General features: G+C 41.0%; 7 protein-coding genes across 9 annotated transcripts; 2 read left to right on the top strand and 5 right to left on the bottom strand.

The window, feature by feature from the left end:
* The first annotated feature begins 9,683 nt into the window (after positions 1-9,683).
* slc8a4a (solute carrier family 8 member 4a) lies at positions 9,684-30,654 on the top strand. Of its 2 annotated transcripts, none has more exons than XM_070982697.1 (9): positions 9,684-9,976; positions 11,008-11,081; positions 13,440-14,858; positions 15,015-15,532; positions 23,301-23,407; positions 24,035-24,153; positions 25,402-25,501; positions 26,478-26,750; positions 28,852-30,654. In XM_070982697.1, exons 3-9 carry the CDS (start codon positions 13,515-13,517, stop codon positions 29,229-29,231), a joined length of 2,841 nt encoding a protein of 946 aa, XP_070838798.1. In that variant the 5' UTR covers positions 9,684-9,976; positions 11,008-11,081; positions 13,440-13,514; the 3' UTR covers positions 29,232-30,654. The 2 variants fall into 2 exon arrangements, with proteins under 2 accessions (XP_070838798.1, XP_070838797.1); XM_070982696.1 differs by having other exon boundaries at positions 9,684-10,668.
* A 5,162-nt stretch (positions 30,655-35,816) lies between these two features.
* Positions 35,817-68,107, top strand: LOC139345040 (uncharacterized). Its single transcript, XM_070983491.1, has 6 exons — positions 35,817-35,949; positions 48,121-50,234; positions 50,860-51,162; positions 52,499-52,763; positions 65,860-65,959; positions 67,772-68,107. The coding sequence occupies exons 2-6, from the start codon at positions 48,137-48,139 to the stop codon at positions 67,898-67,900; spliced, it is 2,895 nt and encodes a 964-aa protein (XP_070839592.1). The 5' UTR covers positions 35,817-35,949; positions 48,121-48,136; the 3' UTR covers positions 67,901-68,107.
* A 1,354-nt stretch (positions 68,108-69,461) lies between these two features.
* On the bottom strand, positions 69,462-74,774 carry banf1 (barrier to autointegration nuclear assembly factor 1). The gene is made up of 3 exons (XM_070982364.1): positions 74,684-74,774; positions 73,670-73,834; positions 69,462-72,203 (listed from the first exon to the last, which is right to left on the bottom strand). Exons 2-3 carry the CDS (start codon positions 73,793-73,795, stop codon positions 72,057-72,059), a joined length of 273 nt encoding a protein of 90 aa, XP_070838465.1. The 5' UTR covers positions 73,796-73,834; positions 74,684-74,774; the 3' UTR covers positions 69,462-72,056.
* A 447-nt stretch (positions 74,775-75,221) lies between these two features.
* prdx5 (peroxiredoxin 5) lies at positions 75,222-79,737 on the bottom strand. The gene is made up of 6 exons (XM_070982502.1): positions 78,917-79,737; positions 77,548-77,682; positions 77,326-77,457; positions 77,049-77,087; positions 76,900-76,964; positions 75,222-76,279 (listed from the first exon to the last, which is right to left on the bottom strand). The coding sequence occupies exons 1-6, from the start codon at positions 79,010-79,012 to the stop codon at positions 76,174-76,176; spliced, it is 573 nt and encodes a 190-aa protein (XP_070838603.1). The 5' UTR covers positions 79,013-79,737; the 3' UTR covers positions 75,222-76,173.
* Positions 79,729-95,048, bottom strand: esrra (estrogen-related receptor alpha). 2 transcript variants are annotated; one of them, XM_070982499.1, is made up of 8 exons: positions 94,760-95,048; positions 92,894-92,990; positions 87,517-87,900; positions 87,256-87,372; positions 87,011-87,124; positions 86,144-86,311; positions 85,387-85,656; positions 79,729-83,066 (listed from the first exon to the last, which is right to left on the bottom strand). In XM_070982499.1, the coding sequence occupies exons 3-8, from the start codon at positions 87,893-87,895 to the stop codon at positions 82,813-82,815; spliced, it is 1,302 nt and encodes a 433-aa protein (XP_070838600.1). In that variant the 5' UTR covers positions 87,896-87,900; positions 92,894-92,990; positions 94,760-95,048; the 3' UTR covers positions 79,729-82,812. The 2 variants fall into 2 exon arrangements, with proteins under 2 accessions (XP_070838600.1, XP_070838602.1); XM_070982501.1 differs by lacking the exons at positions 92,894-92,990; positions 94,760-95,048 and adding an exon at positions 91,862-92,010.
* Positions 95,049-99,465: 4,417 nt separating this feature from the next.
* On the bottom strand, positions 99,466-109,798 carry LOC139344759 (potassium channel subfamily K member 4). Its single transcript, XM_070983132.1, has 8 exons — positions 109,671-109,798; positions 108,294-108,423; positions 107,725-108,001; positions 103,178-103,292; positions 102,901-103,061; positions 102,612-102,798; positions 100,858-101,000; positions 99,466-100,771 (listed from the first exon to the last, which is right to left on the bottom strand). The coding sequence occupies exons 3-8, from the start codon at positions 107,911-107,913 to the stop codon at positions 100,172-100,174; spliced, it is 1,395 nt and encodes a 464-aa protein (XP_070839233.1). The 5' UTR covers positions 107,914-108,001; positions 108,294-108,423; positions 109,671-109,798; the 3' UTR covers positions 99,466-100,171.
* Positions 109,799-116,384: 6,586 nt separating this feature from the next.
* On the bottom strand, positions 116,385-123,838 carry adssl (adenylosuccinate synthase, like). Its single transcript, XM_070983253.1, has 13 exons — positions 123,548-123,838; positions 122,839-122,941; positions 121,864-121,932; positions 121,640-121,690; positions 121,497-121,563; positions 121,244-121,351; positions 120,920-121,001; positions 120,707-120,833; positions 120,466-120,620; positions 118,732-118,856; positions 118,534-118,631; positions 117,428-117,577; positions 116,385-117,321 (listed from the first exon to the last, which is right to left on the bottom strand). The coding sequence occupies exons 1-13, from the start codon at positions 123,779-123,781 to the stop codon at positions 117,269-117,271; spliced, it is 1,422 nt and encodes a 473-aa protein (XP_070839354.1). The 5' UTR covers positions 123,782-123,838; the 3' UTR covers positions 116,385-117,268.
* Positions 123,839-130,137: the final 6,299 nt, after the last annotated feature.

The raw sequence follows: 130,137 nt of genomic DNA, 5'->3' as shown, positions 1-130,137 counted from the left end.
CTTCTGTTAAGTGTATGATATTATCTTGGCCATTCTCCGGACAAACTCTGTGAGGGTTGACGGCATCACAAAAGCACCAATACTTCACCGATAAGTCCTTCACCTCCGTCTCAGTACTGTCATACTTCTCTGCTGTTTAACTGAAATGTCAGGACATGTTTGATTCGGTGACGTAATGCAGTGGTTCTCATCCTTTTTGTCTGACGTAGCCACATCTGATCAGATGAGCTCCTTCATCAACACCACCTGTTAAGTAGCAACTATGTTCTTTAGTGGTTATTTAACACTATCAGGTCTATAAAAATGGATCTTGTCACATTATTTTTTTCAAAGTTTGGTCAAGCTTGCCCTCGTACTGATAGACCTACCAGAAGCTGCACATTCCAACTCTTTGTCAATCACTTTCAGCTATTTCACCTGCTTTTACTAGTTTTATCTAGTTGTTACAACTGGTAATCCATTACTTTTCACTATCTCAGTTATCCTATACTTTAAGTTAACTATGTCACCTGTTTATCTGTTATCATTCATTAACCTACAAGTGTTTACCAATAGGACTACTTTAACTATTTCACCTACTTATCCATTGTTTTCAGCTAACTAGGCCTATTTCAACTGTGTATCCATTAACTATTTCATCTTTTCTGCTCGTTTGCTAACTCCCTGAACACACACTCAACATCACCTGCTCTTTACAGTGACTCAGGCTAGCTACTGTAAGCATCACTTCAGCATCACCCCAATTTGCAGGCTCATCCTATTTGGCTGTTTATTTTCCTCCTCCACACAAATATGTGGATATCTTCAATCAAATGACCATTTCTATTTTCTTTAGTCATGTTAATTCATTTTCCTCATACCTCCCAGCGACTGCAGGAGAACCCCCTGAGGTAAAAGTACAACGATTGGGAATCACTTATGTAATTGATCCAGATGGGGAGTATCAGTGGGAGACAGGAAACAGGCCATCTCTAAATCCTGCCAGCTCCTGAATACTTTCTCTGGTACAATATAACAGCTTGTTAGCCAACCAGCTGCAGACTCTTGGAGAGCCCTTTTCAGTGATGAATTGGTAAATTCATTCTCACTGTCATAACCCAGACTGGCCAGATCATAACAAATCTTCAAAAACTGATCAGCATTATGACCCTGCAGAGCAACAGCCTCATGTTTAAATCTGCAATAACTGACACTTTGGCCACTTTGAGGGAGTGGAAACAAAATGTAAACACAGTACTATCACCTTATGTCTCTGTCCACCCAATGAATGTAGAGCTTTTAGCTCTATTTTGCTCTCCACCAACTTCTGAGGAAAAACATGCTGATAATATGCTTCACTATGTTAACCAGCTAGGAATCAACTTTTTCTGTGCTGGGCATGTCGTGCACGGTGGGTCTAACATAGCTTTTGTTGTTGTCTTCTGCAGCTAGTAAAACAGTAAATCTGTGGGCTGAAAAAAGCAAAATAATAAGCTCAAAGATGCTTTAAAGCTCCTGAGAGCGGCGGTGAACTACAGTCAGGTGATAACTCTCTGTGGGTTAACCACTGCAAGAGACACCTTTTACGTACATGTGATCCATAGTTCATATGAAACTGCCGATTAAAGCTGCTTTAAAAAGAATCAGAGCAGATTTTGGTGTTATCCTTCTGTTTCAAACTTTTTTTTTTTTCGTTTTGTCTTTTGGGGATTGTGGCAGCAGAGCCCTCAGAGTTGGGAAATAGATCCTTTCATGTTTATTCATCTGGGCTTTATTTGACTTAGAGCATAAAAATGAGCTTACGTGAACCTCCTCAGGCTTTTGTCAGTCTCTCATTATGTCAGATTTTAAACTGTCAGGTTTGTTGGATAGCTCCTATCAGAGAAATACTTGTACATTATATATCAGTAATAATTTTCAGGACTTTTAGACACTGACCAACAGAAATCAATTATTGTAGGACAACAAAATCTCTAAAAACTGAGAGAAATGAATGAAAGAAAGGATGGTATGCTGCACGTGTCCTACAGGGAACATTGCTGATCCACACAGTTACATGACTGTATATACATAGCCTGGTTCCAGATCTCTGATTCACCGCCCACATCTTAAAGAAATGGCAGCTCAGTGTGATTATCAGGACAGTATATGGACAGCACATAGCAGTAAATATGGCTGATGGCTTATCATGAAGATGGGATGTGAAGAATGTAATCTGGGTTACTGCACAGAGCAGTGATGGATGGTTTTCAGCAATCTGGGTTAGTGTGTTAGTCATTTTAATGGTTAAGCAGAGGTTGCGGGTCTATTCTGGTTTACCATGTTGTTGATGGTTGGGGATTCCCTGCAGTGTGGTCAAACTGTGTCGAGGTGTCATTTATGATGTAAATTACTTTCTCACTTGTTTTATTCCTAAAGCAATTTAGCTTGACAAAGACAGAAACAACAGTGAGTGATAAACGCACAGATTGTTTGGACACCTGATGTAGTTTCCATCAGGTTCTCACTTTACTAATATAATTATATGAGCTACAGCTGCCAGGCAGCCCTGGGCTCAGAGACTTTGGCTCCGTCATGAGCCAGTAGCTCAGATATCATAAACACCACATGAGTGGTCTGGACCAAATCCACCAGAAGAAGTCCAAGAAGGTTAGTCCTCTCTCCCTCAGAGTGGACACTTTCAATTTCTGAGTTTGCTCTCATTTTTCTCGTACTCAATGTTCAGCCATGTCAGACTTTTGATTACATGATGTTACTATGTACAACACTGTAAATGAGTTCTGCAAGTGTTTGCTTATTTCTTTGCAGCTCCAGTCTCCACCTTTTTCAGACTGCAGAAAGGTTTTGCATATGTACATTTCTACATATAAAAAGCTTCTGTTTATTCACTTATTCATTTTGATTACAGGCTAAATTAAATTAAATTAAATTAAATTAAATTAAATTAAATTAAATTAAATTAAATTAAATTAAATTAAATTAAATTAAATTAAATTAAATTGTCAGTGGCCTGAGGCACCTGTTAGAGGAGGAACAAAGGACCATCCACCATTGCTGGTCTCATGGTGGCCGCTATGATCAAACACACTTTGGTGTGTACAAAGACGGACAATTAACATTCCATTTACATTCAATTCAGTATTCCCACGTTTTCATGTTTCATTGTTGGAAACTCAATGAAAGGATTGATGTGTTGAGGTCAAACGCAGACTGATGGACGGAAAAAGGTTTATGCATAAATATTTAGAGCTAAAATAAATTAGAAAATATCATGTTTGAAAATTAAGATTCAACCTTTTTACCAAATGAGGATGAAAAAATTGAAGAGTCGGTTGTACTGTTGTATATTTTGTGTTTTTAGTCATTTATAGTTCTCTTGTTTATGCATGAATGTGGTATGTTGCGAATAAAAAGTTTGAAGATGGCTGTAATGTTGTTTCATATACTGTGGTGATCTATTTGCCACATGATTGATCAGTGGATTGTGTATAAGGAAGTGGAAAGAACCTCAGACACCCCCAGATAAAGGCAAGAGAGCTGAAAATGCACATTGATGATGAAGAATATTATTTGTTGATATGGATGAAAGACCCTCAGTGTAGAGCATTGTTTACTGGGTGCACTAACTGCTCTGCGTGTTATTTCCAAATGAACGTATTCAAACCTGTTGCTGAAACCTAGGAAGATGTTTTATTACTGGTAACCCACGGAGTCTGCAGACCTGCTGGTGTCTCATTGCTGGCTTTAGGCTTCCCACTAGTGGTGATAACAAGTGATTGCAGCTGCTGATATACTTCATTCCTGTGTGTCGCCACACCCGGCATGAAACTCCAACATACTGAAGCCAGATGGCAGCTGAACACACATGTTGCAATGTGGGATGCTGTTAGAGTATTTCTAGCATATTTATTGATAATTCAGTCAAAAAAGCTAAAGTGTAAGTACACATTCTTAATGATGATTTCATTTTTTAGATTTCAGTGACAGGAGACACTCTCAAAATGATTGGAAAATGTTTCAATTCAGTCGAAGCAGCTGGTAATGGTAGATGACAGATAGATGGAGAGGAAGGGAAATGTTTTGAAATATATATATGAGTAAAAGCATTAACTAAAATGTTACTGTCCCGCTTTATGATAATGCACGAATGCAATGACCACCATTAATCACACATTTTAAGCCTTTACGGCAATTGTGCAGATGTCAAAAATCCCGATAATGGTCATGACAAAGTCAGTCATGTATCATGAGTCTCATATTAGTCTGCTGTGTTCACTGCTGCGTTGCTGAAAAACTGCTGCTTCAACACACACTAACATAAAAAAGCTCAACAATCAAACACATTACTGCAAAATGAAATCATTGTCATTTTTTAAATCGGTTTATTTGGACTTTTGCTGTGTCCTCAAAGACAACACTTACCTCAGCTGTGTTGACTGTTGCGGCTGCTGCAGCGATGAAGACTGACACCATAATTCACTCGTCTGGTTCAAATCTAGATGTGGGATTCCAAGAACATTTTAATTGGTGTATTAGTGGAAATGAAGACTGACAGGTTTTAAATTGTCCACAAGATGGCAACATATGAAAGGCAGAGACAGCAACAGATGGTCGCATTAGGTGTGTAACAGCAGTATTGATTTACAAATGAGTCACTCTCACAGCAGAATTCTTAATTCCTCCAAAGGTTTTTGCTGTATTTGGCGTACATTTAAGCTTTAAAGCATTCGCTGTAACTCATCTGATGGAGAGAAAGCATCTGCTCTGATAACTGAGGCGAGGAACTGATATGTGTGAAATAAAAAAAGGAGGGAGGAAAAGAGGGGTCAAGTCAAGCAGTCTGCACCTGGATTTAAAGATCCACAGCCGTTATGATTGTAAGCTGGACTGATGACTCATTAAGCCCGGTCACAGTAGCTCAGTGGGAATTAAGGCATGACACAGCTCAGTTCACTGAACAGTTAAGGGCAATATTTAGTGGGATATTGCATCAATTACTACATATCAGGACCATCCCAAGGGTACAGAGGCGTGTAGAAGTCATCAGAGACACTACTAATACACTAAGGAACAAGATGGGCTGGATTTAATGTCTCCTGACATGCTGCACTCTGGACCTTAATAAAATGTTTTTTTCTAACAGTTGTATTGATCACCCTAACAATGACCAACACAAAGTAAACTAACAAAGCACCCAAAGGACACAGTGTGACACGGAGGTATTAAAACCTAATGCATAAATTTCATCTTACAGCACCCCACTGACAAGTTTACAATACCGAACAGCTTTATGTTGTGCTTAAGTAGCCACTGGATACTGAGGTTAATTGTGCACAGTTACTGCCAGTCGACAATCTCCTGGATTTTCTTGTCTAACAGGATGCAGCGCGTCCCTTTTATCAGTGTGATACAGCAGGATTATGATGCTTTTCCTAACTGCCCTTCATGCTGAACAAACATCTGTAGAGGCAATAAAGTAAACAGCTTACTTACAGGTATGCAGATGATACGTTTTGGTTTCTTGTGGCAAAGAAAACAGATAAGAGCCAAACAAGTGTCAGCGTGCTTATCGTGGCCTCATGGCGACGAAGAGACTGATGCTTTCTGTTGACCTTGATGCTTGTAGGTAACGAGGAGACAAGGCAGACCTCACCACTGACTGCCATACATGAATGTAATAAGAGGTTCCTTGAACAGTCTTGCATTTTTAATTCATTTATAACACCCTACAAATAAATATACAAGCGTCTGCCAAAACAAAGCTCAGCAGGACTGACCATAAAGACATCCTCAACATCCACGAATACACAGTACACACAGTTACCTTAGCAACCAAAACAAATCCATGACAATTGCTTTTCAGCCTCTAAGCAGAAATCCAATGTTTCATACCCTTTAAATACAGGTCAAATAATCCTGGAAACTATCTCCATGCTTTCATTCAGGTTAACCTCTCTTTGGCACAGGGTAACACTAGATATTGATTTGAAATGAACTTAGCAAAGATGACTCGAGGATTGGTACTGTTTTGATGTGAAGCAAGGGTCTCCTATTTCAGAGTACATTCATTTGCCAGCTTTAATAGAAGCTGTGTTACAATAAGAACAAAACTGACAATTAGGAAAAAAGCATGACATGTGAGCGCACAGCAAATTGTACTGAGGAGCTGAGACGCCCTGTATATTACAGCTAAGTGTCTGTTTTAATAAGTACATTCCAGTGATGTCTCTTTCTAAAAAAAATAATAATAACAATACACGTCTGTGCTCGAGAACCATTTGTTAAAAAAAGGCCGTGCAGTCTTGCTGCCACCTGTTGCCATCTTCACATGTAGAGTTTTGTTTATGGCTCCTCATAAATCCTCATTTCGATGTCTGCTTCCACAGACATCAAATCATGTGCCTGAAAATACACATTCACACAAATTCTGGCCTTTGGATTGTTACAAATGTGTGGTTGGTTACTCATCAAATAGGATTTCAGAGGAGATATCCATTAAAATTAGTAACTTGAGCAAATGATAAATACATAAAGTTGTGGGTACATGCTTTTTTTTGGGGGGGGGGGGGGGTCTTTTGTTTGTTTTTGCAAAAGACCAAATTGTCTGTCTCAGTGAGAGGCAATAAGCTCATTATTTTTACAGTTGTTTTTTTTTTTTTTAACATCTTTTCATATATTTTGATGCAATGGCAACTGAACAAAATGCATGAGAGTGCTGCATGTGGTCCATGGTCAGACTCAGTTTTCACACAGGTCTGGGCTTCACACCAGTGACCTCCAACTATTTGTTTCAGTCACAGAAACACACAGAACTAAATCTATGCTCAGTGGCCGCTGTGTTAGGTACACCTGTACAATCTAATGCAATCCAATATAACAGCCCTGCCATAAAGTCTTTACTACTATTACCACTTTTATGTAGTTTATGGAGACCGTCACAGAAGTGTTGATTAAATTGCAGGTTTTAGCATTGAGGTGTTGTACTGGACTGCATTATATTCCAATTTGTTTCTAATATTCTGCCCTCATCGTATAGGCAAATGGGTAGGACAAAAAATTAGACACACCATGTTGTCCAGTGTAACACCACCGCTAACCTCAATAATAACATATGACTGAATGTTTAGATGTTCCATCATGGTCACCAAAAACTGAATGTTGTGAGTCAAATGAAGATAGATGTTATGGCTGGGCTGCTGTATTGGATCGTGTAAGACTTTTTTCATTTCCTGCCAGTGTTCTAATTTTGTCTGCTATTATCCAGTGTCAGAGAGGGTCTGAGGTGCTGTCCATGGTGCTGACTGACAGTGACTGAAATATGATAGATGGCAAGTGACATCATTCGAGCTGACTGGCCGGTGACAGACATATTTGCTAATCTGAACATATTGGAGACTGAGATAGTGTCTCTGGGAAAGGACCCATCAGTATCATGGTTACACAGAGTAGCGCCTCCTCTCTTAACCTATAGGATCACCTTCTGCTCCTATTTACAATGAATGATAACCAGTGACAACGGTTCTCTTTAGTATTACACAAGACACATTCTGCTAAGATGAAGCAGTCCTAATAGCAGTCAATGTTAGTTTTGTCGGGCTCGGGTGGGCCCGGGTGCGGGTGCCCCCTGTGCTCACAGTCCCTGATGTCCCTCGGTGTGGACGACCCGAAAGGTGGCCTTTTCCTCAGTCATTAGTGCCGTGCCATGTCTCGTTACCCCTGCCATCGTCTGCAGTAAGAGTGTGTGTGTGTGTGTGTGTGTGTGTGTGTGTGTGTGTGTGTGTGTGTGTGTGTGTGTGTGTGTGTGTGTGTGTGTGTGTATGTGCGCATGTGTGGGTGCTTGTACATACGGAGGGTGGGAGGGATGGGTTTTTATTGTTGCTTTATTTTGATTTATATTGTTTTTAAATCCTGTGAAGCACTTTGTGTTACATTTTATTATGTATGAAAAGTGCTATATAAATAAAGTTTGATTTGATTTGATTTGATTTGATTTTGAAACAAAGGATCACATTTCTGTATCCATATTCATACACATATTTGGCCTAATTAACTGTGTTTGAGTGTGTCTCTCCATGTTTACTCAAATGTGAAGAAAGTCTGCAGTTATTTAACCTTTTGGCTGCAACCCACACATTTACAATGCAAACAGAAGGGTCACCGCTTCACATTAATGAGGGTGAGTTATGTTCAGAGGTCCTCTCTTCCTTTAATAGAACAATGTGTGCCAGTGTCGCAGAAAATATGAGCATGAAGTCAAGAGGCAAAGGTGCTTATGAGTGAGTTATCTGTTTGGTTATGCGGTATCTGTGATGTGCAGTGCAATAAGTGATTTGCTCAAGTGAAGCATCTCCACAGATACCAGTGCCCACTCTTCTTCTCATTAAACTGAGTTTCCAATGTGCTGCTCCCTCTCATGATGTTTGGGGTGTGTCCCCTCCCCCCAGTGCTTTCTGTCCTCCAAATCTCAGTCTAATCTCTTTTATTTTTCCCCAAGGTTTACCATAATCATCCCTTCAGGTGGATAATCTACAGCTTCCATTCCTTATTACAGGCAATCATCCTCCAATAAAAACTGAATGAATTTTATCCAAATGGAAGCTATATTTTTAGCTTTGCTAGCAGTGTGGCTGTGGGCAAGGTGTTGCAGCTTGTCTGTCAGTGCTTCAACACTTAACAATTAGTGGATGCTGAAAGACTGATTTCTCGTCACCCTCGTGTACACTGAAGTGACTGTAAACACAGAATGAGAGCACGGCGTTAATTCTAACATGCTAAATGTCAGCATCTTTACATGCAACAATTGTGAATTTGCATGTTGACATACTACCTGCATGATAGCATTCTAACACTGGGAACCAGCTAAAAGCATAGCTAAGAATAAACAGCCTAAAACAGCAGACTGATGAAGGTTACGCCAAGCCTGACAATATGAATAGATACTTTTTAATCCAGCGATTTGGTATTGCACTTCCATAGAGTAGGGGGACTCACAAGAGGCAGATTTTCTGTTCAGCAGAGGCTGGGAAATCCTGACCTTTAGCTCCTGGTATGGCCAAAATCACTAGATCCTACAATTCCCATAATGCAACTCAGTCATTTTCATTAGACCTTGTCTGCCTGTGAGACTGATTGTTTTTTTTGTTTGTTTTTTTTTCAAATTTCCATGCCTCCGGATTATAACGTTGATTTTCCGTCAAATATTTTAACTGTCTAGATAACCCTAATGACATCACTATGACATCATCAGGGTTATTCTCCCAGACTTCAGAAAACCCATCCATAGCTACACAAGATATTACTGGCTTACAGCTGTTTTCACGGGCTGAGTAGCACTCATGAGAGGCAGACTGACCTTAATCTTTAAAATTGGTGTCTTTTACTCCGACTCCATCTTAAGGCCAAACTTCATATCTTGTTTTATCCCACTAATGGGAAGGATCAGAATGGCAAAGTTGTCCCTCCATTTTTCACCTGTCTAGGAATCTTGTTTGCTGGTGAATAATGAGAATTATGGATGGGGTTACTACAGCCAATACACTTGTAGTCTAGTTAAGTTTAGGTTTTTCTTGTTTTTATTCCCAATGTGTTCCAGACTTCTCCCAGTTTTATACATTAGTGATGAGAAACATGAATTCACATTGCAAAAATTCTTTCAGTATATGTTTTTTCTCTGCTACATCTGTCTAACACCATCCAGAAAAATCAAACCACCAACGCACAACAGACCTACATGCAACAGCATTTGGGATGTCTGAGTCTTTTAACGGATGTCAGATCTTTAAGCAGGTTATCTGCGCTGGTGGCTGAAAATGATGATGAGCAAATTAGGAGGATTTCGGAGTCAAATGGTCATTCATCCCGGACTCCTGATGCGCAGTCAGGAGGACCAGCCGTGCGTGTAGCGCTGTTTCTGAACGTCTCCTCCCCTGTTTCTGCAGTGTTACTGTTTTTCCTTCTCGCTCATCGTTTCTTGTGCCAATGCTGCCCACCGCCAAGAGTAAGACAAGACTTCCATTTGCATAACACCACACTCCTCTTTCTTGTTTGCCACCATCCCTCTGCTTGATATCCATCTTGTCCTGATCCGTGTACTGTGTGGTTTGCGTCCTCTCAATCCTTCACCATTCATTCACGCCTACTCTCATGTGCAGTCCTGTTTGGTTCTTTGCGTTATCCAGCTCAGACAGACAAGCAAAGGAATTTTTTCACTCAGTTATTTTTCGGGTAAAAGAAACACTCCTAGAGCCTCTTAGAAATTGACAGTTTTGAAGAATTTCTGACAGATACAAGCGGGACGGATGAGAACAGAGTCAGTAATTTAATTTATTATTTTACGCATCAACAATCGCACGTAGCATGAAGAGGATAAAGCTGGAAACGCATTGTGGTTTTTGAAAAATCACTTAGCCTTGCGGAAGGTGTCGCCGCGGAGGAACAAGGGGGATTTAACAAGAGCAACTAATCCCACAGTGTTAAGTTTGCTGAGATAGGGTACCTGTCAGGGGAGAAAAAAATAATAGCGAAGAAGCACCGTGGAAAGCTACGCGTCATTTCCAAGACACCAGCGCAACAAGGCAACACCATTACACCAGCCCGCTGTGTGAATGGCACACGGGGTGTCTTCTTCTGTTGAACTGCTGCAGGGTAGCCACGCTGTGACCAGGGTCCAGTTGAGATTCAGGGCTTTCTGTGAGTATCTGTGGGACTGCTGTGCGCACCAAATGGACCAGTCTATTTGTCCCTCATGCACAAACTACTGACGGGATAATCGTCTTTTTCCTGCATCTGTAATGTCCAATAATCTATCTGCCTCAGGACCCCTTTGTAACTTAACATTTTGAATGGTCTCTAGACTGCTACAGTAATGTTTTATTTGTATTTTTACTCCACTTGCCACCGGCCCAAACATCTGGCTGTTAATAAGATCCGTGAAACTCTGTAATGTGGAATCCTTTCCGGCCAGTTTTCATGGTGATTAGAAAACTCTTTTTGCAATTTGTTAATTTAAGATAACCTGTCTTTCTCCAGAGCCGTATGAAAGATAAGTTCATCTCCTGAGGCCACAACTTCCACACTGAGCTGACTCTGACAACTGTACCCAGGTGAGTAATGCACGTTGTTATAATGTTAAAAATAGGAAACATAGACAAAAAAAATAAAGCACATTACTGCATCTTGGTTTTTCTCCTTTGTGCTGCGCTCTGAAGCTCATGGCTGCATGCAAGCTAGCAGTACATGTCTTATCATTATTTTATTATTTTTGCTTATTTTTTGTGTTGTTTGATTGTGTTTATTGTACAGCAGGGTCTCAGCAAAGTCATGTTTCCCGCAGAACAGTCAGTTTTTGTTTGCACATTGTTTCTGCTTCATTTTCCTTCTGTTTGTTATTTTTATGACTTTTCATTCCCAAGATAGGAGAAATGACATTTATGAGGCGTCTCATTACAAATTGAGACTGCCACCATTTGGGTGAAAAAAGCACCTTCTCTCACAAAAGAGTGCTGGCATCAAAGTGTGACTCATTATGTACAAGTGTTTACTTGCCAACCTGAGACCTCTGCCTACCAAACAGGATTAAATCATCATAATGCCATTTGGGTCAGAGGTCTTTTTTTAGATGTGGATAATTTTGGAATTTCTAAAGGTCAAATGAGAAACTGCATGAAATGGAAGAGTGGCATCTTGTTGGGCTTGTTATTAGCTGATAAATGATAAATATGAACTGAGATTGTTAAGTAGTATTGGTAGTGGAGAGAATCCTTGAACTTTGTCTTTCGTAAGACTCAAATGATGAAAGTGAATTGAAGTGAAATTTTCAGTCTTGTTTGTTGTGTTGACTGAAAAATGTTGTATTCCTTGGGGAGTACCTTGAAGTTTCTGTACCTGGCTATCTTGTTGCTACCTGCTGATTTCAGTGGGGAATGGACGTATGCAACAGTGTATGGCACCACCAGAACAGATGAGAATATGTAGACATCTCTTGTCTCTATAGTATTGTCAGAAAACATGTTTTATTCCTGTATTCCCACCAGTTTGAGAGCTTGCTTTTACCATAGAAACGTCACCCACTCAAAATTTGTGCAGGGTTGTGTGCCAGATGAAAGCAATATTGTATTGTATTGTTACTGTATTAGATTAGATTAGACTAGAATGTTACAGTGTTGAGGAATATGTAATTCTCTAAGTACACAATCTTTTACTCTAATGTTATGGATACCTGATTCATCTCAAGGCTTTTAAAGCTTCAAACTCTCTGTATCAGGACTTGAATATGGGTGAAATGTTCCTTGAAAACCAGGCTGAGGGTAACATGGTTGCTGTATCACTGCGTTCCCCTGCCTGTGACAGGAGCCGCTGTCCATGGTGCTGATGCTGATGTTTCGTTCAATCCAATCAGCAGGCACGTGTTGAGATGTTGCATAAAGCTTTCCTTGCTGCACAAATACATTCTGTTTGTCATTTATTTGTAAGATAACTAAGAAATGGCAACTTAATTTTTATATCTGTGCTGCACTTCTTCACCCTGAAATGTAGCCTTGATGGAAACCGTGTTCTCCTGTTATGCAGGTCAGAGTGAAGATTGCAGCTTTTCTCTGCTGCATGTCAATGAGAGCATGCACTGTACATAACACATTGTCAAATCTCCTCTGCTGCAGGTAGGCAACCTATTTTTTTAGATGGAGATGGTCTTAAAATTTTAATTAGGGAGCACCAGATTACATTCCTTGGCATTTTCCCTCCCTTTCTCTCTGTTCACATCAATGCAGATGTTAATCCCCTGGACAGCATTGATGCTGTACACTCTGAATTGTTCACTCAAGCTGTTGATAGCCATGCTGCTGCCAAGTCTCCTGACATAATGTAGATGGTTTACGGAAAAAGGAAAAAGTGTTTGCTACATTTTTTAGTACTGAACAATATATTACAGACCAGAGTCGAGAGCATGCTGCACTTCCGCAAAAAAGCAGGATTGTTTTTCCTTTGAATAATGTTGTAGTCTCTTTATCAGTAGGTCTGAGCTGCTGAAGAACAACTGCTCTGCTCTTGTTGCACTCATTGTTCAGTGAAGATTATTTTTGGAATCCCATCTAATCTGACAGTGTATGGTGGACTGAGTCAGTTTTTCCCTCAATACTACAGGTGCAGAGGGTAACATTTCTACCTCTGCTTCACACAAAGTGACCACATTACATACATGTGTGGGAGTTTGACAGGGTCGTTCAATACCAATGACTCAACGATTAGTAGGTGCCAAAATTTCTGGCTTTCCAAACTTGGACCAACCAAACAGTTGGATCCCACATCATTTGCATACAAAAGAGTATGACTGAGAGTACTTTTGTGACAACCTTTGCTTGTCGAGGTTATTTCAAGAATAGAACTCTGAATGATCAACATCTGACGTAGTGAATGTGACGATCTCATCCTCCACACAAAGTCATTTTCCTTCTGTCTTTCAGAGGTTTGCATAGACCTCCACATGTGACGTGGATTGAAGTCCAGCATCAGAAGACTCCAAGCATCATCACGCTGCCATGTTGCTGCACAAGCGTATCCTGAATTTCACTCCATCTTTCACACCATGTATGTTCATCTCCGTTCTGCTGGTTCTGCTCCCAGGAGTCACTCACTTCTCCCAGGGCAGCATCAGCCATGAAGATATTGATGATACACCAGGCAATTGCTCCAGTGAAGATAACTGCTCTGATGGCGTGGTGCTGCCAATGTGGAACCCCCAAAACCCTGCGGTGGGTGACAAGGTGGCACGTGCCATTGTTTACTTTGCAGCCCTCATATACATGTTCCTGGGCATGTCCATCGTTGCAGACCGCTTCATGTCTTCTATCGAGGTCATCACCTCTCAGGAAAAGGAGATCACCATCAAGAAGCCCAATGGTGAGACAACAACAACTACTGTGCGCATCTGGAATGAGACGGTATCCAACCTGACCCTGATGGCGCTGGGCTCATCTGCACCAGAGATCCTGCTGTCTGTCATTGAGGTGGTCGGGCATAATTTTGAGGCTGGAGCTTTGGGTCCCAGTACCATTGTGGGCAGTGCTGCGTTCAACATGTTCATCATCATCGCTATCTGCGTCTACGTGGTGCCAGAAAATGAAACCCGCAAGATAAAGCACCTGCGGGTGTTTTTTGTCACTGCTGCCTGGAGCATGTTCGCTTACGTGTGGCTATATCTCATCCTGTCTGTGTTCTCTCCCGGAGAGGTGGAAGTTTGGGAGGCCGTCCTCACCTTCCTCTTCTTCCCCCTCTGTGTGCTTCAAGCTTGGATTGCAGACCGGCGCCTGCTCTTCTACAAGTATGTCCATAAGCGTTATCGTGCTGACAAGACCCGTGGCATTATCATCGAGTCAGAAGGTGATGCCATGTTCACGAAAATGGACTTGGAGATGGACGGCCCAGGTGTGAACTCCCACACTCATCCCAAAGAGGCTCTGGATGGGATGCTGGAGGGGGTAGAAGAAGGTGGAGGGATGAGTGTGGAGCAAGATCAAGAGGAAGAGGCCCGGCGGGAGATGGCTCGCACTCTAAAAGACTTAAAACAGAGGCACCCAGAGAAGGACATGGAGCAGCTGATTGAGATGGCCAATTACCAAGTGCTGGTCCAACAACAGAAGAGCCGGGCCTTCTACCGCATACAAGCCACACGCATGATGATCGGAGCGGGGAACATCTTGAAGAAGCATGCTGCTGACCAGGCCAGGAAGGTGGTGAGCTGTCATGAGGCCAGTGGGCAAGAGGAGGATCCGAACACCATCTACCTGCAGTTTGACCCCTCTCACTACCAGTGCTTTGAGAACTGTGGCTCACTAAAGCTGTCTGTGAGCCGGCATGGAGGAGAAAGTGGCTGCACTGTGAAGGTAAGAAGAACAACAGAAATACTGCGAATGTTCAAGGTCAGCTAACAATCAGCCTTAACAGCTTGAGGTGCTGAAAATATAAATAATTCAGAATTTTATTTGCACTCCAAACACTAAATATTTAATAAAGTTTCTTTCTTTGCTTGTGGCACACAGGTGGATTACCGCACAGAAGATGCGACTGCCAATGCCGGCTCTGACTATGAGTTTGCTGAAGGCACATTGGTCTTCAAGCCTGGTGAGACGACAAAAGAGTTCACTGTCGGCGTTATTGATGATGATATTTTTGAAGAGGATGAGCACTTCTATGTGCGCTTAAGCAATCCACGCATCGTGCACCGAGCTGAGGTCTCCGTCCTGGAGCCGAGCTCTATCACCTCCAGCAACAGCACGGTGGGCATCTCCTCTCACGTTCCTCCAAAGGCAGCCCTGGGCAACGCTCACACTGCCACAGTTACCATCTATGATGACGACCACGCTGGCATTTTTACGTTTGAGAGTAAGTCTACGAGGGTCAGTGAGAGCATCGGCAACATGCAGGTGAAGGTTCACCGGACGTCTGGGGCGAGGGGGAAGGTGGCGGTACCCTACCACACCGTCGAGGGCACCGCCAAAGCAGGAGAGGACTATGAGGAAGTGTCCGGCAAGCTGGAGTTTCAGAACGATGAGACCATGTGAGTGACAATTCATCTTCTGTGATGTGATGCTCTGTTGTTGCTTCTCATCACTTGATCAAACATCACAGCCCACACGTTGGTATGTTAAACGGTCATGCTAGATTACTGTAAATTATCAATTCTGGTAGAAGATAAAAGGACTGTTTTCATGAGTCATAGATACGTTCGCTCTGAGAAGTTTAGGTCTTTCAGAGGGATGACGTGGGAGGAAAAGAGGATATAATTGTGAGGCAGATAATGAAACGTTGTGGCTGATGCAGAAGAAGAAGTAGGAGAAGAGGCATGGAAGTAGCTTTCTGTGAATGAATTAACATGCAGCCCTTTTGGGATTTCTGTGGAGGTTATATGGGAGTTCATTGCAATGCAGAACAATGAAAACTCCACTGCAGAAAACAAAGGAAGTAACAGAGAATCAGACAGGTAACTTGGAGGAGAGGATGATGGCTGAGCTGCTACTGAAACAGGTGCATGTGATAACTTCAACTAAAGGACTGATGGATGCCTGAGCACGGAGGCAGATAAAAAGAGCAGAGAGGAAGCATAGAGAGAGAGCGGGGAAAGTGTGATGTTTTTCCAGCTTTCCTCTTGAACATGATGTGGAAGGTTTGGAATGATGAGCACACTTGTGGTGTTTTATGATGTGATGAGAAAAAGACCTGGCAATTATCCACAGCAGTGTTTTTTTTTCTTTAGCTTATAAAAGAAAATACCCTTAACCGCATGAAGCTCATCACAAAATGATATACAGCGCACCAAATGACAAAACAAAGGAATAAAATGTGTCAGATGAATCCGTCTGAGCGAGGAGGATTTCAGGGCTCGTGTGTAGGTGTACTGTGTGGGTCGGCTGAGTGGGAGGAAAGGCAGGTGAATACATGGTGTCAAAGAGAATGCAGATCTCCCTGTTTGTCTTTTTTTGCCTCGCACTGCAGGTGAGCTTGAATATATTTGTCTGTGTTTTTGTCAGTTTGCTTGTGCACATTTATCACTGTGTTTGATTGCTTTTTTGCGCGTTTGTGTGTATTTTTAAGGGCGTTCGAGTTTACGTCCTTGCACTGAACCCACTTTAAACCCACATCAAGCAAAATGTTCCTCCAAAGGGGAACTAAAATGAGCATCTTGTGCATCCAAAGCAATTAAAGTGAGTGAGGAGGGGTTAAAGCAGTCCCAAAAGTTTTCAACATTGTGCCGACAGCTACAGAAGCTGCAGTTAATGAGACAGCAGTGTACAACAATGTGAAATGAGAGGGTGGCAGCTTGTATCTACATTCAAAAGGAGACTGAGTATTAGATAAAATCCTCACCTACTGAGCCAAGACTCTGTTCATCTGACTGTAGCAAGCTGACAGTGACACAAGCATCCGCAGAATTCATATTATCTAGAGCCATGCTTCCCTTGACAGTCGCCGTGCAGCAGGAGAGGAAGGACTGTGGAGAGCAGGACAGTTTGCTACCAGAAAGCCGATGAAAAGAAAACCCAAACGCAACAGGAAATGCCAAAGCTGTGCTCAGCTGCTCCTGTCCTCCTTTGAATAACAAACAAGGACTTAAAGGATTGCAGGAGCTCTCTGATCATAGGTAAAAAGGTTTGACTCAGATCTTGAGTCGGAACAGTTGGGTCAAGTCACAGCAGCTTATTTATCTCTTCAGCCAGCTGAATTTTCAATCTAAGATACTTGTTGTCAGAAGGTCACAGGCATTTCATCATTGGGAAAGAATGTATCTCTATCTGTCACATAAAGCTGTTTATCAAAGGTTGTGTTGAGCCATCCAGCCAAAGTTCCCCAACGGAACAGATTTCTAAGTGTTGAAGTCTTTCTAAAAGATGACATTTTGTTCGTGCTTTATGCTACTCAGACGCTCCAGTCAGACTGAATTTTTTATGAGGTTGTTTAATTTGGAGCGTCAGTCTCGTTAAAAGATGCAGGTGAAACTCCATCTCATCTTAACGCATTTGGGCTTTTGTAGGTACGCACCTCTGTGTACGCTCGTGTTTCTGGACGAGTTTACACATGCTCTGTGTTAAATGTGTGTCTGAGCTCCTTACTGCTCAGCAGGCTGCCAAAGTTCATCCTTCAAACAGAGCTGGCTTTTCTTACCCGAGTGTTTCCCTGGGCGTTCGGGACAAAGAGCTGACACTCAGCAGCAGGCCTCCAGGCAGCTCTGTGTGTGTGCGTTTGTTACAGTGTCTCTTGCTTTGTGTGTCTTTGTGTCTGTGTACATCTGCCTGTCCCAGTCGATGTTTGAGAATGCAGAAGAGCAAAAGAGGAGGAAGGCAAGTTTGTAAGCTTTTGACATGGAGACAGGAGGAATGGTTCAAAATCCAGGCATGCGGCTAACTAATAATTTACCATCTCAATTCTGCACTGCAGTAAATAGATTAGGATGTACAGACACAAACCTCTGAGCCAAAATACACAGTCTATTTCACATTTCTGTGTTTATGGATTAGAGGGAGATCTGCGCCGACCCTTTGATGCTTGTATCTGTTCTTCTTTAGCGCCTCAAAATGTGTGGCACTCTTCACTAGTTGAGGTTGAGGTGGATAACAGGGGCAGTTACATAAGCCCAGATGAAAGAGATGTGAGGAGATCACTTCTGAAAAGGGAAATCAATACCCTGATATTCTTTATTTCTCAAGCTTAATCTGGTCAGGATCAATAACATCCTGAACTTCCCGACAAGCCTGGATGAAAGCGGAGCAGCAGAGTCAGGGTTGGATAACATTTACACATTTGAGAGAGTTGAAACCTATCAAGGTAGAAGAAAAGGTTTGATTGTTTTACGTCTGTTAAACATACATTCTCATATTTAATGCTCACAGTAATTCATTATATGTCATTACGATTCTTGATATTAATAATCTCCACTAAGAGAGCAGTATGGCTCCAGAGATGGCAAGATTTGTCCATGTTGCTATTTTATACAGATGAGGATGAATGAGGCTGAATCATAATGACTTTAGGGATCCATTGAATTTTCCTATAGCGCCACCAACTGGTCAAAGCATCTTAACATCTGCTAGATTGCATTAGGATTTCCAAATGATGTATCTTAATGACTTCTGATGATCCCCTGAGTTTTCCTCTAGCGCCGCCATGAGGTTGAAGTGCACGGTTTTGAGTGAAATATCTTGACAACCATTTGACAAATTGGCATTAAATTTGGTACACACACACATTCATGCCCCCCTGAAGATGAATTGTGAGTGACTGACTTGTCATCTAGCACCATCATCAATACAAAAATCAATTCATCCAATACATTGCTTTATGATCAAATACTTGAAAAACTAACAACATTGCCATTTGCCCCAGCTGTGCATGTGTTTTACTAATGAGCACATGTTAGCAAATATTCAACAGAAATAGCATGCACCCCATATACTACAGTATTTAGTTCATACTATGGTTTCGGACATACGAAAAATCTTGTAATGTTTTAGCATGTTAGCATTTAGTTCAAAGTGCGTCACAGAGTCGTTAGCATGGTTGCAGACAATGTGAGAGCTTTAGATTGAAGTTCAGTAGCTGGCAGCTTGCCATGTCATATATTGAATTTCTCCTCATCTCGCTCGTCTCCCCCAGTGCCCATTAGTTCAGATATCATTAAGCAGCCCTCCTCTGTTATGTTGTCACACAATATTTGCAAGTACAAGTTCTCAAAGATAGGGTCATTTATCATTATCAGTGTCAAAAACTTTTTGTTTCCATATAAATGTCATGTACATAATTACCCAAGAACCCACTACAGTGGAGACAATATAATGTTCATGTTTTATCTGCTGTGGTTATGAGAAAGATATTTCTTGGTGGCATGGTGCTGACATTTGTGTTCATATTCAGATACGATGCAGTCTGTCTGGTAGACATTCAGTATCTTGTTCAAGAACACTTCAGCAAAGCGAACACATGCTGACACACAAGTTTGATCCATAGTTATTTATCTGAATGGCAGTGCCCCGTTCAGTCGAGGGCGTTTGACATACTGTCATGCACCTATGTGTGCGTTCACTCATTCTCCCCACTTGTTTCATTTTTGTCAGGCTCTCAGGAGAGCTGGAGCCTATCCCAGCATACAGGGTCTAAGAAAGCAGAGATACTCTTCCAGGGTGAGCACAGAGGCATTAAATCAGTCACACTCATACCTGTAGGCAGTCTGGAGTCTCCAGTCCTCATGACTTACTGTACTGTCTTTTGACTGTGGGAGGAAACTGTAGCATCCTTATCAAACCAACGCAGAATGTGGAGGAGAGGGAAACTCCAAATAAAGCAGGTCACGCAGCTGACTGGACCTTTTTTCTACAGGTGACAGTCTCACCACCACACTAGAATCCCATTTAATCTTCCCTTTAATTTAGCAGGTTAATCCAAATTAATCCAGCTAATTCATTTAGAGAGGAAACACACTTTTTGCAGTCAATGGGCCGTCAGAAACTGTGAGGAAGAGAGCAAAATTCAAAGATAAAAAGTGCACTTTCTGCATTTTTACTGGAACTTATAGATAAAGCGGGCCAGATTATCTACAGTCTGCAGTATATTCCACATATGCAGCAGAGATTATGGTTCTTTCAGATGGAACAGGGATCAATCTTCAGTGCTCAGACAGCACAGTCCAGGCCTTCCCATTACTGTGTGACAGATACAATAGTAGAGTGTGTTACCCACTATGGCTTCTCAGAGACTATCCCAGGGATGGAGCCGCCGGGCAGACAGAGATGGCCCATACGCAGTGAAATGTGATATCCAGTATGTGAGGGCTTTACTGCCTTGATAGAATCTAACTGTGTCTGTTGTAATGAGAGTTTACATCGACCTGCAGAGATATAGGGCTTCGGAGGCAGGACTGGGTGGTGCGACTCCACCTCTACCTCTTTCAATGACCGTTTGGAACTGCAATGCAGGAAGACACTTGGCAAAAAAGTACAAGCACCCCATCAATTTATCACCAGTTTTAAACAATACACATCTTTACAAATACGATAATTTTCTGCAATATCAAGTAGTGGTTTTGCAGGCAGTTTAAAACAATAGTTTGAACATGAACCACAAATTGTTCATACATTCCTGTTTTTTGTGATGAAACAAATCAAATGTCACATCTTAATTAGTGAGTTGTAGATGTGCTGGAAGTAGTTTTGTTTGTTTGTTTGTTTGTTTGTTTTACCTTTGGACAGGACCAGGCTAGCTGTGTCTCTCTGTTAAGGTAAGTTAACTAACTGGTTGCTCTACCTTTATGTTTAGCATACAGACATTGATATCATACAGCTATCGGTATCTTAGCTAACTCTCAGCAAGAAAGTAAATTTCTTAAAATGCTGAACTATGTCTGAACAGCTTTAGTAGCCCATTTGCTTCTAGGTGGCTACGGTAGTTTAGCTCAGTTAGTTTCTGGTAATGAATTTGGAGAAGCCAAATGGAAGTATTTGTTCCACACTGTGAACGCATATTTATTTTTAATTTGAACCTACTTCAGAAATCTGGGAGCCACATTAATTAACAATTGCTCTTCTGGGTTGTTTTACAACCATTGGTTATGAATACTTGAACGCTGAACGTCAGTTGACCACTAGCCTCACTGAGCTTCACTGATGTCATTGCAAGTTAAGAGTCCTACGGTCCTGCCATATTCAGAAGTTATTCCTAACTTTCCAAAAATCCAAACTGAATTGATTAATGAACCTACAATGTTCAACTTCTACTTTCACTCTAATAGCAGTATGTGTTAAAGTTCCTCTCCTGTCATTAAACCCATCTCTGTTCATCAATATAACATTTTTAGAAGTTTTTCCATGAAAACCATCCCCTCATGCCTTAAAATGGCTTCGATGTAACTCTACACTTTGCCTTCATTTAGTAAGTACGAATAGTTCCCACCTCTCTCTGCACCCACGTCTCTGCTGCTCACCTGCAGCTCGAGCGTACCTGCTCATCTTCGCCTCTGCTCATCAGACACACAAATTGCGCTTTCTGGCAGTAAGCCCTGAGGGAAAACTTCCCCTATGTGCCATATGCACTTGAATTACCTAATTTGCAAAGTACCTATAAGTAGCTACACCTGGCCTCTCCCCCAATACCCCTTGTTTCACTGTCACATTACACTACTGATATGGAAAGCTCCACCTTGCAAGTGGACGTCATTGGTTTATTTGGTATGTGACCGATGAAACCCTGGCTGTCTGAACCTCTGTGAGACTGTCATTAGTTCACTGCAGTTCCAAGGTGGAAATGCTCAGCCATGGCGTTGACCGCTTATATATTATATATCTATTTTTGTACTAATGATTAATTCTTTGAACCTGAATTTTTCAATTTTCACTTGGTTGGCAGTTGCTCATTAGTTGCACTTACTTGAAAAAAAGAACTGTGTTACCTTTAAGAACAATTCATAAAACTAATCACCTCAGTCTTTTCTCACCAGTCTACTTAGGAATCTGTAGTCAGTTTTGATTTGTTCACCTTTTGTGGAATTATCACCCACCTTTTGTCTGAAATGAGCACAAAAGAGCATTCGACTCTGGCAGAGATGTAAAATGCCACCTGATCAGCCTGACGCAGTATGCGAATCTGGTCCCTGCTGCTTTTTCACAGCCTTCCATTTCTCGCTTGTATTTTAGTGTGAGGTCTGAAATGTAAATGTTTGTTTGATCCCTGGCAGTTATATCCTGCTCATCCTGATGCACTAAAGCAGACCAGACAGTATCTGCCCAAAGTGTGATGTTATATCAAAATGGCTGCTGCGTGAATACGGTCCATAGCAAGTAAAGCATCACATTTTATTTTAAGGCCTTAGGTGTGTTCGTGTGCATATCACACTTGAAATAGCATCTTGTGCAAAAGATAAATGGCTCTGTTTCCACTGTAAGGACTCTCAGTCTATACAGCCATTCTCTTTGCTCCCACTGCCATGACTTTCCCTGACGTACAGCCGATGACATATCATATCGTGTTTAAAATAAACTTCTTCTCTTCTGCAAGCAAAAGCTCTTCCTGCGTGTTGTCGAATCCTGAGTGTATAAGTGTAGACAGAAATAGACAGCCACCCACATATCATTAGGGAGATGGAGAGAGAGGGAGAGAAAGACTCACTGTGACAGTGTAGGAGAATGAAGCGGGCTGAGGCAAATATGTCGGTCACAGTTTGACACCACATCCTCACGTGTTTCTGTAGCGCTCAGCTTTAACAGAGCAGGCTGTATTTTGAAATAAGTCTCACGAGTTGGTTTTAACATGCAAGGATTTGTGAATAGGCGGCGCTTTATTTCCACTGAGAACAAGATAATAATTCAATTTCCCATGACTTATAACTTCAAGTGTGTAGGAGGGCTGTGGGCTATTATACTATGTTTTCTTGTGCTGTAATGGAATTAACGGCGTAGAAGGAGTCCGCCCTCTTGTGGGGTACTGGGAAATATATATATGATATATAATTTTGTACACAGTGTTCTGTACCACAGGATATTTGTTAATTTGTTAAAAAATCCCAAGCTTCCATCTTCTTATCTAACATCTCTGTTTCATGATTCACTGTGTAGGCAGTCTACCTCTTGGCTATGTTGTTTTTATTTGAATGTGTAGCAGAGCACAGAAACTGCTCTCACTGGCTGCCTGGGATCTATTTTTGATTTCATTTAGGTAACAAATGCATGCTGAAGGGGAACTCGTATTTACAGCTGCTGTTATATCCTAAATAATGCTAATGAACTGATTTATCCACCTCTGTTTGGCTCCATCCTCTCCTTGTTCCTTGACCCTTCTGTTTTCAGGAAGCTGCTGAATGTGAAGATCATCGATGACGAGGAGTACGAGAAGAACAAGACTTTCACCATTGTGCTTGAGGAGCCCATCCTGCTGGAGGTGGGACAGAGACATGGTGAGCTGGGGACAGAGCTGCACGCCACAGCAGCAGAGGGATTCTTCTCATTATTTTAGGCCTTAAAATACATTTTACGTTGCATCCACTCTCCTTCATATTTTATTTAAATTTTTCAGCCGGAACAGTTTACATCCATGGATACAAACTCGCCTCAACTCTGGTGCAGCTCTGAAGATTAAGATGTGATGTCACTTGTGTTTCATGGGCTTTATGCTGCCCTTTGAAAAAGATTGGCTTAAAGTGGTTAGATCAAGGTCAGAGCTAAACTGACAGTGTCACAGTGACTCTTTCAGGTCATACAGAACTTTTAGGATGCAAATGATCAAAAACTAAAATAGAATGTATGAGGATGGTTTGCCAATTTTGTAAAACCACCAGAAATTCATCAGGCAGTACTTCGACATACGGGAAATCTCATGGGCTTTGTTCTCAGCAGTGTTTTAACATGAATCCTAATGTCACTTGTGGCCTTAAATATACTTCTTTTCATGCAAACAGTACACACGACCAACTGGTTTCACCGTCAATAGATATCTTATTTTGCAACAGATCTCTTGTTACAAAGGCCCATACTGTATGAGAAAGGCTGGTTGACACTTTTCACACCTGTCCCTGTTGCTGCAGGAGACACCAATGATAACAAGACGGCAGTGGGACCGGAAGACGTGTCAAAGATGGGCTGCCCCTGTCTGGGAGAGCACACTAAGCTGGAGGTGGTTATTGAGGAGTCCTATGAATTCAAGGTAACTCAAAACACACAGATTTTTACCTCAGAGCTACATCCACCTATCACACTGATGTTTGCATGTTTTGGAACAATGAACAATGATGATGAATGCAGCTATTTTGTTTGTTCTGTCTTCCTGCTGAATACATAAAAGCAGTTCTTTGAACTTCACAGAGGATGTCACAACCTTCAAATGCATAAACTGTATTATACACAGTGCGAGAGCAAACAACATGACATTTAACAGTTATTCTCTATTAATTATCCCCAGTGTTGACTTTTGTTTCATTCCATGACTCAGTTAGAGGAGAAGGCAGAGGCAGACTCAGGCTGTCTGTGGGGCAGGAGCAAAAAAAATGATAAGGACACCAGCTGCCAACAGCCTAGAGGGCACTTTATCATGTTCTTCTACCATAGGGGCATCAAAGAGGGCACTTTTAATGAACATGGCTGGGGGAGAGTAACAAAATTGCTTGAAACATTGCTATTTTAGACCAGTATCAGCTATATCACAATATTTTGGGTATGACTGTTGGAGATTAATATTTAATCTAACTAGAAATGGGTGATAAATTATTAGTGATGTGCATGTAGCTAATGGCTCTGCCTGTAGAGCCATTCATTCATTTCTTCCAGCTTGTATATTCAAATAAGTTGAGAAAATTGGAGAATTTAACCATAATGCTCCAACTCAAGAGCTGCATTACACTTCTGTCTGAAAAGGTTAAAATGTGTGGTCTCCAAACACAAGCTGCGATAGCCCTGATGACATCAATGTGACATCATCAGGGGTATTTTGTCAGACTTTAGAAAGCTCCTGTTAGAGGCACAAATTACATTTTCCAACAGTTTTTCTGTATTGATTTTCTTGAAAAGTAAACTGATCTTATGTGTAAATTTGTCAGCGTGTCCCTTTAAGACCAATTTTAGGCTGTAATGTGATATTGCACTGATACTCAGGGCTCCCGAGTATGTGCTGATACTTGCAGCTCTACTTTCTGCGCTGGTGTAAAGCAGCTTTATGCTGGCGTCGTGCCTTTTTTCCTGAGGGATAGTGGGGTTCTGTGCTCCCCTGCATCTGTTTCAGTGACTCACTGTGCACCACAGCGAGAGGAGTGAGAGTTAATTGCACCTTAATGGACCACATCAGTGTCCCTGGTGTCACATGACAGTGTTAAGATATGATGCTGTCATACCTGCCGAGATGCCTCCCACCAATTTGTCCCTTTTCCTTTGCTTTCTTTGACTTTGTGTCTGTCTGCAGAGCACTGTGGACAAGCTGATCAAGAAGACGAACCTGGCTCTGGTGGTGGGGAGCAGCAGCTGGAGAGAGCAGTTTGTTAGCGCTGTCACTGTCAGTGCAGGTGAGTCGCGGCGTCCTGAAATGTCTCATCAGTTCATCCCCCTGTGACCAGACCTGTGGAAGATTGAGCCTGCAGCCAGATCTGGTCCACCAGATGTTCCTCACCAGCCTCACTGAGCTGTTTTTATTTCAGATTCTACTTTAATAAAATCCCAAACGCTCCTGTTTGACATTGGCTGAATTTTTAAAAAGCATAATTAAACACATAATTAATGAAACAGCTTATATAAACAGACTTTCTGTTTTAATATATTTTGCCAATTCTGTCCTTATTTGTAGCTTCCTTTGAATCCAGACATTTTATTAAAAATGCATGATGTGGTGGACTCCTCATGTGGCTCACCATAAAAACTAAACTGGCTGGCTCTGCCTGGACAATTAACGGCTCTAAAGAATTATGCAGCTATACATGGTATGATGAACCCTTTTTATTTTGCCCTTTCAAAAGCCATTCACTTGGCTTTGTGAACCTTTTACATATGCACAAGTGCACCATGCATTTGGGCTAAAAGCTGACTGAGACACCAGAGATGTGTCATTTTGCTAATACGCTCTTTTCCGTCATTTTCTCTCTGGCTGAGTTCACTCGGATATTCATGCAGAGAGCGTTTATAAATAGAAAGAATGCTTCTTGTCTGTATGTATGTCTCAATGACTGAGTCATAGCTATATTTGCAGATTTAATGTAATGACCTCCTACACATTCAGTGGCTTAAATGTGGTGGGGATCAGAACGGTCGGAGCTGGATTCTGCTGTCTGCTGACAGATGTTATCTAAGTTTGATTAAAAAATGAAGTGGGAACTGTGCTCTGCTTCACCAACTTTTTCACGATTCAGCATCATTCAAACAGGCTTTTCTGAACTCAGAACTTCAGGTTTCCATACTGTAGGTCTTCAGATTATCAAGAGCAGCAAGTCCTTGTATGTACAGTGCAGTATACTGCAGGCCTTCATGCATCTATTCTGTCTCTGCTAGGTGACGATGATGAGGAAGAGAGCGGGGAGGAACGCTTGCCATCCTGCTTTGATTACATTATGCACTTCCTGACAGTTTTCTGGAAAGTCCTCTTTGCTTTTGTCCCACCCACTGAGTACTGGAACGGCTGGGCCTGCTTCTTCGTGTCCATTTCCCTCATTGGCGTTCTGACAGCTGTGACCGGGGACTTGGCCTCCCACTTTGGCTGCACCATCGGCCTCAAAGACTCGGTCACCGCTGTGGTGTTCGTGGCCCTTGGCACCTCTGTTCCAGGTGGGAGTCTCAGCTCTGTCCTGGGTTTCCTCTGGGGTTTGCCTGTGCAGCAGAAGCAGCTGTCTGGGGAGACTTGTAAATGAGAGGCTTGTGTAACCTCTTCCTCCACCTTCGCTGTCAGAGCAATTCTCTGCAGAGCTCTTACCTTGAACATCAATAAGCTGTGAACTAAGAAAAGCACGGTTTCACTTGTTTGTCTGGGCTGCCTAATTGTTTTGCCATTTCACTATGTCCAAAACACTGCCACAGAGAGGCACAAATGAGAAGAGGAACATTAGATTTTGACAGGTTTTTGCTCAGTAAACCTCACACTTTCTCCTTCAAGCTGGCAGACGAGTTGTGCTGAAAGTCGCCCTCCAAGACTTAGAGGGCAACCATCAGGAGGTTGCAGTATCCACAGGTAGTGATCGTATTAGCCTCGGTTAAGTTCATTTTGGTGGGCGGAGAGTTCCAGAGATATTATCTTCTTTCTACATTTGTCGTGATTTACTTTAATCTGCTTATGCACATCTGTGCTTTAGAAGTGTCTGTGTGTGCCACCACTGGCTTTGAAGAACACGTTTATGGAACATTTTGTTACAGTTTAATGTGTAACGGTTGCTCAAAGATAAATGTTGTACATGGTGAGGTCTATGGGAGGAACATATATGCCACTTTTTAATAAGGCACCATGTTTTTAAAAAAAATTCCCTTAGTAATTAATGGCCTCATTAATGGGTAATAAAACATTTATTAATGCTTTATAGATCAGTCAGAAGCCAAGTGTGAGTCCAAGCTTCAATTGATCATGCCTCAAAAAATGTTTTAGGCTGGTGTTTATCCTCTACCATATTAACTTTCTCTTTTTTTGAGCAAAGGTTTGCAGAGAATCAGACCAAACTCAGTTTATTAACAACTTAAAAGGATAATTTAAGTCGATTTGCTTTGTGGCAGAGAGTTAAATGAGAAGCTCGATACCACTCTTGTGTCTGTGCAGTGAATATGATGCTACAACCAGAACTTAGTATATAAAGTATAGAAACCTCTAAAGCTCACTAATTAACATCTTAAATATTTAATGTGTGCAAAGACCCAAGTCTGAAAATTACAGTTTGCCATTCCTTGGATGTTTACATGTCTGACTACTTCCTGATTGGACAGCAACTTACTGGAGTCTCCTCTACTCGCCTGGCACTGTTCAGAGTCAAGCTCCATCAGCTAACAACACACTAGCTAACAGCAGCCAGACGACATGTTGCCATCACACATTTCATGCTTCTTGACCCAACAGCCCATTCTCACTCCCACAGCATCAAATACCGTCGCTTTGTCACGCCCCACCACCGTCTCATGTATGAGATGCACCAAGTCTTCAACTAACTCCAATGTAAATCCATCTGCAGCAATATTAGACGCCCAGAGCAACTGCTTTGGCCATCCAAGCCGCTGTCAGCCCAGCTTTCCTATCACAAAGAGCATTAATTTATGACATTTAAGTGCATTGTTATCAAATAGAAAAGACATCAGTCAAAGATATTTTTCATAACTTAAAACATGTTCTCCAGCTGCTCTATAGAGCATTGATAAATTATTTATTGACTATTAATAAAGCCATCGTAGGGCCTTTGAGGGAAAGACACTGACCACGAACCTCAGTGTCCCCGCTTTGGATCAGGCTGGGGACCTTTGTTGTCCCTTTCTCTCTACTATAGTATTGCTAACTAATAGAGGCATAAAATAAGAATAATAAAACTAAATACCACATCTATGATAAAGTCTTTTTTACTACTTATAAACCTTTATCTAAACGGTCCCTTATTATAAAGTTTTATTTTATTTTTTTACAACCTCAAACTTTTAGTCTCCACATCCCTTGGCTCCCTGTAAATTGTCTGACAGCCTTTGTACCCCAGAGCGACATTTCAAAGTTGTTTTTATATTGCATGCAGTTAAGGACATGTCATTTTTGCTCTAAAGTCCCTGGTAGTTGTTGGATTTAAGGGATGGTCTTATGAGGATTCTGCCCCCCCCATGCTGATCTCCATCAGTAGCTGATTTGCACAAATTCACCCGTTTCCTATTTCTTATCTGTATGCTTGATTCATGTCTCATCCTTTTACAGATACATTTGCGAGTAAAGTCGCTGCCATCCAGGACCAATACGCTGACGCCTCCATCGGCAATGTGACAGGCAGCAACGCAGTGAATGTGTTCCTGGGCATCGGGGTGGCGTGGACCATCGCGTCTGTTTACTGGCATACTAAAGGCAAGGTGTTCAAGGTGAACCCGGGCTCCCTGGCCTTTTCCGTCACCCTCTTCACCATCATGGCGCTGGTGTGTGTACTGGTGCTGCTCTACCGCCGGCGTCCCAGCGTGTCCGGCGGAGAGCTCGGGGGCCCACGGACACCCAAGCTCCTCACCTTCCTCATGTTCCTCTCCCTCTGGTTCATCTACATCCTGTTGTCCTCCCTGGAGGCGTACTGCCACGTGCCTGGCTTCTGAGACTGAGGGAAACACACAGACACGACACCTCTCCTTGTTTTTACAGTCTTCTGAAAGTGTTTTTTCTCTGTTTTTGTCTATTTTCACAAAAGTTTATAACTATTTGTATCATTAGTTATTATTAATACCGCACAGTATCTGATTGACTTTGAATCTTTGGACTTTGGACCTTTGCTACCACCCACTATGCTGTGAAGTATAGCTTTAGCCACTTAAATTGAACTTTTCTTCCTGTTTTGAAATGTTATGTTCCTCTAGACATTTATCTAATCATTGCTATCAGCATAAATCGCGTTCAACCTTATGTCATTTGATATGTAAAATTTTTGGCATCAAGTCCTCTCTCTGTATGGACACGATTTTAGTTATTCAGTGTTAAGAAAGCACAAGATTAAAGCAAGCAAATGGAAACTTAAAGGCGGTGCATGGGATGACATTATACTTGACATTCGCATAAAGGGAAAGGCATCACTGAGGCTGAAGCGCCCTGTAAAACATATTTGTGTGTTGATATTTATTACTCAATCTATACATTAATTATTCATTGTATATCATGTAAAAGATGACACTTGTGAGTGGGAGTTTTGTGAAAGAGTAGGTGTGTTTATTTTTGCACGTGATCAGATTAAGAGTTTCTTGGTCATCTATTTTATAGTACTGTATGTAATATTTTGACAAGGCTGTTGACGTGCTGATGTGTTCCTGTACATGTGAATCACAGCTGTATCATAATCTCTTCACTGCCTGGTCCCCTTTCCCACGACGCTTCCTCAATCAGTGTCATGTTCGACATAGGCAGGGTTAAAAATGCCTTTTTTTACAACGTAAGTCAACCCGGAGCAGAGTATCTGCTTTAAATAGTACTATGAAGTATAAATTCTTTGAGCATATTTATGATTTGTGTGTGTGTGTGTGCGTGTGTGATACTCTGCTCTTCAGCACAAACTGGCGAACAGCTTGGCACTATCTTGTCACTGACTCCACAAATGTTACAGGTGTTCATGACAAAGAAATAGTGCAGACACGAGAAGGACACCAGTTTTCTTATCTGTCATGCTGACACTGTGAACATTTTTTCACCAACATCACTTTTAGAAAAAGCACAGCAGAGAGCAAAGGGCCACTTTTCAGATGACTGCAGGAAGAGTTATTCGATCCTAATCATAGCACAATCACCGAACAGGTCTATCATTTAGGATGGGAAGTGTGCTAGAAGACACGTACAGAAATCTGAGAGCGTCTCCTTGTGTCGCACAGCAGTTGATATTGAAGTTTGGTTTTCATTTAACCTAGAATCTGTAGAGCCATATTTATTGTAACAGTATTACAGTAGAGGTATTTATATGATCAATTTTCATTTTATTGATATGCACGTTTAATGTATAAAAAGTGGAAATAAATGTTGCTGATTTATGATGCTGGACGATGCCTTGTTGTCTTAATTCCACATTCCCAAAAGAAAGAAATGTACACCTACACAAGTACCAAAGTGCAGTACATGGTTAAAATAACTCATGAATGCCACTTTATTAAGAATTAGAATATATCAGAATATAAACTCTCTTATTAAAATGAAATGTTACCAAACCAGCTGGAAGGTTGTCTGGAAAAACTAACACCTTAACCTACATAAAAATACTACATTACAAGTTAAGATGCATCTATAATCATACATTTACAAGTACAATCAGCTAAAAGTACTGAAAGTCTCAAAAGTACCAATGCAGTGTTGGAAAGGTGTGCGCTGATGGTGTTTCTGAAGCTATTTGATCATCTGACAAGCACCTCTGACTGAGTATAAAGTCAGTCATACAGTATTAAATATCAGTTTAGTCCAGTGGTTCTCGTCCTCAGGGTTTGGTCCTCTCCAAAGGGTCACAAGATAAGTCTGGGGGTTGTACGTTCTACTAGACAAATGTTTATTCTTTTTTTGGATGTTCCTCTTTTTTTCTCATTACATGAAATCATGAGATCACTATCATTTAAGACCACAGTTAGAGGAAACTGGTGCTCCACTGATGAGGTGTATTTAGTTTGGTGATTTTGGCTTCAGCTTTCATCAGGCTGATGATTGTAAAAAATAATTTGAAAGAGAGGGGAAAAAAAGAGCTTTGATATATGAAAATAATTTCATCACTCTTCCTGCTGTAGCTTAAACAGTGTCTTGATAATTACTCCTATGAAAGTTTTGTAATTCCAAACACATTATCGAGGAAATGAACCCCCACCGTGGCAGAATTATTATTATTTCTTGTAGCTACACTGTCACACTGTCAACAGCAGAAAAGGAGTGATTTTTCATTTTGTGGATTGGAGGTCCAGACGCTCTCTGGCAGGGACAGTCCTGCTGTATATGATGAAGGTCTGACAACTGAACACTGTTATCTTGTTATCTTATGCGTCAGTCTTAAGATGCTACTACAGTGCAAGTTTGACAAAACCACTAACAAGACAACAGGGAAAGTTAAGTTCATAACAGTACATTTCATTGCTGCACAGATTTTTAATATAATTTTCATTTTAATAAAATTTTTTCTGGCCTGTTCAGATTTAAAAGAATGTAATAACGGCTAGCCTAAATCGTTGTTCTGTTTACAGAAAGCTATTTGTAAAATCATTCATTTCATTAAGGCTTACAAATATTGGATGATTGCTTGTCATCCATATTTCCAGGCTCTACCATTTTGCTGTATTGAGCGAGAAATGAGCCATGGACTTAATATGCACACACATGCTGAGGCTGGATGGGGTTTGTACTTGGTGCTATGAGCATGCTGGGATATGCTCCAGGCCCCTCAAAAGGAATATGCAGCTAAAGAAAGTGTTTGATAAGGAACTGGTAAAGGAAAATACTTTAATCCCGAAATCCTAAATCCCTGTTTTTTTGTTTTGTTTTGTTTTGTTTTTTTACCTTTTCAGGGTGAGCTATAGTGCAGCAGTGGTGGATTTTTTTGTTGATTTTTCATTTTTCCTTTAATGAACTAAACAAACAAGAAATATTGTGTTTCAGATTTATTTACCTTTGGAAAGAGATGGCTGCGTCCAGTGTTTCACTGAGCCAGTGGTTGTCAGACAGGGGAGCATTCAGCCACTGCAGGCGGTGTTTGCTGCTGCTACCGTGCTGACCTTTATTCCACTAAAATTCAACTCGCATCATTGTTAATGTTTGATAAAAACTTTGGGGTGGGAGGTGTGACCTTTTTTCGGCTTCTGGAGGTGGGTGTGACAGAAAAAGTTTAGAGCCACTGCACTAAGCTGAGCTAACCCACTGCTAGCTGTAGCTTATGTACTATCAAGACTGAAAGACACAAGAGGTGGGTGGTGAAGGAAAGATAAGTCATTTTTCTGCTGAGGATACTGTTCCTCACTGACTGACTCCGCAGCACAAATGGCATGTTGTCCACTAATGAACACATATCACATCTATCCAATAAACATTCAGCACAGATCATGCTTAAAAGTCCTCTGCAGTTTTGCTCCTTCCACAGGCTTAGAGGAGGTGTCACTTACACCTCCTGGGACTGGATGAATCAACAGACCTTTGACCTCAGATCATGAGGTAACCTCCACCCTGGAAAAATACAGAAAACTCCACCACAACCTCCTAATCAGCTATAGAGAGGCTATAGAAGCACATTGAAATTCAGCGCTGTCCCTCCATGCCTGCTGCTCTGAAATGAAGAAGATGTATGCTGGTGTGAACCACTGGTGTGAGAGACACGTCAGGATGAGATCAAACTCTCAGAGCGATGTTTTATCATTTCAGCAATAGAGAAAGAGTCATGAAGACAGATTATATGTATATGGATACAAGATCTTTGTGCAATCACAGGTAATTTCTCCTGGATTACAGTCATTATTGCAGTAATTGTGACACATTAAGAGGTTTACAGGTGTTTTCACTGGAGAGATTAAAAAAAAACACACCCACACTATCAAATTTACTGTGCAGGTATCAAATGTGATCACTCACATTATCAGATTTGCACATCACTACATCACCATATGTAGCAGGTGCTAGCATATCTTTAATTTATCTGCCGGGATGTGAAGTGGCCCGTGGTGTTAATCTGGGAATCTGAGAGACTGCACATTACAGTCACAGCTGTGAATAGGACTGAAATGAGGGTGGTGGGTGAAGTGTCTCCAGTGTTGGCAGGGGGAGACAAGTGTCAAGAAGTAGTAGCGGCAATACAAAAACGACAAGCTGTCGCTGTCCTCTCTGTGTGGAGGCTGTGAGACACACATTTCAGAGGTTACAGTGGAAAGGCACAACTCAAACGTAGCTATGAAAGAGGAGACCAGGTGATATTTAACCACTGCTCATCTGTAAGTCCTCTAATCATGAGCAAGCTTGCATGATCAGAGGCGTCGATGCAGAGGTTTGCAAGGGGTGGGCCAGTTTGAGAGACCCTCAGCCAGGGCTTTTTTCCAAGGCTGCAAGTGGGCACAGGGCATCAAAGGGCCGGCTGGTTAGCATACGGTTTGTGCCAAGTTGCTGTTTGGCAACGGTTGGTGATGTCTTTGTCAAACTAAAGCAGCATCTATGGGAGTCTTTTATAGGGCTTCTAAATAGGGGCTCAAAAGTACTTTTTAAAATGTGATGGCACTGGCAAAGAGCACAGGCCAACAGGCTTTAGTTGCAGCTGTGACTCAAAAAGCAGCAGGAAAAAAAGCAGCAAAATGTCTTTGTGGAGGCCATAAGAGATAAATGCACAGTGAAATATGTGGGAAAACAAACCCTGGCTGGATGTCTCTGCTCGCCGCCTTCCACAGCAGCCATGACAACTCAAATTTCTTTAACTGCTAAAATTAGTCCAGAACTGGTGGCTCCAGTCGACTTCATGATTTCACACAGTGAGAGGATCATTTCTGGTCAGCATAACATCGGTGTCAATCATCTCCTCTGCTTGTGAAGAGAGAAAAGTGGACTTTTTTAAAGCTAAGACAGCTTTGCCAGAAATAACATACTGATGCAGATTATAGTGTCAGGGTCTCCGTATGTGTGCACATTTTAGAATACTTTTAATGGAAATCACATTAAAGACGTGTGTAACATAAACTGATCAACATGTTTAGAATAATAATGCGGGCATTACATTTTTATCATATTGTAGGTATATCATCTTTATCATGTGGAACAAAAGTGCATCAGTTGAAGAGAACACAGCAAACCTACAAATAAAAACAAAATATATTGTAGGATTTGTGCTGATGTAATTAGTTTGTTCATGGATTAGCTGATAGAAGATTCAATATGCCAGCTGTTGTAATGGATTCATGTATGTATTATTCATTGATTTAACCTGACATTATTTTGATCTTGATTTTGATTATTTTGATATTTTGATTATTTTGATTAAAATACTCTTTACATTATAATGCAGTAATAATATTGCAATGATATACAATGATGTCATTCTTAAAGGGGCCACTCAGGTGCATAATAAGTACTTTTACTTTTGTTACTTGAGGTAAATTTTGGTGATAGAATTTCTGAACCCTTACTTCAGTCATTTTTTTGAAAGAGGAACTTTAATTAGAATTAATTCTGATAGTTAATTGCAGCCATACAGTACTCATAACGAAGACTGTTCAAGTGCATTTTGCATTTTGTCAGACATTAACTCACATCTCATAAATTTACACAAGAGCCAGTACAGTTTCAGATTCAACATAATGAACTACACTGTCAAATCTTTATGACAAGCACATAATTAATTTATGGTTCTGCAGTGTATTTTAGATAGATAGATAGATAGATAGATAGATAGATAGATAGATAGATAGATAGATAGATAGATAGATAGATAGATAGATAGATAGATAGATAGATAGATAGATAGATAGATAGATAGATAGATAGTGCTTAGGAGTGATGGAGGGAGGACTGAGATCCTTTAACTGAGTAATAGTAGCACAGTAACACAGAATAAAAATAATCCATTACAAATTAAAGTACTGCAATGTCACCTCACAAAAAAGAATATTTGAAAAGTATCAATAGTTAAAGTACTAATAATGCCAAAAATGTTGCTGTTAAATAGATAAATGTCAAATAAAAGTAGTGAAGTACTACTCAAGTAAAGTACAAATGTCTCCGATTTGCACGTGAGTAAATGCACTCAGCTCCTCTCCACCACTGGTTACTAATATGAGCTGATCTGATCTGTTTTTATTAATGACGTCTGAAGCAAAGTGGGATTTAAAGTGCTTCCTTTTTCTTTCCTTTGCAGTGTTGTTAGTTCAACATCAGCCCTCCTCCTCTTCCTCCTCCACCATCCCGCACGTGCTGCGTGCTCGCCCCTGAGCCCTTCATCTCGTGTGTTTCGCCATTGGTCTGGGATGATGTCATCCACAGTGAAGACAATAGAGCCCACCTCCCCGTCAGTGTCTCCTCACACACGCATCGCAGCTCAGAGTGACACACGCTCAGACGTGACGCCAGCTGAGTTCGCCAAGCACTCCTGATGACATTTCTTTATTCATCCGCTCATCTCAAAGTCCCGCAGAGCTGTGCAGCTTCAGGTCACACCACATCTCTCTTTTGTCATCTTTTTGTTTTTTGAAAGACACGAGCAGGCAGGGAAGGGAAGGTGTTCCACATCTGGATCATACCAGCGCATCGGGTCGTGCTGCTCGGGCCACTCCAGACATGAGGATTTCTCACTCCGCTACGCATCAATGATGAATACACCACAGGACTGCCACTGCTGATGTAAGTGATGTGTCTTTTTAATACCGTTACTTCTTGTTGTGCTCGGTCCGCTCGGCCTGTGAGCCCAGCATCAGCAGGCGGTGTTTAATGCAGCGGCTGTCACAGCACTACGTGTTGGTCAGGTTCAGCTTCCAGCACAGTTAAAAAAAAAAAATGCATGTCTTCCTGTGAATTTGAATTTTTGACGCCAGGCATTAAAAGCATGCAGTGCACCCTCTGTTATTCGCCGCTGCACGGAGCAGGTCGGCGTTTCTGATTGTTGCCATAATAAGCGGCGGCGTGTATTATTTATGGAGACAAATAACTGCAGCCATGTGAAAGAGCCAAGTGTAGAATAACAAATGAACCCTAATTACACATTTGCACGCCTGGTCAGAGTGAGTAGGTGAGGGTACAGGCCTGCTGGCTCGGGCCCTGTCGCACACATCAGCCTCACTTCTCATCATGGTAAAGGTTCAAAGAATGTGCAGCGAAGATGCGATTAAAAATACTGAGAAATTAGGCGGTGCGCCATCTAGCGACCGTGCAAACAGGAACTGAGATTTTCCATGACTGGCCTGCAGAAACAGCCCTGTAAACAACAATGCAGGGGAAGAATGTAAATATTAATATCTGATTTATTTCTGCTGAGGAGACGCAACAAAGAGCTGATGCAGGAGAGATGTGCAGCATGTGAGCAACTCTGTCTGTTAGTGACATACATTTCATAGTCAAGCCTCTAGTCTCTGTCAACAGGGTCAGTTGTGGTTAAATCCAGCAGGAACAAAAGGTAGGAGAGTAAAAGGATTACGCAGCACTGCCGTGGGTGCAGAGATAAAGGAGCAGACACATGTGTGCTGGCTGACCTGAAGGCGATTGCTAATTTAGTTTATGAAGAAATGCACAGAAGAATCACTGCAGTACATTTACAGGAAGACTTCAAATGACTCGTAGTGACCGCCCATCTGTGACTAATCATCCAACTCTACAGCTTTCAGTTCAGATGTTGGTTTCCTGGACTGAGCTATAAAGACCGTAAAGTTGACTCAACGCTTTCATCTAAACCCCATATACAATCATGGGCAACCATTACCGATAACGGTGTAATGTTGCAATGGAACAATGATTAAATTGGCTTTGAATATCTCAGGAAAGATGGAGTATATTATCTGATCTCACATTCTGCATGATTGCAGTGATACGATTTAAAAACCCACTAAACAGATTTACTCTGCAACAAAGAGAGATGTGACCATGTTTGTTTTGGTGTAAGCCAGACGATGACCTATCCTGTTTCCCTGCCTGTTGCCAAGTGCATGCTGGGATAGTCTCTGATGACTCCAAGTAGGAAGGAGCAGGTAGACAAAGGATGTTATTTCTGTGGTGCTTAGGAGCTCAAATCAGAATGATTTGTCTCACATTATTTGGGGATAGGAAGCTTTGTGTCCATCACTTTACATTCAAACCCACTGTTTCGCCGTGATCTACAGCAGTGTAAATGTGTGTGTCATCTCTGAGTGAATTCATGCAAATTCAACTAATTAATGGCACATTGTCACAGACTTTTAGTTAGAAGAATATAAATGGAACGTCTCTTGGCAAATCAGATTTTTTTTAAAGTTAGCAATTTGTACACTGGAATAAGACAATTGTTGATCAACTTGTAAAAAATCAATTAAACTGATAACACATTAAGAAGTGAATTAAGATTCTCATTCATCCAAGTCAAGGTAGCTCTAAGTGCTTTACTAAGGCTTGCTTAGAACCTCAAGCATGTCCAGTTGCCTTAGTAAAGCACTTAGAAAGACTAAGAAATTAAGTTTTTTCCAAATCTTGTTAACATTTTTTTGCTTTGAAAACCTTCATTTCATTTGTGTGTGACCAGCTGAAGTCATGTTTTGGCCCAACAATTCTTTTTTTTTCTAAGTGCACACGTGCACTACATGTTAAAGAACAAACAGGCTTAATGTGGACCAAATGCTGCTTTAAGTGAGTATTATGTGCAGACCTGCCACTGTAAAAAATATGAACTTAGGTGAAATGTGTAGCAGAGCTTTGTTTTTTGGTGGCTCCAGGCAAGAGAGAAAACTCCTCAATAACCTCATTAACTCCCACCATTAATAATGATAATTTCATGATTTCTGATTGTTGATGCTGCAGGCCGGCTGAGACGCTGAGGGAGATGCTGCGACAGCCTCAGGGTGTCTTGTGTTGTTGTTTTCATGCCCACTCATTCTTTCTTAGAGGTTTTCTTCAAGGATATGAAGCTGGTCTGGCATAAAATCCAGAGGGGTAATAGAAACAGACGGTTGTTACCAGGCTGCAACTAACAGATGCTTCTGTTGGTTTTGTTTTTGTTGTTCAAGCTGAGCAACCCCTTGTTGAAAAGGATGGTGTCAGATTTTGGGGGGTGTTGTTTTTCTGAGAGGAAATGCCTGCAGGAGACTAAATGTTTTGGGGACTGAATACCCATCAGGAAAGCCTGGACCGGTGCTTGCTTGCTGTCCTTGCCTGAGTTGACGTGTATCTGAGCTCTTACCAAGCAGTAACATCCATCACACATACTGCTACAGAACACATTGACTCAGTGGCTTTCGGTGCAGTGTTAGACCACCTTGGTTCAGTTGCTGCCTCCAATTAATCTGACTGATTATGTTTCTCACACCACGTCTGTGTTTTTCACTGTTTGTGCGAATGATCCCGTGTGTCAGAGAGTTACAGCTGGGATGGCACTCGATGCTCAGAAATGCTTTGGCACAAGCATGAGACTTCTTTCTGATAACAGTTTCAAAGCAATCACTAACCATGACAGTGTGCTTTTTAGAGAGACATTTCTTCAAAGAGTTTAAAATATATTCAAAGCACATTACTGTTCTTCTTATCTTTATGTGGCAGAGGGCTCAAATCCCAGCCACAAAACCTTTCTCCAAGCTGCTTTTGTCAGTTTCTATTCTTAGTGTTCTATTTCAGGGTAGTCGTTTTTTGGATTTCTTATTAAAGTGGAGGTCAAACTCCTGCCTTAGTTTTTAACCTTACAATGTGCCATTGCCTTGTGCTGACTCTTTATGAGCATTAATAGCAATCACTGTGCTGATAGAGGTGCTGTCTGTAACTGACTAGCATTGTTTTGCTAATCTTCACTAATGATATTTGATTTTTCAATGACTAAAGAAGGTATAACCACGAATTCTGAGCCACTCAGAAAAGATAGTCATGCAGCCAAAGTGCCACCAATCCCATGTTTTCTTCCATAAAATAAAAGAATAACAATGGCTTGATCTGGAATGTGTGGGGATTATGATACTGGATGTCCTGAAATCAAGTATTTGTCTTCAGTTTGACTGAATAGTGGAAGGAAAGAAGAGATGGCTGAATGTTCCCTATCACGCTGCCCTCTGATTGGCCAGTTTGCGCAGTTGCTTCCATCACTTTCTGTCCGCTGACTGTGGAGATTAGGTGATGTAATTATTTTGACTTCTCCCTAGTAGCCTGTAGTGGTGGTGTGAGCTCTGATGAGACAGTGAAACAAAGCAGATTACAGCGAAAAGCAAATGTAGCAATACAATAACATAAAATAGCAGTAAACGTAAAGATGTCTTTGTCTTTACTTAAGTTAAAGTAGCATTAGAAGCATGTAAAAAATACTCTGTTACAAGTAAAAGTCCTACATTCAAAATCTTACTTAAGTAAAAGTACAAAAGTATTAGCATCAAAATATGTTTAAAGTACCAAAAGTAAAACTGCATACTGGCCCATTTCAGAATAATGTTTATTACCAGATTTTATGATGATGCATTCATGTGTTCATCACTTTGATGTTGCAGCTGGTAAAGATGGAGCTCATTGTAATTACTTTATATACTGTTGAGTAGTTTAATCTATGATACTACATCAAGAAATTAGTTAAGTTTTGTTTTATGTCATTCTGAATCAGCAAAGTCAGCCCTAATTAGTAGAAATCAACATTATCAAATAAATGTAGTGGAGTGAAAAGTACAAATATTTGCCTCCAAAATGTAGTGGGGTGGAAGTAAAAAGTCCCTCAAAATTGTACTTAAGTGCAGTACTTGCGTAAATGTACATAGTTACCTTCTGAATCAGTCAAACAATAGGACCAGTATTAGAGACAATTTAATGACACAAATCAACAGCAGGCTCATCCTTATGTGTCATTATTGTACCATTATCATGGCATTGTTGACAAAACACTCTGAGTCACCACCAAGTCATCACATACAGCAGGGTTTCAAGTTGCAAGTTGTTTTCCTTTGTCCCGAGTTAATCTTACATCACTAGATGTGTAACGTAAGCCTGATTAGAGTGCATGAGTCACAATGGCTTAAATCCACATTCTCTGTTACAAGTCAGATTTATCCTTTTCCCCCCTTGAACTTCATTAGGTCCTTACATTGTGCTGTCTCACTCCACTCGGTGGGCAATTTAACATTATTTTCACTTTATTTGTAAGTGACAACATCTACAAATCATTTCAAATGTGTTGAGATTTAAGATTTAATAGAAACAGCTGACATATAAATCTAAAACACATGCTTCAGATGTTAATAATACAGCATTGTTAGTGTTACTGTGAAGAACCTGAAGGTTTAATGGGTTTCCACACCTTTGTGACCACATTCATTTGAGAGCTGCAGTGTGAATATAACTGATTATTTACACTGCATGTAGATTAAGCTGATCACACAATGACTCACGTTAACATGTGCATGTTGCTCACTGCCGGTAACTGAATGACTCATGTTTTATAGAAGTTTTGGGTTAAATATCTAATTAAAAAGTGATTTTTGCCCAGTTTGGCAAACAGCCATCTATACAGGGTGCTTTAGCAGTCATTATCATTCATATCATATTTGTGATAGACAGGAGGTGCTTCACTCTGCTGCTTCTCCCCATCTCCAACCCATTGTGCTGCAGTTACAATTAACATTTCCACCCTGGTGGATGTTAAAGGAGACACTCTACATGCTGCTGTGACACCAGCGTCAAGGCACACTGCAATGATGTGCAGAGCGTTTGTGTGTCTCAGAAGAAGACTTTAACATCAGTTTGGCACTAAAGTAAAGCAAATGTATTATCAGTTTTGAGCAATATCTCAGAGAGTCTATTTTCTCATGTTTGGCATTTTAACACTGGAAGTCAAATTGTACTTGAGTGCTTAGACTGGGACAAGCTTGATCATTTTCTGCTTCTCTGCTGATTTGAATTAACTTGTTCTCTGGTATGAACATCCGCACGGGCCAAGGAAAGTCTTCCTTTTCATTCACGAGAACAACATTTGCTTATAGCTGAAGGCTCTTAAACTTATTTTGTTTTCAGTTCCTCGTCTTCAATCAAGTGGTCAGCTTTAACTGTTTCCAGACTGGAAGCAGGGCAACGGCTAGCCTGGCTCTGTCACTATTTATTGTCCAGTAGGAGTGATGTTCTGAAGTTCTGTCATCAGCATGAGGTCACCAGCCAACCAGCGGAGACCTCACACAGTCACTGCTCCCAGCTCAGAAACAGTCCGACTCATAAATGGAATCAATTTTCTCATGAAAGCAAATAAGCTTATTTCCCACATAGTCAAACTATTCCTTCAATGTCACCACTAGTCCTGTTCTTGTGTAGCTCGTGTTAACATTGAAAGACCTGCATCGTTCTGACATTGTGTAATTGCATTATTAGCCCCTCCTGTAATGTGAACACCTGTTCATTGATTTTCAGTCACATCAGCACCTCCTCGGTCTGTGTGTGGATGCAGAAGCTCCTGTCGGATCTGTGACACCAACTGTTTGACCCTCAGTGCTGTTAGATATATTATTATGAACATTCTCGTGCCTTTCGCCTTTCTGCCCATAGCTCTTGCTGTCCATCTGTCAGTTTGGTTATGTGTGAGGATGACCATATAAAGAGAGAAGTGGACCGCCTCCTGTCACTTTGTGCCAACTCAGAGCTAAACACTAGCAAAAATGTGGAGATGTGGATTGTCCTCTGACGGAGGCTCATCAGCCTCTGGAAACAAATGACTCAGATGACTAATTTTCCTCCCATCCTCTAGCTTGAAAAACCTTTTTTACTGTGATGGAAAACATCTTTTTCATGCAGCAGAGGAAGAGATTCTAAAGCAATCTTATGAGGCAGTAATTGGCTGGTTTTTGCTCTGGTGTTGTCCACTCTGCTGCGTGGGTGTTTGGCTGTCAGGTGCCTTTTGATGAAGGAGCTGCATAAAGCCGGGGCGGAGAGAGGGAACGGAAAGATCGCCATCAATCTTCAACAGCTAGACAGCCATCTGCTCCCGAAAACACCAGCCCCCTCAACAGCTTGTCCCCAAAAAACACTCGCTGCATCAACTCTGCAGCTGGAGACACACTGTACACCATGCTGCCTAAACCTACATCATGGTGTTGTGTATAGTGTACTCTCTGCTGTAAGCCATACACCGTCCTCCTTGTTCTGTTCCTGCGTTCTTTTCAAGACCAAGTAATGAGTTTTCATTGGGCTCACAACGTAAAATGATTCCAGCTCTGATTGAATTCATGATATTCATTCATGTAATATCACACAGTTCAGAGGTGCTAAGCACACCGTTTATTATACTGCAGCTTTTGCTCAGGTGTTTGGGAAAAGAGTTAAATCGTGTGGAAAAACATTAGTATGTGTGCGGCTCCCCTCTCTGCGGCTCATGCCTGTGTCTGTAAAGCTGTTATCTTCATTCTGCTGGTGGGGTAGCAGTGAGCCAAGGGAGGGCTTCATGATCTCCCCCGTAGGCTCATGCAGCTCTCACTAACAGGAGCTGCGTGGCACTCTTCTCCTTTTCTAATATTTCTTTTTATCTGTGCGAGTTCTTATTTTAACAGGCTCCACTTTCATGTGCTTGAATTGTGAGGCGGCTAACAGCAAAGCTGAGCATACTTTCCTTAAATGTTAATACATAGCCAATCATGCGCATACATTTGCATTTGCCTCTCCGCTCCTTGATCCATCCTGCGACATTTGTTTACTCAGCCTAATGTAAGTAGCTAACGCTGTCAAAAATTTCTTATAGGATCCTCAGTGGCTGCGCTCCCTCAGTTCTTCTGAAAAGGACTCATAACTTATTCACACTTTACTGTCAACCTCTGAAGTCATATATGCCGAGTAGATATATTATGCAATCTCACATACTGATATGAGTTGTGCAATTGGACCTGAGCTGTGATTTTAACAAAAGGATGAGCTACCCCATAAGTATCAACACACAGAGGTGTGGGAGTTTATGATTGTGCCAATGCAGCCTGGCCATAGTCTATAATACTGCACATACATATTTATACATTAGCTTATCTGATGGCCCTGCATCCATAAGATACCAGTTTTTGCCATCAAATTGAGCAGAGTGTCTTTTTCCACTATTTCTTAGTCAGCAGTGAGCTAATTCAATTTCTCTGCACTGCTGTCTGTTGTGTTTTTTCATCAGAGCTGTCAGATTGGCTGCCACCTCCGATCTGGGATCTGGCAACTGAAGCTATTAACAAGGGGGCAATAATGAAAAACTGTCACATCACAAAAAAAGAACAAGTCTGTTTCTGTGATCATGCAAGCAACAGTTTTCTCATTTGTCAAGCGTCAAACAAATCTATACACTTTGTACATTTTGTGCTGTCTGGCTGTTCCAAGCAAAGCAGATTGAGGCGACTCATTTTTGAAAGACAGTCGCTGCAAACACACACAGCAGCAGTCAGCACGGTCTGTATGCTGGCAGGCATGTGGCTTACAGCCTTTCATCAGACTCCACCAGCGTGTTAGAAAGACAGATTAATTATGACCAACCGAGTGGAGCCATTTCACATAAACACAGTTAATTAAATACAGTTTCAATTAACCTCCTAATCATCAGTGCTCACGCAGTTTAACAGGTTTTTAGGTGAATCATGTTGCTAACTGCAATTTGGCAGCAGTTTGCCTTCAGGTCTGAGAGCAAATGTCCACAGCAGATATTTCAATTCTCAACGGTATTTGCCTTAATCTGCCATAGGGTTAATAGTCTTAAACCAAAACTCCACAACTGGCATGCTCAGTGGTGGAAGAAGTAGCCGAAGCCTTTACTTAAGCAAAGGTCTCCCTCCAAAGGCTCACAAAATAAATCAGGGATGAGGAGATGGAAATAATGTGACAGGAAAGAAGGAAAACCAAAGCTCTGCAACACAAATCTGCCTTTGGTGGAACTGCTCACAACTCAAAGACATCTGAAACAAGATGAGGGGCCCCAGCTAAATGTTTTTGTGAGGGGCCACAAGCCAAAAAACGCTTATTTAATCTTAACATTGCAAGGTGTTTTGTGAGTGTATCATAAAGATTTTTAGGCAAAAGCTTAATCTGAAAAGTAACTACAGCTGCTGTAGCAGAGTAAAAAGTGCAATGGTTTCTTCTGAAAGGAATTGGAGTAGAAATATAAAGGAGCAAAAACTAGAAATGCTTAAGGAAAGAAGAAATACCTACAAGTTTGACTCAAGCACTGTAACCGAGTAAATGTACTTGGTAAGATTCCTGGACATGAAGGCAACGTGTCAGCAGTCAAACCCCATTTAAATCCTGCTGCAGATTGTAGATTGTAGATTGAATGTGAGGATTTGATAAGTGTCCAGCACAAATATTTGTATTGTCACTGTAATGGATCAGACGGTGTAATGTTTCCAGAGTAGTGCTTCACTAAAGTACACAGAGTATTGTACTTTATTCTTGCTGTGAAGTATCATGTCAGCGAAATGTGAGGAGGCATCGCTGCTGTACTTTGCTTTAGTATTTTTCATCTCTCTCTGTGGCCCTTTCTGTCTGCTGGAGCTGTGAGTGTGAGTGAGTGAAAAGGCCACTAGCCAGCCTGCAGTTTACAGTGTGTGAGAGAAAAGTGATCAGAGTGATAGTGACTTCCAACATGATAAAACTGGGTCAATGTAACCCCCACCCCCCTCCACCACAGGCAAGGCTGAAAAAGGAAAAAAAAAAAAAAAAAGATGAGGATACCATCACCAGACTCAGTGCGTGGATTTAAGCATGGGGACGCTGGAGCGTGGGTTCCTTTCTCTATGGGTCGGTATCTGTGTTGTGTTGGTACTGAAGGCGTCCCCACATTGTTTTGATATGTTCCGTCCACCCCTGCAGTCTGTGCTTTTCAGTGCCACATTATAATCTGTCCCCCTGTATTTCCTTTCCACCCCCCTTGTTTCTGTCAGCCAGTGTGGTCGTCAGTATCTTTTCCTCCCCTCGCCCTTTATGGTCCTCCACACCCTGAGAGATTCCTGATGAATATGGCTCGAAGGGTTTAAGGTTAAAATACAAATCCATCTTAACAAACAGTGTGTAAAAGCAGCTATATGTCATATACGTTGCAGTTATAGGCTAGTTTGTTGTTTGGTGGATCTAAGATGAGGCTGGTGCATCTCCACCTTCACCTATGGAGTTTTAAGGGTTGCTTTATCTAAATTTATCTAAAACATATTTTTCTTGCGTACCTTAATGGTATTTGGCCATGCAGATAGATTGTGATTGTTACATGTATAGGTTTTGAGATATCTATCTCTTAAATGTAGGCCTCCATACCTATGCAATGGAGGTGGACACTATGGATATATGATGTCAGCTCTTTTCATTGGGACTATTTCTTTGGTAGAAAACAGTTCCAGTAAAAATTATTCACTCTGAGGTCTTTGAACAGACCACCACAAACAAAATTCCATTCACCTCGATTTTGCATGAAGGCAGAACTGACAGATCTCTCAAATCCTGGACAAGTAAATTATCTACATGGCTAGATATCACCAGGAGTGCATGAAAAAAATATGTTATTTAGTAATATGAACTGATGGTTTAACATTAATTAAGACAAAGAATCTATGGCTTATATTTGCCATCTTAGTTTCCTGTGTTAGCATGCTAATATTTGCAGCAAACAAAAAAAGTGCAGCTGAGTTTGATGGGACTGTCAGTGTTGCACATATTTGTTCATAAACCAAAGAATCCATCCGGTCACTGTCAAGACTTTTCACAAATAAATAAATAAATGAATAAATAAATATCATGTTGGCACAAGTGGAAAGCTCATGCGATCATTAGAGTTATTAGGATTCCTCCTGAGGGGGTCATGAATGTCTGCACAAATTCTCATGGCAATCTGTAAAATAATTACTGAAATACTTAAGTCTGGACCAAAGAGGTGGACTGATCAACTGACAGGCAATGCTGCCATACCTAGAGCCATGCTGCTAGCTAAGCTTAAAATATTTCTTGTTGTAATGTGACCTGACCCTTTAAATTTTCAGTGATCTAAAACATCAAAAGCAAATGTGCCTTTATAGACTCATCAGTTTACAACAGCTTCTTACAATCACATGGGAGAAAGCCATCAAACATGAGGCAGCGATACAAATAGCCTCAGCAGATTAGAATGCATAGTTGTCAAGCCTGCAGTGTAATGAAAGAATCACTTTTCTTTCCTAGACTGGGAAATCTCTTGCTCTCACCTCTGTGCTTTGCCAGCCTCAGCTGTGCTTTGAGCTTGCATTGCTAACATTAGCATGCTATCATCCTCCCAACCCTCCCACCCCTGCAGTCATGCTGCTAGTGTGGCAAAAAGTAAATTAAAGTACTTCATCAACCAAACACCTCCTGGGTGCACTGAACATCTCAGATTGATTGTATTTAACAGTGTATCAGATTTCACTTTAACAACACTAATTTTTCATCCTAATGTTTGAGAGCAGCACTATAATGAATGTACCAAATGAACCTAAAGAATTCAAGTATCATGTCCTGTAGTAACTGTACCAACCTGTTATTAATAACATTAATCTTAAAGGCACTTTAATGATGGGAAAAACCTCTATATGTATTTTATTACAAAATGCATATTTAAAAGTTACAGTCAGTTAATCTCTTTTTGCTGTGTCATGGTGAGAAAGCTCTCTCCAGCTGAGTTGCATTGTTGTGTGTGCGGTGACCTTCTGTTTATACCATGGCCTGGACAAATGCTCATTTCTAATTGGCCCAAAGGATTCAGTTAATTTAGTTTATTCCAGAGGCTGAATGAGCAGGCTAGAGGCCTGCGAGCAGGAAGTGTTTCATTTCAGATAATCACATGGCTCCCCAGCATTAAACAGTCGTTAAAGTGAAGAATCCAAATGAGCAATTAGCTACTTTTAAGAGTCACTGTGTTGTTTTTCTGTGACAAAGCAGCGCAACACAGCAATGCACTGTCCATTTTAAGAACCACATAAAAATAAACTGCACACATCACAGAAGCATTTGTATTTGCATTTGTAGTTTGATTTGACATTGTTATATAGTGCACCTACATTGAGAGCAGTGAACATGCATCTTCGAGCTATATTTTATAGTATATTTAGCTATTTTTACCATCAGCCATGACTTGACTTGGCTTATTCTTTCATGTGACTGAATATGTTTTCTTCAGAATGGGGACTCATCTGAGGGATGAAGGTTGTTGCCGCTCATTTGATGCAGCTTTTGTGACTAAGCTTTTAAGAATTCCCACTGCCATCAGGATTAGCTGAGATTATTTTCTGCTAACAGTAAACAGGTACACAGTCTAAGATCCTTGGGTTTTTTAAATTTTATACCTTAATGGTAATGATATTACGTGAAACCAGTTAACATTTGAACATCAAACTCTGATAAACATAGATAAGCAGTGGCCCTGGTATAAACAGGTCATAGACTGTGATGTGCATGTTTAAATGGATTTGGAAAACATAATCACTACAGTGTTATCCATTAAGATCAAACATGCACCTCAGCAGCATTCTCTTTATGTAATTTCTCCTTTCATTTGCAGCAAATGTGAAAGGAAATATGCGTGACATGATGATATTCAAAACTGAGATGTGATATTGTTGGTTGTTGGTTTTGTATTTGTTCTTGGTATGTTTTGTATGGAAAAGACACCTTAGAGATGACTTAAATATGTAAAACATAAAAATCGATTGTTTTGTCAAATGTGTTTGGGGATTTACTTTACATTTCACATATAATTGACCCTAAGCACTCTATTGTATAAATATTTCATAGCTGCAAGGCAATATTCATAGTTTTGTGTCCAAACTGATGAAATGTAAAGTGCATCCCACATTTTCTGTGTTTGAAAAATTGCAGTAATTTCCTGACGACTCTCTTTCTGTCTCTCTCTCCCTATTCATTGGATAGCTTTGCATAAACCCAGATGCCTCCCCTCCCTCTTGATGAGCGCATAGTGGTCATTCAGCACCCTAAAAACTTAGTCCTGTGTGAGGCGTCCCCACAAACCAACCCACAGCACTCCTCTCAAATATCAGCCTCTTCCAATGGACAAGTTGCACACCCTCCTCATCTCCATCCTTCTCAGTCCCATTTCTACTCACCCTCCTGTAAATCTCTGACTCTGGAATGCAAGCGCAGATCCTCCCGTGCGCAGAAATTCAAGGGCGACCAGCCTGTCATCCCAGCTGGTGTCAGACACATCCCTAGCCACTGCCATAGCAATGGCACAGTAACTCTCGGCCCCCGGCTTCCCTCCCACACGCATACTATTGATATCAGGGTGACGGTGGACAAAGGAGGACGAGGAGGAGGATTCAGCAACTCATTAGGGCGGAGCGGAAGTGTAAAAGGTGGCAAAGGGAAATGCGCCTCTTCACAGTTGGATCAAGGACAATGTGAGAGAAAAACTGGAACTGCAGGGAGGCCAGGTGGAGCTGAACACAAGTCACAGCGAAGTCGCCATAGTCAGCTGTCATCTTCTCCTGGAGGCGTCCTGCAATTTGTCCCCGCTCAGGCGCAACAGCATAAGTTCAGGAGTGAAAAGGAAAAGGAAAACACTAGTTTTCTTAATAGAGGCGATCAAGAATTTCCCTCTCTAGGTCACAAAAAGAATTCCAAACTGGGAACTGTCCATCAAAGCCATAATAGTCACAGTCTGCCCTACCACCACAACTCCGTCCCTGTTCCTCATGCTGCCATCCTAAACTCCAACTATTCCTCATCCCCTCCCTCCCAACCTACCCATGTCCCAATCTCGTTTCAGCAACTCAGCCAGCCACACCCGTCCCGCAACAGGGATCTTCGCCCTCACCTTCTTCATGGTCTTCCCCTCTCCCCCTGTTCCTCCCATGCTGGAGGGTTCCCCAGCCCTGACCATACCTGCACCATCGACTGCACCCACCCATTCAGCTGTGGCTGCTGGAGGTTGGTAAGATGCCGGGGGTATAAGGGCCACTCTGCTAGCTGCCAAGGAGGTGGAGGAAGCACTTCCACCTCGTTTTCCTGTGTTCACAATGTTGGAGCAGTGAAGAGAGGAGGCAAAGAAATGGGCCTCAGAAATCTGGGTGGGTGTCTCTCCACCACCTCCACCTCCAACACCTCCTCTTCTAACAGCACTGTGTCTGACTGCCGAGCAACTCTCTTCAAACCTCTCCGTTGTGCCTCCTGCTCTGGTGAGGCTGGAAACTTTGAGAGTCCTGCTATCCTTCGCAAAAAACTGGTAGGGGGATGCCTGCCCTGTGCCCCACTGTCTTCCTCAGCTCCTCTGCGGGCGATACAGAGCTGCGTCACAGGCTGCAACCCCAAAGCCTCTCAGACAGGCAGCTCTACCTGCAGCTACTGCAGCAGCGACCCTATAGTGGTGACATTCAACCCTCGCCGAGGCAAACCCCCAGGAAGAAGCATCGGAGCGGCTCATCCAATGGGTATGTTCCAAGCTGATGATGATGACTACAGCGTGCGTACTATCTGGCCAGAAGAACTGGCCAAGAAAATGACCCACTCTAAAGCCCAAAAGAATCACTGTGCTGGGATTGGAGTAGGTGTCGGGAAGACCTGTGCAAACCAGGCCCAAAATGGCACTAACGGAACAGGCCTTGTCCTCCTGGACTGTCAAAACCTCCAGGAATACGCGCAGTCTCAGCTAACAGACCATGCTGGCCGACGGCGGCTTCAGCAGGGAAAAATGGCTGCCCTTGATTTCATGGGCTGCAGGTCAGGATCTGGGTATGAAGACGGCCGGAGCTCACTGAAAAGGCTCTTGAATAAAGCCGAAGATGTAGGAATGGGCGATGGTCCTGAGCAAGATGGAGATGTAGCATATCCACGTTCCCCCTCTCCCCGCTCTGCCTCCCCCCCATCACCTGTGTCCTTCTCGCCTCCACCATCGGCCCCGAGCACACTCATCAAACCCAAACCCTGGCAGAGAGACAGAGAGGGAGGACATTCTCTGCCCTCAGCTCAGTCACTTCACCTGGCCCTCAACTCCCTGAACAGAGAGCAAGATGAGGAGAACAGCAGAAGTAAGAATAGCTCATAATTCACCTCTGCAAGTGGTAACATACAGGTTATATAATATCTACAGTATGAAGTAACTAATTTTCCACTGCTGTCACTGAAACAGTGCTGGGTCATGTTGGGTCATTTAACACAGTTTTTCAACCAGTTGTATTCTACTGATGTCCATCAAAAGATCCCTTTTGGTTAGTTTCAACTGGTGTTCTTTTAGCGAGTGCGGCCTGTCTGTGTTTGGCATATGCTGTCACGATTCTGAGCCTGTTCCCCTTGATGTGTTAAATAATTTTGCTGTGTGGTTTTAACAGATGCACCCACATTTGGGAACATCTAGCTTCTTTGAATTTCAGCAAACTGTTTCATTTAGGTTATGAATAATCAAAGTGGTAATGGCCAGTTCTCTTTCATAGCCAATAAATACTTTAACTAATACTAATTAACTGAAATGACACACTTTTGAATCAGTGACTTCATTGGAGATTTCATTACTTCAAGACTTGCCAGTTTTTTGTCAACCTGTACATTTGTCAAATAGTATTTTTGTGATTTCTTGCTCTGTGGCCGCAGATAACTGTCTTCACAAACTACAGATGATGTCTCTGCACACATTCTCTCTGTTTGGTGTTCTTCCAGTGCACCTCTCTCTGCCGCTGTCCTCTTCACTGCCGGCTTCTCTATCTGATGAGAGTATGATGACTCCTGATGCAGAGAACGCCGTGGTCAGTCCCATCCTGCCCTTCCTGTTTCTAGGGAATGAGAGAGACGCTCAAGACCTGGACCTGCTGCTGCGCCTCAACATCGGCTATGTGGTCAATGTGACCACACACCTGCCCCTCTACCACGTCAACTCTGGACTGCGCTACAAAAGGCTGCCAGCCACTGATAACAGCAAACAAAACCTCCGACAGTACTTTGAAGAGGTTTTTGAGTTTATTGGTGAGAGTCCCATCTCTTTTATATTGTGTTTGTGTATATGAGTTGCTGTAGAGAGCCAGTCAGCGCTAAGAAGTGAAGTAATGATTAGTCTTGGCAGTAATGTATTACTTAATAATGTTACGTTTCATTAACAAGTAGGGATTACAATTTGTAACTCCGTGATTACATTACAGGTACTAATACCGCTAATGCTCCATTACTTAATTTTGGGGATCTGCTTCTTTTCTGTCTTACCAAGAGTTTGATGGAGGGTTGATATCAGTTTTCTGTGCGTTCAGTGGAGTAGGCCAGGATGTGTTAGCTTGGCACAGGGGCAGGAGATATGGGGAGGGGGTTAGGTTTTACCAACAAAGCTGCTAGCTAGCCCCCAGTAGCTTTGCCTCCAGTGGTAATTCTACATGCAGATGACACCTAGGTTTTGTTGTGGGTTGGGTCTACTGTACTGCGTTAACAGGGCTAAGCTAGCTGTTGATGGTCAGTAAATACTGTACCAAACTGTAGACTGGCAGTTTGTTTATCTACAATGGTTCATTTTCTATTTTCACAAGTGTTGAGTACAGAATACATGATGTTTGGAGACTTTAAAGTTATTGAAAGGTACCTTTGACACCTTTGTCAGAGCTGGACTAAATAATGAGTAATGTAATTTACTTTTTTACAATTATTACTCTGAGAAATTACTAATATGTAATGAGTAACTAATGACATTTTTCAAGTAACTCACCCAACACTGATTTCTGTTGTAAAGCTAATAAATCATTATTATGCTGGCTAATAGAGAATCAACATACTGTCAGTGGTCTGTGTTCAACTATGACTGTTACCAAGTAACCAGGAAGAAAGCAAGAATGAGAGCAAGAATGAAAGAAAGAATGCATTGATCAGCTTTTAACATCCACAGTTTGTTTCCTTTCAATGCCATGGCACTGACTGACTGTTGTGTTACTGTCTGTGTGGTTAATTCCTGACCCTGCTCATGCCGCCTACACTCTGCTAGATTCACCTTCAGATGTGTTTCTTTAGTGAACGGCTGAACTTTTGTTTTCTATTTATCAAAAAAGGTGGTACATGGAATGAAATGGATTTTTCGTGAATGTTGAATTTAGAGTTTAAAAGACAGTCAGTGATGTTTTATATAGCCTTGAATGAAAGTAGGAACATAAACTGGCTTCATTCTTCATTCAGAAGGGAATGATACCAAGTGTTGTAAGTTATTATGCAGCATACGTCCTGTGTTTACAGATGATCACAGCTGCCCAGCATGTCAGTTTCAGCCAGTTTTTCCTTCTTGAATTCAGCAAATAGAGCTCATCTGTTTTGTTGTTCTTATCCCCAGAGGAGGCATATCAGAGTGGACAGGGAGTGTTGGTACACTGCCAGGCAGGCGTGTCCCGTTCTGCAACCATTGTCATCGCCTACCTTATGAAGCACACCCTCATGACAATGACAGATGCCTACAAATACGTGCGGAGCCGGCGTCCAGTGGTGTCCCCAAATCTAAACTTCATGGGCCAGCTATTGGAGTTCGAGAGGGATCTCAACTCTGGGGTGACTCCTCGTATCCTGATGCCTAAACTTAACGGTGTGGAGACGCAGGTGTGAGAGGTCAGGGGTGAGGAGGAGTGTTAGGCTTACAGAGGGAGAAGATGAGAGAAACTGGAAAGATTAAAGTGGCATTAATGAGTGTCAAAGAAAGAGTGCAGTACATTTTAGAAGAGAGAGATGATGAATATTACAATTGGATCATGGTGGTGTGTTGGGAAATTAGTGCACTTTTAATACTGTGAAACATGAAACAAAAGACTGGATGCTTCATTTGTTCAAGAGGTAACTCTCAGACAACATGATCATCATCCAGCGTACTGTTTATAAGATAATGTGCCAATATTTTGAATAGACCTAACATCACTCACAGATATCTCATTTCTTTTATTCTGATGATTCTTCCTTTTTGTTCAGGTCGTTTGACTTTGTTGCCATTAATAATAAATGCATGCTGAACGGGAGCGCAAACTTGGAAAGGGTTCACCGGCAATGTCCTACTTCATCTACAACAGCACTCTGATGTTTCCACCTCATGTAGCAACACACAGGTTATTACAATGCACTTTACTTCCCATGCATTTTTTCAGTATCACCAACTGAATTGTCACAAGGATGAGAAGAATCTGTCACACTGACCTCAGTCACTGTTTTTGGTTAATACGATCATGTCTATGTGGTTTTCGCCTATTTGGAAACTGCAATAGAGCAGCACAGACCTAACAGGTAGCCTTGAGTGGCATTAACCATAGCTCATGGAAATGTGTAAGAATGGTTTTACTTCAGTGGAGCTGCCTGTGTGTTAACAAAGAAAATGTATTGCTAGTACAGTGATCAACACAGTGTTAATGTGTACATTTTAATATGCAGGTCAATGCACTGAAATAAGCTCATTATGAACACATTTACAGCTAAAACCACAACTTGATAGTACTTTCAGAGATCCTTTTTATGCCACTTTGATTTACAGTATATTGACCGGCGGTGTGGGTAGGCAGGTATTGTCCTGCTGTAACAATGTGCTTTAAAACAATGACCTTCTCCAACTGTGCACTGTTTATTTTATAGTTCATTCATAAGAGAAATGCATTGTTTTTTATTTATTTTCTATGATGTAAAAAAAAAAAAAAAACCTTTGTTCTCATTTGGTGTGTAGCATGAAACAGCCCTGGCATGGTGCACAGACAAATGTTTCTTCAAATTTAAAGAGCACATGGTCGTTTGTTTTATTTGAGACGACACAGTCACAGTAAAGAGGCCACATTTAACATCCCGCTCAACCCGTCAGGTTGGGAAGAGCCAAACTATTTGGTGGAAAAACTGTGTGAAACTGGAAGCTTTTGTTTTGTAATTCTTGTTTTAACTGCCTGTGGTCGATTACAAGCGTTATTCCCCACAGCATCAGAGAGGGACTGAAGGCCAAGTACCAATTTTATTATTTCACAGCTTACGCTGTCTTACCTGTCACAAACACTCTAAAAGCCAAATCTATTTGATATTTTTGTTCTTGTAATACTTTTGTGAAGGAGAGAAAAGATGGCCATGTCTTAGCTGATTAGTTGTTATTCCTTAACTCTTCTTTTGCCTTATTGTCCTGAATGAACTTCTTAACTGTGTCAGTCATGACTATGCATTATTTGTATTATGAAAGCTTTGGTTTGATTAGAGCAGATGACTTGATTCACTGTGAACTCTTCCTCTCTATCATTAAGGTCGAGTCCTTTTCAGTGCCCATTAAATCACAGTTGTAGGTCCTGTTCAGCCAGTCTGCACAGTGAATCTTCTGGGTTATGGTTCGCAAAAAAATGTCACAGGACAAAGGAAGCATCTTCTTATTACAGAGCAGTTATAAAACTTCCCCCACAAGTGGCTCATAAATCAATTACAATGTACACAGTCAGCACAGATTGCCTTCTGTGTTGTGCAGCTCGTAAATTTGGGGCTATAAATGTTGTGAAACAATATGATATAAAGTTTATTTTCAACTTGCAGGCATTTCAAGGCATCACAACTTCCTGTTCAAACTCTATGTATAATATTAGTTCAATAAATTCACTTTACAGGAAGAATGGGTGATAAGTGGAGAACTGATGCTTTCTAATCTGTTCGCTAAAAATGAGAGTTAATTTGCACATTTTCTAAACTGATGCCATACGCATTTTTGGTAACATACTGTTAATAGACACAATAATTTATGACTCAAGCATTTTGAGTCATCAAAAAGAAAAGAAAATACATTATTGATAGCATCAGCTGTGTCAAATGTGACATACTGAGAAAGAGTGTTTATGCAAGGATGTAGGAAGAGGGGACACTTGTGCTCTTACTGTTTTATTTCATTGTGTTTTCTTCTCTTCTAAATAAACACAGTCCGACAGCGACGCCCGGGCACTCTGATTGTCCAGGGATTTGGCACACATCTGTTATTGATTTAAGATCATTTGACACACATTAGGTTAAAGACGGATAGTACAGTGCAGTACGAGCTTGTGTGTCCAAAAAACACAAGAAGCATATGTGGCTGAATATAAACAAGTTTTGTCAGTATTGTTTGAGTTCCTGTAATATTTCCACCAAATTCCAGTTGCCCCTTTCTCCAGATTTTAGCTTGTGTTACAAAAACGCCCTGTTACAAGTTTCTACAACCAAAATGCCTTCAGTTTAGCCTTGTGTAATTTGGTCCTACAGTGTTGTCAGTATAAATATGACTGTAAAATGATCCTAATTCTGCTTGTTGGATTTATTTTCTGGCTAAGTGACTTTGATATAGGCTATACAGTATATTTTTCTACAGTCAAACTTCTTCATCATGTTAGGTATGCACATATACAGTACTGTAACTGTGTATTTACAGTTTTTTACATGAATCTTTGTTTTGTATGAAGGGCCGTTCGGGCAGAATGACATCTTCCAACTCTGCAGTGACAATAAGGACCTTCAGACGTGCTTTGCGTTGCAGTATTACAGCTTCACTGTTATCAGACCCCAGTGAACGTGGGTCAACATACCGTAATCCTGTTTTTACCTCTCGCCTTTCTTTCAGCTGGAGAGACTTCCAAACATGCTGTTCACTCCTCCGGTCTCTCCAGCTCAGCTCACAGTAGGTGTAGTATTAACCTTTGAAGAGGGCCTGTTGCTATTGCTCCTTGATTTTTATACAGACTTTATATGCAAAATGGCTGTCAGAGCAGTTTCTGTAATTCCACAGTGTATGGACTTGCTGTGCAGTTGAGTCAATGCTGACCTCAGTCGTTTGTACTCAAGAGACACGTCGAAGGAAAGTGACCGTTTTCTCTTTAATTCATATAAACTGAAGGGCCAGTGTCTCTGTGAGTGTCAGTGTGTGTAAAAATCTTTTGTTGAAAAGAGGAACATTGTTTCTGTAGGTATGACACCTTTTCGAGGACATTGTACTGTATATCCGTGCATTGCTTTTTTGTGGGAAGTCGATGATTCCTGTTTGTATTTTATTGCTCATTTGAAAACATTGTGTTATTTCCTGTACCAAATACTGAACTTAAGGACACTGACTCATAGCAATGATGATGATGCGATAATTCAAGAAAAAAGCAGATCACCTCCCTCCTTCCTGACGGGGGTAAGAACTCTTCAGGTATGACTATCATCGTAATGCTGTGCTGTTTCATCCCGTCAACCCACCTCCTCCAGAGACCCAAAAACTCATGTTATCTAACCTGTGATGTTCTTCTGTCACCCCTCTCCTTTTCATAATGGATTGTTTCTCTTAAGCAAATGTAATATTTTCATATTGTAGTAACTGGTCCTTGTATTTAGACAATGTTTTTACCTTCATGCACTGTGACTAATACAATGCTGCTATATCACAAAGACTTTTCTTTCATACATAACATTTAGCTGATGCAATGAGGTGAATCTCGCTAAAGGTGACTGATACAAAGTGGGCTTTAATACAGAGACCCTGCTTACATTGTTCCAATTCAATCCAGGCTTCATTGTGCTGCCTCAGTGCAGCGTATTAATCTCAGAGCAATTGTGTGCACAACTGTAGGATCTGTAGCTGTTCCCCTTGGTCTTCCTTTACAAGCATGATAGAAAGGAAAAAAGACAGTAAAATGTAGCAGTAAAATATCTTAAAGGTCCATGTCATTGCTCACTGTGGTTCAACAAAACTGTGATGTTGCTTTTTCTGCAACACTGTTAGTTCTGGCAGAGTTATGCCCATAATTTTATGCCTGACTTTAGCTACAGAATATGAGAAAAATGTCCACACATTGCATTCAGTATTTGACACCAATCTAGACACTGTCCTCAAATGACTTCGGAACTGTCAAGTGAAAACATTAATCCTGTAACTGGAATTATACAAGATGCACATTTGTATCACATGTTGCTATTTCTAATTGACGTGCATGTGAGTACGCAGCAGTGTTGACATGTGCAGCATATAAAGATTTACTTTAAAATGAATTCTCTTTAAATTGTATTTACTTTAAATTAATTAACTCAGTCATTAGGTTGTTGTTGTTTCTTTTGTTGTTGTTGTTGTTTTTTATCCATGCTAGCAACACAGTTTTAAGGATGGCAATGTTGGCTGGTAGGCTGGTAAATCACTTTGCCATGAAATTCCCAGACAACATATCCTACCGACTTTGAAGATTCACTGACTTTTCCTGTAGCGCCCCCATAAGGTTGACACTTTTGTTTTTATTGCAAATTTTTGCCCGTTATGTGGTGGATTGCCATGAAAATTGGTTCAGACATTTGTGGTCCCCAGAGGATGGTTTCTGAAAACTTAAATCTTCAGACTTTTCCACATTTATCCCGTACTTTGATTTACAAGTATGACCAAATATTTGCAAAAGTAATGACATTCCTATGATCCTCAGCTGTTCTTTGTGCTATATCACAAATGTTAGCATGCTAACATGCTAAACTAAACATGTTAGCATAACCATTGTAAGCATGTCAGCACGCTGACATTAGCGTTTGGTCCAAAGCACCGCTGTGTGCTAGCATCTCAAAAATGTCCATTACAGAAGTGAATGTTCCTGCGCATATTAATATTACTGTGATACAAATCTGCTCATTTTAACACATATTCATATATACAGTACATGTAAATGATCTCATGATATGATATGACATCAAGTACTTTAAAAATAGAATTGGTAGACAAACTTAATACTTAACAACAATAATGCCTTTTACAATGTTAGTAAGACAGTTATAAACACACATCCATAGGCTAGAGGACTGATGAATTGTGAGCCTTTTTTCATTCTATACGTTTGCTCTGGTGGTAAAGTTCCTGAAGTTAAAGCTAAAGAAAAACTGTGTTTAGAATATGCTTGGACCTGATTTAATTTGCCTCCTTATATAAGATATACTCTTAGCATACATGGGCTTTGGGGCTTATACATAAACTTTGAGAATCTTGTAGATCTCAACGTAAATGTCCAAAAAAACGTGCATCTATAAATCATCTTGTAGCACAAACTAATATGCAAAAAGTCAAGTGGAGTTCTACTAAAATACACTTCAGAGAACCTGTAGCTAGCAAGTCAGCCAGTGTCAAGATTATCATCTCAAATATACACAGGCCTTCCATGCACCCATGACTTCCCAGAGAGGAGTTTAAGAAGTAACCTGTACAAAAGGCTTTGACAGCAGCATCTACCCCGTGGAGTTACAAGGCTGTAGATGACAAGGAAAGTGATGTGTGTGGAAACTGATCATTGGTTCAGATGTGACTATACTTTGTTGGCATGACGTCAAACTGCCATCCATGCAGAACAGTTGTGCAATACGTAGACGCACCGGCTTTTTTGTGGGGATGCTCTTTGGATGGTGGCTGCTCTGCCTGAGCGACAAACTCACTTCACAAATGTACTTTCTCTTCCATTTCTCACATGTTTGATTAGCAGCAGCTCTGATTTACCTGGTTCCTCTGTTGGTGACATGACTGATTTTCCATCAAGTGATTTAATTGCTGTCTTGTCTTCTCTTTTGTTGGTTATAGATGAATATGATAATGTTACCTTAATAGCATCCTAAAGTGTGCAGTACAAAAACCTGATGGCTGGATTGTGAAGTTGTTCTCCATGTTAATTTCTAGTAAACACACTGGAACTGGCTCTTTTAATAAAAAAAAAAATCTTGGGAGTATCTGTTGTTTTAATTTTTTTCTATGAATGAAATCTTTGGTGAACACAAACATCCAAGAAAACCGTGCAGTGTGATAGGCTGATGCTCACACTGCCCACTGACCACCAGCACTCTCTGAATGAAGTCAGGAGTGTCTATTTGGAAAGTATTGAGCAGTTACATTACCGTCAATACATACTGCCAATTGCAATTGATTCAGATGATCACCCCACCCAAATCTGCTTTGCTCATCATTACGTAAGAGCTGCTTTGGGATTCACAGCTGTGTAGAACCCGCACCCGGGGGCAGATCGATCAGTGAGAGGTTAAAACAAACTTGCTGTCTGCACAGCAATAACTACTGCGAGTGAAAACCATGTGCAGTGCGGAGCAGTACTGTTCAACTGTTAGGGCAAGGTTTGTATTTCTTAATGATTAATCAATCTGTAACTTGAAGATCTGAGTGGTTATGTCAAGTTTTCCTTTTTAAACGTATTTTCAGTTTTAGCCATGCTAGGTGCATTGCTTGTCTGGTCCAGACTGAAATATTTCAATGATTGGATGGACTCCAGAGGATGAATTCTACAGACAGTGGTAATTCCCTGGTTTCTCCTCTAGCATCACCAGGAAGTTCACATTTGTTGTTTTGATTGAAATGTCTCAACAGCTTTTGGATGGATTGCCATGAAATCTGATAAAGATGCTCACGCCCCCATCAGGATGAATCTTCATCACTCTGGTGATTCCTTCATCTAGCGCACTTTTCTGATCCTAAAATCATCACTGATTCATGACCAAATGCTTGCTAAACTAATGACAATGACAGCTTCAGCTGTATGTCGTGTTTAGTGCTAATTACATGCTAAGATGGTGAATATTAGCTACCTGCTACACCAAATATTACCTGCTAATGTTAGCACTGGCATGGAGAGCATGTTAGCATGCTAATGTTAGCATTTAGCTCAAAGCATCAAACAGAATGCAACATATTTACTCAAAACTAGCGATGACACCACACTCGCGTCATCTTTTCAATCAGTTAGCCTCGCAAACAGATCATGTAGCTACAGTGTATCTGAATAAGTGAGTCAATGTGTCTGGGTGGCTTTTTTTTTTAGTCTGGAAACTGCAGCAATTACATTTCCTTCAAAACATATTAGACAAAATTATTTAGCAGTATATGGGAGAGAGGTTGCATGAAGAATCTCATGGCAATAATTGAATCATGGAATTATATATAGGTACCACCTACTGGAAAATAATTGGAAATAATTTGTTGAAATTAATAAATAATAATAATAAATTACTGCATCAGCAGCAGCAGCCCACTTGACAATCTAAGTGCAGGCATTTTATACCATAGCTCATCAGTCACCACTGTGTGTTTCCCGGTAGTATTACAAGCCGGTGGTTATTACGGTGGATGTTTTACTGTGGTTAGGGCTGCTTAGGCCATGCTCAGTTCTGGAGAACATTTAGATGCAGCAGTTGTGTTAAAAAGCCCCTAGTCATCAGACATTAACGCTTAGAGTCAGACAGATAATGCATCGTGCATTTTGTTCTTCAATATCAACACCACAGTTACCGTTGAGCTTGAAACACTTCCAGCATTTCAGTGTCTGTTAGCCACTGGGTCCAATAATGGAATCAATGGCACAAATGGGTTGAAATGAAAATCATTTACCAACTTTGCTTCAATATTTATTGGCATCAACCTCGAGGCAGAGAACTGCACTATCTGCAGCATGGACTCAAATCCAAATGTCAACAATGCATTAACTGGATCACGTAAGTCTTATGTGAAACATGTTTGTTTGAGAGGGCAATAATAATCTGACAGCATCACAAAGGTCGGTAACAAAGGAGCTGCAAGACCACATTCTGAATTCTTTTTATTTTATGAAACAAATCAAACTTTCTGTATAAATTTGTGTTTGCATCAAAGACTGAAACTTCCATTTTGAACCAAGGGAGTGAGAAAAGTCAGGCTCAGGCTTCTCAGCTTTGAGGTCTCCAGACTTGAAGGCTCCAGTGTGCCTCGACAGTAATTACGTTCAGCTTAATTAAGGATTGTTAATTAAGTAAAAAGAAATGTTGAGAGTTAATTAATTGTCATATTTATAACATAACAGATAATTAAACATACAAGAGAGTTCATAATTGAAATTCAAACTAATATCTTTGTTCAAAACATTGCTGGAGCATTTTGAACTCTTATTTTGGAAAAATGTTTAAAGTTTACTTTTTTGGATCGGCATAAGAAACAAGTTTCCACAGCTCACTTGTGTGTTGCTCTATATACACACTTTTAACTGTGACATTATGATCATCAAGGCAGCGTATTATTAAATGACTTATTTGCGGGATGGCATGCACCCACACTAATTACAACAGAGCACAACCTGCAGAGATGACACAGGAGCTCTCGAGAACCATCTGGTGAGCATTTTAGACACGGCCTTTGCAGTCATGTACTGGTGTGTACCTGCTGTCACTGTTTTTGTGAGTTTGCGCCAAGACAAAAAATAAAAAATAGAAAAGGAAAAAGGTTCACAAGGATTAAAAGTGGTCCTGAAATTACAAGCGATGTTGCCAAGTCCCTGCTGAATTAAAATGTGGGCTTAAACTGTAGATGAGTTTGCCTGAAACCAGAATTTGTGACAGAACCAGTGACTGCAGAAAGCTGCTATCCAAAGTAAGTTATTTTCCTGGTAGAATCATTATATTCTTTGTGCTCTCATGTCATTCAGACACTGAGATACACGACTATATGTTGCACACATACAGAATGGAGAGCATTTATCTTTCTGCAAATCGTAGCAATATAGCAGTATATAAACTACTCATAAATGGTTTAGAAGACACAGTAACATAGTTGTAAGCCAAAATAAAGACATTTTTAATTGGCTATTAATCTATCTGTCAACACTATGACCTCCCCTATGATGCATACGCAAACGATGTATTCATTCATGCATAATAAAACAGCATAACATATTCACAATCATCTGTGCAGATGTTTCTTAAGTATTTCTATTAATGTATCAATAAGCAATTTTCAGACACATTTTGAAGTCAAAGTACTTGATTTTTCCAGAACTTTCATCTGTGACAACAGCGCTAACCCTATCATGAAGAGGACTGTGAGATGTGGTTGAAAGCTCCAAAGTGGACTTTGAGTTAAGACTTAATTATTACTGTTGATTTTTATTTGTATGGGTGAAAACAACTCTTATTGACATGTCATTATATATGATGACAGCTGTGTCGTATTCATCAAATATTCATACACTGTATTTTTCATCAGACGAGTTAGAGTTGTTCAAAATATATTGATAAACACTTAGAAAATATTTAATATCTGCTTATGGCAAATGTGTTAAAAAAATGTATCATTTGTTTATATTATTACTATAAATGCTAAATAAGGGGTTAAAATAAAGTATTAATCATTAAATCAATAGTTTTCTGTTCTCCTTCATCTGTGCTAGCCAAACAGTGACTGTTTAATTGTTTAAATAAATACAGACATAACATGATCACTTAATATTGCATGATAGCATCAATTTAAAGGCACTGAATCAAACATCCTCTTAGTGCTGCTGTGTCCTACCATGGCTTGCAGGGAAATAATAGTCCAGCTGGCCTGACAATGTCCAGATCTGCACAACGCCATGAACAGCACACATGTTAAAGCAGAGGCTGCTCCATGTGAACAAGCCATGTCAAAGCAAAGGTGATTCCAGCCATGGTTTTTCAGTTCAGTAACCCTGTGATTTTTCTGTTATTCTGCCTCTTGGTCACATGTTTAACCAGAATTTTGACGTGGAAGAAAAAGCACAGATGTAATGGATGACATTATTATTGGCTGCAATACTAAATGTAATGTTAAAAATTGTACTTTGTTATTTGTTTGACCTGTGCTTTTTCTCCTATGACAAAAAAAGACCCAGTGATGTAGGATACATTCCACAGTTTTGTTACAGATTTTATAAAGTGGACTTTGAAGTGTACCTTTAAAATTATAAGATGTGTATATCACTATAAATGCAGGCTAAATAGTCTCTTTCAGGTGGAGATATTGAGCTCCTCATTTATGATGAACCAAAGTATTGTAGGTGCAGTTTGGATGTAAATTCAGTCACTTTTTCAAAATGACCTGTTTATCAGCAGATCAGGTCAAACCACTGAGACATAATCATTCAGATAAAAAATGACAAACTTCATTTGACACTTGTTCCTTTTCCCCAAACAGTTTGTCTACTGTTTGACCCTGGTACTAAATTTCACCATAATTAAAATGAGAGAGTCATCTATGAAAACTGAGATTGGCTCCACATTCATAAGAGTTTTGTACTTGATACCTTCCTTAAAATGTCTGTTAATTGTACTGTCATTTAATCCTATCTACTCTTTCTGTAAAACCAAAATTTGGATCATTTTATTATACTGTTTACCTCCAAAGAAGCTGGTGGTTCATATCTCCCAGCTGGTCGGAGCCAGCTTGTTGTTGGCGTGAGCTTTGCAGATCAGTGATGGAGTCAAACCTGCCAGCATCATCCAGCAGATGGAGTCCTTAAACTGCAGCTTCAACTTACAAACCCAAATAAACTGGTGCTCACTCTGGTTTCATGATGTTCATCTGCAGTCCCTGCAAAACAAAGCAAAATGTTGAGATTAGACAAAAAGTGTGGGCACCATTTATACGGCTCTTTGCTCTCTGATGTTTGCACCACACTGGAAAAGTTCATTTTCATTACCATCTTGGATTTATTACAATTTCCTAAACACAAATAAACAAATAAAAGAAAGAAAATAATTAATGGGAAAAATATATATAATTTACATTTGTTTAATGCACTTATCAAATGCCTCACCGTGGTTTTAGTAAACTGTTTTTGTTTTTGTTTTTTTAACTCTGAGATAAAAGAAAGCAATAAGAAATGTTGCTTTGACTGTAAAGAACTTAAACTTACCACCAAACACAAAGCCACAGCGGCACAAACTCTTTCCTCCAGTACATGTAGTATATGTAGGCTATAGGTTTGCACAAATGTGTTATTTAAACATATACGACGGCAAGCACGAAGGACAGACTATAAAGAACGCGAAACCCCCTCATCGTTACCAGAGATGGTAAAGGAAAAAGATCACCGCCGGAAAAGAGAAGTGAGGGACAGAATCAGAGCGCCATTAAAGCCGAGGACACGGTGACGTTAGCTTAGCAAAGATGGCGTCGCGCACTTTTCCACTGTTCAATTGATGGTTGTCAGTGTGTTGGCTTGAGTATCACCTGAAATACCTCGATACAGACGATATCTCAGCTTTACTGCACCGTACTTTTGTAAAATAATCTTTGTTGAACAGTTACATACGTATAAAGCATTGCTATTCGTTCAAACGGCGTTAAGACGTAAAAGGAGCCGCCGTGTGCGTCGCGCTACCGAACTCTTTCCTCCAGAGGCTCTCTGATCTGTGAGCGTCATAAGTAACGACAATACATGAATAAATAAAAATAAACATAAAAATCCAGTCTGCTATTCCTACGAAAGACCTTTCATTTTTCTTTCTATTACTCTCATATGCAAATCAGACATTCCTCTCATTTGTAGCACATTCACACTCATTTAAATACCAGTCCTAATTTCACAATTGAAATGGTGATGTAAACCACTACACTAGACTGCAGCAGTTCCCATGGCAACAGAGGAGAGGGTGGGCATCACAAAAGGCACAGAGACATATAATGATTGAGACCTCTGGAGCTCACATACCAAGCTGCATATTATCTTTTTGTGTGAAAAATCAAAACCACACACCACATAGACCATCCTGGTCATGACAGAGATTCAAACCTGACATATTCCGGTCGGCCCTAATTTCCCAGGGACACATATGGTACAACCCACCCACATAAGAAAACCTTCACCAGTGGCTCCCCCCCCCCCCTCCGTCTGGCAGGTACCACTCACTGCCGAGGGGGTGATCCTATCCATCCACCACAAATCTAGTGCTCATTGTGGCAGAATTGCAGTGCACTGGACTGTACAGAGCAGGGTACCATCCACGCTGTTGTCTGTGAGGGGTGGGGTCCAGCTACACTGATACCACCAAACATAAGCTTACAGAGGGACACACGAGAGGCAGAAAAAGAGAGGGGAAAAAAAGAGAGAAGAGGGGGGAAGATTGCACCTGAAGAGGAATATAATACGGGTAAGAAAAGGGGCTGGATGGAGGGAGAAGGGAAAAGACAATGGGGAAAGGTCCAGAATGGTTCAAATAGATTCGCTCCGTTGCTGGTTTTTTTCCTGATGGCAAGCCATCCTTCTGGATTCCTTTTCCATCTGTGGCACATTTATTTTCAGTCATATGCATATTTATTCATTATTTCATCAATGTCTGTGTGGCTGCAGCTCTTATTTAATTCTATATTTGATATTTCTGTGGTTATTCGTGCTCGCAGTGAGAGAATCTGTGGGCCATGGTGAATAAATCCGATCATTTGTGCCAGTTTACATGTTTTATTTGCATTTGATTATATATATATATATATATTATATATATATATATGATTTTGTTGCCATAAAAGATGACCTAATGTAGCTGTTGGGCCAATTCCATGACACAATAGATGGATCTTTATACTTCATTGTTGGGGACTGACTTTTTACATGCTTGCTTGCTTTGCAGCTTCTAAAATCTCGAAATAAGTAATAAAATACTAAATTTTTTTTCATCAGATATTACACAATTGTGCTATATGATGTATTTGTCTTCGTTAACACTCATAGTTCAGCTGTGTGAATAGGAAGTAACCATCTCAGTCAGAACTTATTACAAGGTACAAACATTATTTATACAATCTGCTGTTAATACATTTAGTCAAAGTGAAGCATTGGATCAGTCAATGCTGGGGAAGCAGAGGCTATAGAGAAATTACTTCCATTGAAAAATGTGAAAAAAAACAAAAAAAAAATCAGAATGTATTTCCATCCAATTCAGCTTAAATGTTGCTGTGTTTGTGGCTAGGATGAAAGGAGACACCCCAGTGAACAGCACCATGAGTGTCGGCCAAGCCAGGAAGCTGGTGGAGCAACTGAAGATAGAGGCTAGTTTCTGCAGGATAAAGGTAAGACTATCTGAACGGCTCATTCAGGTATGAATCACAGCAGTCTAATCGGAGAGAAAACAGATGACACAAAGCAGTTGATGAGTACAAACAATGCAGTGGATGGAATAGCATTTTCTGTTTTAATGTGACTTTCTGAAAAGCTAAAAAAATCCTGTTTTTAGATAAAAGTCCAGATGTTACACTGAAATCTGCTTATGTTCAAATGTTGGAGTTGGTCAGGTACATCAGTGAAAAGTCATAATATGACCTCAGACTATAAAAGACAGAGTTTGACTTTTCAGTTCATCCTTTTGTCCGTATAAAGCCTGAGACGATAGCAGAGAGGGATTCAAACTTTCATCATCCACGTTGGATTGTAGATGAAGCACCAGTGACCTTCTCACGTGCACCTTTAGTCAATGCTTCCCGTTGGAGAGTTTCCAAATGGTATTGGCTTCTGTCATGTTCCTAATGGCGTCAGAAACAGCTTGCAGAGGCACCTTGTCTCTTTAAAAAGAACAATCCATTCGTGTAAACTTAAGCACAAGGTGAATAATACCCTGCTCTAGAGGCCGGGTTCTGCTGCTGTCACCTCTGGTAAAGAATAACTTTGAGAGAAAAACATATTTGAAAAAGTTTGAACTGGTGGTGCTTTCTTATCTTTACTCCAAGACTTTATGAGAATCTGTGCTGATTATAGCTCCAGCCTTCTGAAAAGGACTATCAGTGTAATAAAAACATATGCAGCCAATACATATTTAGCGATTTAATGTGACTCATTAATTAATTTTCTGAGAGAAAACATCAAAATTAGAGGTATTCTAGGCCTGAATGAGGATTCAACTTGAATATTAATTTTTATATATTTGCACAATTCATACTAAAATCCACATTTAACTAAGTAATAACATGAAAAATTGCTGTAAATCCACATAATTATGTCCTGATTTGCATTCAGATTCAGCTTAGTATTGATGCTGATTCTGTGTTATTGCTGGTGTTGTGTTACTCGTGTGTTCACTGCTGTGTCGTGATACCTTTGTAACTGCACACATCTTCAAATGAATCAATTCATTTCGCTCATTCACCCTGCTAGTATTGTTTACGGTCGTATAACCATTTGCATTGTTTTCAGCACTGACAGAGAAACATTTGATATGATTCAGTTTTAGGTTTTGATGATGTATATTGTTGTCTTCAATCGCCAAATCTGAACTAACATACTCAGACTTAAGGCTTAAAACCAAAGGCTGTGTAAAATGATCTGGTGAGAGGTTGTAAATGGAAACCACTGTTATTATGAAACAGCATTATGACCACACACTTTGTACAGTGACATGCCTGGACCTCAGACAGAAACCATGGACTGAAAACATGCTGAGAAAAAAGATAATCTGTTCCAAAAGTCATAAATAATGACCATCATTAGCAGAGCGGTAAGATAATACACTGACAGGCTTCATGAGCTGTATACACTGTATAAACTGCATTTCATTGGCTTTCTACCTGAACTCTGCACAATGACAATGAAGTTGAATCTAATCTAATACAATGTTAGTGTTTGTAAATGTAATCTGTGCAACAAACAATATGTTGCACACACACAAGGTTTCCAATATGGGAAAACAGCATTTATTCTCATTAAGAGGGAAATTGTTGGCTTTTAAATACTGCATAAGTTATTCAATGGAGAACTGTAATTTCTTGCGCTCTGTAAATGCACCACAACCTCTGACCTGAAATTTTTTACTTCATTTTGCCTGATGGTTGAACACAGCGTGATCTGATGAATCGTGTTCATGAGCTAAATGTGACCATCCTCGTCTCCAGGTATCGAAGGCAGCGGCTGACCTGATGGCGTACTGCGACGCACACTCATGTGACGACCCCCTGATCACCCCCGTGCCCACTTCAGAGAACCCTTTCAGGGAGAAGAAATTCTTCTGTGCTCTGCTTTGAGACCAATCAGGGATTGTTGTGATTTAAAAGTACAACTGTACAGTATGTACATGTATGTACAGTGTGTACATGTACTTCCAATCTAAATAAGACATCAATGTACTATAGTAACCTTGCATAAAAGCTGCCGATGTACAGTACATAATCAGCGACAAAATGTCATGAACTAAATTCTTTAACTGCTAACATCTGCCTCAGTGTTAGAGGGGAAGAACAAAAACAAGATGGGAATCTGGAACAAAACCTTAACATTCAATCAATAAAGAGTCAGAGTTAACGCTATCAAAAACAAGAAAAGAAAAGATAAATCATCTGGTTCAAACATTTCATGCTCATATATATTTACAGGTAACTGCCAAAAAACAGAAAAGTCTGAGCATTAAGTGTCTTAACAGGCTCCACCAATCAACAGACTCACGTGGATTCTGCAGCATGTTAACGTTGAACCGGGAGGCGAAATCCCCACATTAGGTCTTCAGATTATGGTGGTGCTACAGGTGACCTGAGAAAAAGACTATGTTTGCTAACAAGTTTCCATTTCTAGCCGTTGATGGAGGCAAAAACACTCCTGAGAAAATGGCACAGGTAGACGTCTTCACACAGAACGCTTTTTCCTCCATCAACATTTAGATTGTCCTTTAGAGCTGCATCGCATTTCCTGTCGGCATATTTTGTATTTCATTCACTTAGGTGTTTCCTGTTTTGGCAGTTACTTGTATCTACTGAGGACAACAGCTGTTTATGAGTGGATTATAATCATGCAAATTAATTTCAAGGTTTTATTAAGAGTTTAGCATTTTGCTCATTTATATACTGTTGCTGTAGTGTGGATGTGGAAGTGTGCGCGTGTGTGAGTGCATAGGTGCTACTGTGAAACTTAAGCAACAATTCTGAGCATTTGATCACCATCAAATCGAGATTTTATAGTTGAATAGCACACAGACCCAAAAAAATAACATTCCAGGGGTTATGGAAATTCAGCATGTAATGAGCCATTAAAGCTAAATCAGCTATTCAGTTATTATGAGTCTGTCACATGAAGAATTTTCTATTTCTTTAAGGCAAAAAAAAAATGAATACAGCAGTTATAATGTACTTTTAGAGACAGTTGTACATCGTCATTTTAACCAATCAGGTGTGAGATGTTGTTCAGAGCGTAGGGGTCCTTCAACAGTTTCCAGAGAAGTCCTGTTTTAAAGGTTTCACTTTGTCTGTGGTTATTTCTACATAAACAGTACAGGCAGTGGTTTAGTTCTGTTAAATCATGACCACATAAAAGATAACTGCTCTCATCTCAGACACGATCCCATCACACAAGCTCCACGACAACCGACGTGATCAACTTTTTGGGAACCCCCTGCTGTTTGGGATCATTTAGAAAACAATCCAATATATTTTTAACATCTTGCAAATGTCAAACCTGGAGCGTTGGTGAAAAAGTAACCATGGAATATCATGCATTGAAATAAACCTTCATGTTATCAAAGGACTTTCTCTCAGTGGTGATTTTATTTGCTTAAAATGAAACTTTTAATATGTAAAAAACACACACGTCCAAATCTGATCGTATGCCTTTTATTTTTTAATAATACCAGAAATATAAAAACTGAAACTGAGTTTTCAGTTAAATGCAAACACTTCAGCCAGTGTTTTAACAAAAAAGCTGCAGGACAGGTTACATCTTCAAACAGCTGCTGATGTGTGAAGGACCATGTGACAGCGTGGACATGCACTACGTCAGATCCTATCTTATCTGACCGAATAAAATGTTTAAACTAACATGCATTAAGGCAGCTCATGTTTGAAAAGACAGTCAAAGACAACATCAAGCTAAGTTATGAAGACCTAAATCAGGATTACGGTTTAAATATAAACACTAGGTACTGTTTCATCTCCATGTAAAGCCACTAGAAACTAGATCAGTGATTTACCTTTTCCCGTTCAGAGGTAATCAAAAGACAAAGTCAAGAAAGAGATTGCCTGGATTTTGGTGGGTTTGCAGATTCGCAGCAGAAGAAAAAAGATCAACTTCTATTGAAGCTTGAAATACATTCTGTCACACATATACAGCAGATCAACTACTTTAGCCTCAAACTGTTAAACACAGCATGTCACTTCTGCGGCAAAGAGTCTCTCAATCAAAACAATGAAAGCAGAAGACATAGTTTGATGATGTGGTGAAGTAGCTTGGGATCATGGGAGTTACTGTCTTCATTGTTAAACAACAACCACTACAGATGAAAATCATCTAATGTGACTTTTACACATAGTCACGTTTGCTTTGTCTGAAGTATCATTGGTTGTTTCCTGTGTCGCCATTCACAGACCAACTGAAATGCACCATTACTTTGAATAAAATTAAAGATTTCTCTGGGGTGAAACATTGTTGGAAACATTCAGCACAGACAAAACGCATAACATAGGTCTAGTTATTTTTGAGGCATTTTAACGTTATAGAAGTTACATATTACACCTTTTGTGAACAAACAGGGTGCTGATAGATCATTAACACGTTGTGTCAATCTGAATGTAGCTCGACCCCCAAGCACTTCAGGCAGATAACTAAATGCTTTGCTGGCTGTGAAGAAAATCAGCACTTCTGTCTGGCTAATCTAGTAGACACACACATGTGTAATTTAATGCTTTAATATAAAGGCTGCAGCCCACTCATCAGCAATAGACTACATGTTTTTGACTGTTTTTTTTTGCATTTATATCTTTATTTATATATACATTTCGCACACATTTCCAGCTATGAGCAGACAAGATGTGGGGGACTGGTCATGGTGCACCTTCATTTGTGTAATAAAAAACAGAGAATCTTCTCTGGCAAGACCAGTGTCACATCAGTTTTGAGCTTTAGTTTTTGACTCTGCAAGACACTTCAGACAATCCACCTCTCCAAGAAACTATTTTGACACGGTTTGTTGATATGGTGTTCCACTGATAAATACAGCTTACATTAAATTCTCCCATGGCTTTAAAATAGTCAGTCAGTCAAAATGAAGAGAAATTGCCAAGTATTTTGATAATCGATTAATCCTTTCACATGTTATTGTTCCAGCTTCCTAAATGTAAGGATTTACTACTTTTCTTTGTCAGTTATGATAGGAAATGAAGAGTCTTTGCGCCTTGGACTGGTGGCTGGCCAACCAATTTAAAGATATCACTTTGAGGTCTGAGAAACTGCAATGAGCATTTTTCACAATTTTACATTTTATTGACTAAACGATTAATCATGAAAGTAATCTGCATATTAATAGATAATGACAACAATCATTAGTTGCAACCCTACTTTAAAAGCTGGCAAATGAGTTGAGGGTGAGTACAAATATTACTCTGGACTGTACTGGTAAGTGATCACATTACACAAAATGGAAAATCTGTTGTGAACCAAAATCAAAATGTTTTAGAAGGAAAAGGGTTTAAATGCTAAACAGAGTGGTCATGTATAGCTTAAAAAGACAAAATCTCAGTGCCTGACCAACGACGGATGAACCATACATTTAAAACCCAACCTTTAACAGAAAATACATGCAGTGCTCTTGAGCTAACTGAACATTATTAACTTAAGCAGCTCTTTCCCAAAACTGGGGGGCTCATCAATTAAGCTTTCTCAGAGCAGACATTTTGACTTGTGAAACACAGGTGCACTAACGTTAATAAAAGGTTGCATTACATAAAGGTGTACCAGGGTCATAGCTCTGCCTATCTGCAAGCAGGCTCAGTGACATAAATTACTGGTAAAATCTAATGCAAAGAAGCCATCATTATTTGTTACACCTGTGATTTTGCTACGACTGTGACATATTGAAATGTTGGCTACTGATAGTGAGCACACATTACAGGCAGACAAAATTGTCTGTGATTACCCAACAGACCTACTAATTTAATGGCAATTTAAAGAATGGCAAATACAATACAATGAAAAAACTCTCTAAGGCCATGAGAAGGGCAGGTGTGAATTCTATTTGTGGGTCAAAGGAATTCAGAAATACACTAACAACTTTAAGTGTGGTTTAAAAACAAGCTGATTTCAATAAACCTTGGTGTGTACAGTGTCAGTTCACATATATGGTGAAGTAATTTAACCAAGATCACTGAAGAGATAATGTACAGTTTGGACTTCAGAAGTAGAAAACAATGACTGAATGCTTTATAGGAAGGCGTCACACCATTCTTTAAGACAGCCATAGCAGTCACCTTGTTGTTTAATATTTGCAGCGCACGTGTCCTTCAGCCAGTCCCGGAAAAGCTCCTCATCTTTCTTTAGCACTAGGAACTGCCCGAGGACAACATAAGCCTGTGGAGGGAGAGACAAACACACACACACAAATTAAGACAGGGCTGTGGGTGTGGAAGGATTTCTCACATCAATAGCCCTGTTTAATCCACACAGGTGAGTGGTTCTTTACAGCTCTACAGTGATGGTTTCATGAGTATTCTGTAAAGCAGTACAGGACAAACAAAACTAGTTTCTACAGTCCTGCAATTACAGTTTTGGGGGTTTTTTTAACCAGGGAAAATCTAATGAAGTCCAACATATTTAAGTCCCTCCTGTCACAATGTCATGTGAAAAAAATCCTGAGTTAGACAAGAAAATATCAAATATTCCAGCTCCACTTGCTGTTTCTCACACTGCTTCTCTGATGTTCACCCTCTCTCTCACTCCTCTCCCAAATCAATGAATTAAGAATTAATTTCAATCAAACCAGAGTTAGCGATGATTGCTTGAAAAAAGAACCAAAAGGGTTCTGGTGAGTTTTATCTTGTTTTAATCGTTTGAGTGTGTTTTAAGATGATAAAATCGGTGTTTCTGTGAATGGGGTCTGGTAGGTTTGGCAAGAGCAACATAACAGCTGTTTCCGGTTAAACAAAAAGGATCTTACTCTTTAAAAGGCTGCCTTTGAAGGGATTTTTTCCATGTGGTCACCAGACACAACAATGTGGGCTGTCAGTGACTTGGACGTAAATTGCCGGTCCCTACAGAAATAGAACTTTTTGGTAAAGAGTAAGATCCTTTCTGTTTAACCAGAAACAGCTGTTATGTTGCTCTCACCAAACCTACCAGACTCCATTCATGCAAACAGTCATTTTATCATTGACACTTTATTCAAATGCAACAGGAAAATATAAATCACCAAAATCATCCAAAAAAGGAACTTTTATCCATCACATTATAGAATTAAATTCAAGCTTTATCATTTGCTGTGGTAGCTGTAAGACGAAGATGACATTTACTCACAAACTCTATTTGTCTGAGGAATTGAGAGAATGATGAATAACTTGTTAATCAAGTTATACTTAAGTTGACTTCAACCTCACTACAAGTATGATAACCTGCTTAATGAGTTAGCATGACAGCTGAAATCATTACAGCAACGACCTTACACTGGTTCATACTCAGCACAGTGACAGCTGCTTTCACACAACAAATTTTCTGCTACTTGAATTCTATATCAGCATTACATAAACTAGAGTTTTCACGTTACTTTGACAAAGTTGGGCAATTATGATGGTGGGGGTGACCTGAAAACAAGATAATTACTTATCTGAAATGACATAGTTAGAAAATCTGCTATAATCTGAATATTTGATTATGTTATGATTATTATGTTTGTTCATTAATTTCAAGACAATTATTACTGTGAGAATACCACTGCTGCTGCGAGTATTAGCCTCTATGGACAGTGAATATTGTATGTATGGTCAGGTGACTATCAAATGTCTATACTGCATTCCAAAGGTTAAGGAATCAAATCAAGTCACCTTGTCAAATCCTTTGTCCGCCAGTCTTTTGCCAAGGACCTCTCCAATGCCAGCAAGAGCCACGACAGACTTCTCCCCCATGGGCTCGGCCACAAAATCTTTATGCTTTTGGGATGTCGACGACATGGCTGCTTTGTAGGCGGTCACAGATCACCAACAACTGAACTATAACACAAAGACAACAATGGACATTAAAATACAATAAAATTCATGTTATAGAAAGAATGTACACCCATAATTTAATTTTTCCAATCTTTAAATCTTTTATTTTTTTCAAATGGGGGAAGCAAACTGCCAGTAGAAACCCAGTTGAACATATTTCATCCACATTATCACTGTAGCAACTGTAGTCGTATCCAGTCGTTCAAAAGTTAACATATGTCAAACTTAAACTAAGTCACTTTTTTTTAATATTTGGTGTCACGCAAGTCTACAACCCACAGACACTTGGTATCTTCCCTGGCGATGGCCTGCCAGGTTTGTTCTGAAGCAGTCTTTACTTCACTGCAGCTGGCATGTCTCTTATTTTAGCAATGCTCAGTTTTACTGTAACACCGCTGAAGCTGAAGGACTGAAGGACTAGGACAAAGAGGATAGCCATGCACGTTTACACTCACTGACCAGCAACAATACGATACACTCTGAAATGAATTGCGCGCGCATTATGCTCCAGTGCTAACAGCTTTAGCATAACGGGCTAACGTCCGCTATCCTCACACTGCGTTGCCGTTGATTTTCCTACTAGTCGCCATTGCTCGTTAGCAGGGGGTGTTCGCTTTTTAGAAACACTGCATGATCCTGAAGTAATATTCGCCGTAGCGCAGTCGACGAAGTTGGCGCTGTTAGTAGCTCTGAATTTAGGCGCCTACAAGTTAACTGAAGACTAACGTACCACTATCATCAACGCTAGATAGCTACTTTCGCTTAACCGCTTATTATCAGCTCGTACTGCTTTTTTGGTTTTAGACGTATCTTAGCTAATGGCCGCCACATTATGTCAGGGTATTTATTTACCTTTCAATTGCCTGTCCCAGGTGAAAAATACCGTAGCCACCGGAGCGTCGTGTGTGATTTCTGTTTCGGTCCAGACACCGGCGACCACAATGCATTGGGCCACTCTTTTGCGCCCTTACGTCACGAGGCAAAAAAGGGCACATTTTCCCCTCTTCGTTGACTCACGGGATAAATAGACCTACCTACGCACTCATTGTAACATTTCTGCTGCAGAATCAGCTTTACTGGCCAAGTATATAGCCACATTTAAGGAATTTCACTGCGGGTTTAAGTTGCTCTCAATGGGACATTTAGTTCCAAGAACAATTTTCAAGAAGAAAGATAAACATAGCCATACATCTGTACAGGAGGACAACAAAGCTGAACAGATTGGCAAAATAAGAATTGAACATTATGTGCATGCAAGTAAGTGAAAAAAAAAATCTAAGTATAAAAATATGTATATATATCAACGCAATGGAATAAACCCTGATAAATATCACTATTCATGCTTACTTTGAATCAAAATATCCCATGAAAAAAGTGTGACACTGGACACTTTGTCCTCTTGCATCGTTTATTATAGGATCACAGGTGTGGGATATTTCATTAACAGACAAATAACTTACCCTATGAGCAATACAGGAAATGTGATTAGTGCCATTAAGGTGAACTTTATTGACTCACAAGTAACAGTATACAGAGGATGATGCACCTTCCTTTGGATTGCTATTTATGTCCATTGTGCGCATTAATAACCTTCCAGATGTGTTTTTGACATTAGCATCCAGGTGACATTTGCATCCATCTTTGTGAACAGGAGGGGGCATGAAAAGGTTGATACAAGGCTAGTGCAACTTTTACAGAAACTCAGTCACTACGTTTACATGCAGTCAATATTCGGGTTATGGTCAATATTCTGGTTTCTGAAACATTCGGAATAACCTGTTTACATGCGTGAGCAAACAGGGTTATTCAATTGGGATATCCTGATCAAAACAGCGACGCACGGACAACGTCATGACGCAATGCGCATCATTTCAGCTTCTACTTCCTGTATCCAAAAACAACAACAACAGCAGCACGGCGGACAATGAACAGCCCGGGGCTGGTGCTGACCCACCACCAGTACTTGACACTATTCTGTCTCACTTTCTTCATTAATGGAAGGCAAGAACGTGAAGAAATAGGAAATGGAGCCGGAGCTGTGCCATCCATCTCCATGCTACCTGCACTCAAAAGACCAAGATTCCATGTGAACAGAACATGCACAGAACACAAATTAATGTTCCGTTCGATGGGGATATTCCGACAGGCGTATACATGACCAAATATTCGGGTTGGAAAAGGAGTAACCCAGGGGTCATATTCCGGTTTTTCAAAAGTGTTATTGGTGTTTACATGGCCGTGCGCAACCGGGTCATTGCTGATATTCCGGTTATGAAAGGGTTACTTGACTGCATGTAAATGTAGTGAGTGTTGCAGTGTGGTTTGATAAGCTCTAAATAACCCTACAGGTCAGACAGAATGTTGGAAGCCAGGCTGCAGGTCAGCCCAGTGCCATCGGGCTCCACGTTGACCTTCTTCACAACTCCGTCTTCCACCAGCAAAGCATATCTGAAACACAGGATGAAGTCCACGCTGATTTAAAGCTATGAACCTCACATGTACGAGAAAAAGCCAGACGCTGACTGTGAAAAGATTTATTTTGGGGCATGACCCTGAAAGTAATTTAGTAAGCACCTTCATGAAAAATTCAAACTAGAATAAAATAATAACAGTACTAATAATAGTAAATTAATTTAGAACTGAAACTAAATGAGTCACAATATGTCACAAACATGAAATCAAGTGTGATATTTGTGTTTTTCTCGGTGTTATTCTAGAAATGCTGATGCAATGAACATTCACATGAGTCTAAAGACTCACTCTACAGTTATCAGTAAACTGAGATTTTAGACGTGTGAATCACAATGCCACTATGTAACACATTGCATAGTGGCATTGTTAGCAAACAGCAGTGTGCACACCCAAGAAATCACTCTGCTTTGAGAGCTCTACACTGAGCATACATTTCCAAGCTCAGACACTCAAATAAAATACTGGACAGTTAGGGATAGGGAGTCCTTGGTGTCACGGCCTGAGCTGACATTGGATTTAACTGATTAGGGGAAAAAAGGATAAAAAATTACATATAGGATGAAGTTGTTATTACAAAACTGCAAAAGGCTCATTACCTCTTGGATCGCTTGTTCCCAAGTACCTGCACAATCTGATCACTGTCAAGCAACAGGTCAACGGCCTAAGAGGCAGAAAGAAAAAAGAGACAGGTGAGTACACACAGTCAGATTAGACAGAACTTAAACATACCACACACTTTATTTACCTTTGTAAAGGCTCCAGTGGGATCAGCCAGCATTCGAACCTGCAAGAGAAGGCAGCAGTGAGCTCAACATTCTAGATATCTGAAATATCATAGTGCACTTCATGTCTGTTTTTAATGTATCTGTTGTATCATCAACCTCTCTTCTCTTAAACAAGGCCACTTAGAAACTCTGATGTAAGGAAACTGTCCTAAACCGACTTTACAAGACACAAGGATGATGTGAGCGATTTTAAAATAGACATTCACAGAAATTCACATAAAATGATGTAGTCCATACCTTGCCATCTGTTCCATGCTCCTTTCCCCAGGCAGCCATGACAAATGCATCATTGATAGAAATGCAAGCAACCTCCTGTATACCTTTACTCTTCAGTTCCTCGGCCTGCTGCACAAAACCTGGGAGGTGAGTCTGAAAGCAGCAAGAGAAACATAATGTCAGCCCATGCAAAGATGACTGCGCACAAGCCACAGCAAACAGAGGCAAGAGTGCGAACTCAACCTTGGAACAACCAGGGGTAAAAGCTCCAGGTACAGCAAAGAGGACTCCCTTCTTCCCCTTGAAGAGCTGATCCATCGCCACCTTATTTCCCGGCTCCCCTTCCTGGACCTCCACTGCGGGGAGATGTTCACCAACCTGTTGGGGGTTTAGAAGACAATGATGAGGAAAGCAGGCATACTTTCTCAAATTATCATACAATCTGTTGATTCCTTACATATTCAAGAAAGTGTCAGCAAGCTTACAAAGCACGCACGGTATCTATGTACAGTACAGACTTGTGATGCGAATGATTTGGACTTAAATGCTGCTAACTCTGCATGCATGTAAGAGCACTTTTATAGTGGACATCAACAGAATACGAATATATTGAGAGATGGTTTAATATATTAGCATTGTTGCTTTTTGTCTGACAGTTTTTGTAGAATGCACACAGATGTTTACAGTAGTTTTATTGTGTATAGTCACATGTATACTTTGATGAATGCATAGGCAAGATATGGACAAAACATAAGAATGAAATAAGTTTTGTTTTTGTTTTTTTTTAATTCCACATCTCAACAGGGGTTATTAAAGTAAAGCAGTCTTCAGTTAGGCTTCTCTGAGTTGCAAATGAAGTCGAGAAGATAATCAGATAATTCCAATAGGCGCACATTTGAGCACGTGGCCACTGGAGGGCGACAAATCACCACATACATGCAGCTCTCCCTTCAAAATGGCCGAATGCTCAAATTTACCACTGACATTGCAAGACATACATGATATTTTAACTCACTAAGTGCTTTCAATCCTTCTCAAAGAGCGAGAATGACTCGGAAGAAGGGAACTTTAACAATATGACAGAGATTTTCTGAACATAAAGTTGGCTCACAGTCAGCTGTGAACTAAGTTACAGGTTTATGGTAGTTGTACGTAAATCTTATTCTCCAAGTTACAAGTTGTACTGACGCTGTGATAAACAATGCAATTAAAACAATGAAACAAGTTTGATGTTGACGGCCGAGGTCTTAAAAAAGGTCAAAAATCTTTCTCCGAGTGACATTAACGTTATAAAAGGCACTGGACCAGCCAAGCGACAGCCCAAAGACATTTTGCGTTATGCTACGTTCAAATGAAGCCCAGCAAGTGCGTAAGAAGTTTCTGGTGAAGTACGAAGAGGACAGCAGCGGCCGTGACGAACAAACATTCTGTGATCCCAGCACACGGCTGTCATGGCGACGGGTTTGAGAGGGACCGTTAGCATGGCGAGATACAGCCGCCAGGGATGTAGCCGTTGCTTATTTTAAATCTCGGTACAAAATACAACGACACGTCTCTACATACGCCATATAGCACACACGGCTAACTTTAGCTTAACGCACGCAAATCTTACCTGAATTGGCATCTTGGCGGTGGTAGACGTTTGGAGCAGCCTGACTGACTGGACAGCACGAGTGCTCCTGATCAGAGAGGCGGTGACGGAAAGCATTGTAGCTCCCGTTAAAACTAGCTAGTGGTGAGTAGCTTGTAACTGTGAGTGTGGAGGATGCAGCGTGTCCCGTGTCGCGTTTCTGCTCGCAGACACACCTCCACCTGACTTAGCGGTACTGTCACTGCAGCTAACGTACTCCACTTTTCCCTGCAGTAAGTTTACAGTCCCGCACTGAGTTTGGCTGCTGGGACTTAGCATCCAGATTTGGGCCTGCTAAATCTTTATTTACTGCGCCATCTGCTAGCAAGAAGCCATATGTCCAGTGTAGCATGTGATTGGTATAGTTGTATGCTAACATTAACTAGCACAGTCACTGACAGTCCTACATAAGACTTGACAGGAGGATGAGGCAACAGCTTTCATAACTGTCTTACAAAAGTGACACCTACAGTCAAACATGATGCACAGCTGCAAAACTTCATTCACAGACACATGGTGGTGTATTGAGTGTGATAGACAGGTATGGTCAATCAGCTACAGTCATGTATTCTTATGTATTCATTTGAAAAGTGTTTTGCACAATCTTTGAAGGACTGTCCCTCATGATCAGTAAGGTGTGTATCCAAATGTTTTATATGCACTGCCTGTTCAAACATATTAATCATGAAATTGAAGGTTTTAACAGGTCTTCATCACACTACACCAATCTAATACACACACACACACATAAATACACATACATAAATATACACGGAGAGATGAGACCAATGATATGTGGTGGTGGTGTGTCCATTTATTACACAACACAAAGCACCTACAATTATCCACTCCCTGTTGCGTCAGACAGTGGAAGATCTCACTTTTTTCACAGTGATTTTTATGCGGACATGTTTAGACAAGGACATCAAACTGTTTTATCTAAATGAAACAAACAAACAAAAAGAAAAAATAGCCTACACACAGAAATTCACAGCCAATATCACACACAAAAATAAAGCAGTGTCAACAAACAACGGTAAATTGAGTAAAAAATAGAATTTAATCATTTAAATAGTCTTTCAAAATACAAACATTGATTTGAACTTCTAAATAATATAACGTTTAGTTGCTATCCTTCATTATAACTGGCAATGTTAAATATACACTGTGGCTATACAAGGAAATGTGTGAGGTTTGGTAATTTATTGTATTGCTCATTTATATTAATGCGCACATATTTAATAAAACTACAAATGACTGTATAATTTTAACAGTGACACTGCAAATGACCTTGCCCTCACCCTAACCTGACGTACCTTAAACATGGTTGTATGCTAATGAAAAGTCTACCTTTGTGTAAATGACCAAGTTAAGATGAAGAGCTCTAATTCCACCCAGGCATCTAGATTTGTCTGCTTCAGAACTGTTTACTATTTGACAAATTAGTAAACAGAGACCAAAAACTTTTTTTTAGATGACAAGAATATGTAAGTTGTAACCTATGAATCACCAAACAGGTGAATCTGTAGTCCGAGACATCGGGGTCGCAAGTTGAACTGTTTTCAGTCTGAACCGCCATAAATGACTTCCAGCATTTCCGAACTGCACCATTATTCCTGCGAAGCCACACTAAGTGTAGGCTTGCCCCCACCCCAGTGAATGACACTTTGTACCATGGGGCATCGTATGATCAATGAGCCATATACACCTTAGAGTTATGAAAACAAAGGAAAAAAATGATCTCAGGTGTTTGCGCAACTGCAAGACATTCAATGAACCCAATACTCAACTTGACAAATCAAAAGATCAACAATTACATTTGTCTCCACAGTTATTTGGCCATCTGGCTTACTCTGCCGTCTGAGGTAGCCCTCTGTAGCCTCACCATGCTGCTAAATCTATAGAGCCATGTAAATTGATCCCTAAAATGACAGTTAGCTCCAGAAAACACACCACTGCTTACATTAAAAAACAAAACAAAAAAAAAAACAAAAAAACAATTAGTATTTATAATATCCTGAATGGAAAGCTTCATTTCAATACCAAACCCACAACAGTGTCACAATGTAAATAAAATACCCTTAAATCCTAGAAAGGAAAATGTATGAAAAAGCAAGTTTCAAGTCTTTACAAACTTCTGAATACTGTAAGCTGCACAAATAGAATTAGAATGGGGAATTCATATCACATTTGCTGGCTTTATTATCTTCCACTATAAACTGCATGTTTCTGTTTATTTAAATGGAACTGTACATGACTAAAAGATGAACGGCCGGTTGGCCACTAAATATATTTACGGATCTGATTTTTGCCATCAGATGCTGCAGCCTTGCATTGCATGTGAAGCTTCCTACGATGGTAATTTCTATTGTCAGTATACAAACCTGCTGGACTATGAGTAGGACTTTCAGGATGCTGTTACACAAGGTTTCAACATCCAAAAGGAAGATGTTGCATATGTTGCATTTCTCGTTGTCCTGAGCCCATCACGGCCCCTTACAAGTTAAAGTTCGACAGATGTACGTACAGAAAGGAGGGATCTCACATTGAAACTACCGAGATCTTTTATGCAACGCTCTTCACTGCTGCAGAAAATGCAGCAAAATCTCATCATACGCCTATCAATCATATGGGTTAGTGTTAGACCACAAATCAAACAGGTCAGATCATTATTTCTGGACAGCACAGCTGCTGGAGTCAAAAATAGTGGTTAGATCTAGTGGAGGAGGACAGTATAAAAAAGCAGATGAGGCATATGCATTTCTTTTCCACCCACTGTTGTTGCCACACTGGCTTTAATGTCAAAGAGTTGTGTTCTTCCCTGATCTCGGTGTAGCTCATTGGTTTAGACTGCACACAGAACGCACACGCTTGCTTGTATGGAAGCCAGTTTTTTGTGTGCCAATAGGATTTACATACAACACTGAATATATTACCTTCCAAGTAGAGCATTTTATGAGCACACAATCCTCATATGCATGTCTCCTGGACAACAAATCGATTGCACAACCTTTTATAAAGAATCCTGCACCTACTATGTACACCAGTGGTTCCCAACTCCAGTATTTGACCCCAGAAGTGCTGGTGGTTTTCTCTCTTACCAGACTTTTAAATCTAGTCACCTGGCATCCCTGGCCCAAACCAGTCTCTACTAGAAGTTAGAATAAAACAAAACAAAAAATCAACACTTGGGGTCCTGAGAGCAGAGAACTACTGACATACACACAGCTAGATCAACCTCAGCCTTTTATCCACATTTTAAATGTGACAGACAATAATCGAGTCGTTATATTGCTTTTAACATATTGCAAGTAATTCCTATGAATTTGCCTACAACGGCACACTAAACTATAGTAAATACAAGCACTGCATGTGCATGTCAATCTGACCATATACTGGACCCTCAAGCCTTTCACTGGATATGTTGTTATGGCTTTTATGAGCAGATGTTGCATTATTTTTAAAAAAGTTCAAAAGCCACATGATTGCAGTCTGTTCTTGGGTACCTAAATGTTGTTCTTCAGTGGTTATGCAACTGCAGATCAATGCTGTGATGGAACACGCCATGAAAACTGTTGAAACTGAGACGTTTTCTGGCATTTGTGTTGTATGTTTTCACTCTCGGAGCCTTTTACTGAAGTTTGGCAGTTACATCTTACTGTAAATAACCTATTCCCACTTAGGGACACAAATACAAGGTTTTTCTTTTCTCATATTCTTTTCCTCTCTTCACAGAGCCTAGGGAGAAAGGACCACTTTCCTCATTATTAATTCTCTAATAAAATCTTTCACTTCTCACAAACCACTCATCCACTCTTAAAGACTAGGTCTGTGTTGGGTCTTTCTCTGCATCTTCTTTACGTCTGCGGCTTCCTGCTCTAGGGAGAGTCCATCATGGCTTCCAGCATCTCCAGGAACAGTTTGTGCATGGGTACACCACCACGGGTCTTGATGCTGTAGAAGGTGGTAAGAGCACGACCAGCAGTTTGTCGGAGGAGAGGCAATGTTAAAAGGAGACGGCCTGCCCGCTGGGGGTCATCTGGGCGCCGCTGACATTCCAGCTCCAGCAGGGCCTGGTGGAGGAGGTCCCGCAGCTTCTGCACCGCCTCCATGTCCTCGATGTAAACAGAGTCTGAGAGAACAGCGGGGAGCACATGGTAAGGCAGGGTGTAGGGTGTTAAACTTTTCATAGCTTTTGCCACAGAATGAAAACCTGTGTTGCCCAGTCACTTACTACAAATACAAACTAACACTAGCCTTTGTTTACCAATCAAACAGTGGGTCTGTAGCACAAGCAGGACATGCTAGATTATGTCCTGGTGAAAGTAATCTTTAGTGAATGTTTAAGGGAGGTCTACATAATGGTCACACCTGATAACTATTCAACCAATCTCTACTCTATACTGTATGTTTCTGCAGTGATAGATCTGCCTGCCAAAGACTAGAAGGCCATTTTTTTGGTGCAGTTGCATTCACTGCACCTAACACTGGCAATGTAAGATCTTTCTCATGTTATCATGCACCTTTGGCTGCAGACATGCCCATAATCCCATCAAGATAAAAAGCTGGACAACAGACAGGCCTGATTACATCGATTAACCAGCTGCTTACGTGTGGAAGGATGCACAGTCCCACAATGGTAGAACACACTAATGCATGCATATTGCACCAGTCAAATAGTGGGTTTAAAGCCCCAAATATTTCTTAGTGTTTTAAGTAGTGCTGTCAGGCGATTAAAAAAAATTATCTAATTAATTACAGGATTTGTAATTAATTAATCTAATTAATCACATTTTAATCTCATATCTGCTAAAGGTCCCCAAATAAAGAATTTGAATTCTAGGACATTACAATTCACTGACATTCACACTACAGCTGGTGAATTCTTTTCATCACTGTAGTTCTCGACGGTAGCTGGAAATCAGAGTCAGATGACGCTATCTGAAACGCCTCTTTTAGGCCCTCGTCTTCCACGATTGAAATCGGCCTGCAATCAGCAGCAACCCACTTTGCGATTGAGTTTGTCAGTGTTTCTGTCGTGGCTTTGCTCATTCGTTTTCCTAACTCAGCAAGTGTGGGTTGGCGGAGTGAGCTCACGGTAGCACTAGCGGCACTAGCAGCAACTACATGTTTAGCGTTTAAATGATAATTCAGGCTGGAGCTGCTACGGTGATAGGAAAATTCTTTTTTACACAAGATACAAATCACTGCGTTCTTGTTAATAGTCCCGTCTTTGTTCTTTTTATAAATAAACTTGCCGTTCAAAGGTCCAAGTAGGCTTGCCTCGCTCTCCGGTGTCGCATCCACGTCTGTTGTCACCCTGCTTTTGACTAGTAGTGCAGGTAGGATGCAGCCTACGGGTCACTCAAAGGACCAAATTTAAAATGCTTGCGCATTGACTTGCCACTCATGATTAATTGCGTTAATTTTTATAGCACGTTAATTTGCAGCATAATTAATTAATCTAATTAGCGCGTTAAACTGACAGCCCTAGTTTTAAGACATGAAAACAGACAGTAGTTCCAGGTTTCTTTAGTACTCCTAACTAAAACTAATGCAATGATTCGAAACCTTCATGAAGGTCATGGTTTATGTTCACACTCTTTTACAATGTCAATTCAACTTTATGGTCATTTTGGTGCCTGTGCTTTGTGGTGCCGTTGAAGTGCAGTGCAGTATTCTGAGATTGTATCAGTGAAGGTATAATAAATATGAGAAACACCTCTCAGTAGATCACAGTACAGTTCAGCAGCATCACAAACAGCAGCCTCCAGAACGACCGTAAAGTTCAATCAACACCCCTCGAAAACAGTTTCAGCAACTGCACATCAGGACTTTCATGAAGGGAGGATCAACTGCAGGATTGTTGTAACAGACTGTCTAAGTTTTAGCTTATAAATCTACCCAATAATGTACCTAATAAACTGGAAACTAGGGTTCAACTAAGGATTATAATAAAATTTATGTCTAACGATGATAAACTTTGGGCATTTTTATGCGATATGGATTGATCTAACAGCAAATCTTTACCAGCACCTCAAAAGCTGCACAGCAACCACGCCAAGCTAACTTGTTTTGTTAAGGCAGATAAAGCAAGTTTGCAAAGATAAATGTTTTTATCTAGATGTTATTCTATGTTACTTTATCAAAAAATATATTCTACAGCAAGGCATGTTTAACCCGTGAAACATTTACATTACGTTATTCTATTTCTTAAGTGAATAAACTCTGAAGTTTAACTAATGGAACTCGTTTTCTTCAGGTTTCAATCATCTGATAATGACTTATGATCTTATCATGGTAAGAAAGATGAAAACCTGCAACTTTAGCTATACCACTGTTCTATAATATTAGGTTTGACACCATGAGATTCATGCTAATGTTGGTTTGCCAAAATACTGAGTCCTGTCTAATCTGAGTGCATAAATGTTCAACTACACGAGTGTAAGTACCTGAGTTAGTGAGTGCGATGGCTTTTAGCATGACAAATTCCTCCCGGTCCACATTTAGTGCACGGAAACGGCGAGCAAGTTGACTAATTGCTGCATTTAGCTCTGTCAGTCCAGCAACACGTGACATTTCCTCATCAAGGACAAAATCCTCTGCGAACACCACCTCGTCCTCGCAGCCGAGAGAGCGGTACGCTACACCCAGCACCAGCACCTCCAGCCACACTGATTGCAGCACGGACATCTGGTCTGCTAGGGACAGTGACAGGAAGCCTGCAGGGAAAGTAACAGACAGGGAGAGGGTGGAATTTAAATGCAGAGGAGGTAAACTGGCAATAGGTTCACATTTTTGGTGTCCGCTAGCACAGAAAGCACTCGTCCCTTGTCTTTACAGTAGCCAAAAAGGCAGCTGGTGACCCAACTCCAGCTTGTAACAGTTCAGCACTGCATCAGTTCAGCTGGAGTCAGCAGAAATCTAGCATCTCCTGCTCTAACCTACCACTCATACCAATAAATTCATTGACTGTACATTTTGTTCCAGACAGCTTGCTTTACCTATTCAGTGTCTCACACCTATAAATTAGGCTGTTCAGCCATCAGAACAGGCCATTTATAATGGTCAGTGCTCAGAATGCAGAAATCATGGCCTGAGTGACACAGCAAGTTTCTTCCTGGTGAGATTGCATACCCTACATTCTTCTACTGCTGCTACGCCATCATTGGCTCCCCTCCCCTATTCTATCCTCTCTGCATCTCTTACCAGGAATGTGTTTGGCCCACCCAATGATGACGACCAGCTCACGGTCAGCAAGGTCACAAAGGGTGGTGAGCGTGCGCTGGGCTGTGTCGGGCTGCAGAGGGTCGGGCATGGCAAATAACTTTTCTGGCTCGGCCACGAGAAGGTGGGACACAATGATGTTAGAGGAACCTATGTGAAGAAATCAACAAAAGATGGATTAAAATGATGCACAAATAAAAGTAGCCGTGTACCTTCATACATTTGTGTACATTTGTCTGTCAGTGGCTGGGAGATGGTCACATTTTACAAATATGATTCAACAGTTTACACTGAAATTCCTTAATCCTTAAGCAGCTCTGTTCAAGAGACTTACACACAGATTTAACATAGTTACATATATGACACCTCTAATGAATGTACACAACATCAAGCAGTAAATACAACTAACAGGACAATTATTCATATCATATATCCTCTGGATTCAGATCTCAGTTAGCAGCACACTGACTTTGGTTTAGGAACACTGATGTAGAAAAGAAGTTATCAGGATTTCCCTCCCAGCTGAACTGCTGCCGACGACCCCAAAGTTTAGATTTGTTTGTCAGTGAACACAGTTGAAGTTGCTCGTTACACGTAGTTTGCCAGCACACAATCAATTGACTGCTGATAACACGTTGCCTAGCAACAGTAAGACACCTTTCGCTACAAAAAAAGCATAAGCCATTCCCAGAGATAAATGAAAGTCTAATACATATAGCTTAACCAAAACTCGGCTGTGTTATTGAGTCGCTTGTTATTCTATGAGCACAAACTGATTTTTTTGATAGTATTCCACAACGTGGCCTGTTGTAAAACAAAAAACTGACCAGATGAGAATAGAAATCCCACCTTTTTCACTCTCCTTTGTAAGTGGTAGAGGGGCACTCTGGTATGTTGCATTCTCCACTTCTGGGCGCCTTTTGTACTTCTGCCTTCCACCTCTGACCCTGTCAAGACGAACTCCTACATTGTGGAAAAGTAAATAATTTAGATGTTTTATGTCGGGAAAACAGAGTAAACATACACCATATTTAAAATGTGAGCAAAAGACCTTTCACATATAATATTAATCAAAAAAGAGCATGAACACTCACCCTCTTTCAGCATGCCTACTTTGAGGCACTTTGTGAAGCGGCATGCCTGACAAGCCTTTCTGCGCCTCTTGGTGATCTCACACTCATTCGATGCTGGACAGCTGTATTCAATGTTACCTTCATGGAAGAACAGAACATTTAACATGATTTAAGTACTCCAAACATACAACTGCTCAACATTACAGAAGGTGTCAGAGGAAAACATTAACTTTTGACTGTTGTTCTGCTATGCAAACACTTGAACTTCACCGCAACACACACCTTGGATGGTTCTCTTGAAGAATGCTTTGCAGGCCTCACATGATGCCACGCCGTAATGGTAACCTGACGCCACATCCCCACATACTAAACACAGCCTCTTGGGCAGCGTGCTCAGGGCATACTTGCATCGCCCTGCTCCATTTCCAGTGGAGCCCTCCTCTGCCCCATCACCACCCTCATCTTTGAAGTGGCAACGCAGAGCTGGTGTGTAGAGTGGCGGGGAGTAACGCTTTGCGCCATCTCCTCTGGTTCCTCCACCTCCACTTTGAGAGGAGTCTGAGGAGGCCCCACCAGGGCTGGTCCGACCTCCCCCACCTCCCTCTGGACTGCTGGGTTCTGCCTTAATGTAGACATCTGACCGACGCTCCCTGGAAGACATGATGTCTAGAGGACAAAGACAGGTCGATGTTATTAAAGGACACAACCTTTCACCTCACATCTTTGCCTTTAAAATACCTTCATGCCCTATGGTAAAAGAAGAGCAGTATTGGACTTTTGCTCGCATGTGGGACAGGTCAGATTATGGACATGTTAAGAGGCATCTAAGTACAGACTGCCATTTTCATAATCACAATCACTGCAATTCTCTTGTAAGCATCTGATTTAATCCCTTTATGGCATCTTCCATCGAAAAGAGAAGGTTTAAAAGTGCCAGTAATGCCCCACCACAGGACCCTATCACAGCCTAAAATGTCGTCTCCAAGCCTTTACACCAGGGGTCCTCACTACACTTGTCTAAGGGCCAGTGGGGGCTATGGGAGCAGGACTTTAAAATAATATTCTTTAGGCTAATTATCCTATTCATTTTCACTTTCAAAATTAATGTTAGCTTTTCTGAGTCTATATCAGAGTGAACAGACTCCTAAAAACACAGAAAATCCAACTGGAAAATGCTCTCAGACCTCTGCCAAGGAGGCAGCCAGTGCTCAATACAAACCCCACAGTTCGACTACCAATGAATGTGTCCTTATCTCAACAAAAAACCTCCTTTGGGATCCCAGGAAGCAAACTAAAATACTCAGTTTGAGACTCAATACAAAGAAAATAAACCCTAAAGAAGCCTCCTGTGTCTAACAGACAAGCTTAGTGATTCTCTGACAACTCCGGAGTTACTTTGCATAGTCCAGCCAGTGCTGATGGCACCAGTGAATGACTGGCCTGGGGGCCGAGTGGTTTGGTGATGGGTCCACAGAGTAAAGAGGATGGAGCTAAAAGATGGAACCGAGCAGAAACTCTGAACTGTAAATGTTGCCTCAATCCAGTCGAAACCAAATGTACCTGAGCATTTAGACCAACTACTCAGATCAGTTAAAGCCCAAATAACCCACTCTAGACTAAACCCAGGAGCTACTAACCAAGTAACCTGTAGTCACTTCACATTAGGTTTATGGTCAATTTTCTCTGCTGGAAGCACGGACTGTGTAGAGCACCCAGATTTTGCATCATCAGCATGTTAACATCACAGAAGGCCAGCTTGTTCCCACTCTCATTCCTCAGAAGCACTTTGTCCCTTGGTTGTTTTTTTTTTGTGCTATTTTTTCCCCACAGTTAGGCTTCTTAAGCCATGACAAACACCTTAGATTCACCAAACTAGAACCTTTCATGCCTAAAATAAAACTATACAGTCCTCAAATCATCCCCACAGTGTGAAGTATTTCTCTTAAGTATTTCTAGACATGAAAATAGCCAAGGTGACTGGATGAAGGTTGCTACGCTCATGAACAGTGACCACTCTTCTCTATACAGACACATAACTTATGTTCAAGTATAGCAGTAAGAGTACTGCAGCAACCTGCCCGCCTGCCAAAGGCTGTCTGTAGTTCTCAATTTCATTACAGGAATAAGCATGGTGAATACTTCATGCTTGCAATGAACTCAAATGCGTGCTTATGAAGCTAAATACAAGCACACGGAAGGCACATAAGTGCACAATTATGGTTAATATATATTGCCACCATAACATCTGTGGCACAATTTCAGCACTGCAGGGGACAGAATCACCAACATTTACGTTTAAATCTATGAGCAAACTATTACAATTTCCTCCTCCGTCTCACTACGAGTGACAACAACAAACAAATGATCCTCAAAATCATGAAAATAACAACACACACTTTCACTCTCACATACTACAGATTCCTCAGTTTGAGCAGATTCTCCAAGGTCAAGAGTGCCACAAACTCCAACAAAGACAGTATAATACAGGAAGGCTTAATGATGAAATGGAACTGATTAAAATGCCGGCCAAATGTATACTGTGAGAGAAATACAACTCCTTATGACAAAAAACATTATGACAATAAAAGAAGAGATTTAATTTCTTAAGTAAGTGTACAGTTATGACCTTCCAGTAACTTACTCCTAAAGCCAGCTGTCAGGGCTCTTAAAGTCGATCATACACTGCATCCATTATAAATCAGATAATTAGCCTAAAAGCAGTCTGATCTCTTTGACACATAATGCAGTAACGTCAAATGGGAATCTGTGTCATGGGGTTTCTTGCATTCAAGTAAAACCGGTGGGTGAATATGTGTGTGTGAGCAAAGTGACCAAGACTCTGCCCGGCCCAAATTATGGTAATAATCCATTCAGAAGTGTATACCACTATCATAATTACACCCCTATAACGAGACCCAGTCAGTGCACTTTAAAGCCAAATGAAGACAAATTGTTCATTATACTGTTTGAAACCGACTTCTTAGGAAATTATGGCAGAAATGCATATTCAGATGTTGTTAAATTGACTTTATCAACAGCACTTTGGAGATCAGAAAAGTGGGTGAAAAGGGGATCAACAAGCCTGGGGCATGAACTGTAGTGTGTGCCATGTCTGTCTCTGGGCTTTAACTCATCAATGGATACACGAACGCAGAGGCTTACTTGAACGATTTTGCTCTTGTTCCAACTTAACAGATCGCTGTGTGAGGACGATAAGATGAGATCTCTGCAGCCTAAGTAGCCTCAATCCAGCTAAGACCTGAAAGTGACTTGTGGTTTTCTCGTGTGCACATGTTGACAATCAGCCGCAATTACCGACCATTTTTCCTCATTTATCAGTTGGGCTGTTAATCCACTTGCAGGCTCTATATTTACAAAGTGTCCTCACCCACAGTGACAACATTACATGCTGTTTACGTGCACACTGGAATGGGATACTGTCTAATTAATTGAGAACTGTTTATTTTACTTGCAAAGTTTACTACAACTAAATGAAGGTACGCACTGACATGCAGTCTCTAAACATGTTAACTATCACCCTGATTACAAAAATAGTCAACAATCTGTGTGTTTATGGCACATGATCAATAAGATCCTAGTCTTGACCTCTGCTGTTTGTTTATGTCAATGTACAGGACTGTGAATATGTGTTATAAATTACTCCTTTATAGATGTTTACAATGATCAAACCTGCACTGACAACTTCACATTGATACAATTCACAGCAAATTTATAGGACACAACTCTAAGGAAAACACATCTGAGTTGGCCATCATTAATGCTTTGATGAAGTATTTCCTGGAATCTTCTCAGTTTATTGTGTGCTTTACAAAAACACAATAGGTAATACAGAGAAATAAGGTTGTAGATTAAGACTTTTTACCTCACTTCCTGGGTTCAAGACACTAAGCAAGGAACGTATGACATGCTCCAGATATCATTAATTGCAAACCAAGTATGCCTTTGTCATATTAGTTCAACAGCACTGGTGTAGTAGCTGGCAGTCCACACTTTCTTTGGACTCTGGACGTGCAGCGCCATTTGGCAGACAGCGAAGGGGTCACAGCAACCCTAGCCTGTTTAAAGTTTAGCTTACTTGCACTGAGTTTACAAGCCCACTAAATGGATCAGCCAATAACATTAGGACTAGTGAACGAGCCCAGATAATCGGCAATGTGACTCAATTTTACTCTACAGACCAACAACTATCCCCCTCACGTACCATGTGCACCGTTCGCCAGTTCCATATTTGCTTCGGCAAATGAGGAACACAGGTTTCAGTAAAGAAAATGTTAAAAAGCAGGTGATAATAGCTAACGTGATATGGTTACTGTTAGCTTGATTAAAGCAGATTAAACAGTGCGCAAAAGCATCTGAGGTGGGCTCAAGTGCTTTGTTATCTATTAAACTCGCCATAGAAGTGTGTACTGTAAACTTATGTACCAGCATGTTTTGAGTAGCGTTAGCATTAGCTTCAACAACAGCGGACACATTATGATAACTGTGGGTTAGCTACTTTAGCTAAGTAAGCTAGCAGTAGCTAGCACTAATCCTGACTGACCAGCTCTCTCCTCCTGGGGCCGAGGTTTATTTTTGTCACTCTAACCCGGACTAGGCTGCGTCTTACCTGATACCGGTGACTAGTACAGCACTTCGGTCTCTACACGGTGTGATATCATGGCACACGTTTGACGGAAAAATTGGTTTCCAGACCGCCAGCGCTTGCTAGCTCGTGTCGGCTGTGTGTTGAGATGGGCCGGGCTACGATCGGCTCTCTCTAACAGCTGGGAGATGGACGGATACAGTGGCGCTAAAACACATTAGATCCAGAGGCACTCAAGATACACTCCGACAAAAGCAGGTTTCATCACTATTTTAACTTCTAAATGTTAATACACGTTGATTTAAAGGCTGGGGTGTCACATACTAACTACACGTTCAAAAATGTGTTTGGAACAAAAACTGCTCATATGATGGAGGGCCATCACAAAAGGCTGCTGAGAGGAGACACTGAAGAAATATGTTCAGTCCTACTTTAGAGCTACGGGTCTATAAGAAGATGATGGCGAGGTCATAAATGAGCTTACTATTTGTTTGGTGTATCACCAGGAATGTCCACATGTGTCTTCACATTGTGTGAAGCTCAGATTTTGATTCTGCTCAACAGAAACTGCAGCATACAGCATCTCAAAAACAGAGAACTTGCCTCAGACTGATACCTCCACCGCTCCTTTCTCCTCACTCTGGATTTTGGACATCCACACATCGATTTAAACGACTTATCCTCGCTCCCCTCCATGCACCACTTGTCTCTCATGCATCTTTTTTTAGGTTTGCGGGGCAATCACAGCCCAACCTTTCTATAGGCCTTCTGAGATGCCTGGATTTAACAGATTGACACCTGTCATATTTTGGGTGTGAAATGAGAATCCAACACCATCAAAATCATTCTCTGTTGTTTTTTAGCTGTATTTCTCAACATACCCCTTGAGTATTCTCTGAAGGAGACATTAACATTGCCAGCTAAGAGTCCATCACAGCCTTAAAAGAAGGCACTGTGAGGCAGGGGAGGCTATATAACACAAATGGAGGGCATAATTCTTATTGAGGCATAGCGTAATATTTCATCTGCATAAAAAGTGAGGTGAAAAGAGATTACCTGTTTGCTGAGTTTGAAGCCTATATATCTGGGTGTCCTGGTGGTAGCTCAATGAAGTGCTATTGCTTTCGGTTGAAGTGTGCAGTTCTCAGGACACCTGCAAAGTAAGCAAAGGTTTTTGAGTGCCATCACAGAATTTACAGCAGAGCCATTTTTCATGTTCTCACCTGCCATTTGTCATTTCAGCAGTCACAACCCGACATGTTGTCCAGCCTCATAATAACCATGATGTCTGAGAGCTAGCTGTGCATATTTCTTCATTTAAAGGATCTTAGCAATAACAGCAGTAGCAATCTTCACATGTACACTGACAACAGCTTTGTTTCCTCTGTGGTTCGCCGCATGTGCACTCGTACTTTTGCTGCTCAAGACACATATTCCACTGTATCTATCCAGGTTTGTGCACGCTGCTCGAGTAACCCTCCCCCTTATGCTGCGTGACACACTCCAAAGGTCACAGTCACAGGAATGCTTGAAGGACAGACAGAGTAAAGCCAACACCTTGTCTCTCACTCATGCAAAGTCATAAGCTGAAGTTTGGTGATAACTCTCTGTAAATAATTAAAGAGACCAGTTTTAATAAACATGAATAAACAAATAAAGCATTATGATTACTCTCCATAGAGTAAATATGACTGGCTTTGCACAAAAACTAGACAACAATAAAAGCCAAATTGCAGTATAGAAGGAACTATTTTTCTTTCCAAGCAACTTTAAACTTGGGCAACAAGGCTGTAACATGTGGAAACAAACTGTGATGCTTTATTCATGTTCTTTAGAAGTGATCAGAACTGTCACCTTTCTTTTTTTTAAGGAACATTGCAGAAAAAAGACCGTTCGTTTGAAAAAAAAAAATGCAGATTTAGACTTAAATCATAGCAGACAATCGGGCAAACAACTAATTGGCACGAACTCAAATAATTCTGTGCGCTAAATGTTGTTTCTGAATCCACTTTTTCCTTAGAAATCTATAAAATCAAAGGACGTAGCGCATAAACCAGTGCTTCCTTTGTCTTTAATGGTTTAAGAGGGGTCTTTTCATAGTTTTGTTAGGGGACATCGGCTGTCTTTGACACTGATAATGCACCTTACCGACTGTATAAAACTCCGTTTGAGGGTTTTAAATGCGGCGCACTGTGGAGACGGCGAGAACAGCACCCAGGGGTGACCTTGCCTACTGATCTCGGACCGGTGAAAGGTTAATTGCCATAGTGGATTATACCTTAAGATCAGTGACCTCAATCCCGGTCCAACAGGCTCGGTGTCGTGCATAGTTCAGTGTGTTAAGACGAAACGCAGAATAACTCAGGGGCGTTAAATAGGCGACACAAAAAAGAGTAATAATAATAATAATAAAGCTGAAGTGTGTACAGTTGAAGAAGTGCGAGGTGTTGCAGGACTTTAAGTGAGGACGACATGCTGTGAGCCGTATGGAGACATTTATCCTCTGCATCGTATTCAACCATGGTCCTGCATTCTTAATTTACTCAATAAGTGACCATGCATCCCGTTCATTAAGACATTTTGTGGGGGATATCGGCGATCAGAGCATTAGCTGTTAGAGCCTCTCTGCATGTAAGTCCGTGTGAATTAGTTTATGAGTGTCGAAGAACCGGGAAGCAAAGCTTGTACTGCAAATAATTACACAATATGTACTAAATATTTATTCAGCAGCTCGTGCCCCCTACCCTCAATAACGTGGCCACGCGAACTTAGCTCTGCCAGGCGAATCGTGCATGCACATCAGGCTCCGCTCAGACAGCTGACATCTCCAAACAGATTAACAGTAAGATAAAAAAGATTAATAACAGCCTGAACCCACTGGGAGCTCTATCTCTGCAGTGTAGGGTAAGGACAGTTACTTACTGGGAAATGCACAAACATCGCAGGGTTGTGTTGTTTTTTTTTTTTATTTTTTATCTGAAGTCAGTCAAGTCTTTGCGGCTGGCAAGTCCACTGTCGGTTAAACCGGTTAAGCGGCGCTGTCCAAGCTTTGTAAGCTTTCTCACATCGCATTACGCTACCGTGCAACACGGCGATAACAACGACCGGCGACACAGCGTCTTATCCGCCTGTTCGGTTCCGTACACTGGTGTTATAAATTCTCGTCTTCGGCTGCCACAACCGAGGTAGTTGGACTCAGCGTCAAGACCTCATAAGGAGCACCGAATGTCCGGTGTAAAAAAGTTTCAGAATAAAACGTTTTCGCCTCTAGCTTTCCTCGAGCGAGACTGCTTCCCAAAACGGACGGATGTCTACGTTGAGAAAGCTATCCTCTACTGCCTGAATATGAACATGCTGCCCAGAATCATATAACGCGCTAATATTCCTGAAACAAACACAATTCACGGTTTTATTTATCCTGCTCAAACGGAGTAACTTCCGGTTTCCTCCTAGCCTTTTCTCGCTAGCTTAACGTGGCTCAGTGACGTAGTCTCTATCCCGTGTCTTTTCTCCTCCCTCTGCCCAATTTGCGTCCGCTGTGTCTCCGTTACGTCCGTACGCACCTTCCAACAGCGTCATCGGCATTATACCAAGGGCCTGCAACTCGTGAAACAAATATGACCCAGTCTACGTTAATGGTAATATAGTCCATATTTATTTAGTCCCGCTGCTGAGAGAGAGTTAGTTTCAGATCTATGTCTAAAAATCAGTTGTGCCACTTGACAGAATCTGGAGATGCCTTTGCAGTAGCTAATTTCCCCACAATGAAACTGAAAAATGATTACATTTCCAAAGGGATTTCAATACTAGTTTAAATATAAGTTTCCACTGGCCTAATTGTACACGTTGTCCTCGTGTGGTGGTTCTGCTGTGATATTTTTAACACAAAATACCATGCGGGTCAACAAAAGAATGGCTGTTATGAGAATATTCCTATTGCAATCATGCCACTAGCTATAGGAACAGCAGAAAGAGTCGACAGAACAGGCTGCATGTCACCTACAGCGCATCTATGGAAAATATAGTCATGCTGTCGGTCTTGTGACACCGACCCGGCTCACTCCACCACTACACGATCTGGACAGGGGCCAAGGAAGAGGGATCAGGAGATCTATGGGATAAGAAAGGGAATAATCTAGGTATAGTGAATAGCCTGCAATACAATTTGCCAAACGCGTTTTCAATAAAACGATATCCTCAAGCATGTCTCAGAGATCTCTTGTGTGTGCTATTTATGTTTAATGTAGCCGATAACAGCAATAAAATCATTTTTCTGAAGCCTGTCCCTTCTCGAGGCAGCCCTGAGCTGGTAACAGCTGGCACCAGAGGAGACAAGTTGCCACAGAGAAGTCGACAACCTTGTTCACCAAATTCACTAAAAAGAAGAAATAAAAAAACGAGATGAAAAGAAATTGTAGGAGCAGCCGGTGTACTTTGGATGAGGGAGTATCTCCCCAAAGACTCCCGCATTATCTGGCTGTAATTACATCCCAATAAACGCTGCTCTGCTCTGTTTAAACCAACAAGCGCTAATGCCACACGCGCGTTCCCCTCGCGGTGTCAGAAGTGCAGGACGGCAGTGTGTGTGTGTGTGTGTGTGTGTGTGTGTGTGTGTGTGTGTGTGTGTGTGTGTGTGTGTGTGTGTGTGTGTGTGTGTGTGTGTGTGTGTGTGTGTCTTGATGCGGTCACATGTGTGCAGCGGGCTCGGGGCTCGGGACAGGGTTTTGGTGGTGCGCGCATGAGAGGAAAAACTGACGGCAGTGTCATTGCGACCTTGAAGCAAGGTCATTCCGTCTCTGCTGCAGACACTGCAATTCTGCGGGGCTGCATCATGGTGCAGAGTCTGCATTATCATCCGGTTAGAGGAGAAACCGCTCGTGCTATGGTCATTAGATTCATTCACAAACAAAAAATGAATTTGCTCGTGATACTTAATGTTTTGAGATTTAGCCGAGTGCATTATAATATTGTAGGTACTGCTGTGTTACGTGTGACAGTGTGTAGTCGCGGAGGATATGCGTTCAAGACGTGGAGAGTTGAGGAGTAGAAACACACTGCGAATGGCAGCTGGGGTCCCCGGGGTGCTCCTTACAGCAGGTCGTGACCTCGGACAGGTGTCAGCTGATAGGCTACATGAATAACCATTGTGGCTGTGTTACACAAATAGAACTGGGCACTGCATCAGTGAGTCATAGATAACACAGCTGATGGAGAAGAGCCTCCATGTATACTATAAACACCTTGATCAGCGTTAAATCATTATTAGTAGCCTGCAGGAGACTGCAGAGTGGGCTCAAGGATGCAACTTAGAAACAGCATGGTGGTTTTAAATGTCGGTTTGTCATGGTCCACAGTGGAACAAGCAGAAGACTTGAAATAATAATAATAATAATAATAATAATAATAATAACTGTTATTATTATTGTTATTACCAGAATTTCTCACAAAAGCTTCATGTCTGTGTTGCTACATTCATACTTGCTCTTACTTGCATTTATGTTAATTTTAAAGACACTTAAATAGGCTTTACATCATGCTATATAATGGTTATATAATAATAATAATAATAATAATAATGGTCCATATTAGTAGATACTGGCCTATTAATTGTTATTAATAGGCCAGTATCTACTAATATGGAGAGTTGTTCTGCTAAATTGGAGATCAGATTGTCATTACTTCAGAATGTCATCAGGTTACACTTGCATTAGGCCCCTGAAATGACTTGGTGGTTTTATTTAAGATGTCTCATCCAACTGACCCATTTGTTCATTCCAAACGTCCCTTTTATAGTTCTGCTCCAGGATTTGTCTCTAAATGCAGTATATGTGTATGTAGCTCAGCTGCAGAACGTACTTGCACAAACCCAGAATGAACAAAATTGCAGAATTAACATATTTGGATTCTAATTTGGAGTGGATTTTCCCTTTAATTCCAGGTTAGACGTGTAGCCTGCATCACTACCTGTTATTTGCCCTCTAGTGGCAGCACATGGGAACTGCAGCAATGGTGCTGATGACGAAATAGCAGCTGAGCGTGTGTCCTCCAGTAAAAGGTCACCCACTGCCACAGCACATCATCACTGCCTGCTGACTTCCTGATCACAACGCCAGAACACTGTATTTTCTTTTGACATATCCAGAGGGAAAAGTGTCAGATTTCTAAAGCGTGGATAACCATTCACCTGCCTTCTGCCCCTTTAAAACATTTTGCTTACTCACCATAAAATGCATGACAGCAGGGCGACAAAAGGCTGCTATTTGTCTTGTGTCAAATCATTGTAATGGTCACCAACAAACAAACAAATGGAAGTCAGTTTCATTCAAAGACCATGGATGTATCAAAGCATGTTGTTTAAGTAAGTCTTGGACAGTAACAGGGAGGGAAACGTGTCAGTGTATGCCATCTGCTGGCTGTGTTCAAAGAAAAAAGAATCTGCAGTAGTTTACTTAAAGTGAGGAGGCTAGTTATAGATAAGTAAAAACATCAAGTCTTATGTGTCATATATTTTATGCCATGAAGGCACATCATCTTTTCTTTCAAAAAAGAAATGAAACACACACAACAAAAGGACTGTTACTACAGTTGGCTGCAGCACCATGTTTGTCCTTGGTGCCATTTTCAAATAGGAACACCAAGGTAGAGTTTCCAGCAGAGTATCAGTTAGATGGACCAACCAAGGAACAACGGCACATGCTAAAAGAGGCCTATTGATGACTTGAAGGACATTTATACAGTACCTACTGTACCTCCTACAGTATGTGTGCTATTTAAATCCTGCAGCACATGTCTGACCTTTCTTCACCAACCAAAACTGGTTTATAGTGGGCATTATAGCCTGCAGGACAATAGCCTGCATTTCAGTTTACTGACAAAACTCTGAGACACTGGAAACAGTGAATATTACCTGGGATCAGTTTTACATCTTGTCTTGTATTTGCTTCTCTTGGTTGTGTTGCTTTCAGCTGTTGCTGCTCTGCAGAAGACAAAGTCGGTCTGTCGCTCACACTTTGGTCTATGACTTAATGCTTGCAAAACTAGTGCCATTCCCATCGGCTTCATTTGCACTTTGTTTTGTGCTACTTAGCAAATGTTAGCATGTTAGCACACTAAACTAAGATAGGTGAACATTATATCTACTAAGCCTCATCATGTCACTGTGAGCGTTGTTGGTGTGAGCTCGTTAGCAGCAATACATTTTCAGCCACGGATGATCCTTGTGAAGAGGCTCTGTATGTTAGGTGCAGTGAAACCGGCTGCTTGGATCACATATTGCAGCCACATCCTGGTTTTTAGTGGATGACTGATTTGTTTTTCATCTCTAGAGAAACATTTAAACCCTCATTGTGATTCAGCTCTCCCTAATGCACCTTTTTATATTTGACCCCAGCTTTGTTAGAAATGCTGACCTGCTTTTCATGTAAGAAAACTGAGGATGTGTTGTTCTTAGCACACCAGGGCACTAACCTGACATTTGATGATAAAAATGATGTTTGCTCAACGGCTATTATCATGTTTCCCAGAGAGCCTCATAAGCTGCAACAGCATCTTATAATACCACACAAAGCACGTTTAAAAAATCTTTATTACATATAGCAGCACAGCAGGATTAATGCATTTGGCCATTAAAATGCAAATATTATGGGTGTACACTGTTTAAAAAAACTTTTGATACATACCAAAAATATACATGAGCCGGTTTAGTACCCGTTTAACTGTTGGCAGGATTCAACTGTCTCAGACCAAAGACCCTCTCTTCAACATGAGCATCATGCTGCTGTGGTACAGCATGACCACATGGGCTTCGGTTGCACTATTTGGATGAGTAAAAAGCATGAGCCCTCATGTTGAAAGAGACATACTGCACTTCTGTCTTGACCCAGCAGAGAGCAGTAAGTCCTTAGGAAGTGACTGGAACAGGTGCCCAGGTAGCTCACCTGACAGAGCATGTACCATGTGTTAAGCCTGAGACCTTACCTCAGCGACCTCAACCTCGTCCTCTCTCTCCCCTGCCTGTCCTGTCTCTGTCCAGCAGTCACTTTCAAATAAAGCGGAAATGCCCCCAAACAATAACCTTTTAAAGAAAGTAATGAGAACATTAGCATAAAAAGAACTTAATCTTTGACTGATGCATACACACTCTCGCATGCTGAGGATTAAATGCAAACCGCAAGTGGCTAAGGCTTCTGCAACGTGTTTTCACCTCAAGTGTCTGTAAGTGAGCAGTACATATACACAGATAAATTGCTACACTCTGTCAGATTATGAACACATCTCATGTTTCTCAAGTCGATACTTGTGCTAGCAGTGCAGTTTCTGTAATCAGCTTTGATTTTAAGGCTTCAGTGGTAGAGTTGGAACTGGTTTCGCGTTTCCATTGGGCTCCTTCTTGACGTGGTTGGAGCGGTGGATTTTGGGGCTTCTCGGTGGAACAGGTCTCCTTTGGCGTCTTCTCTTTGGGTGACGAGAGCGTGGAATGTTGGGTTGTGTCGTGTCCAGCAGAGGATCCAAGTGTAGTTTACCACTCTGAGCATCTGAAGACTCATCAATGAACGCAAGGTTCTCCCCAAAGTAGTCCAGAGGCTGAGACAGGTGGGGATCTGGGAGAGTCTCCTTTTCAGGCTCTGCAGTTTTTTCTTCGGGAACTCGGTCCGTTTGAGTGGCCTGAGAGTCTGTTTCTGACCCAGACTCCGACTCGTTAGAGGAGGAGGAAGAGGTGTAAGATCCAGACTCTGTCTGATTTTCATGCTGCTCTTCTTTCCCCTCAGGGTCACCAGTAGCTGACACACTGTGACCATGGCTGCGAGGGCCGTGGCGGCGCTTTCGCCGACGCCGCTTGAAAGGGTCATCGATTTTTCCTGGAATACGAAAATCCACCGACATATTTTGGATGTTCTGAGTCCAATCAGTGGCATGGGCTCGAAGTCCCTCCATCTAAGAGAAGGATGAAACCAGAGATGATGGAAAGGAAGTGGTAGAGATAAGACGTGACAAAACAGACATAAGAGGAGAAGAAGTACCTCAGCTCTGGTCTTCTTAGACAGAACCCGAAGCCAGTTACCAATCATTGTCAGGATAGATGCAAAGTAGGCAAGACCCAGCAAGATCCAGAACCACACCAAAGGCTTGTACCAGTGGTCACTCCCCTCGTTTCCAGAATTCCCTTTCAGAAGATGCAAAGGCACAGTATACAGTAGCAGTGGATAAAGGCAATACATTCATCCACCCATTCTTTTCTGTGGAGTAAATAAGCATTTAACACAGGAGATACTGTACAGCAGATTAGCTGATGAATAATTCATCTGTTACAAGAGCAAAATCCTCAATAATTCATGAGATAAATGAAAATTGTCTGTGCTAAGTGAACTTAATGCATTAGAACTGACAGTCATATTTACGGATGACTAATTAAGTCATATCAGAAACTCATCTACAGATCAATAAATTCAACGAAAAAATGAAAATATGCAAAAGCAAGCACAAGTCAGATACTGGTAAATTAGACTGCAATGGAAACAGTGTTTTCACGTTGGCTGCCTACAAACAGGGAAATGATTACCTGAGTAAAGTTTTATTGAATTATGTGTTGTACAGGGTTCAGGCCCCGTTTAAAAAAAGAAAAAACCCATAGAATACTTACTGCGGATGTCTTTTTAGACATTTCTATGCTCCTTGGCTTCTGATGTGCCTCTCTGGTTAGCCCAAGTTTAACTGTGATGTGACCTCAGAGCAAAAATAAACCCTACTCTCTTGCAGGTGGGAGGAGGGTAGATTAAGTGATTTAGGGACTCCACACACAAGACCTCCCTCATGAGTCACACCCTTTTCTTGGCTGGGAGTATCATTGGTTTTAAGGAGGTTCCTGAACTTCATGGATAAAATCATTAACTTTGGTTTCCCTCACATAAACCTCTGACTGGGCCAGCCATTCAGACAGTACATTTTCTACTACTACATTTTCTAAATATAATTTTACTTACTTGTACTTAAGGTACTTTTACTCTACTTAATATTTCTACATGACATGATGCAAAGAACAAACAAGACAATAATATATAAAGTAAATAAGATGTTCTTCACCTCTCAACCAGCTGCAACATTAAAGTATAACTTACATGGCAATTTATTAATAATAATGATCCAGTAATATAATAACGAATATGCTCTCTTTGATCATTTAAGTATTTTTTTCTGATAATACTCCTGTAAATTACCTCAGTAAAACTTGGAACTCAGGTGTTTATAACTCAAATAAAGGAGCTGAACTTTTCTGGGACAGCATGCGGCTGCACCTTTTCTCTCCCTTTCTCTCTTTTTGAATTCAGATTTTATTTCTTGTCAGGTCAAAACAGGGGCTGTTAGTACCATGATGTTGCTAATGGTTACAGAGATTTCAAATACAGAAGAGGTGACGTTTGCGATTCGTGCTTTACTGTGCTCTCTGTTGAAATACTAATTGTGATGACTCTGTTTCAGGGTTTGATGCTGTGTGCAGAAGTGTGTTGCTTCAAGGCTTTTAGTGTTCTTAAAAACAAGTACATTTAGGTGCACAGTTGAGGGTGTATAAAAATAAGATATGCTAGAGTGGGAATATAATTTGTAGGTTTTGTAGTGCAGCCATTGGGGGCCCTCGTATTTCAGGGTACCAGGCAGTTGTCATCCATCTAACAGTGAAGTCCAGCCCTGAGAAAGGATGCCTCTATATATCATTTTCCCTCAGAGACGCTGTATGCACCAATGTCAGGGTATGGGTGGTTGATTCACTGTTGTATACCTGCAACATAGTCACCAAATCCCACTGTTGTCAGGGTGATAACTACAAAGTAGGCAGACTCCAGAAGAGTCCACTTCTCCACCTCCTGGAAGACCAGGATAGGCACCGCAACAAAGAGCAGGCAACCCAGCAGGATGGACAGGACGGCTGAGATCACTCGCACAATGGTTGGACTAACTCGCCATTTCTGTCAGCAAGGTGAAACAACGTAGTGCGATTAGACAAATGAAGGGAAGTACGTGTACAGTGTAAGCAAAGACGATGTTGAAAGCTCTGTTTAGAGTCTGACCAGGAAGAGGGTCTCTATTTTGGCAACAGTTTTCCTCAGCCCAGTACCCAGATGGTCTCCCACTCCAGCGAGCAGGATACCAAATAGCGGGATTCCCACCAGTGCGTAGAAGATGCAGAACAGCTGCCCTCCTTCCGTCTTGGGGGAGATATTTCCAAAACCTGAACATGCGGGTTCAAAGGTGATACGAAAGCACAACATTAAAGGTCAGGAATTAATCAGATTCCAGTCACAAGTCACAGTTTTGCTGGTCTCAATGGTTCTACTGGACACCCACCGATGGTTGTGATGATTGTTCCTGAGAAAAAAAAGGCACTGGCCAGATCCCATTGGCTGACAAAGGTGACGTTGCTGTTGGGATCCACTCCTGCACCGACGGCCTCCACGACTTCCTGGGATGGGACGATGGAGAAGAGAGGAGTTTAGTGGTCAGTTTATGAAACTATTCAGTAATTGATATTTAATTGGACAATAAAAAGAGGGGTTAGCAAAACCTTACAAATAAGTAAATGGGCCCATCAATTCATTCAATTATACACATGATTCATCTCTGACAGGGCTCACTCATGAGTTTCTTTTTATTGTCCGATTAAATATCAATCTATTTATTACTCACCAGTAATGGTGGAAATGCTGTAGTGTAGAAAATGCTTTGTCACTGCATCAGCAGAAGGTAGTCAGCAACAAAGTGACTGGTGATGTACAACTGTGACGGCTCCATGCTGTCCCGAGCGTATCGAACCACTGCCAGCACAGATAATCTAATTCCCTGATCTAATTAACTGTTTTATGTCTGGTGGTACTTGTAGACATTTGTTAACTCTGAATTTAAAACTGACTATGATGAAATTGTGATTGATATATAGCCTAATATAGAGATTATTACTTCTAATAAATGAGAACTTTCTGATGGCAGAGACATGGCGGTGTCTGGTGGAAGCTATCTGCATCAGCTCACTTGGGAACACCGATTGATTGATTGACTGAAGGTCCTAACTACTGCAAGCCAATAGGTAGAGGCCATTTTGAGTACTGAAATATGTTGTACGTCACTATTATATGCTATTTTCATATGACCATTAGATAGTTTTAAATACATTTTAATTTGATAGATTTATTTACTTTTGAAAAGAAAATTAATGTGTGTCATATGAAACATTTTTCTTTTATTATGCTCTTATTCATAAAACATGTAATCCAAAAATTGATTTCACTTTAAAGTAGAACAGGTGGTTGAAAATGCACACTTTTTTCAGTATCCAAAAAAACGAAAAAATTATCCATTATTTGTTATTAACTGATCATTTTTCATATGTAATTACACCATCTTACGGTTTCTCACATTCAAGTGTTTACTTTTTTCATTCCAAAGGTAAATAGTCCAACCAATCACAACACAGTGGTGGCACCGTCCAAAAAGAACATAAAGCCTCCTTGTGTTACTCTTTAAGTCTTTAAAAGGAAACTGTACCTTAAAAGTCAGCTACATACAAAAGAAAACAGTACGCTTAAAATAAGTTGGCTAACAGATATGCCGGGACCAGACTACATGAATCAAGCCCAATTTGAGACCACTTAGTCGTGGCTGACCAATTACCAACATTATGGCTGATTTGGGGACTATGGGTTAGTATCTACTGTGTATTATTCTCAGACATCCAGCAGGAGGACCAGCACAGATGACAACCAGACCACATAGTAACACCTGCATCCCAGCTGAGTCACAGCCGCCACAACATTATACTACCACCATGCATGTGATCAAGCACATTAATAGTCAGTGGAAGAAAATATCTGACTGTAGAGGAACGGCATTATGTGGTATCTGACATTACTCGAGTTGAAAACGCAGAGTAGTAAGAAGGAACTCTGAATCTCTTGAAGACGTGTTGAAACATAAGCTGACTCTGGTTGAGGGAAACCTGACCCACAATGCTGCTTGTTGAACAGAACAACATCTGAAGAATGGCTGTATAACAGCTGCCTGGTTCACTCATGAATACAATGACTCCAGTTCTTATGTAAGCTGTCAGTAAGTGCACCTGTGATCAGGCTTTTATAAACGATCTTAATGATTTTTTTTTCCCTAATAGTTCCTAACAATTGGTGCAATCAAGTCAGATTAATTTTTTTACTACAGCCCCACCAACAAATAAAAATCCATATTTTATGAAGCCACAGACTCTTTGCATTAAAACTTCGTTCTTAAAGTTGAATGAGTAAGTAGACAATGATAGAATGACAAATCTAACATCTCCTTTGATTCATTCATCTTAACAAGGCTGCACGTGCTATCATCATAGCTGGCTAATGAGCCAGACAGCTGCTAATATTGTGACCCATAACACACGTGTCCTCATTGGCCTCTCGGTCTTTTCGTTTAAACAGGATGCACTGTTGACTTCCATCATGTGTTTCAGTCCCTTTAACCTTTTTGCAAATGTCAGCCGCTGCATCTCTAGATCACTTCGCAGGCTAAAACAGTAATTTACAACTTTCATTCTGGAGCGAGGACAAACATCTCGGGAACACAGCACGGTTGCCAACCTGGCTTGCATTGCTTAACCTATATGGATCAGCTTTCATGCACTCACACACACACACACACACACACACACACACACACACACACACACACACACACACACACACACACACACAGTAGACTAGACTCACCCATCCTTACATAGCTGCTCTGACCACACCTGTTCTTTGGCCTGCAGTCATGCTGTACCACTCCTCAGGGTCACAGACAGTTTCAGTGACCGGTGCCAGACACTCCACACATCTGAAGGGTCACCCTGAGCACCCACAAAACTCACTGAATATGATAAGTTGCACTGTCGACCAAGTTCCCATTGGCTATAAAATGTGAAGCAGGGACAGCTATCTGTCAGACACCAGGCCAAACTATATTTTTAGCCACCAGAGATAGTCAGTGTCTAATTCTCAGATGCTCTTTGGACTTTGTTTATAAATAAATAACAACAACCTGTGAGTTTGGACAGTGGCACAGTCAATTTTGCTTGTACAATTTGTAGGTTCAGTTATTGAGATCCTGTTGCATATTGGATGCAATAATCAACATGGAGTGAATTCAAAATTTCAAATTTTCACCTCTCTTTAATATTAAATCATAAAAATATCAAGATTCAGTGTTGATTTATTTGTCAACACAGGGCTGCACAACAAAAAGCAAGTTGTAGTCCCTTTATGCCACAGAAGGAAACACTTTTTTATGGTGGAGTGCGGAGGATGAATTGAGGACTCTCACAGCCTGAGGACAGAAACTGCTCTGTGGTCTAGTGATACGGCAGCGGATACTCCTGTATTGCTTGCCAGACGGCTGCAGGGTGAACAGACTGTGCGTGGGATGGGTGTTGTCTTTTACTATCCACTGGGGCTCCTCACTTCACCGATGCCACTGATGCTCAGTAGGTGGGTACCAATGATGTTCTGGGTGCTTATAGTCACCTGCTGCAGAGCTCGTCCCAAGCCACAAAGCTCAAAGCAAGCCAGTTTGTGATGTTTCCAGTCCTGATGATTTCTGTTGTTCCTCTGTAAATGCTAATTATTTCATATGTTTTCTTAAGAAGTACAGATTTTTCTGAGCTTTCTTTTCCAGGGTGGAGATGTGAGATGACTGACAGGTTCTCTGTAATGTTGCTTCCTAGGAACATAAAAGTGTTCACCTGCTCCACCTCAGCTCCACTGATGTAAACAGGGCCCATTGGTTTGTTAACACTGAGCAGCAGGTTGTTTTCTGTGCAGAGTGTTGATTTCCAACTGATATGAATTCTCATTGTGGCTTGAAACCTGGTTGACGATGGGTTTGATGATGATGAGTTTTCTCCATATATGAGACTGCAGTCATGGTTGTACAGCTTGAACAGGAGGGGGCTGAGCACACAGCCCTGGGGGGCTCCAGTGTTGAGCACTAAAGTGGAGGAGGTGTGACCACCTATCCGAACTGGCTGGGATCTGTGTGTGAGGAAGTCCAATATCCTGTTGCAGTTTGGTACTCAAGCCCAGAATGCCAAGTCTGCTTCATGGGGCAGATCTGAAATCAGCTTTCTGATGTGAGTGTCGCTTTTTTTTTTAGGTGCAGATGGGTTGGTTCTGAAAGCAAACCAGTGAGGGTCCAGGTTGGCTGCGATCTTGTCTCTGATGTGCTGGAGAACCAGTCTCTCAAAGCGCGTCATGGGAATGAGGGTGCGCGCCACAGGGCGGTGGTTGTTTAGACTAAACACTACAGACTTCTTAGGTACAGGGAAGATGGTGGCTGTCTCAGAGAACTAGTTGACTGGCACATATTTTTAGTACAGGGCCAGAGATGATATAAGGCCCAGCTCATACTCACACATATTCACTCTCAGCAGGGTTTTTCTCACATCTGCTGTGGATACTGACAGTGGCTGGTCCTCTGAAGGCGGAGGGGACTTGACAGCTGACTCTTTGTCGAGTAGATCAAAGTGAGCATAAAATGTGTTTAAGCATAAAGCTCATCTGCCCTCACAGATGATGGGGGTGCTTCTGCTTTTGTAGCCTGTGATGATCTGGATTGCCGGCCACATATCTTTGATGTTGAGGTCTCTCTCTCCTGATGACTCCACTTTTCCTCCTTGATGCCAGCTTTCAGTCTCAAAATTTCAGTTTAACTTTCACATATTCATTTTATGACACTTCAACTTTTTTGAGCACACAAAAACATCTTAACAGACACATTTAGCCTGCAAAGCATCTGTAAATCAAACAGCTGTCATATTTGCATGACCGCAGAAATATTCCAAACTTAAAGCTAGATAATGAGTGTCTCTGTTGTACCTCAATAAGATCCTGTAGGTTGTCTGGGCTGACGCATGTGAAGTTCAACAAGAAGCCCCGGCGTGTGTCCTGCAGCTGCATATGCTTGCCCTCCTCCATTGGAGCCTCCAAGGCGCGGAACACCACAGCTCCCAGCACCAAGTAAAGAAGCACCCCCGTGAGGATGCAGAGCAGGGTGGAGCAGCGCATGGCTGCACCTCCGGTCAGTCCAAACGCAGGCTCCTGTTTCTCTTTGCCAGCCTCAGCTCTGGTGTGGCCTGAATCCCAGCTGCTGCAGCTGAAACATCGGCAACCACACAAACACAAGGGTTTCACATTGACCACGGCGCCTGACAGCAATCCCAGCGGTATAAACGCCCGCAGCAGCCTGCCTATTAGCTGCACATGAGGCATTAAATGGACTCAGACCTCACCACACTGCTGACATGCAGAGAATGCCACATCCCCGATAAAACGGCCATCATGTGACCTGCCTGACACTTCGAACAGATGTGATCGCATGAGTGGCTAAAAATTCTAAATGATCCATGTTGTGAATAAACAGACGCACCCATAATATTTGATCTTACCTGCTAACCTGCCTCAGTTGCCCACGCCTTCGTCTTTTCCAGTCCTTCTTCGCCTCAGGCCTGAGGATGGAGTCCCTGGATCCGTAACCACTGGGGAGCCCATCCACCTCACAATCTGAAGGAGGGGACACTAGATACAACCAGACACACAGGTTTTCATGTGCAATTCAGCAAAACAACATGTTTACTTCCTCAAAAACACAAAAGCTGTCAGTTGTGAGAATAATCCTCGATGAAAGGCAACAGCCAGTAGCAGGGTGAAGCTATCAGGTGTGAACTTCAGAGATCTTTGTGTCTCTGTAGACGTTAGAGAAACAGGAAGCTTAGATGAGAGACGTCTCGCAGTGAAACCTGGTTTGATGTGATGATGTTGGCTCAAACCAAGAAATCATTCGCATAAACTGAAACTGGAGCCAAGGCTCTCTGATGCATCTTTACCTTGTTAAAGCAATGGAGTTGAGAAACTGTCGGATGCGTCAGACATTCCCTCTGTCCCGGAAATTTCGGAAATGATTTATGAGGGGAAGGTTTTTATCATTTGGACCAGTGGGCATGCCACTTGCAATTCACTCTGCATCACTGGACTGAAAGCCAGAATAAAAAAAAAAAAAAAGCTGCAAAAAAGAAAAACAAGCTCCCATCTTCTAAAGTTTGGTGACTGTGCAGCTCTTTAGTCAGCAGATCTGTTGGTATTCATCCAAAATTAGAGCAATAAACAGTCGCACAGTGACAGAAAAAATACACTTGTGCTCCAGACGCAGAATCTGTCCAATTACTAAAGGGCAGTCTGAAGTTAGCAGTGTATATAAAAGTCATATCCATATCATAGATTACTTTTAATGCCTGATTCTTACAAATGTATATTTCATGCATTTGCCAAACAACCATTAAGAAAACTGAGACAAATATGACACATGTGTGATTGTCAGTGTGAGCACTAATGCACTTAAACAGTAGTTCATGAATTAATTAAAGAACATGATGCTTTTTTTTTTTTACTTTAACACCCTGACATTTTTGCAGCATATTCTAGCCCAAGTTAAAAAGAACATCTGAATGTGCAAACTGCTCATCCAACATCTACCAAACAAAACATGCACAGCAAAGCATCTAATATGCCGTTTGTCTGCTCTATACTTTCCTCAGACTGTAACACTGAATGCCAGACAGATTATTCACCACTACACAAAAGGAAATAGGAAATTGTAATATAGCTTGCATTAAGTGCCAATAGTGTTGCTGCTGCTGCTGCTGCTGCTGCTGCAACCCAGTCATTGCCATAGTGATCCCGTTTTATTAGCACTTAGAGTCCCTCAGGGTCCATGAGATCTATGGTGCTGACCAACGCGCCAGACAGTCCAGCCCGCGTGTGCTTACCTCAAAATGAAGGATCATAAGAATCCAGAGTACCAGTCGCCTCATGCAGAATGTTTCATGAGTTCAGACGCATACAGGGAGGTGTGTGTGTGTGTGTATGTGTGTGTGTGTGTGTGTGTGTGACTGTGGGTGAGGACCGAGGCTGTTGCTGAGCACACAAGAGAGAAAAAGATAATCCAACTGACTTTATATCGACAGTGAGAGAGAGAGAGAGAGAGAGAGAGAGAGAGAGAGAGAGAGACAGAGAGAGAGACAGAGAGAGAGCGAGCAGCACAGATGAAGGTGGAGATGATGAAGATGAAGCTGGAGCCAGGTTTGGGGTATATTCAGTTTCTTCAGAGCGCAGTTTTAGTTTGTATTTCATATTCCATAATTAGTGTTAGACTGTACGTGCAGTGTACAGCAGTGGCGGCTGCAGGTTCATCAAGGTCCGACTGCTGCTGCCGACTCTGTCGGGGGAAGCCAGCTCAGCCACCCTGCTCTCAATATCCAATCTACCTCACAAGATGCTTGACAGAACTGCTGCTGCTCTCTTTCTCTAAGTGTATGTGTGTGTGAGTGTGTGTTTACTGGGGTTGGGATAAGGTTCAGTCTCCTGGATCTGCCTGGAAATTCCTCTCACACATCATAAGTACCAGCCAGATCAGGACATTTCTGCTACAGATTTGTGACTCCTGGTTTCAAAGTGTATGTAAAAGTCATATCTATATCATAGATTACTTTAAATGCCTGATTCTTACAAACGTATATTTCAAGCATTTGCAAAACAACCATTAAGAAAACTGAGACAAATACAACGATGCATGTGTGATTGTCAGTGTGAGCATTAATGCACTTGCACAGTAGTTCATGAATTAATTAAAGAACATGATGCATTTTTATGTTTAACACCCTGTGTTATTAAATTAATAGCATAATATTGGTATAGTGATCACACTCAGGTATGTAATGCCTTTTAGCCTTCTCATACATGAGCTGAGTTTGAATAACTGCAGGGATTTCTGTTCCCTTTAAACACAGTTTCACTACATCCTCACTTATAAGCTACAGTCCATTCAGCCCACTTGTTAAATGCTCAAATCATATAAATCATAATTTTAATACATTCATGTTTTTCAAGTTTCAGCCTTATTTACAACTAGACATGCTAGCGGTTGTTTGAGGCTGCAATGTGCTTTGATATGAGCTTCTATCAGCATGCTAACATGCTAACACTAACAATGCTACCATGCAACTGCAACACAGGTACTGTATAATATTGACCACACATACATCCTAGCTTAGCATGGCTGCATGCTAACATTTGCAAAAGTTAGCTGAAAAGTCACCAGATAGGATTCATCATCTGGGAACCGTGAATATGTTCACTAAATTACATCCATTCAATACTTGTTGAGAGATGATCAGTCAGGACTGAAGTGATGGAGCGACAGGCCGATCGACTGCTGCTGCTAGCATAGCTAATAATAAAAATGTTCGTTGCTATTTTCTTTCATATTTTTGGTATTGCAAGTAAACTAAACAGCTGACGCTTAATGGGAACGGATTTTCTCCACTGGTAATATTTTCTGTTATTTTACTGTTCTTGCATAAACAATATAAGTAATCGTTCATCATTGAACTGGTATAAAGACAGCACTAAAGTCAAGTTGTGTAAAAGACAGAAATGAAAGTAACATTTTTCTTATTTTTGAAAGACAGAAAACTAAGATTGTTAAGCCAAATAGGCGCGTACCCAAGACATTGCTCAGTCAGAGCCAGCCATCACTGTCTGTGGAGACCAAATATATGAGTGCGTTACTCAGCTAAACAAACCTTTTAAAGGAAAACTAACACAAACAGGAGTTTGATGCTGAGCCGTTAAAGCCCTTACCCATGTCATCAATCACTAAAATAGCTTCTTTGTTTCAGCATCAAAACTTTGTGTGGAGCCATGCAGACCCATGCTGCCTCCTGACAGACTCATTGTTCCTGCTTTTGAAAAAAGTTCATCCTAATCAGGAGTGAAAAGTAACAGATTATTGCTCACAGATTCAGAGACGGGCTGTTTGTTAGGACATGCATATAAATGGTTATTGTCTGGACGCCATGTTCAATCCTTTTACAGTGACCTTGTTACTAGCTCCAGTTCTAAGTTCCTTTTAGTATACAATACCTCAGCTCACCCCACTTCGCCTGATATATTACCTTGGCACATTACGCTGGCAGCAATCACTGAGAACAACACAACAGAAATATATGCTTTTGCTGCAAGGAGAAAAAAACCTGGACTTACACACAAATTTCAGGACAGCTGAGAAGAGCTGGAGATCAGAAAGGTCCCAGCAAACATGAGATACCTGTGCTACATGAACATGAAGTGGTCTGAATGAGCTCTGTGCTGCTTGTCTGTTCACAGATTTTCTACCTGTGAAGTCAGAGGTGGTGTTTATGGGAGAAATCACGGCGTTGGACGTTACTGAGTGAAGAGGTGGTGTGCAGCTGTTCTGCTGTGTCACTGCAACTCTCCCTCTAGTGAGTAATTTGAAGCCACCAAAAAACATCTGTAACAGCCAGAAGCTACCTGAATGTAGAAAAAGCCTCATTCAGACTTTGAAATATATCTACAGACGAGTCTATAAATGTCACATTTGAATTAGGATTTAAAAGCCAACTGAGGTCGGATGTTGTCATCCCTTTTTGCAGTCAATAATAATGTCAACGTGTTGTTTATGAGTTGTTTTTAAATGGTTGTTTATCACTAAAAGGAAGGAAAAAAGGCTCATATCAGAAATACTCCTTTTCCTCTGAGCCTCTGGAGGGGCGGGTCTGTGTTTGATTGACAGCAGCTGGCAGGCTGAGCCCCGCAGAACAACAGGCAAAGTAAACAAACCTGCACTGTAGCTTACAAGTCACGAGCTGGCGGCATGTTGTCAGCAGTGGTGCTGAACACTGCAGCTGAGCAGCTAACAAGCTAACTGATGCTAGCAGTGCGCTCTTCCCCACTGAATGTTTAATTTTGGATTAATTTGATTTCAATTGGATATTCAATATTTAAATGGTAAAATGATGTAAACTGTACCTGATGTACTATTTGATTCTAACATATCAAGAACTGGTGTTACTCTGATGTTCGTGTCACGTCTTTGTATTCAAATATAGTTTATTTCAAGCATGATTCACTGAGCAAATTCAACCAAAATAGATTCTCTGAACATTTTTTGTAATTAAAGAGATTCAAATTTTCTCCCACATGCATATTAAGCACCACTGCAGCCCTCTGGGAAGTGGAACAAAACAACCTGCCAGCCATATACACACTGTCACACTATGTTGCTCTACTGATCAGCACATTGGCAGATCTATCACATTTGATTGGATGACATGTTTGATGACATCTTCATAAGCCAGATGAGCTGGCAACTGTTTACAGGAACCAAAAGGGGTGGGATTTCATGTAGCATAAACACACAGATCAATGCAGTTTTTACATGTAGCGCATCAGCACAGATGATGAAACAAAGGTACAAAAAAAAAGAAAATTTTCATATCAGGTACCATTAAGCAAGGAAAATACTCAGCTTACATATAAAATGTGCACTGCTTGACATACAGGACATTAATTCAGTAAGTGATGTAGCCTACTAACAGTGTTAGGTGTAATAAACAGATGGCCACTCATCACTCATCAAGCACATTGTGTTATAATGTGTGTAGATGCATTTGTAAAAGGAGCATTTGTATTTCATAATGATGGACCTTGACACATCTTTCTCCATCTTTTCCAGCAAATACTTTGTACTTGATCGCTATTGCTGAGCAGCAGAATTGGATTTATTCTATGCACTCACCAAATAAACTGTTAAACACATTTAGCCCCTTCAATTCAATCTGCGTGAGAGCTGCTGTCTCCCTGTTCTTATCAAAACTGAACACAGTCCAACAGCAATGAAACAGGTGTCTTATTGCTTGAGCAACATAAATCACAACACGGCGCTGTATGTGGAAGGTTTGCAGAAACGAATAGAGTGATTATTATGAGGAAAAATGAATAAATGATCAATGTTAATCAGAAAGCTCTGTGGAATAGATGGGGATGAATACTGCAGGAAAGGCAAAATTTGGGCCTTTTTTGACTTGCTCACACAAAAAACTCTCTCTCCTACTGCATAAATCATGGTCAAAACTCCTCTGATGCTTCGTCATTGTAAATAATTCAAGAATGGGAATACTCCAAAATACTAACATGACTGTACAGTTTCCACTTAAAGGTCACTCTAGTATCAAAAATGAACTGGATCTGTACAAACCTCGACATCACAGTGGGCATTCTTTTCCCACGATCATGCTGGCAGGCAGATTTCTTTTGCTTGCTCTGTGTATTAGTAATTCTGCCTCATTGGTTTCTGTTCATATGACACATTACTGGACAAAATCAGCTGTGAAATCCATCAAGCTCCTCATCACACATGCAAAGACAATAGAAAATCTAAGAATCCTTACTTCTTTTTGGTTGACGGCTTCAATTCCAGGTGTCCTTTTAATTCTATGTGTAGTGATATGAAGATTAATTAAGGTCCAGCCAGTGGAGGAAAAACAGGAGACGGATTTTGGAAAGAGATGTGAGAAGAGATGAAGATCTGAAAGGAGGCTAACCTTGAATGAAACATCAAAATGATTGACCTGATGAGAAATGTGCTCCCAATTACAAGTAAAGGCAGGTGGTAGTAAACAAAAGAGAGGAGGCAAGGGGCCAGGCAGAAACGTGAGGAGGAGGAGGAGGAGGAGGAGGAGGAGGAGGAGGACACGCTATTATGAGCACTTTATTTTCAATTAAGCCCTCTTGCATCTCCTGTAAGCTCACTTTCTGCCATTTTTGATGATGCAGGGACTTCTTGGACTGGAAATTGATTGGATAGCAAACGTCTGCAACTTTGTTCATTTAAGGGAAGATGCACTTTAAACACGCAGTAGAAGAAGAACATCTGAAAAATACATTTTTTTATTCTAAAGGTCAGCAGCACAAAAAACAGCAAGTCCAGTTGAATGAATGAATTAAATGACATTTTCAAACACAGCTAAATGATCTGCAGGCTCCTGTGTTTAAAGGGAAATAAGGTACTTTGATTTGCACTCTGTGAAGTGGTGGATGTTCACATTTTAAACTCCTCAAACTCTTTTAGAGTTTACAGTAATGGCCTGATGGTTTTGCATAGCCACACCTGTGTCACAGCATGTTAACCTGTGCATTAATCATCCAAAGGCACATCCTCCCCTCAACATAACATTGATATTACATAACTTACAAGCACATCTCCGCCCAACACCAACCAGAGTCTAATCGGCCAGAATAGCTGGAAACACCTGTGTGGGTGTGCAGCACCTTTAATGCATTAGAAAGACTGGAATATCTGAGAAGCTCCAGTACAAAGTTACACCTCTAATCGATTTGCCAAGGAATCCACTTTACGCTTTAATCTAATACGTCCCGGCCCTGAAAAGCTTTTAAAATGTGAGAGGAAGTCAGCATAACTAAGAAGGGTGCAAAGTAGGCCTAATAAAGAGTGAGCGAAACATATTAGAGGCTGGAAGGTGTGTGAAGGTGCAGGAGACAAGAGGACAGATATCTGTCTGCTACATGTCTCCCTCACACAAGCATTGACTCGTGATGTATGGCAGCGCTGGAGGAGGAGGCCTGTGAGTGAGGACACGCAGTTACTGAGAACGTCTCATTGAAGAAGTCTGTACCAAAGCCACTATTACAGAGCTCTTTGGGGCTCTCTGGGGTTTGTTTAACGGAGAGCACCGACATTCAACTACAAAATGTCCTGCTCAGTAAATATCTTGGGCATAATTTCACAAAACAAACAAAAAATAAAAGGTCTGAAAACCCTTTTTCAGTCAGCGTTATACTCTGAGCAGCACGGTCCTACAATTCATCTGTTTGCAGAATCCTGATGAATAAATGAAAAACAATTTTATCAACTACAAGATTGGGACATTTCTACCGGTAGCTTCCTTTAAAGCTACGTTTGCTTATTTTTGACCACCTGTGGGGCAGCGCAACAAGCAGAAACACAACTTTGACGTACTGTTACCTTGTAAAGTTGATGGAGCAAATATTATTTCAGCAAACCGTTGACTCTACACATTCAGCAGCTGTGGAGCAACATTAGCATTCATGCTTCTGGCCACCTGACAAACTGCTTTCAGCTCCGTCTTTGGTTTCTACCAACTCCTGGGGGAAATATCTGGTATTTGTGGCAAATTTTGTCTGTCTGCCAACCACTGCTGGGCTGCATCTGGGAACAACACTGATGAGAGCAACAAAAATGAACCAAATCAGTCAAGTTACGAGTCCCAAAACCACAACAATAAACTGAAAGACACTTCAGACGCTCTGTAGACCTGAGACGAAGAGCAGGGACATTCTCTGTGAGTTTATCACTACGAGACACTCCTCTCATATCACGCATATCCATTTGATCTGTCAATAATATAAATATTGATCAGAGCAACTTAAAACTTGCTTACATTTGGTTGTGGAGGCATTCAGTCATTTTTACATTTTACATTAATACATTTACATTTTACATACATTTTTACTTCTAAAGTCATACAAGAAGTTTAATAATAATAATAATAATAATAATAATAATAATAATAACATGAGAGAATAAAGTGTGGCTGTACATCAGGAGCACAATGTCAGAAAAAACAATAAGAAACACTAAATATTAGTTTCCTTTTATTGATAACAGCAAGCTGAGCAAGAGTCTTTTATATTATTGACAATGAATGAAATGGCATTAGGAACTCACTGAGATGTACTCTGGTACATTATTGCCTATTGGCCATTTTCTTTACATTTACACAAACGTCTCAAATACCAGTCAATGCCTCTATGTGAACGTGGAATTTCTATCTATTTTTCCTCAGTTATCCTGAAGAAAACATCTGTTCCCAGATGCTTAGTGTTGACTTATCGTCTTGAGGATGATTTAAAAATCAGTATTCAGTCCAACAATCATCATGAAAATACTGTCACAAACTTAACAACTGAGATGCATTCATGTTTTTAAAGTGTTTTTAAAACGATTCAGTAGAAAAGGTCACAATCGTACTGATTGCATCATGGCTTTCAATCATTTTTCCATCTCATTACAAAGCCTGAAAATAATAACTTTTGTTTATTGTGATGCCCTTTAACATGAAGGCTTCTGCAGCTGTTCACCAATGGCTCTTTAAATATATGTATATATAAACTAGCATGATGAAAAGACATCAGGTCAGGTTAATTAGCCTCAAACACTTAAAAAAAATTAGCTGTGCTTCACTGTGGAATGGAATAAAGACTGATTGATCCATTTGCATCAGGTTCTAAAAATTAACACCTGAATAAATATAGAAAACATTTTGTGGAATGCACAAATTCTAACTAAGAGGAATTATTGTCAATGTGATGCACAAGCAGCAACTTTAAGTTTCACAATTAGCCTTGCTGGTGTAATCTTTCCTATAGGACAGAGTTTGCATTTGAAATCCCTCTGGTAATCCTATGAAAACCTGAAATGAACATGTGAGCCGTCTCTGAGCCGGACTCCAGGTCTGCAGGTGGATCAAAACAGTTTGATCATGCTCTCTCTGGACTTGCCGACTCCAACCCACTTCACTGAAATGAGAGGAAAAACAAGATAAGATGCGAGTGGCAGGTTTGGCACAGTGGAGAACAGATTGGCTGCAATTTCTCTATTAGTGTAAAGTGCCTCTTTACGGACCTGGCACTTGCAGGAAGTCCTCGATGAACTGAATGTAGTTTTGGGCCTGTGACGGCAGCTCCTCGAAGCTCCGAGCTGCCTCGGTACTGCAGCACCAGCCGGGCAACGTCTCATACTCCACTGAGACCCGCGTCAAAACGTCCATGTTTGCTACAACAGAAGCAGGTCAATAACACTGAGTGACTGATGAAATGTTTCTCCTCTGGCTCCTGAGTGTAGATCTAATTGTTGAAAGTCTGCAGCACAACAAGAAAGCACTTGGAGAAGCACATCTGGGTCAGGAAAAGAGCCACTTCATCACACATCCAGCACATTAACCGCAAACATGACAAATGTATGAGGGAGATCAGTGCTAACATTCAGAGAGAAGCCGTCACATCATCCTCTGATTCATTAGCTTAACAATTCAATTTGCTCCATTCAGAGATTCAGTAGACAAAGGCCACTTCAAATCTGCTGCAAAATAGATTTTTTAAAACGCAGCTGCATCATTTCCTGCAAGCAAAAGCTGACCCACGTAAAATAAGACATTAAAGAGCATAAAAGCTACGTTTATTCATCTGAAACCAAATTCTACGATATAGCTGACAATAAGAATCCCTTTAATAGATACAAGACCTCTGCTGGCTTTACTGTAACTGTGTCTGCATTCAGACTTTGTGGACAGATAATCAGTCAAAGATTAAGACATCAAGCAAACATTTAGTCCTTAACATCGCACTCATGCAGTTAATCTAGAAAATAAATCAAGCATTTTGATAACAGACCCATCGAGTCTTTATTTAAGTAATTCCAGCTTCTCAAAGCTTAATACCATTGTTTCATGTGTTTTATATGGCTCTATATGTTACTGAGAAGTGTGTATCTTTGGGGTTTGGGCTGTAGGTCAGACACAAAAAGCTATTTGAAGATGAGTTTCTGGAATTTGTGAAGCACATTTTTCATTATTTTCAGGTATTTGAATGAATTTATTGAAAACCTTCTTGACAGTGTCACCAAACTCTGTCCCCACTTTGAAGCAACACTAACACCTCATTTGGAGTAATTAAACTAATCCTTGTTCTGTCATGGGCAGAGAAAGAAACATCTTAGTGGGAATAACCTACCGGGGAAACTTGGCAGAGGTTTTCCATCCACCTTGTAGGCCACGCCCACTTTAATCTCCGGCAGCGTGTCCAAAATGTCCAGCTTCGTCAGAGCAATTCTGCAAAAAAAAAACAAAAAAAAAAAAACACAAGTCGCTCTGTGAACGGTGCTCGATGAAGCTCGTGTCTAAACTGTAACACCAGCAGGTGATTCCTTACGCAGAGAAGCCATTGACCATGTGGGCGTATCTGACCAAAATCAGGTCCAGCCAACCACAACGCCTCCTCCTGCCCGTCGTCACACCGAACTCTCTCCCTCTAGACTGTAACAGATCTCCAGTCTCCTAAAATACAACAAGAAGTGCACAGTCAACTGAGAGTCGAAGGAAAAACAAAATCAGCCCAGACAATTCAGCCTTTTAAAGGGACGGCGCATTGACTTGATACTTTTATTTAATTAGGGATCGTCATCTGAGCACATGCCTGTTTCCTGTAACATCCTGTTTCACACACTTACTTGTGGACCACACTCCTCTACTGTCAACCACTGAGCAGCTGGGGGTGAAGTGTCTTGTTAAAGTGCATATCGCTGGCAGAGTCTGCACAAGTCTACTTCTGTGACCTCAAGGCTGAAGCTGCAGACTGCACCTGAAAATCTGGTGATGTCACTGAGGTCTGTGCAGCTCACAGGAGAATCAGCGTGACTGGGACCTCAGTGTGAGAGGTCAAGTCACGCACAGGTAACTGTCACACTGTGGCTCGTACAGTGAGCTTAAGTGAAGCGGTTATTGAACAGGGATACAAAGGTGAGATGATTTCCTCACTCTCACAGCTATGACACCATAGAGGTGGACTACAGAGAGACATGAATGGGTTTGCTAAAGCCAGAGTTTCAGTGTCATGTCAAACCTGGTTAGATCACCACGTTAGCTTATGCTGCACAGCTAACCTACTCCAGAGGAGTTAAGAGTTTCAGATTTAAGTCAGCGATTAAAGGCACTGCACAGACACTGTAGACCACTGCGGTATTGCAGCTAAAAGAACACCGATTAGAAAACTGATTAGTCTATTGATACTTATCACAGGCAATTTTCAATCAATAGAATTCATTTCACTTTGATGTGGCAGCCAAAACCTTAAGTGATTTCCACGTGTCCTTCATTATGGGATAGTTTCAGAGCTAAATGCAATTCCTGTGGATAGTGTTCAAATATGCTGTATCAGGTTTAGTGAAGAGCTCTACAATGATCAGCTGTCACAGAAGGAAACAGGAGGACTGACAGTGAACTAAAGTGCTAAAATCATTACATTTACTAACAAATTCACACCATTAGCAGTTTTCTACCATTCAGCAACACTTGCTGTAGCATTTTGTTATATTCTTCATAACTCTCCATTACGACAACCTGTTCCTACTGAATGAGGCGGCACGCTATCATCCATTCTTTGCAGAAGAAAAGTCAAAAGACGCACCAAATGCCTCTTTTTAAAGGGAACGCACACGGAGCCTCACGAAAAAAAAACCTGGGTTAACAAAGAAAGTTGATATCTGCTGTCATGATGGCCATTATCTTTGACTGGGGTTTTAGGTTTTGTCGGGCAAGCTAATACAAAGAAAAGCTGTTGTGTCAGATTTGCTCCGTGGTTCACCCCTCAGGTGTCCTGGTTCAGTCATATATTGTTTCAAGTCTAACATTGTTAGAGGTATTGCATTAATCTTTCTATAATAATGACATAACCTTTTAAATATTAGCTTTCATGTTCAAAACTGTCAATGAGGACGAAGCTGAGTCTGTATGCAACCCATGAACCACGTCAACAAACTCAACTCACCTGAACAGAATAATAATAATAAACGTTTCAGCTTGATATCATTTGTCTCTACTTAGCAAGATCTGTTACATTAATACAATGAAGTAAAGGCTTTTTTTCTCCAAATGTGTCTTTACTCACATTATCCTGCTCTGTTGGGAAAGCACCAACGCCCACCCGGGTGGTGTACGCTTTGACAACGCCGTACACGCGGCCAACATACGATGGAGGCACGCCCAGACCAGTGCACACTCCGCCCACGGTGCAGTTAGAAGACGTCACGAAAGGATACGTCCCTGAACGGAGAAATGATCTGTTACCCTGAGGAGGCAAAACATCCATCCATCCTCTTAATTAATTCCACAGGCCGAGTGGTGCTCACCAAAGTCAATATCCAGAAGAGCAGCGTTGGCCCCCTCCACCAGGATTTTCTTGCTGGGCCCAGTAAGAGCTTTGTGCATGAAGTACACCCCGTCAGTCACCAGAGGGCGCAGTCGCTCTGCAAATACCTGAAAAACAACAATTCCATGTACGTGAGTTAAAAACTCTGGATTCTGGCAGTATTTCCTGGCTCCACATGATAACCTGTCCTCACCTTCAGCTGCTCCAGTTCACTGTCAATGTCGATGTTCAGGTTTGGATACATCGTCAGGAAATGTTCTGCCAACAAACGAAACCTGCGAGGAGGACACTGTTCATTAAAGTCCATGCACATCCATCTGTATGCAAACATACCTCCACAAGTTCATTTCACAACATGATCTGCAGCACAGATGATTTAAGGCTTCACTCAAAGTGAATCACAGCCAGTTGTTGCCAGCTGGTGGCAGGACAACACACAGACACTATAATATACAGTCTTTGACACTTTATCTCATTTCATGGTGACATATGAAGACAAAACAAAGAAAACACTCACTTGTCCTCAAAAACCTTGATATCTGCGACAAGGTCACAGACTCGCAGACCGTTCCGAGCAGCTTTGGAGGAGTAGGCAGGACCGATCCCTTTCTTAGTGGTCCCCAAACTGCAGAACCAATGAAAACATATTAATGGCCACAATAAAGTGTTTAATAGAGAATATTCATTCAAACCTGAGAACAAGACACAAAACCCAAACTTCAGCAAAGTCAAGATTTACATGGTGTTTAAACACATTAGAGTGGATTTACTTTTTCCCTTCCTGTTGCTGCCGCTGCTGCTCCTGGATGCCATCGACAGCTTGATGGAAGTTGAACACTAGAGGTGAACAGAGGAGACTGTCAATAAGAGGATGCTTTCAATTCAACGACAGGACGACAGAATCCTTACTCACCGATGTGGGCACGATCAGAAATCTTCAGTCTCTCCTCCCATCCTTGTAATCCTGCAGGCAATACAACAAATGTCAGGTTACACGTTTGCACTACAGCAGACATCTATTGAGTATATGGCAAAGTGTCTTCTTTGGAAAAAGCTCTGTTTACAGATACTGACACTGCTTTCTAAGTACGACAATAAGCTGACCGCACTGCATCTGCAGCATTTAGAAAACTTTACCTTTGCCTTTCTGCAGGTTCTTTTCAGCCTCCTCAAACAGGCCTGGCAGGTGGATCACCACTCCGTTTCCTGAAATGGAAAATTAAACGTTAACAGTCCTCATGAGAAATAACTTCATGCACCATCGATTGAGCCATTTCTTGGAAGTCACAAACTGCTGATGTTTCCCCTGAGGTTTCACTTTGACAAAACAAGCCGTCCTGTTACTTTAACAAGCGTTCCTTTCATGTTTCCTCTTTCCATGGTACTGGAAAGCACAGCTACTTAAAAAGAGGAAATGCAAAATGTAGAAACACGTCAGATTTAAATGACTCTGATTCCAGATCAGTGCAGCAACACTGGGTATATTTGCGCTTAGTTTTTTTTTTTTCCCCCTTTAATTACCCTTTATCTACAGTCACTGTAAGCCTAGAGTTGATTTTTCTATATTTACTCATGCACACTCAGTTTCCTAGCGACACCAAATGCAGTCTGTTACAACAGCACTGCAACATATCCAAATGTCACTTTTTGAGGTATTGAGTCAACCTTGGGGTTATTTGGAGATGGGAGCTTAAGCTGCATTGTGTTCCACAGAGGTTTTTCTGTAATTTAGTCAATGATGTCAATGGGGTGGGCATAACATGAGGAACAAGAGGACTATAAAGAAAACAAACACCACTCTAGATCAGCTTCAATGCACATAAATACTATTACAACCTTCAAGATGGTGAGATTCAGTGCAGGGCTGGTACTGGTTTATAGCACGCTGTAATAACCTGTAAACAGAGTGTATATTGGTTCTTTGTGTATACTCATATATCTACTAATTACTACATACACAGGAACGCTTCCTGAGCTCCATGACACACAACTGATAAGGCCGCTGCTGTGGTTTTCATCCCAACAACGGTTATATACTGATGTTTTATCAGGAACTTTATCTCCCCGCCAACCTCAAGTCTTTCAAAGTAAAACACAAGGACTGTCTCATACCGATGAAGGAGACGGCCTTCTTGTTGAGCACTCCGCTGGGCAGCAGGTGGAAGTCGTACTCCACTGAGTCCACGACCACCGTGTGACCTGCATTGTTGCCTCCCTGCAAACAGTACAAACACTCAGCTTGCTTGTAGGCAGTTTTCTGATTAAACACAACACTCAGAGTGAGACACACAATCCATCATCACTAAGGGCAGGAACAATGTCACAGCTGAACCCCTGTTTCAATGAGAGCAGGGTCAGGGTCTGTCCACGAGTGCTTAGGTTACAAGATAAAAACAATTACGTTTCTGCTAAATGTCACTGGATTGACAGCGAGGAGGGAGAGGAGCAGCTGGGTGACAGCGGGCTGCCGGTGCCTTACATAACACACATAACATGAAGGCTGCATTCACTGGATACGGCTATCAGTACGTGGAGGTCATCTGCTGGATTCAGTCCACATTTTTTTTTTACCACGGCAAAAGATAAAAGCCAAAAGAAAAGCGGGTTAGCAGTGCTCACTAGCATCAACTTAGCACTTCCACTTCCGGGAGGTCAGACAAGGTTGTTGACGTCGCAACCAGGTCATGAATATTTAACGGAAACTAAACGGTTTCGACTTTCACCAAACTAACATCTAACACGTTTTAATAACAATACCACTGTAGGAATTAGTAAGTCTGAATGTTAATTATGAAGTTAAGTCGATTGTGTGGTTGAGTACCTGGCACCTGCATACAATATCCGCATCCATTGCGAGCAAGTCCACAACTTTTCCTTTGCCCTCGTCGCCCCACTGCGCTCCAAGCACGACGGTCACTTTGTTCTGCGGCTCCTTCGGGACACGGAGAGGAGACTCCTGCGAGGCGCTTTCCCGCAGTCGCTTCACCACCGGCTCCCCGTTCAGGGAGACGGTCTCTCGCCCGTTCACGTTAGCCATGGTGCTGTCGGATGCCATGCTGCTGTCCTCCGTCTACAAACCGGAATATCGTTTTACCGCGTTTCTTTGCGTCACAGGAAGTGCTGTTCCGCCACTTCACCGATAGATGGCAGTGTTTCCTTTTATATCCCCAGTTCTGCGGAGTATCACAATGCACCTGTTTAGACGCTTTTGTCGACCTATAAATCATGTAGACTGACTGTAATCCATTAACTGACACAGATATGTTGTATTTAGCTCGGTTTCTTTGTTTTGTTTGAATAATTGTTAAATTAAGCACCCCCTCCGTTGAAGAGACATCGCGAAGAGTACAGGTTTGTGATTCACTCCTGTCCACTTCCGTCTTCGCTTTAATCCACAGGACGGCTTAGCTTCTTCCTGGGAAACTGACTCAGTGTGCATTACGATTTGCGTTTATTAACGCATAGGTGACAGCAAACGCAGCAATTTCAACTTGTGTGTGTGTGTATATTAGCAAGCCCCCGCCATCCCAGGTCATACTGCTCTTATACTTTTTTTTTTTTTCTTTCCATAGTCCAATACAGATGTGCATTTCATGAAAACACTTCAAAGCGACACAAAGTGCACTGGCTTCCTGGACCACATGTCCTCATATCTGTCTCGCCATACAGTTGCTGTAATTTTTAGTGATTTGTGGTTTCATGCATGAGTAAACTAAGCGGTTTTTGTTGTAATTTTGTGATAACGTGTTCATGTGCTGTTCACTGTGTGCAGTCACTGTGACCACTTTCAGTCCATAAACCACTGAAGATGATATTCAGATCAGGTGACTGGATTTGTCTGCTCTTCACTTACCTGCCACATGCTTGAAGTGGAGGTCAAAATATCATCATTGAGTCTAGATCAGTGTTCTCTACCCATGACATTGCTTTTGAAAGCATTGATCAGATGAGCAGAATCACACACTGTATTATAAGGACAACAACCCATCACTGTTTATGACGTCTTGTGCTGGATAAAGCACAGCGATAAAGCACAGCAATAAATGCTGATGCATGCAAACACACAAACTAGCTCCTGAGAAATAACAATTTTGTTGTTTTGATGATTAATCCTCAGCAACAACAAACGTGCCATTTTTCGAAATGCTGAATTATTAATAGAACAGTAAGCAAAGTGAACATTTGATGGCCGTTTTCTATCATTGTTGCTTGATGATGATGTCGTAAACACATTAGCTTTTTATTTGCAGGCTGCATTTCAATTAAGGACACACTACATAGCATTTTATAACATCATATATTCAGAAAACATCAATTATCAAGTTATTTTCCATGTTGACAACTCGTAATTTATTCAATTTCTAGATACACATGATCCGTGTATGTGAAATTCAGCCTCATTTTTGTGAGCTCAGGCCTTCCAAAATGTCAAAGAGACTGCAACAGCTTGTTTCCATGAGGCTTAAACTGCAGTGGAGAAGCACTGATTCTCCCTCATCTCACTTTCTTTTAAACATGCTCCATAAATGTTTGTACTGAGGTCATTTCATCTTTGCTATTCCTTTAATGCGCTTGCAATTATTAGTATATCATAATCATGTTTCCGTAACTTTTGCAATCTGCCTTATTTTTTTAATTTGTGCATATTCAAGGTAAGCTTTTTGTTAAATGCGCTGCTGAATGCACTTGACGTTCTTTGGCAACCGAAATTAATCTTACCGAAACCAAAAGGAGACAAATGACAGACTCATCCATGCACAAAGCACCACATTCAGACTTTATTCATTGTAAATGATGTTTCATAAACAGTGATTCATTTAACAATCCCAATTGGCTCTTTGATGCAGCGGCTGTAAACATATCCATGAAACCCAAACCTTCTTTTTGTTAGTGTCTGCACATGATCAGAGGGACAAACGCAGCAGTGGCCTACAGAACTGACAGGCAGATGTTACAATCACTGGCTGTCAATTCATAGGTCATCACCTTGTGCCCCATCGAGACTCTCAATCAGGCGAGGTGAAATTATCCCAGGAATAAAAACAGGGCAAGAGGATCTTCATTAACACACGAGCTGAGGCTTCAGTGTTGTGCTTGGCGGCTCTCTGCAGGTAACAGCACCTCCACTGGAACAGACCCAGCTTCCACATGGAGTTGCTGTTACATCCAGCAAGCAGCACAATCCTCATCAGCGACAGATTCTCCAGTCATCACGTTAGAGATAGACCAACCCATAGTAAGCTCACACTTCCAGTCACTTCAGGGGGCATCCGGTGCTGCTGTAGAGATACCTTAGATGAGAAAGAGAGAAAGAGGAGAAAAGGAGCAAGAGGAGGCACAGACGTTAACAGAATTTGGACTTGGAGGCAGCTGCTTTAGTACGTGAAGAGTCTCCACTTGCAGGTGACTTTGACCTGCCAATTTCCTCCTCCCAGTTTTATTGCCTGAAGTAAACGGCATCATTGCTCACACTCTTCCAACAGCCCGGCCAAAGGGCCAAGGCCTGGACAGATAACACAGATTTTATGGTAGTTGTCAACATGAGGGCACTTTTCAATATGTGAATATCTGGGTGTGTCTGACCTATGTACCTGCAGGCTCTGCATTTCCTGCTCACGCTGACATTTGTCCTCATAATTACTAAAAGATTTGCAATTTTCAATCAGTTTGAACCTTATCAAGTTTTTATTTTTTTAGTTCTGTAAGAACTTTTGTTGTTTTTTTCATCCTGTCGTGGTGGCCATGCAAAGCAATGTCTCTGTAGACTTTGCCTTGCAGTAAAACGGCAAAGAAAAACAGAACAATAAAGCAATTAAATGATTAGCAGCTCTGTCAGACCATCTATGCATGTACTCGGCTGTTATTTGAATAAACCATTGCTTTCTACCTCTTCAAAGACAGATGCATTAACATTAATCAGAACATTTTCTGATTAACTGGAATTTTAGTTGATTTTGAAAGTGCGCCAAAGCTCTTATCACACTGCTGACCTCCAAATGTATACATTTTTGAAACATTAGAAAAGAGCAAAAAACACAAGCACTTAGTTTAGGTCCTCAGAATATTAAAGTAGGAAAAATCTTGTCTTACAATACCTAATGTAATCGTCAACATAGAGCCATTTTAACGTACTGTAGCAAAAGAAAAAACATGGCAAAAATAGTTCTTCCTTGTTTACCGCCTGCTTTTGTCAGGTATTCTGTTGACTTAATTGTCCCTGTACATCGTTTAAACCCTGTACATTTCACACGGATCACAGTCGTCAGTTTTCAGTTCAAGAGCTATACTCACCTTTAGATACAACGCGGCACGGTGGCTTTTGCAGGACGAGGCCAAAGGTTTGAAGAACAGCAGGGTGTTGTGCCACAGGGAGCTGGGCCAAAGCAGCACAGGGGGAAATACAGAAAAGCAGAAACAAGACCGAGACCAAGAAAGACCAAGACAGATGAAGACCCAGAGGGTGATACTGACAGCGAGCGGCTCGTAAAAGAGGCACAATTTGATGGAAATGTCAGCAGTGACGAGCCAAGCAATGGCAGCGAGGCAGAGCAGCCAGTTTAAAAGATCGGGAGTTGGTGGAAGGTTAATTATTACACTTGCAGTCAATATTTAACAGGCCCAGCGCCCTGCCCCTCAGTCCAACATCCTGATTCCAACTGACTGACACGGAGGGTAGGGCCAGTGTCAAGCACATCTCTTTTGTCCCCTGCACAAAATATGTATTCAACGCCTCACATGGCCTGCAGAAAAAACCCAGTGCACCCACCTCAAGATGGGCTGTTTCTGAGTCTTACTCGTGATTTCAAAGGCTTTACCATGCCATAATTTGTAAGACTTTTTCATATTATTTGAGATTTAGAATGTAAACAAGCCACCTGTGCATCAACAATAATGGTCAGAGCCAAATGAGTTGAGAGATACTCCCTCTGCTTTTTGGGTTTTAGTTGTAAATGCAGCATGACATCAGCTACAGCATGATGTACTGAGGTATCAGCCCCTGAGCCCAATATACATTTACTATTGCAGTCATCTCTCCCTCTCTCTCTCTCTCTCACACACACACACACACACACACACACGCACACACACACACACACACACACACACACACACACACACACACACACACACACACACACACCTGCACAGCATTACTGGAATAAGCAGATATGAAAGTCAGGGCTATGAAGCAATAGCACAGGAGGAAGCAAAGGAGTGTGGACTGTAGTCACAGAGCGAGGGTGGGTGAAAGCATAATAAAAGGCTGGCTGAATGGTGCGTTTAAGAGGGTGCAGAGTGCACTTTGATGCTTACAGATTATTATTAATGGAACAAAAAGTTATCATAGTAAGTAAAGTGAGAACAAAAAGGCTTTTTAAGCATTGGATACAGAATTTATGGCATTGTGTGAATAACCCTGAATGGTAAACTCTGCCAGCTTTGTAGTTCTTTAACTTTGGGGCCAACTGTAAAATGACTAAAGTCATGTGAAACAAAGAACAGGTTGTAAACTGTTGGACAGCAACATCATTTAGAGTTTACTGTGTTGCTCTGGTTTCTTGCCGTGCACTGTCATGGATACCATTTTAATATCTTTGCTTCCTGATCTGTTAGAGGAGGGGGAAATGAAAGAGGTGCAATGTGTTGATCCAACAGAGACAAAAGTATTTCAAAGCAGATTCATATTGAAACAGAATGTATATCAGCAGGAAACGCTGTTGTTCCACATTTCCTCATGAGAGTCACTGCTTTAACTCTGCGACTGCAGCACAAACTCCTTTAATGAAGTTTAAAAAAGTACAATCTGGAGTGAAACAGACATTTCTCTTCTAAGTAATTGCCTGTTTTACTTGTTCTGCCTCCTCTTTTATTCATAAACTTGGGCTATCTTATCTCAGAAGTTCAACAGATTGGTATGCCTGAGTGCAGAGTCCGGTGTCTCCAAGAGAGAGAATATGTGCGCAGCATTAATCTGCAACACTGATAAAGTCGTTTCTTGCTCCTTTGAATCGACAGCGCCTAAAGTCATAACAGTTTCTGCTTAGATCAGATAACGACATCAATCTGCTGAGCATGGAACTATCTCATGCACAAGGTCACACACGGTCCTCAAATCTTAGCTGCGGCTAATGTCATCGTACCATGATCTCATTGTGTTGTAATGCTGAAACAAACTCGAGCTTCTGTCAGTTTGTTTCTGCAAATGAGGTTTATTTGTGTTTAAATGTGTGCTGGGTTTTGATGAGAGGGTCGCTCACATACTGCAAGCTCTTTGCATATTTTAGCTGAGATCAAAAGAAAAAGCAGTGATGTGCGAGCTTTTTCAAAGATACTGTATGACTGGGTCAAACATGAAAATACAAACGTGTCCACTGTTCCAGCACGAAGCTTTTCTCCTTTTGAAAGCCTCAAAACTAAAATTACTCAATGCAGAAAAATGTGGAGCTCATGTTGAACTATTTTGTACTGAACTGAAGGTAAGAATTATTTTCATCGTGGACTGATCTGTTGATTATTTTCTCCATTCATTGATTGATTATTTGGTTAATAACAATTCTCAAAATGTCATTGCAATTTCCCAAAGTGACACTTTTATTATGTTTATTTTGTCCAACCAACAGTCCAAAACTCAACACCTGTGAAGCTGGAGCCATGAAATGTTTTTACAGGACAAATGATGATCAAATTCTCCATTTTCTGTTTATGGGCTGATTGATTGATTGATTGATTGATTGATTGATTGATTGATTGATTGATTGATTGATTGATTGATTGATTGATTGACTAATTATTTCAGCTGAACTGGAAACTGTTGGGTAGTTTGTATGTTTTGCTTGTAAAACTGAACTTGTAAAATAGTACAGCAGTACAGTATTTGCTTCTGACATGTAGAAAGGGGCATGTAAAGAAAACACAAGTAAAGTACAAGTATCTCACATTTGTACTTAAGTGTAGTACTTCAGTAAATGCAAGCTACAGTATAACGACAGCTTCTTATGACGAGATCCTTTATTCTAAAATTAGAACAGTTTTGATGATTTCAGATTTCTGAGTTTCTGTGTGCTCTTCCAGGTTTGGAGTGGGCGGGGCTGTGATGTCACTTCGGTACACCAATCAGGACTGAGCAATATTTGAATCAACTCTGGCGACTGTTGGGTTATTTAATCATTAAGAGTCTGATCAAACCACACCTACACATTCCTGATGAGGCAGATTAGCACTAAACTCATAAAAAGTAATACTTAAGACGTGTTTTTGATGATCAAGAATGTTCAGTGTGGAAGTTTTCATGTTCTTTAAAATATCTGTGCTGTTTCTTTGGCCGTTAACAGGAACCAACAGTATTTGTCTTTGATTCTAGATTTGGATTCATCACGAGTTTCATGGAGCCACCAGCAATATTTAACTCTT

The sequence above is a fragment of the Chaetodon trifascialis genome, chromosome 16 (assembly GCF_039877785.1).
Source record: "Chaetodon trifascialis isolate fChaTrf1 chromosome 16, fChaTrf1.hap1, whole genome shotgun sequence".
Lineage (NCBI taxonomy): Eukaryota > Metazoa > Chordata > Actinopteri > Chaetodontiformes > Chaetodontidae > Chaetodon > Chaetodon trifascialis.
Note: the sequence above shows the minus strand (reverse complement) of the source record. Positions and strands in the feature narration are given on the sequence as shown.

What these genes read in the sequence shown, in the direction of transcription:
- banf1 (XM_070982364.1), bottom strand. Translation starts at nt 73,795, where the DNA reads ATGTCGTCGACATCCCAAAAGCATAAAGATTTTGTGGCCGAGCCCATG. An exon ending in CGGACAAAGGATTTGACAAG is followed by an intron (nt 72,204 to 73,669) that starts GTGACTTGATTT and finishes CTCCCTCCACAG; the next exon opens with GCTTATGTTGTCCTCGGGCA.
- LOC139344759 (XM_070983132.1), bottom strand. Translation starts at nt 107,913, where the DNA reads ATGCGCTGCTCCACCCTGCTCTGCATCCTCACGGGGGTGCTTCTTTAC. An exon ending in ATTTGGTGACTATGTTGCAG is followed by an intron (nt 101,001 to 102,611) that starts GTATACAACAGT and finishes ATCTTCTGAAAG; the next exon opens with GGAATTCTGGAAACGAGGGG. An exon ending in CTAAGAAGACCAGAGCTGAG is followed by an intron (nt 100,772 to 100,857) that starts GTACTTCTTCTC and finishes TCCTTCTCTTAG; the next exon opens with ATGGAGGGACTTCGAGCCCA.
- slc8a4a (XM_070982697.1), top strand. Translation starts at nt 13,515, where the DNA reads ATGTTGCTGCACAAGCGTATCCTGAATTTCACTCCATCTTTCACACCA. An exon ending in GGAGGTGGGACAGAGACATG is followed by an intron (nt 23,408 to 24,034) that starts GTGAGCTGGGGA and finishes CTGTTGCTGCAG; the next exon opens with GAGACACCAATGATAACAAG. An exon ending in CGCTGTCACTGTCAGTGCAG is followed by an intron (nt 25,502 to 26,477) that starts GTGAGTCGCGGC and finishes TGTCTCTGCTAG; the next exon opens with GTGACGATGATGAGGAAGAG.
- LOC139345040 (XM_070983491.1), top strand. Translation starts at nt 48,137, where the DNA reads ATGCCTCCCCTCCCTCTTGATGAGCGCATAGTGGTCATTCAGCACCCT. An exon ending in GGTGTGGAGACGCAGGTGTG is followed by an intron (nt 52,764 to 65,859) that starts AGAGGTCAGGGG and finishes GTTTGTGGCTAG; the next exon opens with GATGAAAGGAGACACCCCAG. An exon ending in CTAGTTTCTGCAGGATAAAG is followed by an intron (nt 65,960 to 67,771) that starts GTAAGACTATCT and finishes CCTCGTCTCCAG; the next exon opens with GTATCGAAGGCAGCGGCTGA.
- esrra (XM_070982499.1), bottom strand. Translation starts at nt 87,895, where the DNA reads ATGTCTTCCAGGGAGCGTCGGTCAGATGTCTACATTAAGGCAGAACCC. An exon ending in TACAAAGGAGAGTGAAAAAG is followed by an intron (nt 86,312 to 87,010) that starts GTGGGATTTCTA and finishes TTCTTCACATAG; the next exon opens with GTTCCTCTAACATCATTGTG. An exon ending in CATCGCACTCACTAACTCAG is followed by an intron (nt 83,067 to 85,386) that starts GTACTTACACTC and finishes CTGTTCTCTCAG; the next exon opens with ACTCTGTTTACATCGAGGAC.
- prdx5 (XM_070982502.1), bottom strand. Translation starts at nt 79,012, where the DNA reads ATGCTTTCCGTCACCGCCTCTCTGATCAGGAGCACTCGTGCTGTCCAG. An exon ending in CCGCCAAGATGCCAATTCAG is followed by an intron (nt 77,683 to 78,916) that starts GTAAGATTTGCG and finishes AACCCCCAACAG; the next exon opens with GTTGGTGAACATCTCCCCGC. An exon ending in GGGAACAAGCGATCCAAGAG is followed by an intron (nt 76,280 to 76,899) that starts GTAATGAGCCTT and finishes CCTGTGTTTCAG; the next exon opens with ATATGCTTTGCTGGTGGAAG.
- adssl (XM_070983253.1), bottom strand. Translation starts at nt 123,781, where the DNA reads ATGGCATCCGACAGCACCATGGCTAACGTGAACGGGCGAGAGACCGTC. An exon ending in TCCCAACAGAGCAGGATAAT is followed by an intron (nt 118,857 to 120,465) that starts GTGAGTAAAGAC and finishes GTTGTATTTTAG; the next exon opens with GAGACTGGAGATCTGTTACA. An exon ending in GGACTTCCTGCAAGTGCCAG is followed by an intron (nt 117,322 to 117,427) that starts GTCCGTAAAGAG and finishes CTCTCATTTCAG; the next exon opens with TGAAGTGGGTTGGAGTCGGC.